The sequence below is a fragment of the Macrotis lagotis genome, chromosome 7, assembly GCF_037893015.1.
Source record: "Macrotis lagotis isolate mMagLag1 chromosome 7, bilby.v1.9.chrom.fasta, whole genome shotgun sequence".
Taxonomy (NCBI): Eukaryota; Metazoa; Chordata; class Mammalia; order Peramelemorphia; family Peramelidae; genus Macrotis; species Macrotis lagotis.
The window spans coordinates 32,819,582-32,963,760 of record NC_133664.1 but is presented as its reverse complement, the minus strand read 5'-3'; the positions used below and the strand labels follow the sequence as shown (position 1 = coordinate 32,963,760).

Sequence of the window (144,179 nt, the reverse complement as noted above, 5' to 3'; positions counted from 1 at the left end):
GAATTCAGGTCCTCCTGACTCCAGGGCTAATGCTCTATCCACTGTGCCACCTGGCAGTCCCCCAAGGATAGCTCTGCCTACTCAAGTGATCTCATTCCATTCTTTCTCTTCCATCCCATTGTTCCCTCTGTCATCCTCACACTATTACATATCTTCAACTCTCCCTGTCTACTGGCTCTTTCTCTGCTGCCTATTAATATGGACATGTGTCCCCTATCCTCAAAAAACCCTCACTTGATCTTTCCATTCCACTATCATCCTACATCTCTTCTGTCCATCTTCCTAAACCACTTGAAAAGACCATCTCCTTTCACTCTCTTTTTAATGTCATATTATCTGACTTCTAGCTTCAAAACTGCTCTTTCCAATTACCAGTGATTTTTTAATTGTCACACCCAATGGCCTTTTCTCAAGCTTCATTTTTCTTGACCTCTCTGAAGTGGTTGGTACTGTTGATCACCTTCTTCTTGAGACTCTCTTTTTCCCTAGGATTTTGGGGCATCATTCTTTCCTGGTTCTCCCACTATTTTACTGCTCCTCATTCTTCTTTGCTGGATCCTCACCTAGGTAATGCCCTCTAGCCATAGGTAGCCCATTGGACTACCTCCTTTCTTGACACTCTTTTCTTCTCCTCTTCTCATTAGGTCCCATAGACCTATCTCTCAATGATCATTCTCAATCTAATCAGCTTGTCCTAATCTCTCTGCTGTTTTCTAGTCTAACATCTCCAACTGTCTTTCAAACAATTCGACCTGAATGTTCAGTAAGTATCTTAAAATCGAACTCACTATCTTTCCCCCTAATACTCCCCCTGCCACATTCCCTATTACTGTTGAGGGCAACATCCTCTGACATCCTCAGGCTTGCAATATACATGTCATCCTCAATTCTTTACTACTCCCCCCATGTCCAGTGTTACCAGGAATCAATTCATTCAACCCTGCAATATCTTCTCAATACAATCCTTTCTCTCCCTTGACTGACACCATCCTGGTGCTGATCCTCATTCATTTCATAATTCGACTGGTTTGATAGTCAATGGGGGAGGGGTTCTATCTACCTCAAGCTGCTCCCTATTCTGATCTATCTTCCATTTTTCCACCAAAGGGGTTTTTCTCAAGTGCATGTCTGACCATATCATATGACTCATAATTGTCTCTAGAATGGAATACAAAATCTTCTGTTTAGCATTCAAATCCTTCCAGAAAATAGCACCACCCCACTCCCATTTTTCCAGGCTTCTTACATTTTACTCCCCATCTTAAACGCTTTAATACTAGGATACTGGCCTCTTTGGTTGTTTCTTTTTTCTTTTTTCTAGTTTTTTCAAGGCAATGGGGTTAAGTGACTTGCCCAAGGCCACACAGCTAGGTCATTATTAAGTATCTGAGGTTGTATTTGAACTCAGGTACTCCTGACTCCAGGGCTGGTGCTCTAGCTGCCCCCTCTTTGGTTATTTCTTGAAGAATACATTCCATTATTCGGCTCTAGGCATCTTCTCTGTCTTTCCCCATTCTTTGAATACTGTTCCTTTTCATTGTTACCTGCTGATGACTTTGGCTCCCCTTAAGCCCCAGTTAAAATCCTAATTACTATAAGAAACCTTTCCCACTCTTAATTTTTGTGCCTTCCCTCTGTTATTTCCTGGCTATCTTATCCACAACGTGTTAGTATCTATTTGTTTGCTTGTTGTTTCTCCCAATTGATTTCCAAGCTTCTTGAGGGCAGGGACTATTTTTTGTCTTTTTTTGTATCCCCCCCAGTTAGCACAGTGCTTTGCATATATTGGTAATTGATATTTATTTATTGATTGATTGATATTGGGTAAGTCACTAAGAATCTCAGCATCTTAAGTCTCTAAGATGAAACAGAGAGTACTTCTCTGCATGGTTTCTATACCTTTGACATGCCAGATTTGATTTCAAAAAGATTTTTATTACTTTTCTTGCTGCTGTGGGAGCCAGGATTTACATTTGGAATTGATTGGCAAGACATGTAAGGGGGAAAATTTTGCTCCATAGAGAATGCAAGAAGGCATCTTGCCCCCAAAGATGGGGATAGTTTGGACCTTCCCATTGCTTGCTGAAAACAACTTCATTGGGAAATTTTTTCTGTCTTGTTGCGAGAGGGGAATATAAAATTCCTACAATTTGTGTGTGTGAGAGAGTGAGTGTTTTGATCACTTGGTTTGTCAATAAGGGGAACATCTGGAAGCAGTGTGTTATGTCTTAATATGTAGCTTGGTAAATATCACCCAGTCTTTTTCTCCTTCAGTGACAGCAGCCCAGCTGTTCCAAGAGATTTGATCTAATTTAGGAGAAGGAAATCATATATGATAGAGATCAAACTAAAAATGCATAACAAGGACAGAGAAGATTATTGCATCAATGAGCTTTTCAACAGCACAGGAGGGGAAAATACTAGCTAACACCTAAAGGAGCTTTGCAGCTTGTAAGACTAAGCATTATTCCATTAACCCTATTTTATATGAGGCAACTGAAGCTTAGAGAATTTGAGTGACTTGACCATGATCGTGCAGTTAGGTAGTTTCTGAGACAGGAATCAAACCCAGATTGGCTCTGAATTCAGTATTCTGGCCACTTCTCTGTGAAGAAAATCATTTTATAATGTTTTACAGTGAATATTTAACAGAACTTTCTCTATGAATGCTAAAAATTGTTCTGCGTGCAAGAGATTGAGAAGGCATTTAGTATTTTTGTAATTCTTTTTGGAGGCAATTGGAGTTAGGTGATTTGCCCAGGGTTATATGGATTGTAAATGTCTGAAGTCAGATATGAACTCAGGTCCTCCTGACTTCAGGGTCAGGGTTCTATCCACTAGCTATCTCAAGGTTTAATATTTTTGGAAAATGATTTTCAGCATTTGTGCTATGTGACTCAGGGAAAAGTTGCCTTGCCACTTCCTTCCCATAGTTGCAAGAGTTAGATAAAAGACCAAGTTAATAAATTCTTTTTTTTTTAACAAGGTGAACTGAAAACAGAATCACAAAAATGAAATTGGCTTGAATAATTGATATATGTTTCTCTGTCTTTCTCTGACTCTCTGTCTCTGTCTGTCTGTCTCTTTCATTGTTTCCTTTCTCAGTCTCTGTGTCTCTCTGCCTCTGTCTCTGTCTCTCCCTGCTGTCTCTCTGTCTCTCACTATCTCTATCTCCCTGTCTCTCTCTTCCCTCTTTCTCTCTGTCTCTGTCTGTTTCTGTCTCTCTGTCTCTTCTCTCTCTGTCTCTGTCTGTCTACCTCTCTCTCCTCTATCTATCTCTTTGTCTTTTCCTCTGTCTCTGTCTCTCTCTTTCTCTGTCTCTGTCTCTGTCTCTCTCTCTCTCTCTCTCTCTCTCAAGATACTGGCCATCTCCACAGCTGAGTCAATAGAATACTGAGAGCGCCCTCCCCTCCCCCCAGCAACATGCCAGGGGCCTGGATCTCTCTTTTTGTCTGTGGTCAGTTAAGGTCAGTAATTGCAGCGAAAGAGAAAGAGAGAGACTGTGGTGCCATGGCTTCATGGCCGGGCTGTTTGGGATTGCTGCCTTTTCAATGAGGCCAGCTTTCTTGAATGCAGTATTGATTCCATCTCAGAAGGCTGCTCCACTCCTTTGTCTCCTAGCTGAGCTAGGTTAAAGGGACAGTGTTATGGTTCGAACCTGGGAATTGAAAGGTTTTTTATTATGCTGGAAGCCAAAGACCAATTCTCTAAAGGACACTGACCAGAAAGTCATGAATCAGTGGCCTTGTCTTTTGGCCTTGGTTGAGCAACAAGAGGAAGATGACAGATTAGATGGAAAAATCAATAAGCTTTTGTTGTCTGTTATGTGCAAGTCCTTGGGGATACCTGGAGAGAAATACGATTTTTGTCCCTGGCCTTAAGGAACTTACATTCTATCGGCAACAGGCAGTGGTGGTGGGGCCACATAGAAAATCTTCCTGGTCCCTTTAGGATCTAACCATAGGCAGCCCACTATTTCTTTCTTTTTTTGTTTTTTAGGTTTTTGCAAGGCAGTGGGGTTAAGTGACTTGCCCAAGGCCACACAGCTAGGTAATTCTTAAGTGTCTGAGGACAAATTTGAACTCAGGGACTCCTGACTCCAGGGCCCATGCTCTATCCACTGCACCACCTAGCTGCCCCCCAGCCCACTATTTCTAAAACCATACCAATGGTTTGATATTATATGGACCATGAGGATTAGGAAGTTCACATACTCAGATTCCTCTGAAGTCCCATTTACTTCTAAATCTGTGATTCTTCCTCTACCCCCCCCCCCCAAGTATTGACTACCTTGAGAATTTGCGTATCATCCTTGGGGGCAGAGTCCAACAGCCAATGCTAATTAATTGCTCAGAGCTCTTGCTAATAATCTTCTCTGTATTGTTCCAGTTTTAGTAAAAGTGCTGCTAAAGTGAGCACCTTTCTCTGCTTTTAATATTCAAAATCCTGTTAATCTTTTCAGCTCCAACTCAAGTAAGAGCTCTTCCTTGATACCTTAGAATTTATAGTTTAGCCTCAGTTTCCTCATCCATTATATGAGGGAGCCAGGCTAAGAGATTCCTAAGGTCTTTTTTTTTATTTCTCTCATTCTCTAGCTAAAAATCTCAACAAAAATTAACTTCATAAGTTTGTTTCAGTTATTTTGTTAAAAATACTTTTTACTGGGGCAGCTAGGTGGCACAGCAGATAGAACACCAGCCCTGGAGTCAGGACGACCTGAGTTCACTTAATAATTAATAACCTCAGTCACTTAATAATTACCTGCCTGTGTGACCTTGGTTAAGTCACTTAACCCCACTGCCTTGTTAAAATTATTTTTTACTACTGTCTTTTGTTTTTACACTATCTACAACTCCCAGTGTAGCCTTCTCTTGTTCTGCCTCTTCACTTCCCCCACCAAGAACCACCACTTACATCAATAAATAATACAGAGAAGAAAACAGTTCTGTAAAATTAACCAACAAGTTGAAAAAGGTTGTTATTATATACAGTGTTCCATACTCATGGCCTTCTCTGTAAAGAAAGAGACTTATCTTCTCATGTCTCTTCTTTGGAACCAAGCTTGGTGATTGCAATTTAAAATATTTAGCTTTGATCATTTGATTTTTTTTTCTTTTCACTTTACAGATGAGAAAATGAGACTCTGAGAAATTAATCAAGCTGCTTGTTGTCAGTTAGTAAGTGTTTGAGGTGGGATTTGAACTGAGGTCTCCTTCCTTGTGAAATATATAGAAAGGGAAGCAATGTTTACAAGAAGTCAGCTTGGCTTCATCATGGACAAGTTATGCCAAACTGGCCTCATTGATTTCTTTGATGGAATTAACTCATGGATAAAGGGAATATTTTTGATAAAATATAGATTTTAGCAAATCTTTTGAAAACCAACCTCATAGAATACTTGTTGAGAAGACAGATATACATATCAGACACTAATTAAATCAGTTCCAAGTTTCATTTTTTTTATTAATTCAGTTTCAAGGATAGGAGGTCTCCCATGAAGTGGCCAATGGATTTAGATGTACTTGGTCCTATGCTGTTTAACAGTTGTATCAATGGCTTGAATCTATGACATAGTTATCAAATGTACAGATGTTGCAAAGTAACCTAGTGATCACAGATTCAGGGCTCCAAAGCATCTTGTTAGTCTAAGGCACTGACTGCAGTCTGATAAGATAAATTTAATAGGGGTAAATGTAAAGTCCCATACTTGTAGACAAAAAATTAACTCCAAAAATATAAAAGATAGAGGAGGTACAAATACACTGCAGTTCTGTAAAAGATTTTGAGTTCTTAGTGGACTACAAAATCAAAATGAGTCAGGCAGGGTGATTTTGTTAGCAAAGAAACCTAATGTAACCTGGGCTTCATTAAGAGGGGTAAGATTACAGGAATATGGGGATTATGTTCAGTTATAGGCTTGAAAAACATTGATACCTGGAAAATGACCAGAGGACAGTAGTCAGAATGCTAAAATTCTTCAAATTCATCATTTATTGGTAAAAGAAATGAGACAAGATTTGTTTGGAGAAGAATAGTGCATTAGCAGGACATAAAAGTTATGTTCAAGCAATTGAAAGAAGTTCATTTGGAAAGGAGGATTTAGGCACATTCTGTTTGGACCCAAAAGAAAGAATCAGGAGCAATGGACAAGAGTTGCACAGTGCCCAATTTGGACTTCACATCATGAAAAACTTTCTAACAATTAGAGCTGTCCCAAAGTGGGGAAAGGGTGTTTTGGAGAAGCGATATTTTCCTCCTTGAAGAATTTCAAGCAGAAGCTGGATAGCACTTGTTGGCTAGATTTCTAGTAGGAATTCCTTTCTGCATGGGTTGGAGTAGATAGCCACTGAGGTCTCTCACAACCCTCAAAATCTATTGTTCTGGGATACTCTGATCATCTCTTAAAAGTAGCTAGCACTGGATAGAACAATGAGCATGGAGTCAGGAAGACCAGAGTTCAAATTCAGCCTCAGATTCATATTGGAAAGTCACTTATCCTTTGACTACCTCACTTTCTTCAACTGCAACATAGGGATAACAATGATACCTTTCTTGTAGAGGTATTGTGAGGATCAAAAGAAATAATATTTGTAAGTTCTGTATTCTTATGTTGTTGTCTTACCTTGAGGAGGAGCTCACATAACTCAAGAAAATATGAGCTATGCCATGCAGACTTACTCAAGATGAAGAGGTTGTTACGACAAATGGTGATCTATTGGAGAAGAATATGGCAACCCTCTCCATTATGTTGCCAAGAAAACCTCATGGACAGTATCAAAGGACCTGTCTTACTATGGTCCATGGGCTCATGAAGGGTCAAACAAGACGGAATAGCCAAAAGCAATTTTGTACAATGCTTGCAACTATTGGACACAATAACTTTTTATTTTCTTCCTTCTTCTCTACTTACAAACTCTGAGAAAAATCACAGGCTTTTCATGAACATTAATGATATTTTATTGCTATATCCTTGATTTTTCCCCTTTTTGGGCTTTGTAACTAAGTGAAAAGAACCATGGAGATCAGGGGAACTGTTAGTAGGAATTTCCTAAATCATCTGAAATACTAGCATTGACTATCACTTTTGTCCCTCTTGTTAGCCCATGGCCTAAGAGACTGTATAATCCCTTGAACTTTTCAGAGCTGGAAAATAGAAGACTTTGGAACTCAAAGAATATTGGGAATCTATATTGGGAATCTCTCTCTATATATATGTATTGAGAAGAAGGGATCATGTTAAGAAAAGCTTTAAAAGTCAAATAGAGGATATTATATTTGATGGCAGAAAAAATATAAAGTTTCTTGAGCTTATTGACTAGATGATTGATAGAGCTACAGATGTACTTTAGGAAAATCATGGAGGCAACACAACTTGAGGATGGACTAGAGACTTGAGACAATAGAGAACAAGTTAAAACCACCAGGAATGAAGTGATAAAAAAAGACCATGTAAGAATAGGGACTGTGGGAGTGAAAAGGAGGGGTTCAGTAGAAATGTCAAGACTTGGCAATAGATGGAGTGAGTGTGAGGGGAAGATCAAGGGTGACGTGGAGGTCTGGAATCTGGGCAGCTGGGAAACTAGTAATTGTAAAGTAATTGTTGTTGTTGTCGTCATTCTTTGTCCTTAGTTCTCAAAGACTACCATGATATCAGGGAGGTGATGCTATGGATTTGAGTGAGGGAGCACTGTGCTAAGTCACCTCCAGAGCCATCAGTGGCCAGGTATGGATCAGGACAACTGGAGACAGCCCTGGATGTGAGGCAATCAGGGTTAAGTGACTTGCCCAAGGTCCCATGGCTAGTAAGTGACAAGTGTCTGAGGCTGAATTCGAACTCCCATCGTCTTGACTCCAAGGTCAGTGCTTAGTCCACGGTGCCACCTAGCTGCCCCTCCCCCCAAAGAAATAGAGAAATTGGAATGAAGGGAGGATTGGGGGAAAAAAGATGAGTTCCATTTTGGACACATGAATTTAAGAAGTTCATAGGACATCCAATTTGAGATATTCAATAAGGAATTGGTGATGTGAGATGAGGTCAAGAGACGTTAGAAGGGGCGGCTAGGTGGCGCAGTGGATAAAGCACCGGCCTTGGAGTCAGGAGTACCTGGGTTCAAATCTGATCTCAGACACTTAATAATTACCTAGCTGTGTGGCCCTGGGCAAGCCGCTTAACCCCATTTGCCTTGCAAAAACCTAAAAAGAAAAAAAAAAGAGAAGTTAGAGAGAGGTTAGGGCTAATAAATAGATCTGAGAATAATGTAAAGAGATGATAATCAAATCCATGGGAGTTGATGGGATCATCAACCAAAATAGTATAGAGGATGAATAAAAGAGGGCTCAGAATAGAACCCTTGGGGGACCCTCATGGTTAATGAGCATAATCTGGATGGCTATCTAGCAAAAGAGAGTGAGAACTCAAGACAGGTAGGATAACTGTTAAGAAGTCTGACATATAGAGAATTAATGTAAGGATATCAAATTTAAATTTATTATTTTCCAAAGGATATAAACAAATTGTTTTGAAATAATAAATTCAAAATATCATGGAAGAATTTGAAAATTATTAACAAAGTAATATAGCCTTGGGGTATCAACTTCTATTCATTATACTTTTTAAAAAAATTTTTTTATAGGTTTTTTTGCAAGGCAAATGGGGTTCAGTGGCTTGCCCAAGGCCATACACAGCTAAGTAATTATTAAGTGTCTGAGACCAGATTTAAACTCAGGTACTCCTGACTTCAGGGCCACTGCTTTATCCACTGAGCCACCTAGCCGCTCCCCATTCATTATACTTTCAAAGATGGGTAGCATTGAGATGCCATTGGATGACATGATGCCGTCATTTCAGATATTGATTTTCAATCCAATTATTAGCAGTTCTACTACTAAGGGCTTTAATTTATTGATTAAAATGAAATATATACCAAAAAGTTCATAAGAAGAATTATTTATGATAAGAAGCATGAAATAAAATGTCATCTGAGATGGTTGAATTCCCAATTTATACTGTGTGAATTTAATGAGATATTATTTTGACCATAAAATGAATATCATATTCATTACAAATTAATGAGAAGCCTTGTACAAAGTGATGGAGAGAGAAGAAATAGAGGCCAAAGGATAATATGCAAAATGACTTCAGATGTCAAGATGGAATAGCAACAAAACAGATCAAATACAATAGCCAAAATTAATACCATACCATACCATCCCGATTCAAAAAACACATTCTTCCTTTCTACAGTGAAGAAAAAGGGTTAAACATATGGACAGGACAGATCTGACTCTGAATCACAATGCATGTTCGCTATGGGATGATGGTTAATACACTTGGTTGGTCAATTTTTTTCTTCTTTTGTAAAACAGAAGTAATATCGATTATTTTATCTCACATAACTTTTGAAATACTCAAATGTGAATGTCTGTAAAGATCACATATGTGAACCTTAAGGCATTATGTCAGTGTTTGCAATTATTGTGTATATTGTCAATGGCAGGAATGGGAGACTTTTCTGATTTTAACTCCTACCTGGACCTTTAATAACGGTAAAGTTTCATCATCTGTAAAATGAAGTAATTGGACTTGATATCTCAAGTCTCTTCTATATTTGCTTCTATGATCTCTTGATCTTACTATAGGAGTAGGGACCCATCCTCCATTAAACTATGATTTTCCTCCTTAGTTTTTGATAACTCACTTATTTGATGATATGTTTTAAAATGAATTTCCTTTTAATAATCTTATGAGGTCAGTGGAACATGAATTATTATCTCCATTTTACAGAGGAGGAAATTAAGCATCAAAAAGGATAAGACAGTGAAGTGGAGAATTAGGAATATAAGTTCAGATCCTGCATCAAACACTTTCTAGTCAAAACCCTGGGCACGTAATTTAACCTTTGTCTGTCTCAATTTCCTCATCTGCAAAAATGAGGGTACCAATAAATATACCTACCTTCCAGGGTTGTTGTGAGGATAAAATGAGGTGATTTATGGAAAGCACTATGCAAACAAAAGTGTTATATAAATATTAGTTATTATGTGACTTGTCCAAGGTCATGCAGTATATAAGTAAAGAACTCTTATTTGAACCTCTGAAATGGAATTCAGAGCTCCTTTTATGGTGCCACATTGCCTTTCCCACTGTCAGTCTATTTCAGTTGTCCATTTGAGCTTAATCAATACGTTTACTGTTAGAGGACAAAAATAGTCTTGGGCAGCCTGCAGCTGCTCATTCCCTAAAGGAAACAACTTTCATTTCCTTCCCAGTGATGGAATTTTGCCTCTAAGAAAAGGGCTTCAGAAAATGGAAGTGGGCACTATAGAATCTCTGTAGATTCAATATCTCCTTTCTCCCTCATATTGTAAAGATTTTTTTTTTCCAAGTAGACACAAAGATCTAATTCTATCCCTTATAAAAATCGACACTCTTTATCTATATCCATTGCCACCAAAGGCTCTCAACTTGAATTTTCATATTGCCAATGGGTGACCGAGAATTTATCTTATATGAATAGTGCTTTTGGTCCTGGAGATAAAACAAAAGATTAATTTAGTCTTATTCTTGCCTAATGCTGTATTTTAAGCATTATAGTAGAGGAAAGAAGGAGTCTCTTAAAGAATGTGGATATCTGTTCTTAGTAGTTACTGAGGAAGGTCAGTGTTCTCAGGTATTGGCAAAATGTTATCCTGGGGGGGTGGTGGTTAGGTGGGGCAGTGGATAGACCACCGGCCCTGGAGTCAGGAGTACCTGAGTTCAAATCCGGTCTCAGACACTTAATAATTACCTAGCCGTGGGCAAGCCACTTAACCCCATTGCCTTGGGAAAAAAAACAAAAACCTAAAAATAAATGTTATCCTGGCAATAGAATAGCAACACCTAGGTAATAGCTGGACATGACTGGAAGCATTTTTTGTCATGAATAACTAACTACCCTAAGGTATCTGAGGAAGGAATTGGGGAAGGGGAGCTGTCCAAAATAGAAATAGCTTCTAGCCCATCTGATTGGGAAAATGGTAGTGTCATAAGGGAAAAAGAGAAAACCGTCTCTGAATAATCATCCTAATGTCTGTAGCTGATTTTATATGTTCTTTGATATTTACAAAGAGTTTTACACATATATTCCTTGGAATTAGTACTGATACAGACTAGTTAACAAATATTTGCATAATAAATCATTTGATTCTCACAAAACCCAGTGAAATATATACTAGAGGTGTTATTGTAAATTAAATTAAGTTAAATTAAACTTAATTTAATTTCATCTTGATCTTTCAAATGAAACACATTCTACTGGTGCAGATCAGCAACTTTACTATAACACAGAGTCTTAGAGAAATGTTATTATTATTCCCATTATAGAGATGAGTAAAATCTTGGAGAGATTTTGAGCTTTTTGTGTCCTCACAGGAAAACTTTCTGCTTAGGAAAACAATTTGTGGACTCTGTACAATTTCATTGGCAATAGAAACTTTATCATCAAGTTAGAGGTAGAAGGACCCTTATAGCTGATTTAGTCAAAACCCATTATGTATAGAACAGAAAATTTAGGCTGAGAGGGCTTAAATTACTGGTCCAAAGTTACCTAGGAATATTAAGGAACAAATAGGATTTGAACCCAGGTCTTCACACAGGTTATAAGTTTTGTGAAACTCTAGTTTGATGTTTATGTGAATTTTAACTCAGAACTAATTTATAACCACGAAAAGGGTGAAGATTTACATTTTTATCAACATAATTTGTAATTCCTTGAAACAACTATGATCTCTCAATGGGCTATTGAATAATGTCTTGTGTGATGAACATCTATCCTTAAGGACTACAAATATCTTCTTTTTTTAAATTTCCCCCAAACTTAAATGTTTATGTATAAGGTCCAGGTTCTATTATAATTAAAAATTATAATTTTGGTGAAAACTCTCCATGGACCTTGCCCATCCCCAAACCCTGGAAAGCATTTTCAGCACTATTAGAGCTATTGATGGAGTAAATTGATAGAAGAAGAGGAAGTGAAAAAGAGACAAAGGCACAAATAATTAGATAGAATCTGGTTTTATATGCAATTTTCTCCCTCATCTCTACCTACCATTTCTATTTGTTATATATTACCATGACACCAAAGTATTAAGTAATTTTTTATACATTTATAGCAAGAATACAACATTTGCTTTGAAAGAAATTTCTTTGAGAACTTCTGAGACTTTAAAAACCATTAATATGGTTTTTAATATGCCCCCCCTTTTTTGGTGAAGGGCATCAACTTTATCTGTGACTCATAGGCTCAAAATTTCTATTGTTTGATTCTTTCTTCTTCCTCACTTCCTTATATACATCTTTGAAAGCAACTTCTCTTACATTTATTCCCCTCCTCATAATTTCCATGACCATTGTTCTAATCTCATGAAATATAGCTTGGATGATGATAATGACCCTTCAATTGAGGGGTACCCACAATCAGTGTCTTCTCACTAAATTTATCTTTCTTACTGGTATTAGGTGGAGTCAACCTGACAACAACTTTTTACCAGAAATTTCCTTTTTCACCACTGAATATAAATCCACATCTTAATCTACATTCAAAGGAAGTATCCTTTAGGATTAGTCCCTTAACTCCCACTAGCACAGGTAGTTTGAAGTATGCTTGACTTCTTATCCTACCAGATTTTGGGTAGGCATACATAAAGTGTTGAGGTTTCTAGTATTACATTGAAGAAGTAAATCAATTTCATAATTTTGATTATGTTGAGAACTTTTGAAGTATATTTAGGCCTGGTATTTTATTGGCATGTCTACCCATGAGCAAAGAATATTTATTCAATTATTTAGGTCTTTATTTCTGTAAAAATTGTGTTTTGCAACTGTATTCATATAATTCTTGCTGGTCTCTTGATAGGTAGATTCCCAAATATTTTATAAATTCTATAATTATATTAAATGGAGTTTTTCTATTTCTTTCTATTGTAATTAATTGCTAATGATATCTGTGAACTTAATTTATATTCTGCATTTTTGCTCACATTTTTATTTCAATTAGTTTTTAATCAGTTAATTAGTTTTCTGAGTAGACCATTATGTGCTTTCCAAATACCACTAGTTTGGGTTAGTCTTTATCTATGTTTATTCCTTTAATTTCTTTTCCTTATTACATTCTTATGACTACCATTTCTATCAATTCAAATAATGATTTTAATAATGAATAACCCTGATTTAACCCTGATCTTATTGTTCTAGTCTTTCTCCATAACACATACTATTGGCCTTTTTAAGGAAAGGGTCATTTATTCTTATGTTTTTGGGCACTTACTAGACATGAATGTTTATTTTGATCATTATAAATATATACTAATATCAAATGGCTTTAATTAATTTTGTTATTAATGATAGCTAATATTTATTTATAAAGATTTTTTCCTTCAAGATTTTCAAAATTCTATACAAACATCTCATTTGATTTCCACAACAACTCTGTAAGGTGATCTTAGTACCATTTAATAGAAGCAGAAACTTATACTAATAGTGGTGATAGCAGTAAATATGAGAAAGAATTGGAACTCATTTCTTATATCAAACTTAACATTCTATTCTCTATGTCATCTAGCTCCATTATCAATGGTTAGTATTTGCATAGTTCTTTAGTGTTTGCAAAGGGCTTTACATAGGACATCTATTAACTAAGAAATTTAGTGATTATGTTGTTAGTTTTGCTTATATCAGAATTTCTTTTCAGATCCTTGGTGTTTACCTCTTAGTCTTATTTTACTTGTGAATTAGGCGTGGACTGACACAGTGATGACCTGGCTATTTCTTACAGTGACTTGGGCTTGGGGTGCCTGCCTCCACACTGCACTGCTTGGGTTGTGGTCTTGGTCATTCTCTTGTGGATCTAATTACTTGCACACTGTATTTTTGTCTACTCTGGCTTGTATTTACTCAGAGCATATGTACTGGAAGTCTTGTGCAGGTTTGGACTGGCTATCAGAGCTCATCAATCAATCAATCAGGGAATCAATATGTGCTGGTTTATAGCTCCTAATCTATGTTTTTCATTACTATTATTCCTCTGTGTATGTGTGTGTGTGTGTGTGTGTGTGTGTGTGTGTATAGATCTTACCTGTAATGTTTTTCAGATGTTTGGGCTCCTCTAGTTCCTACTATGCAGTCATATTAACTGTAAGTCCTTTCCTACTTTGTTCGCTACCTTCTTGGATGTACACTATATTACAATCAAACTGCAATTACTCCTCATTCCCCAAAAGTATCCTGTTCATGCCAACATTTGTGATGTTGTTTATACTATTCTCTATTTTATAATTGCCCCATCCCTCCACCTCTGCCTAAGGAAGACTTACTCATCACTCAACATTCTACTTTATGGCACTGCTTTACTAAAGTTTCCCTTGATTCTACCCCAAGCAGAAGACAATATTTCCTGCTTCAAAACACTGAAGGATTTGACTTCTCATGTCCCCTTCATGAGATTGCAAGTATCTCAAGGTCAGTACTCATATCTTTTTTTTGAAAGGCAAATGGGGTTAAGTGGCTTGCTAGGTGATAATTAAGTGACTGAGGTCGGATTTGAACCCAGGTACTCCTGACTCCAGGGCCGGTGCTCTATCCACTGCACCACCTAGCTTCCCCTCAGTACTCACATCAAATGGATAATTCTCTCTCTCTAGACCCAAAATATTTGTTAAATTTTTTTCTTAGTAATAGGATAATTTTCAACTGGTTGGCTTTGTTTTTTGCTTTCTTAAATATACTGGGGTGAGTGATTCATATTTTGTAAATGGAGAAAGAAATGATGCTTAAGAGGGAGATGGGGAAGAGAGAGAGAGAGAGAGAGAGAGAGAGAGAGAGAGAGAGAGAGAGAGAGAGAGAGAGAGAGAGAGAGAACACGAGAGAGAGAGTAATTGTGGATGAAACATTTTAAATAATAGAAAGTATTCAGTCTCTTGGGTTCAGACTAACTAATCATCACTGAATGTGAGGCAGAGAGAAGGAAAGAGTGGAACAGGAAAGGGAGAGGGAGAAGGGGGGTGGGTATAGAGAGAGGAAAGGAAGGAGAGAGAGAGAACCTGAACTTCTGGGTAAGGCCAAACTAAGTTTTAGCGATTGGAACCAGAACTGGCCATAACTTTTTGAAAGGTAGAGTTAATCTATTCTGATGCAACCCTGGGTGGCTGTTAATTAAATGATACCATATCTTACAATCTTCAGATATTCATAGTCCTAAAGCCAAGTGCTGAACTTTCAGGCTTTGAAAAACACACTGATAAGACTTTTCATTGGTAGTTACCTGTAACTTTGATCAAAAGTTTTAAGCTAAAATCATCTTAGAGCTGCTCGTTTTTATTCACTTGCTAAAGAAGCAGAATTCATTTAATTTTGCTGACTCGGGAAGCTTTGCATGAACACATGCAGAAATGGAAAAGAAAAGACTTTTCCAAGATCTAAAGGGGGAAAAGAAAAATCAAGGTAATGGTTTCATCTATAGTTGTTTGTAGCTACTGGTCTTTGAATATGAGTGCAATTTTTAAAAATCCTTTCCTCTTTGATTAATCTTTTGTTCATTTCCAATATCTATGACCTGCTGTGTCGTGATGGTGCTTCCTGTAGTCTTTCTTCGATCTCCTAGACAAGTCACTAGGGTCTGAGAAAATATACTCCCTCTTAATACGTGTGTGTGTGTGTGTGTGTGTGTGTGTGTGTGTGTGTGTGTGTGTGTTGATAGAACCCCCAGAATCAGAGAATTTCTGAGTTGGGAAGGAGATCAGAGGTCATCTAGTCTACTTCTTATTTGACCAAAACTGCTATCTCCAACATCTTCAACAAGGGTCATCCAACCTTAACTTGACTTTCATAAGGTGAATATGCTACCTACCAAGGACATTCATTCCACCAATGAATAACTCATTAGGAGGAAGTTTTTCTTTCAGAAAAAAAGTCACTTATGATTATTAGATATGTAGGATTCTCCTCCAGAATCCGTCAGCACCATCACTGTCACCACTAGAACTATAATAAGATTTTTATGTTTGTAAAAAGTAAATACAACCATCTTTGGAAGGAGGGTAGGGAATGGAAGGAGAAACTGTGAAACTGCTCTATTTCTGCTTTGCCCTCCATTTTTAAAAAACATTTTAATATTTTGTTTTCCAATTATATTCAATAGTAATATGTACCCATCATTCTTTGCAAGGCTCTGAATTCTATAATTCCCCCCCCTCCTACCTCCCCCTGCAAAGAAGGCTATCTGACAGTCTCTGCATTATTTCCATGCCATACATTGAGCACTTCATACCATTACTATCTTGACCTAATCAGATGTCTTTTCTCATTCTACTCACCACAGGATAGGAGGCATTCTCTTTCTTTGTTACTATTTGTATTTTTTGAAAGGCAGCATGGAATAGTAAGTGGTATTAAACTCAAATGAAAATGGATCCATACAGACCATGTATTGACTTAGATAACCTCAAAAATAACATTACCTGCACTGTATTGCTATTTTATTTATTTTGTTCAGCATTTCCAAATTGCATTTTAGTTGGATTTAAGCTAGAGTCAGAAATTTTGCATTTGCTTGTAGACCAGGGCCATGATTTTGATGTTACTGAATAATGGATAGAGTTAACATTGGGTTTGGGGAAGACTTGGATTTCAGCTTTGCTTCTGACAGATACAAATACTGAAAAATATTTGATATTCGGGGCGGCTAGGTGGTGCAGTGGAAAGGGCACCCGAGTCCCTGATTTCAAGTCCAGTCTCAGAACTTAATAATTACCTAGCTGTGTGGCCTTGGGAAAGTCACTTAACCCCATTGTCTTGCAAAAACCCCCCAAAAAAAAGAAAAGAAAGAAAAATACTTGGCTTTTCAAGCTAGGAGAGGACCAGCTCTAGCAGGTTCCAAGATAGTAATGATTGTATCTATATTTTGTAATAATAGTAATACTATCTTTATTATGTAACACCTATCTTATGTCAGACACTGTGCCAGGAATTTTACATTTATTATTTCATTTGAACCTCACAACCACCCTAGAAGGTAGATATTATTTTATCCTCATTTTATAGATGAATAGAGGAAAACAGAGGTTAAGTGACTTGTTTAGAGTCACATAGCTACTAGCTAGTATTTGAGGTATATATATCTAGTGTTTGAGGTATGTTTTAAAGTAAGATTTTTCTGTCTTTGGGTCCTACACACTGTACTATCCGGATCCATATCTGGCCTCTGGACCCAGATGGCTCTGGAGGAGAAAGTGCAACGATGGGTGACTTAGCCCAGCATCCCCTCACAAAAATCCAGTTCACATGCTTGCCATGACATCACCTCCCTGATGACACAGTCTTCTTTGAGAACAAAGGACAAACAATCCAACACACATTTGTTCAGCTCTTGTACTATGTTCAAGGCACCATAGTGGGTATCAATGAGATATCTGAAGAATTTTGACACCTTACAGCTCCTCTTTAGAGTCCACCGTCTTGGTTAAGAGGGAAGATGGAAGAAGCCAACAATGTTACGGCACATTGCAGCAGACACATGTTAAACGGATTGTGGAAAGCAAATATTGTGGGGGTTATTGAGGGTAGGGCACAAAGGGGATGCTTCCCAGAGAAGGTGAGTCTTGATGGATGGGTAGGATTCATATATAGAAAGAGGGATGATATTCTAGGAGACAGTTTTTTTTAATTTTTAGGGGGAAGGTATGATGAAGGACATAGGGGGATCAAAGGAAATACAGGATATTTCTTACCCTGGCATTTAAGCCTCTTCATGATCCGCCTCTAGCCACCTTTCCAGCTTTATTTCACTTAATTATCTCTCACACAGGCTGTGAAAAAGGCAAACTAGTTTTTCCTGATCTCACACTGTCCTTCCCTTCCCTCACCCTTTCCATTCATTCGCCCCTTTCTGACACTCATTTATTCCTCTCTTAGATCCAATTATTCTTCCCTCTCTTAATCCAGTTATTCTCCCTTCTCCCTCATCCATTATTCTTCCTATAGGTTGTTCCTCATGCCTAGAAGACATTTCCCTTCTTCTCTGTAACTATTCAAATATTCTTTATTCAAGGCTTCACTCAGGGGGCTCCTCTTTCCCTGAAGCCTTTCTCCAACCCTTTTCTTTCTCTCCTCCTCATCCCCCAAATGAAAAAGTTCCTACTTCATATTTCCATACATAATTTATCTAGATTTCTCCTCAGCCCTGTATCAGTTTTATCTGTATCCAAATCAAAGAACCACACATCCTAGCTTTAAAACTGGAAGGAACCATAGAGAACACACATGAGGAAACTGAGGCCAAGAGAGGGTAAGAGACTTGTTCAAGGTCATACTGCTTATAAGTGGGATAACTGGTATTTGATCTTAAGACTCCTCATTCCCAATTGAGTATTTTTTTTTAAAAACTTTAACCACTATCTGACATTTGATTTTCTGCTCCAAGATGAAAGAACATGTTAGTATTCCTAGCATCCAGCACGATGCCATGATCATTGAAGCATTTGTTGCATTGAAGACATGGAAGCATTTGTTGAATTGGATATGCAAAGCATAGTTGGGAAATAGTGAGCAGATCATCCGAGTAGAATTGAATGTGCAAAGCATCTTTGGGAGAAAGTGAATATAGCATCCAAGTAGAACATCAGCTGGCTTGCTGTGCAGTTGGTTCAGAATATTTCTGAATAGAGCCCGGAGGCAGTTTCCAGTTGGGTTCTGAGAGCTGACCTTCATATCCCCTACCTAGATTCATTCTGACTGCACTTTGGCTTTTAGCTGACTCAGCTCAAGAACTCTACTGGAATGTATTCTCCAGCTACATTTGGGTATCACCAGGAAGAATTCTTTTGCTGATAGAACAGGATTAACCCCTCTGAGCTGCTTTTTGAATTGGCAGCTTCTTGCCATCTGATGCCCAGTTCTCTGGAGGGTATGAATCTCAGATGGTTTACCATTGTGGCATCCTCTCTAACTGCGTCACCTTGAGGGCCACTGGAAGGGCAGCCATAGCATCATTTGTTTTTGAGTCATATCCTTTATAGGAAACAAGCCATGATGATTTACCAACAGATATGGATGAGGCACCTGACAACAATTCATGTGGAGTTGCTCAGATAGGCAGAACGAGGAAATTGTTGAACCAAAATGGAGCCAAGGAAAGGAATGGATAGGAGTCAACAGTGATTTTCTTTCTACTTGAGGATAATATCCATTGTTGAAATGCCAAATTCATAATCACTATCATAGGGTGCAAGTGGGTTTCTTTGTTAGATGGCTATAGGCCCATCTAGTTAGATTGTTAAAGGTATGTTTGCTTGATCTATACATTGGGTCCAATGAAGCTGGTAAACTGTGAACAAGTGGAAATTTATTAAAATGTGGTGAGAAAATGACTTGTAACAACAAATTGCAATATAGAGGAAAGAACCTATATATATGCTGGCAGGGTGAGTGTGGTTCTCCAGGGCGATGGATTTTTAATTTTAGGAATCCCACAGGAAAAAAAATGGCATATCATAATTACTATGTGCTGAAATAAGCACATATTGGCAAGGGAAAGGACATTCAGGGAGCATCTGTATAAACCAGGCTCTATAAGGCATTCTCTCTTCTCAGGGTTAAAAAAAGCTGCATTGAGAATTTAGCTCTTTAATTGAGGGGCATATATCTCTATCTCTATCTCTATCATCTCTATCTCTATCTCTATCTCTATCTCTATCTCTATCTCTATCTCTATCTCTATCTATCTCTATCTCTATCTCTATATATATGTGTAAATTTAAAAATATATGAACCAATACCCCAACCACTCAATCAGGCTCTTATTCTGAAAGTGGTGATGGGAGAAGGGAGAGAATGATCATCACTGCCGGGGCAGTTCACTGTCTTTAAAAGGCAACACATTCCAAGTGTTTACTTGTAGCCTTCAGTTCTTTGTCATGAGCCATTGTGTGTAAGACAAGGACCACAAGTTTACAAGGAGTGAGGAGTTGGCTGCTCTATCCCTGAGTTGTAGGTGACTTTAGCTTGAAAGTTTTTCAACTTTCAAACTTACCTAATATTGATATGGTCTTTGTCCAACAAGGCAGAAATGTTGTGTGTATTTAGTCATTTTCAGTCGTGTCTGACTCTTTTTTTACCGAATTTTGGAGTTTTCTTGGCAAAGACACTGGAGTGGCTTGTCATTTCCTTCTCTTGTTCATTTTACAGATGGGGAAACTGAGGCAGACAGGGTGAAGGGATTTGCCCAGCATCACAGAACTAATAACTGAGGCCAGATTTGAACTTAGGTAGATGAGTCTTCATGATGCAGACCTGTCATTCTATCCATTGTACCACTGAATTGCCAATAGATATGTTACCCTTGGTTAATTCAGAAGAATCATCATGATCTACAGACCTCATACAAAACTAAGTAGGGACACACCAAGTGTACTCAAAGAACAGAACACTCTTGGGGGAGGAGAATGGCAATACTCTTTATATAAATCCCTACATTGTCTTCCCAGATTTGCTATGGCAGGAAAGATGTAAGTAACACTTATGGAGAGAGTCTTCAGGAAAGCCTATAAGTCTCCACACACTCCCCCAAATCCCTAGGCCTTTGCATGGTCTCAACCCTCTTCCCAAGACATCCAATAAGACTATCAGATTACTTACTATCAAGGGGAGGGAAGAGGAAAGGGAGATGGGAAAAATGTGGAGCTCAAAATCTTATGAAAATGAATATCAAGGGGGCAGGTAGGTGGCACAGTGGATAGAACACCAGCCCTGGAGTCAGGAGTACCTGAGTTCACATCCGACCTCAGACACTTTAATAATTACCTAACTGTGTGACCTTGGCCAAGTCACTTAAACTCCACCACCCCCCCCGCAAAATGAGTGTTGAAAACTACCTTTATATGTGATTGAAAAAAAATAAAGAAAAAGCATATAAAAAAGACATCTGATGAGGCAAAAATCCCTAGTTCCAGCCAGTTTCAGACTCCCAGAAGGGTTGTTCACCTTCTTTTCCTTATCTGCCATCTGTTGCCTCTGACATTTTTAGCCTTAGTCATTGAAAGAAGAAATGAAGAAAAAAGCTCCTATTATGTGCCAAGCCTATACTAAGCTCTTTACATATATCATCTCAAAATCAACAACTCTGGCAGAAAGAGATATTATTATGCTCATTTCACAGTTGAAGAAATTATGACCAATGGAGGTTAAGTGATTTGTCCAAGGCCACATGGTTAGTAATTGTTGGAGGCCCTGTTTGAACTCAGGTTTTCCTGACACCAGTCCCAGTATTCTATCTACTGAGCCCCTGAGCTCTGTCTGCTGACACTACTGAAAATATGATGGAAATAGAGAAGTTCGACTGTAGTTTGTGATGAATTATGTTTTTTGTTCCATACAACAAAAAGTGATTAAGTCTTTGTGCAGGAACTATACTTGTTACTGCTGATAGATCAAAAAGGAAACAGCCTCTACCTCAGGATTCTTAATTTATGTTGGGGAATAAATACACTATTTAAAGATAAAGCTACAGCATTACACAAAAGAATACAATAATTTCAAGAGAAAAAGAGCCTTAAGAACCGGAGTGTTTGGGAAGGGCCCTATGTGGGACTTTGAAAGATGCCAGGAATTCTTACCTTTGGATAAGTGGGTTCAGATGGAGTGGGGAACTTGTGCAAAAATAGGTAACCCAGGGGATGGAATGCCTTGCATTGACATGGGGATTTGTAACTGATTTCATTATGTACTTATGTATGACTAATGTATGTAGTGAATAGCTAATGCATACATTGACTATTGAATATACAATGTATGTTTTGAATATATGGATAATGTTGATCTCTAACTTTGAGTTTCTCCCTTTTAAATTTGGTTATTTTCTTTATCTCAAGGCTGTGAGTAGGTGGCCCTAGTATAACCAAATTGAAAGAATGGTTCATTGCCTGGAAGATGAAAGATGATAGTTCCCAAGGATCTGGGCTTCTGTAGGAAGTCTGGCAGCCAGTGTTGTAGAACCCTTGACCCTTGATGGCTTTTACTATTTTTTCAATACTTAAAATTCCAGAGATAGCCTGATACGTTGTTGAACAAGTGCCACAAAATGTATGATTTATATAAACAGATTTGCTTTTTGATTTACATAAAGAGATCAACCATTAGAACCAATCAGTGTGAATTTATGACTACTATGTACCTGTCATTGGGCCAAGTCCTGGTGATACCAAGTTGTAAAAAAATAGTCTGTGTCATAAAAGAGATTGCATTCTCATTTTATTCTCTAATAGATTTATGTTTTATTCATATAAAGTATTTTCATTATGTGTGTTTTTTGGAAGCTCTAAAGAATTACTACACTGTCAGTGACTTGTTTCAATTCAAATTAAATCAATATTTTGGATCATTTTTTAAAAATATTGCTGTTGGACTAGATTTGTGAGGTACAATGGGTCAAGGGGGAAAGGCACTGACTTGGGTTCAAATTCTGATCTGGAACTTATTACTTTGTGTGACCTTCAGCAAGTTTGCACAGATATAAAATGAAGGGGTTGACTTTGATAGCCTGTGGGGTTCTTTACGGCCCTTGATCTAGGATCCTTTTTTGTCATTGGCATGGAGAATTCCTGATGGGGGAACTCTCCTCCAATGTCTAACTGCAATTGTTTTATAATTTACAGTCTTCTAGTTGCATGCAACACGGAGAGGTTGTTCTGTGTCAGAGGTAGTATTTATCAGAGGCAAGACTTTAATCCACAGTTTCTAACTTGAAGGCATGCTCTCTACCCACCATATTGCACTGACAAAGAATCATCTTTATTACCATTTTTATTACTTTGTCCAATGCTTTTTATAATTCTTTTTAGAGCTTTGGAAATCCCACTTGTTTTTATTATAAGATTTCCCACTCCATTTGTTCTTGTTGAGTCACCTCCATCACCCTTCGATTTCATAAAGAGCTCACTAGTCAGGGAATGGGGGTCATGCATCCAGCTCCGAAGAGTCAAGGGATGGGGAGAGACTTGGCACAGACTGGACTGAGAACTCCTTCAACCAAAGAGTAACTCTATGCTATTGTCAGTGATTAAATGGAGGGAGGGCATTTTATGGCTTTGGAAACTGGAACAGTTTCCAGCAGCTGAACAGATAGTGGCCTTAAATCATTCAAAGTGGTTTTCATTACATTCTGGCCATGTCTACACAATCAAAGTGAATCACAGGTGGATTTGGGCCATGCAATTCCAGTCAGAAATTCATTGTTGGGTTCCAAGTGGTTTATAACAAAGGCATCCTACTGAAGGAAATCCATTTAAGTGAGTAGGGCTGGCTGTCAACTCAGCTCCTGTTTTCCAAATAAGTGCTTAACTCTCCCTTAACCACACCAGAAGGTTCCAGTTAGAAAACCAACCGATTCTTTAAATACACACCAGGATGTCCTTTTGGAAGCCAATCAAACAGTTGTTATTTTAATTTTTTTTCTTAAAGACTGAGGTAGGTTACATCACTAATATTTATTCCGTGGAAAAAGGTAAGTGTTCTGTATGTGACAACAATGGAGTTTGACTATTTTACAATCAGCACATGGCTTCATTTTAGGAGATAAACTCTCCCAAGTATAATATTTGATTTTCTCCTACCCACTATCTTCTGAGGTTACAATGATTAGGCTCAGCTTTTTCATGCCTAGAAATCTTTTTTTTAATGTTCTTGCCCTTCTGCATGCTATTTTTCCTCATTTAAAAGTCATTTTACTTCCTCTCTTGATACTCAGGTGGTGATTCTGGGAACTGTGTAATGGTATCAAGTATGTTGATTATGTGCCTGCATATGTGGTATTTTTGGATGTGAAGCCAGGCAGAGGAGAGAATTATGTGAGATCAGGCAGGCTTCCAAAAAAACTCCTCTGACTTGTTTGTATTTGGAAATACAGTGTATCGATGCTGGTAGAAATCTCTCCACCATTTATTTGCACATGAGCTAGAAACCTAATGAGTGGTCATTTGTTTATAGTCTCAATTTCTTATTTTCTGTGGATTTTTTTGCTGGACCACATGTGAGTTACTGACAGTGCTTTTTTTTTAAACCATAAAGTCATATGAGTTCAACATATATATATTTAAAAATTTTTGAACATTTTTATCTAAAGTTTTGAGTTCCAAATTCTATCCTTCCTTTTCCTACCCCTTCCCTAGGATGGCAAGCAATTAGTTGTAGATTATACATGTGCAATTATGTAAAACATCTCCATATTAGTTATTTTGTATGAGAAGACTTGAATAAAAGAAAAAAAATAAAGTGATCATAATATGCTTCAGTTTGTATTCAAACAATATCATTTATTTCTCTGGAAGTTGTTAGTATGCTTCACCATAAATCTTTTAGAATTATCTTGGATTATTGCATTGGTGAGAATAGATAAGTCATTCAAAATTCATCATCAAACAATGTTGCCTTAAGTGTGTACACTGTTCTTCTGGTTCTGTTTTCCTCAATATGCATCAGTTCATGTAAATCTTTCCAGGTTTTTCAGAAATCATCCTGCTTGTCATTTCTTATAGCATAATGATATTTTAATACAATTATAGTTCACAATTTGTTTATCTATTCCCAAATTGATGGGCATTCCTTTAATTTCCAATTCTGATCTACCATAAAAAGAGCTGCTATAAATATTTTTGTAAAAATAAGTCCTTCCCCCTTTCTGGATGTCTTTGGGATATAGACCTAGCAGTGGTAGTGTTGCATCAAAGTGTATGCACAATTTTATATCCCTTTAGACATAGTTCCATATTATTCTTCAGAATAGTTGGATTGGTTCACAATACCACTGGTAATGCATTCAGTTTTCCCACATTCCTTCCACATCAAGCATTTTCTTTTTTTGTCATAATAGTTACTCTGTTAGATTTGAGGTGGTTCCTCAGTTGTTCTAATTTATAGTTCTCTAATCAATAGTGATTTAGAGTATATTTTCATATGACTATAGATAATTTTGATTTTTTCTTCCAAAAAGTGCCATTAATATCTTTGGTCATTTATTAATAGGGGGGAATGACTTATATTTTTATAAATTTGACTCAGTTTTCTATATATTTCAAAACTGAGGCCTTTATCAGAGATATTTGTTAGAAAACCTCCCCCCCAGTTTTCTGCTTTCCTTATAATTTTGATTGCATTACTTTTGTTTATACAAAACCTTTTTAATTTTATATAATCAAAATGTTCTATTTTACATTTTTCCATGCTCTCTCTAATTTCTTTGGTTCTAAATTCTTCCCTTATCCCCAAATCTGACTGATAAGCTATTCATTCCATGTTCTCTTAAGTTGTTTATGACATCACTCTTTATGTATAAATTTTGTCCCCATATTGACCTTCTCTTGGTATATGGTATTAGATGTTGGTCTAGTCCCAGGTTCTGTCATACTGTTTTCCAATTTCCCCAGCAGTTTTTGTCAAATCTAATAGTATTATTGGTACCAGAAAGTGTTCTTGTTTCAATAGCTGTGGGGGTGGGAAAAGAAATTAATTAGTTAATTTTCAATCTTACATAATGGTTGTTGGATTATTGATGGCCCTTCACCAAATTGCAACAGGCAGGGAAATGATCTGCATTTGCCAGTGAACAACTGGTGCTGTGGGACATTTGGAAGCATTGTCTTGTTTAGGGATTCCTGGATCATAAATAGAAATCTGCTCCAGGATTCCAGGCAATAAATTGGATACTAAGCAATAGTCTTGGTAGAATTCAGATTAATGCAAACAGTCGAAATTTTCAGAATCATTAGTTTAGGAAAGATGGGAGGTTCTCCAGACTGAGTTTCTGAAAAACAGACAGAAGCAATTCTGTAGGAGTCAGAGAGGGAGAGTTGTTTGAAGAGAATGATTTGAATCCTTGGGGGAAAATCAATCAACCAAGATTTTTAAAAGATACACTCAGAAGATGGAAGAGAGCACAGGTAGCAGAGAATAAATACTAAAGGGTGGTCAGTTCTCAAAGAATACTGTAGGGAGGTTAAAGCACAGATGAGCCAAGGTTGGCAAGGAAAGATAAGGGTAAAAGACTTTTAGAGAAGACAGGAGAGTCAAAGGAAGGATGCTTAGGATAGGTACAGCAATGGAAATGCATAGCCAAGAGAGGGCAGGACTGATCAACTCATATTATTTCTGTTTTATTTCTCAAGCAGAATGATCTTTAGGCTTGATTTTGATTGATGCTTATCCTTCATTTTTGAAGAAAACCATGACATCAGGGAGGTGATGACATGACAAGCTAGTGAATTGGATTTGAGTGAGGAGGGTGTTGTGCAAAGTCACCAGTCTCACTTTCTTCTCTGGAACTATCTGGGTCCTGAGATCAGATGTGAATCTAATAGGAGATAGCCCTAGAAAAGGTGGAACAAAATAGCTAATTAGGTTAGAAAGGGTGGAACAAAATAGCTAATTAATTGATATCCTAGATAAGTAGGAATATAGTAAGAGAGTCATTAGCTGCCCTTGTTGGGTTTAATCAGTCAACCAATAAACATTATTCAAGCAAGGAAATCACTTATCCTCTTAGTGCCCTATTTATGAGAATATTCCCATTTAATATATTAGGAAATTGATATTCAGAGAAGGTAAATGAATGTCACATTTACATGCAGACCTAGTATTCAAAACTGTATCTTCAGCTTCCAAATTCAATGTTCTTTTGAGGTTGAAGAACGACCCCTTTAAAATGTGTCCGTCATTACAGGTTGAATTTGACTTGTTCTACTTAAATGGGAGGCAGAACCATAAGCAATTGAGGAAACAATTTTGTTTCAAGGTATTGTAAAACTCAGTGGATAGAGCACTGGTGATGGAGTCAGGAGCATCTGAGTTCAAATCTAGCTTCAGACACTAGCTATCTGACCCTGGGCAAGTCACATAACCCTAATTGCCTCTAAAAAAGTAATGGAAAACCACTTAAGAATTATCTGATCCCCAATTCAATGGGTTGTCTAGGGTCAATGAGTTCTCATCATCAGCAGGGGTTAGAGGATTTCCTATCAAGGCCGTTGAAGATTGAATTCATGCTTGGAGTAAGGGTTAGACTCAATAACCTTGAGATTTCTAGCATGCAAAGGCTCTGGGGTCTCTCAGTGTTTGATAGATTGTATAGTTTCTGGGTTTCTTTTTGGATATTTCTCCCTACAACTATAGCGTAGCTAGCCTAAATTTAGGGATCATAGATTTATATCCAGAAGGGACCTTAGAAAACATTTAGTTCAACAATTTCATTCCCCTTTTCCTTACAACTACTAGCCCCTCTCATTACTTTATTTTGTATGTATTTGTATATCTATTTGTCTTTCTTCAATAGAATATAAAAAAGGTTTTTGATTTCTTGTTGTTTAGAGAGCTCCAGAACCTAGAATATCTTGTAGTATCTAGTAAGCATGAATGCCTATTTATTTATGGTGTCATAGACTCAGATTTAGAACTAGAGAGGATCTTAGAAGACTTTGAGTTCAATTTCAAAATTTGACAGATAATGAAACTGAGACTGAGAAAGTAAGATTAATTGACTTGGCTAGGGTCACATTGCTAAGAATTGACAGCTTTTGAACTCGGAACTATATGACTCCAAGCCCAAGTACACAAAGGTAAGTAACAGAACTAGAATTTCTAGAGAAGCTTTATTTCTTTCTCTGGGGTTGCATGGAAACTGCTCTGGTCATGTTTAATTAAAATGCCTTCAGAATTAGTAGATAGCACTGATGGAGATTAGCAGAGGCAGCCAGTTTACTTCATCTATCTGGAGAGGGTTTGTTTTTTAAATTGCTGACTGTTATCAAGCTGCTTTTCTCCTTTGATGATTCAGATAAAAGGGCTGGTGTCACATAACACCAGCCTGGAAATGTTCCTCCATCTGCCAAATTGATTGCACAGTCCTGGTTGTGATTACCTTACTGTTATATTAATTTAGATGTATCCAAAAGCTATTGAAGCAGGGACTCACTTAGCAATGACATTATTTAGTCGCAGTGCTTTGCATACAGAGGGTGCTTAATAATAAATTCTTGTTGAATCCAAAGGAATTGAAGGTACAGGGGGATGATGAAAAAAAGAATCACAGGTCAGATATTGATTAGTCCTTAGCAGCTCAGGTTTCTATGGGTTAATTTTGTGGGTAGCCTTTTGGATAGAGCACTGTACCTGGAAGATGTGAATTCACATCTGAGGCTCAAATGACATGATATTTGTAAAGTTCCTGGTGCAGTCTTGGTACATAGTAGGCACTTAATAAATGCTTTTTCTCCTATTTCCCTTTTTCTCTCTCTTCTTGTCTGCAGTAGGTAGCAGGTGAACCTGTGCCAGCAGCAGAATACATAAAAAAAAAATAATTTAAGTGATCACTCTGCCTAGATCTGTGCTTAGGATACAATTAACCAGACAATTCAGCCTTTGCTGAAAAAGACTCAGTCCAACAAGAAATCTAGGAGATACTTCATTTTACTATTGATGAAGCTGGGGGAGAAGGGCCCAGGGTCATGTAGCTAGTATGTATCTAAGATCAGACGTGAGCTCATACCTTCCTGATTCCAGACCCAATTTTGTACCTTACTGGGTCACCTGGCATCTACTGTGCTAGGTTAAGTCATGATCTTGTTTTCATAAAGTTGATGTTTTAACTGAGAAAGTCATAAAAATAAATGCTGAATAGCTAAATATTTAGCTCAGTGGCAGTAACATAGTCAAGAAAGGGCATCTGAGGTGCAATTAAGGTAACTTGGTGGCATAGTGATTTTAAGCAGAAGGTCTCTTAGCAATATTAGAGACATGCAATAGAAATTCAGAAAAATAGATTTCAAAGACTTCAGAGGAAAGATACACAGGAATCCAGGAACTGCTTGAAGGGAAGTTATCTCAAGAGTGATAGAAGATGCTCAAGAAAGGATTTCTGAAGACTGAAAATGTAGCAATTCCAAAGAGGATGAAAAATAGGATTTGTCTCAAGGGATTGATGTAGATGTAAAAGAAAGTAACTAATCTATTTAAATTTGGAAAAGAAAAGTACAGAAGTTGGCAAAGAGGCCAGGTGACAGAAAATGAATATAAGAGGAAAAAAGAATAAAAATTAGTGTCAGAAATGCTCAAACTCAAAATGAGCTGAGACTAAGGGAAACTAAGGAAGAACAAAAGGGTTATTTTTAGCACTAGGCATAGGATATCAACTCATTATTTCCTTGGTATTGGGAACTATTAGATCCAAATGCCCAGTGCAGGTGAACATCTTCTCTGCAACTTAGAATACTGTTTAGGAAATTACAAAGTTAAGAATCATGCCCAAGGTCACAGTCAGTGAGAGATGTGGGACCAAGTGGCCCAAGTCTTCTTGATTCTGATTCTCTCTATCCATTCATCAAACTTTTAATGACTTTGGCAGCAAAAGGAAAGTGGTAGAAGAAAACCAAAAGAGAGCAGAGATACTCATCTGTTTTCATTTCCTTTGCTTTCTCTGCCAAAAAGAATCATTACCTTTGACTTGAAAGTGGTGGAACAAAAATGACAAGGAAACTAGAATTGATATCTGAGATAAGGAAGGAGAAAGTGGAAAGGCCCTTAGACACCCTAGATGAAATAATATCACCTGGCCCAGAGGAAAGAAGAATGACCAGATGGCATTGAGTGCTGAGCTATGGATAATGAAAGTTCAATTCAACTTTTCACTAGCCATGTGATCTTGTGCAAGTCATTTAAACATTATAAACTTTATTTCCTTTTCTGAAAAATGAGGGTCTTTGAAATCTCTAAGGTTAGTGATGTCAAGCTCTTTGAAAAATTGTAGATAATGAAGGAGATGTTTGACTGAAGAAAAGAAAGTAGTCCTAAGGCTTCAAAAAAAAGAAAGTTTATTCTTCATAGCATAGACTGGTTTTCTATGGTAGACTCCTGCCAAAATTTTCAAATAAATTATTAAAATGGTGATTTATGAACACTTAGAAAGGGAAATGATGATTGCTATGAATCAACACAAGTAGCAGTGAGAACAAGTCATGCCAGACTAACCACATTTTCTTTCTTTTGACAGGATTATCAGATTGAATGATAAAAAATGCCATAGACATACCTGAATTTCAGAAAGCATTTAAAAAAATTCTCTTGGGATAACCTTGTGGGAAAATAAATATGAGCTTAATGGTAGTATGGTATATTCAGATTTGATTGAATGACCAGAGTGAGTATAGTGATTAATGAATTGATGTCAACCTAAAAAGAGGTTTCTAGTAAACTACCTTGGGGATCTGTCCTTGGTCCTGTCCTGTTCAATATTTATATCTTTCACTTGGGTGGAGGCATAGATAGCATGCTTATCAAATTTGCTGATAACATGAAGCTTTGAGAGTTAGCAAACACTGGATAATAGAATCAGCATACAGAGATGTCAATTAGACGAAGTATTATAGGAATAAATGTAAGGTAAACCTGAGTTAAAATATAAGCAACTACCATTTATAAAATGCTTTCATATTTGCAAAAACACTTTATACTATCTTAACTAATCAAGTATTGGGTATTAGAAGTATTGCTTTATAATTCCATATTAAAGGGATCTGAAAAACAACAACCAAAATGAGTACTATGAACTTAAGGTGTAGTATCCAGAGAGGTAGTATCCAGAACATGGAATGTGTTAGAAGCACTGTACCTTACTATATTCAGATCACTATTGGGATACTGGATTTGGTTATTGGTACTAAGAATACCATTGATAACCTGGAGTATACAGAAAGAGATCATGGCTGTAGGAAAATTAAAGACTATACTACATTTGAGGATTAATTGAAAGAACTGGAAATATTTCTCCTGGAGAATGGGGTGTGGGCAAGGGAAAAGACATCTCTGTCTAAGGTTTTGAAGGATTATGTTGTAAATGATGGAATGGGCATGTTCTGTTTGACTTCATCTGGTAGAATTAGTAGCACAGGATGGGAGTACCTTAGGAACAGCTTCTTCTTGCTATGAGGGAAAATTTCTTAACAATTTTCTTAATTATGAAAGCTGGCTAAAAACAGAATAGTCTACAATGTTAATAATTATAGTAGCATCAACTAGAAATTGTAAAATACTTTAAGGTTTGCAGAGTGCTTTATTTATGTCTTATTTGTACTGTCAATAATCCAGCGAGGTAGGTGCTATTCATATTTTTTATGAGCAAACTGAGTTTGAGAATGGTTAAATGAAGGGGGGGCAGAGCCAAGATGGCAATGTGAAGGCAGTAATTCCCAACTTTCCTCCCCCAAATTTCCAAAAGCCATAAAATTAAGTTTCCAGCCAAACCTATAGAAAGACTAAATGAAGCAATCATCTAGCCCCAGATGGTTTGGTGGATCCACAGGAGAGGTCTGTTCCACCAGAAATGGGGTTTGATAAAAGCTGAGGCATAGTCTGGGCCACAGCCATGCCACACCATAATGGAGCAAACCATCTTCAGACTACCAGGAATGGCCTGCAGGGTGCCTGGGTCCCTAGGGGCACCTGGGTCCTTGGCAATCTGAGTGGTTTCCAGACATCTTGGCCTGGGGATCTCCTGGATGACTTGAATGGTTGATAGGTGAACTCTGCCACACTAGAGTGAGTGTGAAGCCCAGGCTAGCTCAGGCCTCATTGTAACCATAGGAATCTAGGGAGCCCCTCAGCAGTGCTTCCAGAGTGTTCAGCCCACAAATGGTAAGGGGGTTGGGGGAGACTGCAGAGGTCTGTGATATCCCTGGAGCAGGACCATGATGTTTTGTACATACTCAGACCCCTGGTTGGAGTCTGGGTCCTGATACTACCACAGTGGAGTAGGGACTCTCCTCATAGCTCCAGGGCAGAAGGGAGGGCCTGTGGTCATCCATAGAGCAGAACACAGGCAGGAGAGCAATCAGAGCCTCTCATAAGACCCTGGAGGAACTGAGGTCCCTGGGGGGTGTTCAAACTTCCCCTCCCCAAAAATCTTTTGAAGTACAGTAAATCAGTCACAGGCCAAGGAAATGAGCAAACAACAGAAAAAGAAAAACCTTATCATAGAAAATTATTTTGGTCCCATGGAGGATCAGAATATATTCTCAGAAGACAACAAAGTCAAAGCTTCTAGATCCAAAGTCTCCAAGAAAAATAGGAATTGGTCTTAGGCTGTGGAAGAATTCAGAAAAGACTTTGTAAAGCAAGTAAGGGAAGTAGAGGAAAAATTGGGAAGAGAAATGAGAGCGATGCAGGAAAATCATGAAAACCAGGTCAGCACCTTGGTGAAGGAGATACAAAGAAACACTGAAGAAAATAGCATGTTAAAAACCAGTTTAGGTCAAATGGAAAAAGCAGTCCAAAAGGTCAGTGAGAAGAAGAATTCATTAAAAAGCAGAATTGGCCAGATGGAAAAAAAGAGACTAAAAAAGCTTTCCGAAGAAAACAACTCCTTCAAATATAGAAAAGGAGCTAAAGGATGCTAATGACTATTGTGATCAATCAAGAAACAATAAAACCAAAAGAATGAAAAACTAGAGGAAAATGTGAAATATATTATTGGAAAAACAACTGACCTGGAAAACAGATCCAGGAGAGATAATTTAAAAATTACTGAGCTACCAGAAAGTCACAACGAGGAAAAAGACCCTAGACTTCATTTTTTCAAGAAATAATTCAGCAGACTTGCCCTGAGGTCCTGAAAGCAGTGGGTAAAGTAGAAATTGAGGGAATTCACCTCCTATTACCTCCCGAAAGAGAGCCCAAAATTAAAACTCCCAGGAATATTATAGTCAAATTCAAGAACTCCCAAGTCAAAGAGAAAATACTACAAGCTTCCAGAAAGAAACAGTTCAGACAGTATCATGGTTCTACAGTCAGGATTACACAGAATTTAGAAGTGTCTACATTAAGGTCCCATAGGGCTTGGAATAGGATATTCTGGAAAGCAAAAGAGCTTGGAATGCAACCAAGAATCAACTGCCCAGCAAAACTGAACACCCTTTTCCAGGTGAAAAGATGGACTTTCAATGAAACAGGGGACTTTTCAAACTTTCTTGTGGCCAGAGCTGAACAGAAAGTTTGATTTCCAAGTACAGAATTCAGGTTAAGCATAGAGAGAGAGAGAGTATGAGAAGGGCAAATGATGAGGGATTTAATGATGTTGAATTGCACGTATTCCTGCATAGGAAGAAGATACTGATAACCTCATAGACACATTCATAAGATCAGTTAGAAGGAACATCTATAGACAAGGCTCAGGAGGGAGATGAATATGATGGCATAATATACTATAAAGATGGACTCAATGGGTGATAAAGGAAAGTACTGGGAGAAGGGGAAGGGAGAGGTAGAATGGGTTAAGGTATTTCATGTAAAAGAGTCAGTTTTTGCAGTAGAGTAGAATGGGGGAAGGTAGGGGGAATGAGTGAAACTTCATTCTCATCAGAAATGGCTCAGTGATGAAATAACATACACACTCAGTAAAATTTAAAAATCTATTACCCTAGAGGAATAATGAGAGGAAAGGGATGAGAAAAAGGGGACAGGGGGGAGGGGAGGACAGTGTAGGTGATAGAAGAGAGAGATGATTGTGGGAGAGGGTAATCATATACAACACACTTCTGAGGAGGGACAGGATAAAAGGAGAGAGAGAGAATAAAATAAAATGGAGTGGGGAGGAATAGAATGGACGGAAATACAGTTAACAATAGCAACTATGGGGAAAAATATTGAAGCAACTTCTCTAATGGACTTACGATAAAGAATGTGATCCATCCCAGGGACAGAACTGAAGGTATCTGAACACAGACTGAAGTAGACTTTTTTTTTCCCCTCTCACATCATTTCTCTTGAGGTATCTCTATCTTTTGTGGGGCTGGTGGTGGAGGGCCTTTATGTCTACTTTCACAACAAGATTATTGCAGTAATGTGAAAATAAATAAATGAATATTTTAAAAGACAAAGAAAAGAATGGTTTAATGACTTGCCCAGGGTCCCAAAACTAAGAGACAGCATTTGAACTCAGCTCTTTTTTGATTTCGCATCTAATACTCTATCTATTTTGCCACCTAGCTATCTCAGGAGGTAGGTAGTGATTTCCTTGTTGCTGGAAGCAACAGTTGAATGACCACTTGCCAGGTATATTATTGTCGGATTCCTATTCAGGAAAGGGTTAGACAGTTCATTTTTGAAGATGATTCTAAGTAAATTGCAATAGTATGTAGTATATTTTGGTATAAAATTGAACATTACAACATTTTCTTCATGTGAACACCTCTCTCTCTCTCTCTCTCTCTCTCTCTCTCTCTCTCTCTCTCTCTTCCCCCTGAGAGTTTGACAAAGTGGGGAGACTTCTTCCACTAAAACATGCAATAAAATTTGGAAATTCCCCTATAACATATCCTTTTTTTAAAAAACAAGGCAATTACCTCCATTTGGGAGGTAATTATTAAGTGTCATTGAGGTCAGATTTGAACTTGAACTCAGGTCCTCTAGACTCCAGGACTGGTGCTCTATCTACCAGGTAACTTATATTCTAAGAGAATTTTCTGAAGTACTGTGAGATTAAATGATTTGTTCAGTGTCCCATAGCCAATGTGTCAGAGGAAGGATTTGAACTCAGGTCCTTTTGACTCCATGTCAGGCATACCTCAATACTTAATTCTTATCCAAGCTAATCACTGAACAAGCATTGGATAAAGGCTTATTATGTGCCAGAGACTTTGTTAAGCTTTGGGATGCAAATAAAAAGCAAAACAACTTCTTCCCTCAAGGAGCTACATTTTTTAGAAAAAAACTATTTTTTCCAATTATATGTAAAGATAGTTTTCAACATTCATTTTTGACAAATTTTCTCTCTCCCATCTTTCCTACCCTTGACCTAAGACAGTAAGTAACCTGATAAAGTCATACATACATAATCATGTTAAACTTATTTCCATATTGGTCATGCTATGAAAGAAGGAACAAAAGGGAAAAATATGAGGAAGAAAAAACAAAAAATGTAAAAAAAGTGAAAATAATATGCTTTGGTCTGCGTTCAGATGCCATAGTCCTTTCTCTGGATGTGGATGGCATTTTCTATCACTAGTCTTTTAGAATTGTCTTTGATCACTGTATTTTTGAGAAGAGATAAGTCTATTACAGCTGATCATCACACAATGTAGCTGTTACTAAGCACAATGTTCTCTGAGTTCTGAGGAGCTTGTATTCTAATGGGAGAGATATTAATTCATTAATAGTTTTAGAGAAAATAAGAGTCCATGAAAATCAATCCTAGCTGAGAAAAACATTAGAAGCTGGAAGCGGGAAAGCCCCCTTCAGAAGGTATTATTTGAGTTGAACAGTAAAAGAAACTGGGAATGCTGATGTGAATGTAATGAGACTGAGCATTTTGGGAATGGGGAACAGCCAGTACAAAGGCATAGAAATAGGAGGGTGAGAAAACTCTTCAGAAAGAAGAGAGAGAGTATATTGGAGCAGCTGGGTTGATCAGTGGATAGAGCACTGACCCTGGAGGACCTGAGTTCAAATATGACCTCAGACACTGTGTGACCTTGGGCAAGTCACTTAAAACCCTTAAATAAATTAAAAGAAAAGAAGAGAGAGTATAGAAGATGAAGGTTGCTGTGATGTCAAATGCTTCTGAGAATTCAAGAGGAATGAAAACTAAGATCATTTGAGTTGACAGTGAAAAGATCACAGATTAGTTAGGAAAAGGTTCATTTGAGTTATGAGGTCAGAAGTTAGACTACAAAAAAGGGGAGAGAGAGAGAGAGAGAGAGAGAGAGAGAGAGAGAGAGAGAGAGAGAGAGAGAGAGAGAGAGAGAGAGAGAACTTTTTACAAGGAGTTCTGCTAAAAAAAGTAGAAGGATGTAGGATTGTAGGATGATAGCTAGAAGGGAATATTACAATGTAGTGAAGAAATATTAAAGATTGGAAAAGACTTGGATGTGTTTGATGGTTTGTCCTTTGTGCTCAAAGAGGACCAAATGATATTACAGTACTGTAGTCAATGTACAGTATGTCCAGCTATGACTTATCAAACCTCTGAAGGCTCTACCACAGATTGAAGACAATAAATTCACATGACCATTTAGGGAGGGAGATGCCTCCAAATTTGCACACTCCACATTTCTTTTTAGCCTTAACTCCTCTGCTTTGATAATAGAGCTCAGTGTCTTCTTTGATGCAGGTATGCTATGTGAGACAATTCCATGTTTCACAATTGAAACAAAGGTTCTTCAGAGAAACCTTGAGAGTATCCTTCTATCTGAAGCAAGTATGGAAGGAAGCAATATAAGGGGAGTACAAGGGATAAATTGATAATAATAATGGCTGGCATGTATATAGCTCTATAAGGTTTGCAATATGTTTTAAATATACATCTTTGTATGTCTATATATACACACTGGATATATGTAATATATGTAATACACACTGGATATATGTAATATATGTAAGATGTGCACATATATTTGTTCATATACATTTATATAAATTTTATTCCCATATCATTATGAAGTCAGCATTGTTATTTTCATTTTACAAATGGGAAGGCTGAGTAAGAGAGGTTAACCAAATTGCTCATGGTCACATAGCTAAGAATCTGAGGTCAGATTTGAACCCAGGTATTACTGAATTCCAAATTCCAAATTCTTTCCGTTATACTACCCAGTTTAGTTGCACAATGAGTTGAGTATGATTAGGGGAGAAATTTCTGAAGAAGATCAAAGAGGCTGGGATCTAGGGTATGTGTAAAATGGTTGGCTTTGGCAACACAATTTTTGACCTACAATTATTAGACTGGAGTAAATGAGTAAATAATGGAGAATGATGTGAGAAGAAAAAAAGGAGAAAGAACTTGAGATAAATGGCTTCACAAAACTGTATCAAATAATCCCATAAAGTCTTTGGTTTGGTCTAAGAGAAGGCCAAAGACAAGGATGGGAATGTGGCTTATATCACATTAATGCCCTCAGTTCTTATGTAGTAGATTCATTCTCTTCCTCAACTCATTTTTTTGAAAGATATTGAGCACTTCCAGAAGAAGGTATTCAGAGATTAAACTGCTTGGGGAACTCAAAAGGAAGGAAAGGGGTGGCTAGGTGGTGTAGTGGATAAAGCACTGGCCTTGGAGTCAGGAGTACCTGGGTTCAAATCTGGTCTCAGACACTTAATAATTACCTAGCTGTGTGGCCTTGGGCAAGCCACTTAACCCCATTTGCCTTGCAAAAACCTAAAAAAACAAAAACAAAAAAACAAACAAAAGGAAGGAAAGACAGTTGTTAGCTGGTTATTTTTTTGAGTCTACATCTGGGAGTGTTTGTAATAATTAAAAAAAACCCTGGAAGTGCTTTAAAAGCAGGCAAATTTATTCTGGGCTGATGGAATGCTTTTAATGGGAAAGGAAAGGAAAGAAAGAAAGATACAGAGGAGGGATGTGTTCTCTAGTCCTGTGGGATTCTGGCAGAAGCTTAAGGTTGCTTTGGACCCAGGTGATTTTGTTTAAAGCTTATACTCTAATATTATCCAAAACTCTCTTTATCACCAACATAAAACTAGACACATGCTGGGATGAACATTTTCAATATCATATTCACAATAATGGGAGCCCTTGTCCTGGCCTCTACTAATGGTATGGTGTGACCCTGAATATCAGTTCCATATTCCTGAGTATCAGTAGTGAGATCACCTCCTTCTCCTATTATTGGCTGAACTCGTCACTTTGGAATAACTTGCTTCAGTCACAACTGGCTTATAGTCCCTGTGGAGAATTTCTCTTATGCTTCCAAGGGAGGGTCTAGTTCTTGGTCACAAAGATGAATTTTTGTCTCAAAGCTACAAAAATACCCATGGCTGCAAATGTTAACATGCCATCAGATATTTTTGGAGGTGAAGTAAAACAGTACTATTTGATAAAGATTTGTACAAACACTGTCAGTAGCTAGGTTGGACTTGTTAGCTGGGTGTCCATCATGGAACTTCCTATACTCCTAGCTTTCTTATCTATAAAATGGGGAAAATCATACTGCGTACTTCATAGCATTATTACAAAGAAAACCTACTGTAAACTTAAAATTCTGCATCCATGAGTTGTTAGCGTTATTGTTGCTATTTTTACTCAAAGAGAAATACCCTGTTTTTGAGAATCATTTTATAGTTTTATATATTTTAGTTACATAGATTCATGGTTTGGCATTATAAGGATCTTATCTATTCTCTGAGGAGGCCCCTCAAATCAATCTTTTGTGCATTATGCTTCCACTCAGAGTCTACTCTGAAAAAACCCCCTCAAATTATAACATAGCTAGATATCTCCAAGAGGTGGATGGAAAGGTTCCAAGAAAAGAGACCATTGTACATTAAAAGAAAGTTGGATTGGTGGTCAGAGGACCTAGGTTTGAATCCTACCTATGATAATTATAACCTGTGCAAATTATTTAGCTTTTCTGTACTTCAGTTTCCTTATTGTAAATGAGCATAGTTAACTGGATGACCTCTAATGTCTCCTCCAATTTTTCATCTATAGAAATATATTTGGGGCATCTAGGTGGCACAGTGGATAGAGCACTGGCCCTGGAGTCAGGAGTACCCGAGTTCAAATCAGGCCTCAGAAACTTAATAATGGCCTAGCTGTGCAAGTGACTTTGGCAAGTCACTTAACCCCATTGCCTTCCAAAAAATCAAAAAACAAACAAAAAACAAATATATAATCCAATAGAAGTAGTAAAAGTATGCAAGGGACAGGGAATTGTTTATTCTTCTCTAAAAAGAATGCAGAGAAAGCAACATAGATAATAAATAATTCAGACAGCATTATGGCCATATTCGGAACAGCCTATATACAATTAAAACAATTCTCCATCCATGGTACTGAATCCTTTTCTGAAAATCTAAAATTTCTCCATTCTAATAGTACAGTCTTTTGTACCAGACTTTACCCAGAAGAGGAACAAGCACTAATAAAACAACACTGATATTTCAGTGAGTTTTCTTTTTTCCCCCTGGGGACCTATTTAATTCTTCATCAATCTTTGATCTTTTGTGGATTGGATTCTTTTTAAAGGAGAAATACACTTTGGATTGTGAAATGGGCTTCCTATTGGAGTGACACCATCAGAACAACTCATAATAAAAGCAGAGGGCAAGTTTCCCTTATCTCCATACTGTAGTTTTAGTACCTTGCTTCTCCAGTTTTGGAGGACATGTGTAGTAGAGGCTGACACTGTTCAGGGACTTTCCTATTCTAAAACTTGTGATTGCTAGAGAAGTGATGTCTAAACTTGATGCTGCTCAATAAATGCTCCTTCTCTGGCTCAAAGGCTAGAAAAGTCAGTATGTCCAGTAAATCCTCTATCCTATTTCTAGGTATGAAGAGTTTAAGAACTTTCATTACTTGTACCATGGGTTCCCCTCTCATGTGACTGAGAAATCAGTCATCTTCCCATCTCACCAAGGCTGGGGCTTGAAATTTTCCTCTTAAACCTCATGGGCTAGAGCCCATATAACCCCCAGATTCCATGTGCCTTTATCTAGAGCAGTCATGGATCAGTCCTACCAATGAGTAAATATTTAATAAATGCCTACTATAGACCAGGTGCTGGTGATGCACATATAAGGAATGTCACAATCTCAACTCAGTAGCAGCAAAGTAGATAAAGTGCAGAATTTGGAGTCAGGAAGACCTGAGTTCACTTCCTAATTCAGATATTTCCTACCTGTGCGAGCATGAATAAATCATTTAGTCTGTGATACAAATGGCAAATGAAAGCCATTAACCTAGCTGAGTTTTCTCAACATTCTCCTCCAATCAATTTTTAAATAACTCAACTTAAATTTTGGAGTGACAGCCAAAAAAAGGCCATGATGAGACATTTTTCCTAAGAAAACTTAGGAGATCCCCAGGAAAGATCTTTAACATTGGGATGGAAGCCTATGGAGTGGCCATGTCAGCAGAAGCTTTGAAAGCTCTCCAACAGTAGTAAAAGGTTGGAAGACTGGTCAAAAAGTGTTTATAGGGAACCTCTTCCTATCACAGGAGGCAGCTGGAGATGATCGGAAACTCTATAGTCTAGATGCATTTCTGGCTCACAGATCAGGGCAGAGAAGAGGACTTGTACTTAGTCACAAGGGAGAAGCTATCCTGGTTAGGATCAAGAGTTCTGCTAATGCTTGCAGATGCACTGAGTTGATGCCTTTCCTGACTAGAGATTAGAGCACAAACAAGGAGAATAGTGACCTCACCTCTTCCTGGACACACCACTGTAGAAGCACTGAAACTTGTTCTGAAAATAATAGTACAAAAAACCCTGAAGTTTTGGACAATGCCCCCCCATCCCAAAATGGGAAAAACCCAAATTCAAGAAAGAGATTGGAGGAACAAACAAACAAGGGCAATGAACTTGGCCATAAAAATCTATTATAATGGGAAAGAACACCAAAACAAACACAGAGGAAGATGGTACTACTAAAACAGATACAACCAAAGTCTTAACAAAAAATGCTAATTGGACCCAAGCCAACAAGAATTCCTGAAAGTTAAAGAGATAAGGATTTGAAAAAGAGAAAAAATGACAAAAGAAAGGAGTGGTGTAAGAAAATTATGAAAAGAGAATTGATAATTTGGTAAAAGAGACAAAAATTCAATGAATAAAAGGATTCCTCAAAAAAATGAGGTCATTACATGGAAGAAAAGAACTCCTTAACAAGCAGAACTGGCCAAATAGAGAAGTAGTACAAAACTTGCTGAAGAAAATAATTCCTTAAAAATTAGAATTGGGTAAGTGGAAGCTAATGAGTATAAGAAGCAGTAAAATGAAGTCACAAGAATGAAAAAAAATTGAAGAAAATGTGAAATATCTCATTGGAAAAGCAACTGATTTAGAAAATAGATCAAAAAGATAATTTAAAAATTATTGAACTTGATGAAAGTCAAAATAAAAAAGAGCCCAGATATCAGCTTTTAAGAAAACAGCCCCAATATCTTAAATTCAGAGAGTAACATAAAATCGAAAGACTCCATCAACCATTTCCTGAAAGAGATCCTCAAATGAAAACTCTGAGGAACATTATCACCAAGTCTGAGAGTTCTCAGGTCAAGGAGAAAATATTGTAAGCAGCCAGAAAAAAAAATCATTTGTCTTGGTATCAGTCAGTATGTTTATGTTACATAAAACTTAGTGACTTCCATATTAAAGAAACCTCGAGGGCTTGGAATATGATAGTTCAGAAGGTAAAGGAACTAGGATTACAACTAAGAATAGCCTACACAGAAAAAATAGATTATAACCCTTCAGAAGAAAGATGGATATTTAATGAAATAGAGATTTTCAAGCATTCTTGATGAAAAGACCAGAGCTGAATAGAAAAAAAATGACATTTAAATGAACTTCAAGAGAAGCATTAAAAGGTAAACATGAAAAATAACCACATGGGATTCAATAAGGTTAATTTATATTCCTATATGAGAGAGTGATTGATGACATTCCTAAGAGCTTTATCATCATTAGGTCAGTTAAAGGAATTTAAATGGACAAAGGGAATGAGTGGGAGTCAATTAAGTTTTAAAAAATTTTTTAAAAATGAAGGGATGAGAAGAAGAACTGCACTGGGAAAGGGGAAAAGGAAAAGGTAGAATAGAAAATATTTCTCACATAAAAGATGTGCACAAGAAAGAACTTTTCTAGTTGAAAGAAAAACATGAGTGGAATTGACAAGCAATGCTTGAACCTCACTCCTATCAGAATTGGTACAAATTAAAAATACTTTTTGTACATAGACATGCTCATATGTAGTCAGTTTTATGTAGAAATCTATCTTGCCAAATAAGGAAATAGCAGGGGAAGGGGATTAAAATAATAGGTTGGGGATGATAAAATAGTGCATAGATTAAGGGTGCAGAGGTTAGAAATAAAATAGGCATTTGAGGAGGAACGGGATGAAAAGATAGAGAAAAATAAATAGAAGAAATTGGGATGGAGGAAAATGCACAGTAATTCTAAATGTGAATGTCAATGGAATGAGCTTACTAATAAAATGGAAGAAGATAGCAGAATGGGTTAGAAACCAGAATCCAATAATATATGGATCTGAAACAGAATATCTGAAACAGAAAGATACATACAATTAAAATAAAGAAGTGAGCAGAATCTATTCTGTTTCAAGTTAAAAAAAGGCAGAAGTAGCAATCATGATCTCAGACAAATCAAAAGCAAAAATAGACCTATTTAAAAAGATAATCAGGGAATCTACATTTTTCTAAAAGATATCACAGACAATCTCCATCCCATCCCCATATCATTTCTATGGCAGCAGGGCTTGTATAAAAAAAAAAAAAAAATTAACAGGACAATAGGGTTAAGTGGCTTGTCCAAGGTCACTCAGCTACATAATTATGCTCTATCCACTACACCACCTAGCAGCCCCAGGACTTGTGTAATTCGAAGAAACTATGAGCTATGCTATGAAGGATTACCCAAGATGGACTGGTCATAATGGAGATTTCTTACAAAAATAAAAATATATTGGATGAAGAAATGGCAAGCCACTTCAATATCTTTGCCAAGAAAATCCTAAAACAGTATAGTCCATGGGGGTCCCAAAACGTCTGATGCAACTGAATGACTGAAAAATAACAACAGTAAGAGTCAATAAATTTATATCAAAAAATATTTCAGAAGTTTCTTTGGGAAAAAACCCTACTTCTCAACTATATAGAGAATTGAGCTGAATTTATAACAATTAAGATCCATTCCCCAATTGATAAATGGTCAAAGGATATGAATAAGCAGTTTTCAGAAAAAAATCAAAACTATGCATAGACAGTTGTAAAAAATGCTTTAAATTCCTAATGATTATAGAAATGAAAATTAAAACAATTTTGAGGTATTACCTCAAAGCTATCAGGAATTAAAAATACTGGAAGGAATGAGGGAAGAATAGATACACTAATGTGTGGTGGAGCTGGAACTGGAACAATTTGCACCTATGCCCAAAGGGCTGTAAAACTTTGTATATATTTGACCCAGCAATATCAGAATTAAACCTAAATGCCAAAGAGACTAAAGAAAAAGTAAACTGACTTCTTTGTATGAAAACATTAATTTCATCTCTTTCTTATGTGGTAGCAAAGAACTAGAAATCATCATTTGGGAATTGGCTTAATAAGTTGTGGCATGCAATGGTGATGGAGTACTATTGTGTAATAAGAAATGACCAGGGGAGCAGTTTCAGAAAAATAAATGTCAAGACCTATACAAATTAATGCAAAATGGAATGAGAAGAACTGGGGGATCATTTGGGCACAATCGCAATAAAAGTTGAAATGATGATCAACTATGAAAGACTGGGCAGTTCTGATCAATACATTGACCTATGATAATACCAAAGAAATCATGATGAAAAAATTCTATCTGCTTGCAGATAGAGAATTGATGAGCTCAGTGAAAATTGAAGCATCATTTTCTCGTTTTCTTTGCTTTTTAAAATATATGGTTGATATGGATATATGTGTTACATGTTCTTACCTGTCTAACTGATACTAAATTGCTTGCCTTTTCAATGATGGAGGAAGGAGGAAGAAGGCAGAGAAATTTTGAATTCATAATTTAAAAGGCAATAATTTTAAAAATAAATAGATAAATTTTAAAAATGGAATAAGCTGCACTCGGATGGCCAACTGATCAGCATAACTATTTTCTGAATCTTTATGGTGTTAACGAATGTATATTTATTCAGTTACCCTTCCTCTCATTGTCATTATGGCTCTCAATAGAAGTTGCAGATGGGGATGAAGGAAAGGAACAATGAAAATGTACTAGGTTTAGTTCTTGGTGTCACACATATTTGTGTTGCAACACGACTAATGTGGAAATATATTTAACACATTTGCACATGTATAAGCTATATCAGATTAGTTGCCATCTTGGGGAAGGAAGATAGAGGGGGAGAAAAATTTGGAATACTAAAATTATAGTCATAAAAATGAATGTTGAAAACTATCTTTACCTGTAAGTGGAAAAAAACAATATAGGTGTTAATATCATTGCCTTTTGAACTTCCGCAGATGGAGGTTCTTAAATGGAATTCTACAAATAGAGTTATTGAGTGCCATATTTGATTTTTTGAGATGTTCAACTCAATGCCATAGGAGGCATGGGGAAAAGGAGCATTCTGTAAGGACCTTTAGTTCATTATTTTATAGCTAATGAGCTATGCTCTATATTTCTAAGGGACAATTCCATAGGAAAGAGAAAAGAATCCACTTAAAGATACTGATGGAGAGGGCTTATTCAGGAAAGGATATGTTTGTGATATTAAGTCTAGATGTTTTAATTCATTCCATTAAAAAAGTTATTTACAGATGCCTTGTTAGTAAAAAAAAATCTAAGATCACAGAATGCTTGCTCATAAGGAAGAGAGTGAGGGTGTGCTTCTAGTTTAATAGGCTATGAAAGTCCTGGTGAATTGCAAGTAAAAGAGAAAAAGGGATTAGAATTTGGGAGGAGTGGCATGAATGTTTCAAAGATTTGTTGTGTCTTTTCCCAGTGATTTGCAAAATCCTAGCAGATAGATGAAGGGGAGATGTGAGATTTTACCTGTCCTTAAGATATGATGTTTATCCTTCATTCTTGAAGAAAACTATGATATCAGGGAGGTAGTGCCATAATAAGCACATGGATTGGAGTGTCGGGGGGTCTGTGCCAAGTCCCCAACCTCACTTTCTCCTCCAGAGTCATTTGGAGCCAATGGCCAAATATGGATCAGGACAACAGGAGATGACCTAGGATTCAAGGCAATCGGGGTTAAGTGCTGGCCCAAGGTCATACAGCTAGTGTCAAGTGTCAGGTTAGATTTGAACTCCCCTCTTCCTGACTCCAAGGCCATTACTCTCTCCACTGTGTCACCTAGGTATCTTAAGATATAAAACATCAGTAAAATATGGTTTAGAAAGTTTCAAGAAATTATGAAGAGTTAATCTTGATGTTGAGAGAGGGATGTTCAATAATAGAGACTATACTACTGTTACTATATCTTCCACAGCCAAATGGAATGTTACAGAAAAAAAACAACTTTTGTTGATATTTTGGAGTTCACTTGGAAAATGTCTTTCTATTAGGTGTTTCTCCCTATGGAACCTGGGAAAAATATGTTTTTGACTTTTGATCTATGAAGAATGAGTCTCTTTTCCTTTTATAGCTTGAAGTAAATTAGAGAAAACAGGGGAAAAGGAGATGGAGAGATCTTTTGCTATGAAGTCATTTTAATCTTTATGAAATGAATAGAATTTTTAAGAAGGTAATTAAAATAGCATCAAGGAAAATTAAATAGTATAAAATTGTATTTCCAGAAGTAAAGGCAGTTGCCAGATGAATAAGGGTTTGAAGTGAATTTGACTCTGATATTTAACAACAAACTATTATAATGTTCCATTCCTTTGCTTATCATTTAATTTGTTAATGAATTTGTAGGTAGTCATTTTAATAGATAGTGAATTATAACATATTGAGGAATTTTCTAGATGAAGAAATAAAAGTAGTTACTATTGTAAAAGTAGTTACTATTGTAAAAAAAAACAACCTCTCTGAAACCTTTGTTTCATTATCTCTAAAATGGAGATGATAATAATAAAACCTATGTCTTAGGGTTGTAGTAAGGATCAAATTAAATAGCATATGGGACATTTTTTCTAAAACATAAGCTATCATATAAATACCAGTTTTCAGGATTTCACAGACTTGGTGAAATAGATAAAAAGACGATTCTAGTTTGAGATAAAGAATTCCTGTATAGGACAGTACGGAATTCATCCAACAGCCGACCCAAAAAAGCTAGACCTACCCACAGTAACGTCCACTGCCAGGCATGGGAACCCATCAATTTATCTTGTGGCCTTTGTTGTCCAAAGATTTAATGAATGACTATCATCATTTCTCTTGAGGATGTACCAGAGATTATATTTACATCCTTTGAGGGAGTATTCTTTCTATATCAAGCAGAAACTCATCTTCATCTCCTCAATACCTTCTGCTCTTTCAGTACCTTCTTGGCAGGTAAATGAAGAATCTGCTCTTGGTGCTAACCTAGTAACTTGAGCATGGGTTAGGTCACTGTGAAATTCCTAATTAGGCACTAATAATCCTAGATCAGGGATTGAAATCTATCAAGTCATTAGACTTGAGATGCCATTTTTAAGAGCAATGTATGGCTTATTCCTTCACATAAAAAGCAAATTTCTTTGCAGAGAACCATACTATTGGTGATATTGCTACTACTCTTTGGGGAGATTTTTTTCCTGTTCTTTCCTCAGCCAGTTACATGAATGTAGGTGCATTTGACAGGTTTCTTGATATTCTACCAGGTTATTATTCCCATCTACCAGTTTTAGATAAATCACAAAGAACATAGTCAATGCCATCATTTTTTTTTTAAATTTGGAAAAGCCTTATCAATAAATGATATTTTCACCATGAAAAGTGTGTAATGTAAATGCATTTTCTGCCAGCCATACATTAAAATCTTGCAAGGGCAGGGGAAATAGAAACTGTCTTCCTAATGGATCATAAATCTTAGAAATGATTTGAATTCATGGATTAAATGTCAGATTTGAAAGCATTTGGTGATTTATTTTGCATCTTAAAAGAAAGAACATTTCAATGGCAAATCAAATTATTACATTTTCATATTTTGTATTAGCTCTCTTTGGAATAATAGTCTTCAAAGGAATAGCATGGTGCATTTGTATGTTTTTTGTTTGTCTTCAAGTAAGAAGGGGTGTTTTGTATCAAACTAAATCCCAGACCAGAAACTGCATATAGTTATTTATTCCATGATTCTTTGAGTAGCGGAGGACTAAAGGCCTTAGAGCTGAGGATTACTTTAAGAAATGAGTTCTGACTACAGGACTGCAAGAAGAGTTTGTGTAAATTTTGTTTTAGATAATTAGATGATGTAGATTCTATTTACAGATATTATTTCATATAACCCAATCAGTTACTCATATTTATTTAAATGCTTGGAGGACCAATGATCTTGTCATAAGTATACTGTCACAGATAACAGTGAGTCAACATGAAGCAGTCACTAAACTAGGTGCGAGGAATACAAAGAAAAGCAAAAAAAAAAATAGCCTTGTGTCTCAAGGAACCCATAGCTTAAAGGCTTCAGTATTAGAATGTTTGAGAATTATTGGGGCTGAAATATTAATTATGTTGTGGCCAACCTGCCACTGAATTTAATTAGGTTGGTCCTAGGATAACTCTATTCAATTCAATGGGTACTTATCAATTGCGTATTATGTTCTAGTCTCTGGACTTAGATAGAAGAACCAAATAAAGTAGCTTGGATGGTTGAACTGGGTGGGTGGGGGTTGTAGTAAATGGCAGCATGAAACTGGAAAATCAAATGGTGGGGTAGACAGAGAGCTGCCCTCAGTCAGAAAGACCTAGTCTTTCTCTGGTGCATTGTGCCTATCATTAACTATCCCAGCTCTAAGCTATTCTTTAAGACTTTAAGTGTAGAGGAGGTACCAGCCAGGATTGGGAGAGGAAGCCACTTAAGCCAATGAGTTAATGGCTGTAGTAGCTCTCCCCTATATCAAAGTCCTTTCTGGAAGAAGGCCATAGGTACAGTAGGAAGGGTAATTTATTAATAATTGAAGGCAAGCTATGTGGATGACCCAATGGAAAAGTAAGGGGAGATTCATTTGGGAGGACTTGGGGATGACAGTGTTGGGTATGAGAGATTAAGGACCAGGAGCCAAGGCTGCCTAAACACCCATGCCTCAGAGTCAAAGGTATTCTGAAAGGAACCATAAGGAAGCAATAGGTTGTCAGACCCTTCCAATAAGCAATGGTGGTGTTGATTTGATTCCCATAGATTAAAATAGACTCACACTTCATCACTTGTATGATATTGAGAGTAGTAACAGGATAATCCAAAACTTGTGTTCTATTCATCTGGATTTTAAGGACCCAGGGCCCCCAGGTAAGACAGAAGGAGGCCTTCAGTAAAGGATGTGGACCAGAGCAGAGCAAATGGGACATCAAGGTTTCTGCTATGGGGCAGTCAGATGATCATTGGTGGTGGCAAATTGGACAGACTGCCTCAGTTCTGTGATCTGTATTTCAGTCATATCTTCCCCATATTTCTTCTCTTTTATTATAGGTCAGACCCAAGATAGTCCAATCCAGCAGATTCAAGGTTAAAAATACAATAAGAATCCATAGATTGTGATATCTAGTTAAAAACCACTTTTTTACTAATTGAATATTAAAAGTACAAAGCTTCTACAAATCATATAAAGATGCTACTCTCTGTCAGCTTAAAAGTCCAGACTAATTGACCTGCTGCTAGAATGACTGTCCAGTATATAGAATTAGAGGTGGGGTTGCTCATAGAAAAATGAGAAGGAAAAGGTTTTCAGCCTCTGCATTTAATAGTGTAAAAATCTGGCAGTGGAATCATGCCTCCCTAACAGCAACCTTTAGAAACCAAGCTCATATCTTACTCCTTCTAGATTATTTTAGGTGAACTATTTTTTTTTGCTATTTCTCACATATTTTATTTCATTTCTTATCTTGGTGCTTTTGCTCAGGCTATGCTCCTGGCCTGGGATACCCTCCCATCTAACCTTAGTCTTTTCATTTTTTTGAGATACTGTTTTTTTTCTTTTGAGGCAAGGTCATACAGAAACTTAAGTGTCTGAGGTTGAATATATCCACTGCACCACCTAGCTGCCTTAACCTCAATCTTTTCTAATCCAAAATTTTCTTCAAAGTTCACCTCAAAGTACATGGCCTCCATGTGACCCTTCCTAATTTTTTCTGTTCTGCCTCTTTCTAAAAATTGACTTTTACTTATTTTATATATGCTTATAGTACTCTTCATTACAGAATATTAGTTTCTTAAAGGCAAGAGTTATTTTATTTCTTTGTGTGTATAGTACTTTGTATATTTGACAAAAATAATAATAAAAGTGATAAAATAATAGTATCTCTGCCTCTTTAGTGTCAGTTCATGGGATCATAAGACTCTAGATATAGATTCCAAAAAACCCCTCAGGGGTCCTCTAATCCAAATCTCTCTTTTTTTATATGTGATGAAAATGAGACCCTCAGAGGTTAAGTTGCTCCCCAGTTTCACAGACATAGAATTTGAGCCCAGATCACCTGACTTTAGAGCCAGTCTTTTCATTATGTTACCTTTCCACATTTCAGATCAACTATAGAAGAGAGGAGCTACTGATTACTCAAGCCCTTAACTTTTATTTTTTGTTTTTTTTGTTTGTTTTTTTTTGCAAGGCAATGGGGTTAAGTGACTTGCCCAAGGTCACACAGCTAGGTCATTATTAAGTATCTGAGATCAAATTTGAACTCAAATCCTCCTGACTGCACGGCCAGGGCTCTATCTACTGCTCTACCTAGCTGCCCCTCAAGTCCTTAACTTTTGAAAAACCATTCCATCATGTGCTTTGTGAATTCTGAAGAGAGTTGAACTAGGTTTGGATTGTTTGTGGGGTACCAAATCACCATGTAACATTTTATTTTGGGGAATTTTATGTATGCTGCACCGTCACCACCACCACCCTCAAGAGCAGCAAATAGCCCCAGCAGTTCATCCTTCATTCTCCAGGAAGACCAATGACATTGTGAAGGCGCTATCTGGATTTCCACATACATTGAATTGAAGTGAGTCAATGCAAGGTAAATCAAACCAGTTTCTTGTGTTCTAGCTAAAAGGCTCTTGAGGATTCCCTAGTCTTTGTTCTCTTTGGAGTAATAGGGCTATCTGACATTTATTCCAATTTACCAAGTACATAGTACTTACAAGCATATGATCACAGGATTCTGAGAAAGCATCTTAGGAATCTTTTAATTGAACATTATCACTTTATAAAGATGAGGCTCAGAGAGGTCATTGTTTGTCCTAGAAGAAGAATAGTGGAGCAGGAAAGGACACAATATATCATTATTCCAGCATCTTCATTTTAGAGAAGAATTAAGTTGAATTAAATAAATGTTCAAAGTCACATTGCTAATTAGTGGCAGTTTCAGGACTAGAACAGAGGTCTCTTGATAAATAGAACAATGTATAAAGTTTAATTAACACTCTCATCTAGCTTTATATGAATAGATAAATGATCTGTAATTTTATTAGGATGGAGAACTCTTAGTGAGTTTGGTTTTGGTGCTTTTCAATAATCTCCCATCTCCTTTCCTTTACCCTGTCTCTCCTCTCTCACCCCTTTCTCCACCCCCCAATACTTTCCCTCTTTATTCTCATCAATTTGAGTCTTTAGCTTCCTTTAAGATGTAGCTCAATGTCTGACTCCTAGCTCAGTATTTTCTTTAATATTCCATGCTGTATTTATATATTTTGGGTCCAATGGATTTTTCCCAGGTTACCCTGGGAATCCTACCATCAATTTCCTGTTTTGTTCTGATGGAAAAATTTCCAGTTTCAAGGCATCGATATTAAAAATGAAAACAAAAAAAATTATAATAACTTTTCTTAATTCCAAACCTTCAAAAATTAGGGATATGCATTAAATGATAAAGTCACATTCTTAGTGACAAAGCTGAAGTATCTTTGATATCATATAAGAAAGACAAAGCTTTGTTTAAGCTAATTTTCAATGTATATTTGCTTTATTTTAATGATTTGAAATAATCTCTGTATATCATATATGGACACAAATACATAATATATACATATATAATATATATGCACAAATATATAACATATACAAGTATATGATAACAATTTACATTATATATGAGTGTATCAGTATCTTAGATACAATATTAAAACTTAAAACTTTGCTCATACTCTTGGGATATTATGTGTATAACTTGTCCATTAAGCAGAGTATCTCAGTCCTTGGCCACAGGAGATAGCAATGAGGTTACTATCCTAAGAAATGACCTGGGTAGAGGAGAATACTATGATTTCAGGCAATCTTTGAAAGCTGGGAAAAGTAACAGAGATGAATAGTTTCATCTGTCTGTCCAAAAAGCCTCTCAAAGAAAAATTCTTTTGAAAAATAGTCAAAAATGGTGTCTCATGAGTCATGATTTTGGGTTAGCCAGAGGCCAAAGCACCTGAGAGGGTCTGCTTTTGATGTGTCTCGATTAATACTCAGCCTATCTGGGGCTCTTCCAATTCACCAAGTATATCCCAATTATCTGTTCCTTAATCTTTTCAATATCCCCAAAGGGCAGAGAGAAGGCAAGAATTATTAACCCAAAAATACACAGGAAGGAAAGAAAGCCTGGAGAGGTCAAGCTGCCAGCTTAAGAGACTCTGGGGAAGAAATAGCAGAATCTCTAGACTCCTGACCTCTGCCCCACTTATATCTTCCTCCTGAATTACTATTTCTTTCTTTGCCAATAATAGGGTGCCTCTGCAGCTGAATGTGTCTTTGCCTGTGTCTTTGTAGAGAAAATTCCCCTAAAAACTATTGATTAGAACCAATGAAGGGAAATGAGGTGCTTGATTGGGAGAAGGTAGACTTCTCTTTGATTATTGGGACATAGGGATATTTATCTTTCCATCATACCCCAGCTTGTGGACCAAAAAAAGGGTAGAGTCTAAGGGACTATCTCATATAGTGGGAAGAACACTGGCTAGAATGAGAGGGCTGAGTTCCAATTTCTGCTGTTCTGTCTGTCTGTCTGTCTGTCATGGGCACATGGCTTTCCTTCTCTGGTATTTGATTTCTTCATCTGCAGAGGGAAGAGATTGAACCAGAAGACTTTAATGTTACTTCTAGCTCTAAATCTACTAGCAGTCATGAATCTTTCCTTCAAGATACACAAAAAGTGGCTCTCCATCTCTCGAATGAATGAACAAGTGAATTAAGGAAGGAAATGTGCATTTATTGAGTGCCTGTTATGGGTTAGGAATCACACCGAGCACTTGGAAAATATCTCATTTGAACGAACATCTCCATTGATTCTGAAGTTATTGCAGCTGAATGCATTTTTTCACTTAGGCGGTGACCTCCCCTTTATTGGAAGTCTTCAATCGAAAGTCAAATAAATGTCAATTTGCTAGGTTGATTGTAGGCATTGTTTTTACAAGTATGGGTTAAAGATAGAGGACTAGAGAAATTCCTTCCAGTTCTGAAATTCTATGATTTTGTGAAAGTAATCGATTCCATTTTTGAATAATTTTAATTACTGATATTTTTTTCTCACGCCAGACCCAATTCAAATTTCCTCTAACACTTACTAGTCCTAGCTTTGTCCTGTGGAATCTAGAAAAGCAAGTCTAATCCCTTTTTGCACATGTCTCCGTTAAGCCAATTATTTAATAACATCTCTCCCGCTCTGGTTCTTCTTGTTTTCTGTTACTTTCTGTGGTTACCCCACATATATGGAGGCAGCAGGTGAGAGTGAAGAAAAGTTGGATTTGGAGTTCATAACAACTTGGATTGAATCCCATTTCAGACACTTACTAGCTGTTTGAACCCAGATGAGTCCCCTAACCCCTCAGATTTATAAAAATTATAAAATTAGACAGTTGGATTTAATGACCTCTAAGTTCGCTTTTAACTTTAAATCTGTGATTCATGCAAATTGGAGTCATGTAATTTGATCATCTTCAATAGGTTGTGTAAATGACCGTCAGTAAAATATGTCTTCTGCAAATTTAGCTAAAGAATCCTTCAACATTAATATATTTCTTATTGAATTAGACTCTCCTTTTACATAGGGGGTTACTTGTCACAGCCATTACTGTGATGTTCCGATCAGTCTTTGGGGGCTATTGCAACCTCTTGGAGGCTAAAGGTTTCTTGGAACTCACTGGGCAGTGATGGTATTTAGGAAAAAATCCTCAAGGTCTTCAAATTTAACTTTGACTTTCTGCACAGTTGATTGAGTTTATTCTTGGTTGAGTGTCTGGGAGTTTATTAACTCTCCTCTTGCACAAACCAAGCTCTGCCATGAATCTTCTGGGGGAAGGGGAAAAAGCCTTGGAGAAAGGCACATTAACTTTAAACATTTATGCTGTTTTTTTGGTACTAACAACTACTTCCATTGAGAGCTTTGTAGTCATTTTTTAACTTATTTAATAACTTTTAAAGTAATTTAATAATATACTATATAATAATATACAAATAATAACTTATTTAATAATGTTTTTTAATTTCTTTAATAACTTTTTCTGAACATAAACCAACCAAGGCATGGGGATAACCATCATTTTTTTTTTCGTTTTTGCAAGGCAAACGGGGTTAAGTGGCTTGCCCAAGGCCACACAGCTAGGTACTTATTCAGTGTGTCAGACCGGATTTGAACTCAGGTACTCCTGACTCTAGGGCCAGTGCTCTATCTACTGCACCACCTAGTTGCCCCAGATAACATTCATTTTCAAAGATTATATCAATACTTCACATATTCTGGAAAGTTGTCATTGTCATTGTTGAACAGTTGTTCCAATCATGTTTGACTCTCCATGATTCTATTTAGATTTTTTGGCAAAGAAATGGTTTGCCATTTCCTTCTCCAATTCATTTTATAATTGAGGAAATTAAGGGAAACAGGATCACGTGACTTGCTCAGGGTCACTTAGTTTGCATGGATCTGGAAAATCATACTAGCTAATAAACACAGAGATTTTTAGAGCTAGAAGAAATCACAGAGGTTTAGATTAACATAGAAGCAGAGGGCTAAAAGGAACCTGAGAGGCCATCTACTCTATTGTTTTTACAGATGAGAAAATTGAGCTGAAGTGACATCCTAAACATATGAAACTGGAAGTGAATTTTTAAAATTAACTTTTATATAATGCTTTATGGCTTACAACATACTCTACATTTCTTCTCTCATTTGATCTTCACCACAAACCTGACTGAAAGTGGTTAAGTGACTTATCTAGGGACACACCACTCACTACCTGAGGCAAGATTCACACTTGTCTTTCTGAATTTAACTCCAGTTCTCTTATCCACTGTGCCATTTAGCTGCTTTGATGTATAGTAGCAACAATTTAAAAAAGGTATTTGGAACCTGTATAGTTTTTTTCAAAATGCACTATTTAATAATAATTTAAACCTGTATGTTTGGTGTCAGTAGCTTTCAAATGATGGGTGCTTGGATCTAAATAAAAATTTTGAGTAACTATGAGGCTGGGGACAGGAAGCATATTACCACTCTACAGATGGAAAATCTGAAGCACTGAGTAATTAAGTGACTCAAGAGTGTTATAGTTTTCAGTGGAAGAAAAAGGAAGAGAATTTAAGTTTTTTGACCCCCTATCCAGTCCCTTAGACTTAATAAGAATGGAGTTAAATAAAAGATCAAGGCCTCCTCCAAGTCTAAGAGGCAGAATCATAGGGTCAGGGCCTTCAGATGGCAGTTGAAGATGGTGGGTGGACAAATTCCATATGGTCACAGTGCAAAGAAGACTTTTGGCATCAACTGGTGTTTTCCGTCTCACCCACACATTCCATCTGTGTGTATTATTTTAAAAACGAAGCACAATCTAAACACATCCTTGCAACCACATTGCATTTTAACAGCTTCTGCTTATTACATGGTAGATGCCCAATAAACACAGATGTCTGATAGTGGTTTTTTTCACACCTGCTACCTCCTATAGTTTCATTAGAAGAAACTAGGAGAAAATAATAGTAATAAATTCTTTCATTTATGTATCTTTTGCCGTAGGTTTACATAGTTGTTAAAGTACTTTCTTATCCAATGTTTTACTAGATACTTGGAAGAATACTATGAAAGAATGGCAAAGCAAATATTATACCCTCCTTATCTCCATTGATTAATAAGAAGGTTTAGATTCAGAGTAGTTAAATAACTTGTCAAAGATACCACTGTTGGTCATGGGCAGAGCTGAGACTAGAGCTCAGGTTTTCTATTTAGTAATCCATGTTTACTTGAATGGGAGTAGAGGTGGAGAACCCATACATACTGATCTAATCAAATCAACAATAATTTATTAAGTTCCTACTGTATGCTATACCCTCTTGTTAATCATTAATAAATGATTCTATTTTCTTTAGTGGGGTTCCATGCTAGGAAAGGTGGAGATATTGATGCAAAATACATATTGCAGTTGGATCAAGATGATGATGAAGAAGACCATGATAATGGGCGACTAGGTGGCGCAATGGATAGAGCACCAGCCCTGGAGTCAGGAGGACCTGATTTCAAATGCAGCATCAGAACTTAATAATTACTTAGCTGTGTGGCCTTGAGCAAGCTACTTAATCCCATTGCCTAGCAAAAATCCTAAAAAAAAACAACAAAAAAGAAGACCATGATATCAGGGAGGTGATGCCATGAGAAGCCTGTGAGTTGGATTTGAGTGGGGGGAGCTGTGCCAAGTCACCAGCCTCACTTTCTCCTCCAGAGACATCTGAGTCCAGTGACCAGATATGAATCAGAATGAGTGGAGGTGGTCCTGGATGTGGGGCAATCAGGGTTGTGACTTACCTAGGGTCACACAGCTAGTGAGTATCTGAGTCTGGATTCAAACTGTCATCCTCCTCACTCCAAGGTCTGTGCTCTGTGAGCTAAAGGGACATCTTAGAGATGTAATCATGGTATAAAGATAAAAAAAACTTGGTGGTCTTTGTAGTTGCCAGGAGAGTCTCTAGAATTACTCATTTGTCATTGATCATACATATTTGTCATTGTCATACTTATTTTAGATTACACGTTTGTCTCTGATAGTTTTCAGTGATATTCAATGCAAAAATGTTCATTGGGGAAGGGCTAGTATGTGTGTCAGCCAGGTCTGTGCTAGATGCCAGAAGAGCAATTCATAGTGCAAAGAACCCAGTATGGTTCTTCTCTTGTATCAGAGACCAATAAACCTGGAAAAACCAATTATAAATGCATGGAACAAATAACAGATAAGGACATATATTGTTTTTAGTGAACTAAGGGTCTATATTGATGAGTGGAAAGAACACCAGAAAATTTGGGTTCTAATCCAATTTCTGATCTGAAATCCCTGTGTAACTTTAGATAAAGCCTAGATGATTACTTGGGTGTGTTATAGAGAGGATCCTTCTTTAACAATAGCTAGAACTGGAGAGCCTCTGAGGACCCTTCCATTTTTGAGAACATGTGATTCTGAAATACTTCAGAAGGATCAAAGAGAATAGAAATTGAATGAGATCATTGCTTTGGTAACTCAGAACCACTAGTGACCCAGGAGAGAACAGTTGCTTTGAAATAACAATACACATTTAAATCTAATTTTTCCTCTTCATAACACCTCCAAGTATTCTCAGATAGAGAAGGCTATATTATGGATAGAGGAGCTGAGCTGGGTCCTGAAGTGAGATTTGGATGGACAGAAAGGCATCTGATGTCAAATATCTGGGAAAGAACTAAATCAGAAACACCTATAATATAATGGCAGAGAAGACATTATTGTAGCTTAGGAGATAGATGAGAATTCTTTCTATAGAATTTTGTGAGTATAATTTTAAACCAGAGAGGTATTATGGCATACTTGGGGGAAAGCTGAGATCTCTGGGTTCAAGTCATAATTCTGACCATGTTTTGGTTTTGAGACCTTGGGAGAGTCACTTCTCATATAATTGGGAATTCTTTAAGATTATAAATTGGGGAATTAATACTAATTTGCATTAGCAGTGGGAATTTCCTCTTTTTTTCCTCCTTTCAAAAAAATTATAACCTTAAAACCCAAATGGTGACCAGTCTCAGATCTCTAATGGTGTTGAAGAGAAATTAAGGTTATATAGAGAATGGAGTCTGGAGAAAAAAGCAGGTGGTAAACATGCCCAGCGAGCTGTTTTGGTTTTATCCAGCCACAGAATCTGCCCTCATCATCTCTGTACTCAGAAGTGTACATAATATGATTTCTGACTTCCCTCAGATGCTGAAATATAGTAAATCCAGACTAGATGGTTAAAGTGGAACTCCAAAGTCAAATATATCCTGAATTTCACTGAAATATTTATTACAAGATGATGCCTCATAATTTACTTTTGCCATTTTTTTTCCCAACTACCAAGTGCCACAAGAGATCAAAGTATGGTTGGGGTCAGAAGTAAATGGCCTAATCATTGGAGGGTTGGCATTGGAGTGGGGGAGATCTGGGTGTAGATACTGTTTATCACACATCCTGGTTGTATGACCTGGTTTGACCTCTAAGGGTGTAAATTGCAGAAGTTTCCTATACTGATTAAATTATAGATCAGGACAAAACAGCAACAAGATAATTCAGAAAGGAAGGAAATTAGGGAACAAAGACTCCTTGGAATACATAAAAATGCTTATCAGAATCTGAAAGTTATATTAAAGAAACAACTAACTATTTTAAAGTCTCATATAATATATCTTAGTCCTAATCTTTATTAGCTGAAGATTATTAGCTTTATTTATTAGCCAAAGCTGTTTGGGTACTTGTATAGGCTCTAAAGTTTGCAAAATGCTTTACACATACTCTTTTTTTGGTTTTTGCAAGGCAAATGGAGTTAAGTGGCTTGCCCAAGGCCACACAGCTAGGTAATTATTAAGTGTCTGAGACCGGATTTGAACCCAGGTGCTCCTGACTTCAGGGCCGGTGCTTTATCCACTGCGCCACCTAGCTGCCCCAAAGAGAGGCTACACATACTCTTTCATTTTATTTACACAAGAACTGTGGGAGATAGCTGCTATTATTCTACTCACTTTATAGAGGAGAAAAGTGAACCAGACTGAGGTCAAGTGATTTACGTAAGATCATACATCTAAGAAGAATCTCAGACTGATTTTGAACTCAAGTCTCCCTGAATCCAGGTCTAGTGTTCTATTTTCTATATGACCTAGCTGCTACCTAATTCAAAATAAACTGCAGCCACATTATAAATGAATTTAAATGGCAAATGGAAAAAAATGTAATTTATCCCAGAGACATTTGGAGCCAGAGGTGTTATAGAGTAGGGTAGTGACACAATCAAATCTGTACTTTCAAATGATCACTTTGACAGTCATATGGAGGGGCGGAGTTTGGAAGAGGGTGAGACTTGATTTGATGATCAATGAGAAACATTCTGTAATAATGTAAACAAGAGAAGACATGCGTAGAACTAGAATGGCAATTCCGAGAGTTGAGAGAAGTGGTCAGATACTGGAATGGTTTTGGTAGAGATAGAAATGAGAATTGACAACTGGAGCAGGAGAGTAATCATGAAGTCTAAGCCTGGTTGCTTAGAAGGATGCTGCTGCCCACAGCACAAAAAGTAAAGTGAATTGGCTGGCATTCTGTCACTTATCTTGTCCTTTTGGGAAGCTATGCTTTTCTCTCTTCTACTTAGAATTAAAGGAATAGGCAAGGGGTTGGGAATGAGGCAGCAGTTTGCCCAGGGTCATATGCATGAGAGTCAAGATTTGAATGCCTTCTTGATTCCAAGGTCATCTCTGAAGCCACTATATCATGCTGATACTATATAAATTTCATTTTTAATAATCATTATTATTATTATTGATAATATTTTTCTTCCTTGCTTAGAATACCATCATTTCCCATATGCTACTGGGAAAATTGTGTTTGCTGTGTTAGCCATAGAGAAGCTGAACTGGCATTTATTTATTTATTTAGATTCCTAAGTACAAATGCATATATGATGGTTTTTTTCAATTCTATTATGAATTTTAAATGGGATACAAAGAAAAGAAATGAAACAATACCTCCTTTTAAGGACTTTATATTCTGTGCGTTAGGGGTGGGGAGTAGCCAGTGCTAGGAGACAAGGAAATGAGAGATGGAGGGTCATGCATAAGGAATAACCAGAAGGTCAATTTGGCTGGACCATGGACTGTGTAGAGAATAGAAACAAGACTATAATGAGAGAAAAGGAGTGGGTGATGAAGAGACTTAAATCAGAAAGTTCCTTGCCAAAAGTGAGGTCCTGGAAAGCATCCACTCCAATAGCATTCCAGCTATGTTGGACAGGATGCACATGGATGACGGCTGGCAATGGAAAATGCAAATAGCTTCTATTAAGCAGGATGGAAAAGAACCTTGGGTCATGTACAGATTGGTGGAGGGGAGGGAAGTGAGAGGGAGAGAGGGATTCACTAAAATAGTTTCTCAAAACAGAGGTGATGATTATGGGAAAACAAAAGAAGATCATGGAATACGGGTAAGGGTGAGAAGCAGAGCTGGACTTATCAATGAGGCTTTTAACTATAGGATAGACAGAAAGGACTGTGGAATAAAGCCTTAAAAGTTCATAGATGTACTTATATTCAACACCATATTTGATTATGCTGTTTGAGGAGATGAATCACAGAAACATTTAATAATAATAATAATAATAATAATAATAATAATAATAATAATAATAATAATGATAATAGCATTTTACTCGAACATACTTTGCATCCAATCCTCTAAGTGTTTTAAAACTATTATCTCATTTGATTCTCACAATAACCCTGGAAGGTAGGGGCTATGATTATTCCCATATTACAGTTGGGGAAACTGAGACAAACAGAGCTTAATTAAATTGCCTAGGGTAATACAACTAATAAATACCTAAAGTCAGATTTGAACTCAACTATTACTGACTCTAGATCTATCAATCTATCCACTGTGCCATTTAACTGAGATAGGATCTGAAAGTTGGAACAGAAATGTCTAATGGTGTCAAATTCAAATAGAAATGTATCTTTGATGCTGCGTGTTGACTTAGAAAACCAAAAGAACCATTATCTATGTTGTATTGTATTTTTATTTCATTAACTATTTCTCAGTTACATTTAAATCTTTTTTTTAGCTATGTTTGACACCTTTGTCCTAACCACCCTGATCTTAAGAACAAATCTTTAATTTCCTTTTTTCTAACTTGGAATTAGTTGAGCAACAGTGCTCACACATGTTTAGCTGAATATAAGAATAAGGTCATGAACAAAGACCTCAGGGCCAAATAGGAATGTATTTTCTATGAAATTTGAAACAGCGCTCTTTTCATTATTTATGCTGAATGAAAATACTCAAGGTAATAGAAATAGAGAAAGAAGTAGATTCTGTGAAAGCCAGTCTTTCAAATCAGCCCTTGGCTTCTCTAATCATCTCTGAATCCCCTATAGCATGTACCTGGCTACAAACGAAAAGGCAGCAGAACAGTCTTCTAGGACGGATGCTTTGGTTTGAAACAGGTCAAGTCTCTCCCTCTTCAAATTCATGTGGGTATGACTGGAGAGACCTCTGATTCCATCATAAAAGATACATTATAGAAATATTTTAGCTTAAATGGGACTATTGATATCTGCCTGTGGCAATACTTCAAAACATAAGCCTCCCATTTAATTAATATTCTCATGTTTTTACCGATGCTAATATAAGGCAGCAGTGGGGTAAATTTCCTTGCTAGATTTAACATTTGGTTGTCTGTGAGCTACTCAAAGATAAGTCTTACTTTGAGGATGACTGGGATCATCCCTACCATTTTTTTCATCAATTTACCCACTGGCCCAGACCCAGGACACTTTAGCTGTCTTTGGGATTGGGGGGAAGTTATCTTCAAGGTTGTTTCTAGATATTTCTTTGAAGATATTGATGGAGAGGGCACTCAATGAAACTAGGTCTTTATAGACAGATCCATCATTTAATGATTGGATAGGAAAATGTATTAGTTGCTTACTATGAATCCCGGGGGTCAAATATAAGCAAGCATGTCAGTCCCTGCTCTTTAGGGAACTTACATTCTAATGGAGGAAGCCAACACCTTAGGGGAGATGGGGTATCTGCGGGGTGTGGAGCATTGAATATTGCGACATGACTTGGAAAATCTGGGAAATGATATTCATCCCGGTATGGGAAAAGATAAGGCCAAAGTCAGTTATCAGAGTCTAAGTATTGATATTGAGATGTAATTTAATTTAACCTAATTTTCCCATCTAGGAAAAGACAATTTGGAAGCCCAAAGTTATAATGAAAATAGAGGAGGTCAGCCAGAGATGCTGTTTTGAAATATTTCAAGGAGATGCCTGGTGGGAAGGACTGTAATCCTATCAAAGATTAGGAATCCTAAGGTTGCCAGGGGGAAAAACCTCCAACAATGCTCCATCCTCTTCCCAAGTAAGCCTCCATCTGGTTTGAGGTAACAAGGAAAGATTTGGATTTCGGGGGGGGGGACATTTCTAAATGCTTCTTTGGATAAGAAAATAAAATAAAAAATAAAAAAATTCCAATAGAAAGTCATTACCCTTGTATGAATGCAAGTGCAGTAGGTATTTTAACAATACTGCAAAAAATAATGTTGGGAAGGTGGATCTGGTTTTGTGGTGGTGGTGGTGAAACTATTCACTTTGGAAACAATCAATAGGTGGGCCATGAGAGGCTATCATATGTGGTGAAATAAGCACCAGTTTTTTCATTTCTTATCTATGTGACTCCTGACATGGTGTTTAACCCCAGAGCCTCTGTTTGCTTATCTGTAAAATGGAACCAAGGATTCTTGTATTATTATATGGCTGAAAATAGTTTCCCTTATAGGTGGGCACATCTATAATCCCTGATTGTGAGAAAGCTAAGACTGGTGGATTTCTTGAACTAAGGAATTATGAGCTGTAGTAAGATCAAAGCTACCTCTCTTTAACCGAACTGACCTACTTGAGTATGTTTCCCATACTCAAAATGTCCTCTCCTTCCTTTGTATCTTTGTACACATTGACCCACAAACTGGAATGTACTTTTCCTTGCCTGTTAGAAGACCTAGCTTCCTTCAGAGTGCTACAGAATACTCCATGTTATATGAGACCTACCTTGACCACCCCATGTCTAGATCTTAGATCCATTTCCCCAAGAAATTACTTTGTGTTTGCTGTGGATCTCTTTCACATTTTCTTATTTGGGTATATGTCATTTTACTGAATAGAAAGTAACCCTTTGAAGGAGGAATGTACAATTTTTGTCTTTGTACAACTAATGAGGAGCAGAGTACCAGGCATATAATAGGAACTTAATAAATCTTTGTTGATGGATTTATTTATTTTTGTCTGTATCTTTGTTTTCATATATGTAGGAAATTCCCTTAAGGGGAAATCCTTTTAATGAAGATTGCAACTATTCTTCAGTGGACAGAGAGTTGACTCAGGCTTAAGAGGGTAATGACTTGCTTAAGAGGTTGAGTTTTGATTGATTGATTCTTTGGAGAGGAATTAAAAACAAGTCACAGATGGTTAGCTTATCTTCATGGGTTTAATTACATTATCATGAAAATTAGAACATTTCTAATAAAGCTATTATCTGTCATAATCAATGTCCATTATTGGTAGTGTGGAATTGGGAAAGAATATAACAACAGTGGATTCAGTGAGAGATTTGGAATCAGACAAATCTAGGTTCAAATCCTGCCTCTGGCAATTAACAGTGATGTGCCCACTGGTAAATCATTTATCTCTGTGTCCCTGGCAACTCTATAATTTATTGCTGAATTGGGATCTTTCCTCAGTGAAGGGAGTTCCTATACTGACAGAATCCTAGGTCTTAGCCTTTTGTAATGACATTTTCATAGACTGTTAGAACTAGAAGTGATCTTTGAAAACATATTGTCCAATCACTTTATTTGACAGATGAAAAAACCTTTGATTTTTCATATAAGAGAGAAGTTCTAACTTCACAAAATTTGGATGGATCAAGCAAATGAACATGTAATCACCACTTTAAGAAATTAAAAATGTTATTTAAAATTCATACCAAACATCAGGGTTTTATTTGAGCCAGGCACTGTAGCTTATCCTGGGGACAACACAAAAGTGAAATTTCCCTGTCCTTCAGGAGTTTACATTCTGATTGGAGGGACTTACAGGTGTGAAGAAGACTGAGAAGCATCTAGGAATTGTGAAATGGACATGAAGGACCTCTTGCAGAAGATTCACAAGCTGATTCTTAAAACCCAGGATTGCAAAAGGTGAAGAAAACTAGCGTTCTGAGTAAGGTTGGGGTGGTGAGGGCTTGGTCAGTCCAACCTTCTAGCTCTTCTGGGCCACAAATAGAATTTAATATTTATTTATGACTACTAAATAAATGTTAAATTCTCTATGTGTCCTATGACAAGGTTTTGTTGGAGAGATATGGCCCAGAAGAGATAAAAGATTGGACACCTTGTGTTAGCTGGAGTTCTATGAGGAAAGAACAGTGTAAGTGGCTAGTACTATTATTTATGGAGTTTATAGAGAGAAGTCCTATGAAAATCAACTATAAAGGTAGGAAAGGGCCAGGTTGGAATCTAGTCTATCTATGGGAAAACTCGTGTCTTATATATTCTTTCTTTTGACCTTATCTAGTAGTGAAAGAAATTTTGTAATGAAGCATTAATTGTTTCCGTCCTCATGATGGCTCCAGAAATTTGCAGCTCCTCCACAGCCCTGGACTGGTCAGAAAAAGTAAACAAAAATCAGCTGAGGCTTGGTCTATTAAAAGGTACAAAAACATGTCTAGTTTCTCCTTCTCGCTGCTCATATTGACTTTTGCGATAATCGAATCCTTTATTTTACAAACTTAGCCTTCAAGACAGAATAATGAATGGATCATTGGCTGAGTTGCAGTCAATAGGCTATTATAATTTTCCTTAATACAGCAATATTGAAGTGATCTGGGTTGTTTGAAAGCTTACAGTTTGCTGAATAATAACTATAAAAATGGATATGCATAATGATGAAGGACCATATCTAAAAAGAGACTCATAATTAGAGAAGGAAGACACCAAAGGGCTATAAGGAGGAGAAAATTGGCCTCAAGGTTAAGTTATTTGAGAAGCCAGTAAAGATCATGATTACTCTGAGCTTACACAAAGGGAAGTGAATTATAAAGAAGAGAGCAACAAAAAAGCTAGTTTCTTCCACCTGAAATAATTTTTATTTAGGGACTTTTATATTTAATAATGTGGAAGGGATATTCCTTAAGAGACATACTAAACTTTTCAGGGTTTCCAAACTGAGATGCTGTAAGCCCTGTTACCTTGTATGATGAGAAAATCCATTCATAAATTTAGTCTGTAAAAGGGGGGGGGTATCAAACACACAGTCTGTAGGCCAAAAGGGATATACATCACTCCTGAATGTGACTTGAATCAGATTAAAATGTACCTCCTATATGATTTTAATGTTTTAATTTATCATTAAAAAAGAAAAAATACAAACATGTGGTGGTCTATAGGAATCTTTATATACAGACTATTTTCTATTTTGACTGCACTATTCTAGTCCACTTCCTCCCATTTCACAGGTGAAAAAACTGAGGCTCAGAAGTGAAGTGAAATTGTTCCATGTAATTCAGGTGGTAAGAAAAGGAACCAGGATTCAAATCCAGGTCCTTTATCTCTCAATTAAATGTTCTCTCCACTTCACTCCTGCATTTAGTATTTCCAATCTTCCTTTATTTGTTCTATCCTTTAAATGCCTAGATTTCTTGTAGTTAAAAGATGAGTTGGCACTTTGAGTAAGTCAATAAACATACTTGCACCCAAATACTCAGTTCATATCACTAAATCTAGAAATGGGGGGTGGAGGTTCTTTCAGATGAATGAAAATAATTTAATAGTAGATAAATAATATAGCAATGAAACAGTCCGGTTTCCCTTTGTTCTTGGTTTCTACTGCTTGCTACTATAAAACTTTAAAATACAATCACTCTAGTCTTCATTTGGTGGATTTCATTTTTAGCTACTTTTTATTCCCAGACCAGGCTGGCATCCTTCCAGAGACCAGCACATTCTGGGGAAGACTCCCCAGCTGCCCAGATGGTGTGTTTTCAGGAAATGCAAATGAATTTTGCAATTAGCTTAGCAAAATATAATTAAGAAGGTAAATCTTTTGCAAAAAAAAAAATAATTCTTTATATGGGTATGTGTATTCTCCCTCCACTAAGCACACCCAGACAAGTTTTGTTCTGCATAAAATCCCAGTTCCATTTGCAGCAAACAGGTTTCTCTAGATGGCATCTACTTTGTCCTTGCTAGGGCTGCCAAGAGATTCCAACAAGGGAGTTGTCAACCTCTTACTGGTGCCAAGGGTAAGGTTGTGGATAGTTAGACTGGCATTCATTTGTCTGCCTTTGTCTTTATACTGCTTGGCCTTTTCCTTTATTTCTGTCTACCCAGTCTAGGTTAGGGTCAAGGGTGGGACAACTAAATGGGATAACTCAAAGAGATTTAGGCAGTGAGCTGATACTGAAGCACCTATTCCTTCTTCTCCTGGTCCAAAGGACTTCAAGTTCTGAAGCCAAACTTGAAAGAACAAATCCAGAAAACTATGTTCTCCACTTTACATCTTTTGAAAATCATCTAGTTTTTTTAAAATTTTATTTATTTAAGGAAATGGGGTTAAGTGACTTGCCCAAGGTCACATAGCTAGGCAAATTATTAAATGTCTGAGACTGGATTTGAACTTAGGTCCTCCTGACTCCAGAGCTGGTATTCTATTCATTGCACCACCCAGCTGACCCCCATGATACCAGTTTTTCATCGAAGGGTCATTTGTTGTCATGTGAAGAAAGCAAGGCAGGAATAAAGATGTTCATCGATCTTTTTCTAGACAGTTTTGTATCAAATGCTGTATAATACTTGAATAATCGTGGTCTGTTAGTAAATTAGAGAAAAAATCTTACAGTTAATGGAGGAAATATGTTAGAGAATTAGAATATGTAACTAACATCATTCAATGGAATAACTTTAAGATAATAACTTTAAAACAAAAGATAAATTTACAATTATGAATAAATCATGCATTCACAATATTAAAAGATTTTTAATGTTACACATTTTTTAAAACTATAAATCTCTTTTGGGTAGGCTCTTTTAGACATAATTCATTTAAAATTAATATACATATAATTTTTAGGATCATGTATATTGATTTGTCCTCCTTTTCCTATCTGTTTTCTGTATAACTGGCAAAATTATCTTCGTAAGGCACTGAGCTAACAATGTCACTTCTATGCTCAAAAAAATTATCTGTTTAAAGGCAACACTATAGGTAAATTAATAGACCAAGAAATACTACATCTATCAAATCTATGGAAAGGGGGCAAATTTATGACCAACCATGAATTAGAGTACATTATAAACTGAAAAATGAATGATTTTGACTATATTAAATTAAATTAAAAAGTTTTTGTGCTAATAAAATAAATGCTGCCAAAATGAAATGGAAAGCAGAAAACTGGGAAACAATCTTCACAACTAGGAGTTCTGATGAAAGTCTCATTTCTAAATTATATAGAGAATTGCATCAAATTTATAAGATCACAAGTCATTCCCCAATTGATAAAGATATTATAGACAGTTTTAAATGAAGAAATTAAAACTTTATATAATCATATGAAAAAATGCTCCAAATCATTATTGATTAGAGAAATGCAAATTAAAGCAACTATGAGGTATCACCTCATACCGGATTGGTTAAGATAAGAAAAAGGGAAAATGACCGATGTTGGAGAGATTGTGAAAGGATTGGGAAATTAATCCATTGCCGGTGGAGTTGTGAACAGATCCAAACATTCTGGAAAGAAATATGGAACTATGTCATAAAAATGTTCATTTCCTTTGACCCAGCAATGTTTCTGTCTCTTTGTCTCAGTCTCTGTCTCTATTCTTTTTCTCCTTCTCTCTCTCTCTCCTCCTCCTCCTTCTTCCTTCTTCTTTTTTGTGCCACCTCTTCCTCCTCCACCTCTTCCTCTTCTTCCACCTCCTCCTTTCCTTCTTCTGATTCTTTTCTTCTCCTCCTTTCTTTTTCTTTCTTCTCCTCTTTCTTCCTCTTCTCCTTCTCCCTATCCCTCTGCTTCTCCTCCTCCTCCCTCATCTCTCCACAAAAAAGAGACAAGTCCCACATGTTTCAAAATAGTCATAGCAGCTCTTTTTGTATTGGCAAAGAATTGAGAAATGAGGGAATGCCTATCAATTGAGGAATGGCTAAGCAAGTTATGGTACATGAATACTATGGAATATTTTTGTTCTATAAGAAACCATAAATGGTCAGACTCTAGAGAACATGGAATGATTACGAGATATGATGCTGAATGAAGGGAGTAGAGCCAGAAGAACAATGTACACATTAACAACAACATTGTGAGATGATCAACCTTGATGGAAGCAGCTCCTCTCAGCAGTTCAGAGAGCTAGGACAACCCTATTAGACTGGCTCTGGACAATGTTATCTCTCTCCAGAGGAAGAAAAACAAAACAAAAACAAAAAAAGCAACCTTTCAGAATCTGATGAACACTTTATAAAAATTATCTCTTAAGTATCTCTTTCCCGTAATCCTAATTCATGATACCAAAAATCACTAATCCGTAAACATGTTTATCAAAAATATGTATGTACCTTAAGGATACGATTTCTCTCTCATCACATTAAACTTAGATCAATGCATACCATGAAAACAATGTAAAGACTAACAGACTGCCTTCTGTGGGGGTGGGGTGGGGGGAGGGAAGCTAGATTAAGGGAAAATTGCAAAATTCAAAATAAGTATATAAATTTAAAGTGGAAAAATATGTATGTACAATGTTAACCTGATTGCTTGCTGCTTAGGGGAGGGGGGTGGGAAGGGAGTGTGGAAGGAAATTTTGTAACTTAAAAAATATACATGTGCATAAGGAGGAATGTTAAAAAAAATAAAATAGGTGAACTTTTGGAAAAAAAAAATATCTGTGACTCTCTATTGCCTCCAAAATAAAATATAAATTGCTCAGCCTAGCTTTTAAGTCAAGTTATCAGTTGTTTCAACTTCCTTTTCAAAATGAGATCAAATGAGAGTTTTGCAGTGTTGCGTGCAGTACTTGGTGATTTAATAAATACTTGTCCCCTCCCTTTTCTCATTCCCTTTTTCCAACCTTATTTCATTCTGTTTCCCTTTATATACTTTACATTCCAGCCAAAATGTGCTATTAACTGTGCCTGAAACTCAGTCTACCTTTTTTTTCCTTGTATAAATCCTTTTCTATGACTACAGTGTACTCCTTTCTCATCTCCACCTCTTAGAATTCTTACTTTCCTTTGGGGTTCACCTTTAACAAAAACTCTTTGTCAAACTATCCTTAACAGTCCCTATTCAAGCTCTTTCTGTCCTTCTCTGTTTCTGTCTCTCTTTCTCTGTCTCTTTGTCTCAGTCTCTGTCTCTTGTCTTTTTCTCCTCTCTCTCCTCCTCCTCCTTCTTCCTCCTCCTTTTTTTGTGCCACCTCTTCCTCCTCTATCTCTTCCTCTACCTCCTCCTTTTCTTCTTCTGATTCTTTTCTTCTCTTCCTCCTTCTTTCTTCTTCTTTCTTCTCCTCTTTCCTCTTTTTCTCCCTCTCCCTCTCCCTCCTCTTCTCTCTCTCATCTCTCTATCTCCATATTATTTATTTATCTTTATATCTATCTATCTATCTATCTAGATCTCAGCATAATACCTTATATGTAATCCAACTATAAGAAGTCACTTTATTTCTTTGGACCTATTTCCTCCTCTGTAAAATAAGGAGACTATACTAATCATTTTCTAAGTTGTCTTAAGGATGTAAAAGTACAATTCTATTTAGTGCACGCAAGATCATCATTGTAGGGAAAACTCCCAGGGTGGGTGAGAGTGTTCTTTCCTGAAGCAGATCACAACCTCAGAAGGTAAGACCTGTAATGTTGCCCAGATGCATAATGGTTAAATGACAATGTCACACAGCTCACTGAGAGAGATGAAATTTGAACCTAGACCTTCCTGTCTTTAAGCATTCTTTTTCTTTTTTTTAAGGCTTTTGCAAGGCAAATGAGGTTAAGTGGCTTGCCCAAGGCCACACAGCTAGGTAAGTGTCTGAGGACAGATTTGAACTCAGGTACTCCTGACTCCAGGGCGGGTGCTCTATCCACTGCACCACCTAGCTGTCCCCCTTTAAGCATTCTAATCACTAAATTATGCTCTTTCTAAAATCACTTTGCACAAAGTAGATGTTTAAAGAATAGTTATTAAATCAGTTAGTTATTAAAGGAAATAGTTATCAAAGAAATTTCTTGTGATATATGGAAATTTTCTTTTATCAGTCATAATGATCTCTTTCAGTGGCATGAGGAGTTGAGAACTGAACAGAATTTACATGACCTTCTGGATTGTGTCCTCTCTATCTCCAAGTCTTCTTTCCTCAGCTACCAATTCATATACTCAATTTCATTTATTTTCCATCCAAGTCTCCTTTTATAGATAAACCTACTTTACCATCTTTTGACAGTTCAAGACTGTCAAAGTAAGAGACATTGATTAGAAGTGATCTGGCATTTTTCCCTCTATTACACGGGTATCCCTTCTATCACATATAATGATATAGTCATTTTTTTGTGGGGGGGAGGAGAGATAGATATCACTGGAATACACAAGGAGTGACTCACTGAAGCATTAAATGAAGGCTATCCAGTCTTTGCTTGGACACTTCTGGTGACAAAGGACTTATTGCTTCTCTTGGAAACCTGTTATAACTTTGACAGATCAGATTGTTAGGAAAATCTTCCTTATATTGGGCTCAAATCTGTCTCACTCTAATTCTGTTTCATTAGTACTAGTTATCCAAGGATATAGTCAAGGATCAATAATTTTTTCAAAAACATGTATGTATATTCAATATTTATATAATATACATAAATGATGTATATAAATATATACATATTATCTGTTTTCATTTTCATCAAGATATATATATATATATATATATTTATAAAAATACATACACACCTAAAATAGGATCTCAAATCTAGAATTGGAAGGCAAGCTAGACGACTCTCCCCATTTTATAAATAAATAAACCAAGGCCCAGGGAAGTTAAATGAATTTCTCAAGGTCAGAGATCGAATTTGAATCTAGGTCCTCTGATCTGGAGCTAGGTTTGTCTAACTTTGGTGGTTAATACACACACACACACACACACACACACACACACACAAACACAGAAAAAAGATCAACTACATGGATAAGGGAATTAGAAATATGCTGGATTATTTTATCCCAGGGAATTATGTCTTTTCCAACACAAAAGTTAGACTTCTCAGGTTTTCCACCCTTATGACTCTGAGAGAATGAAATGAGGTCAGTGTCCTTTCTCTCTCTGGCTTTTTGTGTATGTATGTGTATATATATATATATATATATATATATATATATATATATATATATGTATATATATGTATTTGTATGAAAATTAGTGAAATTTCTCCATCTATAGCAAGCTATTATTTACCCTTTTTCCTTGTTTTATATCCCCCTCTTCCAAGTAAATACACTAGAATGCAAAGTGAGTCATAGCCATGACCTTTAAGAATTAACAAGATGATTAAGAAGGGTAAGAAAGAAAACAGGAGCCCATCTAGCTCAGAAATATAGCTCAGCAGACAAATGAGAAGACAAAAAGACTGAAAGAATGAAGGATAATTTTGTAGCTTTCAGAATGACTACCATGGACAGTGACTTGAGCTTGGAGAGGTCAGGGAACATGGTAGAAGCTGCTGAGATCTGAAATAGATTTGCCTGAGAACTGTGAGAATAGATGGCTAATAGAAATGAAGAAGAAACTCCCTCAGGTGATGCTTTGGCTCTCCCATTAGGGCAGGCTGAACTTTTGTGAGTGATTGATGACTTTGTGAGTGACAGCAAGAGGGAACAGGGAGTCCAGGAACAGGTAATAATGGAGACGATATTATAGCTCACTGTAGTAAATTAAATTATGGGGCAATGCAATGGAAAGAAACAACAGGGGGAAAAAAGCTTGGCTTAGCCCTATTACCATTCTCTGAGCCAAGCAAGTATCAGCAAAAGAAATCTAAACTTATCACAGACCAAAGTAGTTATGGTAAAGAAATTTTAGTAACCTTGGGAATGGTAATGAAAGTCAAAACAAGATCCACATTCTGGCAAACCAGATGAGATCTAGTTTGTAGAGATTTTAATGTTGTGTTTCAATTCAATTCTCCTCCCCCCTTCCCCAAGTCTAATTATCAGGAGGATAGACTGATTGATGAGCAAAGCAATACAAGTCTATATGCCAGGGTCATTTTCTCAGACTGGAAATGAATGTTAGTGTCCAGTATAGGAAAGGTCATTGAAAGAGAAATGCTGATGAACTTCATTATAGCATGATTTCAAGGCATGAAAAGACATTATTTTCCAAGCTGGGAGATTTCAAGGCTCTTATCTGCTCTCTCAGCCTGTGTTTTGAATCAAACTGTGGTTTATATGGAAGGGGAGGAGAGACTGTATATATGTGTATGTCACAAGATGTGTATTATCAGAAGCACAATATCACTCTGCAGAGATTATCCTGGGGTAAGTATGATTTCTATATGATTTTTTTCACCACAAACCAATTATGAAAAACATTCAAGTTTCCAGATCAGTAAAATCATTAGAGATCTTTTCTTTGGGAGGGGGAATAAACTACTGGGAAACCCTGCTCTAGATATGACTAAATCATCATTGAGGGGATTGTGTCCAGAAGACATTCATTTACTGGAGAGATTGTCTTTAAGAATAAATGTCAATAGGGGCGGCTAGGTGGTGCAGTGGACAGAGCACCAGCCTTGGAGTCAGGAGTACCTGAGTTCAAATCCAACCTCAGACACTTAATAATTACTTAGCCGTGTGGCCTTGGGCAAGCCACTTAACCCCATTGCCTTGAAAAATCTAAAAAAAAAAAGGAAAAAAAAGAATAAATGTCAATAATCCAGGCTTTCTAAGAACCCCCCTCCAAGCCCAGCACCCCCCAAAAGACAAGGTACTAGAATTTTAGCTATTTCAATCAGGTAAAAGGGTCACAGATCAGATCATGCCAGTCTAGCCATTGTTCTGAACACACATTGCTTTATCTCCCATCTTACCATTTTTTTTGCACATTTCTTATCTCTGCAGTATACTCTATCTTTGCTTCTGATTTTTAGAAGCCTTGTTTGCTTTGTAAAGCCTAAACTCAAGAGCCATCTTTCTACCTTTCCCCACTTGCTTGTGCACTCCTCAAAGTTATCTTAATGTTGAGTATTTTCTGTTTCTGCTTATGTGTACACATGTCTCTTCCCTTTTCTAAGGGGGGAAAACTTCTGGAGGGCAGGAGACTATCACTTTGTATCCCCAGTATCTGGAATACATAATAACTGCTTTTCAGTTGCTTGAGAAAGACAATCTCCTTGGTCAAAGTACCTTGGGCATTGTCCTGCCTAGCTCCAACCTTGAAACTGGATTTTGACAGATGCTCAGACCTTGGTTTTGCTGCTGCCCCCAACTCTGGTTCTTCCTGCTTTTGCCTTGATCTTGGACTTTCTCTTTGCTGTGTGGAATCATGGTTGTGTGTGCTTGATCCTATGCTCTTTGACATGACATTCTTGGCAATGTTGATAGTCACCTTCAACGAGGAGGAACATGGCTTCAAGGTCAGCTTCTGCCTTGATGGCAAATTAATTCCAAAAGACTGCAAGTCAAAACCAATGTGGAGGGAGAGTTGGTCTGTGACTTTTTATTTACAGATAATTGTGTACTCAGTGCAGCCTTTGAAGTTGAGAAGCAACAATTCAGTTCTCTGCTGCCTATGTTCATTATGGCCTGATAAGTCAATACCAAGAAAACAGAGGTCCTCTACCCGTTAGCATCATATGTGGAACCACTAGTTGCAGCAAATGGAGAAAATCTGAATGATGTGGAGAAGTTCACTTACTTTGGCAGTATACTTTTCAATGATGTCTATAGATATGATAGAGTTGACGTGCATTTTGTCAAAGTTAGCTCTGCATTTGGGAGATTCCAAAAGAACGTGTGGGAGAGAAGAGTTATTAGACTGCCTTCAAACTGCACTTTTACACAGCTGCCATGCTTGCTACTTTGTTGTCTGCCTGTGAAATCCATGCCTGAAAATTGAACCATTCCAACTTGGTTTGTCTCAGGAAGATCCTGAAAAAGATCTGGGATGATAAGGAATTGGGACACTGAGGTCTCTCTGGAGCTGAACTACACAAATCATTCAAATTCTATTTCAGAGAGCACAGTTTTGATGGACTAACTGACTACATATTTGGAATGGCAAATGAATACTTACCTGAAAGGCTATTTTCCTGAGAGTTAGTACAAATCAAGGGCTCAATGGTGGTCGGAAGAAGTGGTACAAAGATATTCTCAAGGTGTTTTTGAAGAACTCACTTGACTGTGAGACATGGGAAATTTTGCTACAGGACCATCCAACATGGCATGCCCGCATCAAAGGAAACTCTGTACCCTATGAACAAAGAAGAATCATAGAAGCACAAAAGAAATATGAGCTGTCCAAATGAAGAACCACTTCCACTCTAAATGTCCTAATAGACCACTTGCGCCCGATATGTGGTAGTGCTTCTCAATGTTGCATTGGTCTGATTGACCACAACCGAACCCACCATACCCTGACTCCAACATTGTGATATCATTGATCTTCTTTGAAAACAAAGGATAAACAACAAGGCTAATTGACTTAATCTTTCTCCTTTTAACTACCTGGCTTCTTTCCAGTGCTCAAATCTATAGTAGGTTGACCTTGATGTTCTCTCCAGATTCCATAACTTTTGTCTTCTGACTTAGAAAATATGTAACTCTCTCTGAAGCCCTTCTCTGCTTCTGGGATGCTTTGTTGGAACAGTGGTGGAATTTGTCATTAAAGGCTCCATGCCTCTATCTAACTCTTGATGGCCTTCAAATGGCTGCTTTCCACACTACTCTATGCTAACATTAGAAGCTGTAACAACTGTTACCCAGATGTCAAGGAATTCATGGAATGATACCATCCAAATTATTAAGATGAAGAGAACCTTAAGGTCACCCAGTCCAACCACCTCACTTTCCAGATGGGAAAACTAAAATCCAGAGATGGAAATGACTTGCTCAAGGTCACATAGGTGATGAAGTTGAAGAGTTTTTTTAACATTATCTTACTCCAAAACAGAACTTTTTCCATCATGTGACACCATCTCTTCTAGAAGCAAAGAATCTCAAAGTTGGAAGGGATCTTAGGGCCATATCACAATGTACTTGAAGAATTCTCTCTATTCAATATATTTACACATATAAAACATTTATGTCTGTACATATGTATGTATGTGAGTACACACACATACATATACCCACATATCTAGCAAATTGTCATCTAGCCTTTGAAGATGGTGAGGGAAATCTGCAACTTCTCAAGGTAGCTACTTTAATATATAGAATTCTAATTATCAGTAATAATATCCTTACAGTGTCTAAATTTACTTCTAGGTAATTTATCTATTGGAGGTAACTAGGAGGTTTTATGGGTAGAGTGGCAGGAGTAGAGTCACAAATACATGAATTCAAATATGACCTGTGTGACCCTGGACAAGTCATTTAACCTCTGTTTAATCCATTAATTTAGGAAATGGCAAACCACTCTAGTATCTTGCCAAGAAAACCCCATGGACAGAATGGATATGTGATAGATCATGGAGTCAAGGAGAGTCTGAAAGACTGAACAACCCCCAACTTACCCATTGCCCCTTGTTCTGACCTCTGAGGTCAAGTGGAACCAAGCTAATTTCTCTTCCAAGAATGAGTTTGAATTTTCAACAGTAAACATAAAAATCAAGCTCCCTTCCTCCACTCCATTCAAAATATGATTCTATTTTTTTAAAAAGTTGATTTTCTTTCCAGCTTGAATATTTACTTATCTCCTTTCTTTTACTTTTCTTCTCTTGCATTTGTAAAACACTTGGCTAAATCCATCTTATTTAATGAAGCCAAGTCAGTGGTACTTTTGGATCCTTAGCCAGTCTCACTATCCCTGGGTTACCTGGTAACACTATAGGCAAAATTTTTCCAAAAGGAAGCACATAAAATTTCGACTAAAAACTCTTTACACATTACAAAACCACAGTAGTACTGGGAGTTGCCTCCTACAAAGTAAATAAAACCTCATTGATTTCTCTGAGGCCACATAATCTATTTTGCAGATTTTTTTTTCTATTGAATTCAAATCCATCCATGGAACTTCAGATTGATGGCTTCCTGGCATATTGGGCACAAGAGCTGTCTCTTGGAAAATCTCTGAAACTGGTGGTCAGACAGCATTCAGCATTCACCTTGTTATCCATCCTACGTGTTTAAGTCTTTAAAGAGCCCAGGGTCTGTTCTGCCTTGTCAGACTTGCTACAAAATGAAAATGAAAACTGTCTACTTCCCCAGGGGATCAGAATACAGCTAACAGGGTGGAAGTAGTGGCCTTATCTGTAAACATTGCCAGATATGAACTTCCAGATAAGAACTCAAGGCTATTGACAGCTACATTGAGGCATTCCAAAAATCTGCCTGCATCTGGGATGAGTTGCCTATAAAAATTGAGATATAACAGAATCTCATATTTATGTAGCAATTAAAATTCATAAAATGCTTAAGGTGGTGCTACCCCCCTTTTACACAGGTGGGGCTGAGTTTCAGAGAAGTCATAGAAATCCAGATTTTAAGAGGTGGGATTTTAGCAATCATTGAAGCCAAATCCCTCATTTTAAATGACTTTTCCAAGGTCACACAACTAGTATTTATTTGAGGTAGAATTCAAACTAGTTTTCTTACTCCAAGGCTATGGCTTGATACACTTGACTCATGATGCTTCCTGATATAGTTACCAGGCTTCCAAATGGATTTTGAACCATGATGCTCTGATATCCAGGCTAGAATACTTCTCAACATACTTTGATGTCTTTTAACATCTTTTTTGTTCTAGCACCTATACTACTTATAAGGTAATTATTGTATTTTGAATAGTCAGTATAGGGACTTACAAATGCCTACTGGATAAATACCTCCTTTCAAAAAGCGGTAATGAACACCACTCAAAGCCATGATTGGATGCTGAATTGTAACTAGTGGAGTGTCCCAAGGAAGTTGCAGAGGTGCATTCAGATATGCTATCAGGAACTTTTTCCTCATGGGGGAGCTGTCCAACAGTGCAACAGGACCGCTACAAGAAATGATAGGTTTCCCCTTCGTAGTGGTCTTCAAGAAAAGATAAGCCAACCATTTAGGTATTACTGTAGTGGTGTTTTCTTCCTGGATGAGTGTGACTCTGAGTTCCTTTTCAAAAGCCAAAATTATTTAATTCTGTGACATATGCATGGTCCTGAATTGTTTAACTTTTAAAAAAAAATTAGTGTCTTAGATGAAGGCATAGATAGTATTCTCATCAAATGGACCGTTGGCATAAATCTGAGAGTACAGTGGAAAAAAGTTGAGATGCAAAAATGTTTTTGATGGGTTAAAACATTGGATTGAAGAAATGGGATATCTTACAGTTAGAAGGGAAAACCCCAGTGTAACAAGTACAAGCTAGGAGAGGTTTGATTAGGGAGCAGTTTTTCAGAAAAGGATCTGAAAACTTCATGGGTCTACAAGGTCTATGAGTTAATAACGTAGCATTTCTGCCAAAAAAGCTAATTGGTTAGTAATGGGTTCTTTATTGTTGCTCACCAAGAAGAGTCCCTATGACTATTTGTTGGGTATGTTACAGGGGCAATTTATTTATGGCTTGTATTCAGTAATTACTGAAATTCAGGTTAACTCTGTGATTTTGTAGTAAATGTTTGTTGACTTCTAATGTTTGAGAAGTGGAGATTAGTTTGTACCAGAGTCCCCAAAACAGAGAGACAAGTCATCAGGGAAGTCTTCTTGGAGGAGGTGGCATTTGAATAGGTTCTGAAAATAATGGTTTAGTACAGGGGTCATCTGGCTTCAAATGTCCAATCTACTATTTTCAACTATAAAATCCTGAGCAAGACGTTTTACTTGTCCTGGGCCCACATATCTTATCTATAAAGTCTCTAAGTGATCTCCAAGGTCACTCTTAAGCCTATAAGGATGTATAGAGTTTTGATGAATATAGTTGTAGTGAGAAAATAACTTTTTTTATCACAAGGAAATATAAAGGGAACATGTTTCCTATTTCTTATAAAATCCAGTAAAAAGGCATTGTTATCACAGTTTTGTCCAAAATAGTTAGCAGTGATCTATATTATTGATTGTAAAGCATTGTAAATAGATTGCTTGATCTAGAAACATGGAAAACCTAGGTTCATATTCTGCTTCTCACACTTATTGGTTGGGTTCTCTGGGTAACTCCTGAGTCTCATTGTCCTTATCTATAAAGTGGGAATGATTAATATGAGTAGCACCTACCTCTCAGGATTATTAGGAGAGTCAAATGGGATTATGTAAATAAAACAGTTAGCACACTTTAAAATGCTGTATAAATTCAAGTTGTTGTCATTAGAATGAATGTGTCTTTGTTTACTCTAGTAAAAAGAAATTACTCCAAGTTTTGCCAGTATTTTCAATAGAGTATTCCAAGCAAGTAGGTGAATCAGTTACATTTTTTCAAGAAGAATGTATTAAAAATCTGCCTAATAAATTCAGACTTAGAAGGAAACATAGAACTCATTTAGTCGAATATATTGCTGGATTTGTAGTCAAAAGCAATGGGTTCAATCTTGACTCTGCCATTGATTATCATTGAAACAGTGGGAAATTCCTTTAATCTCCCCAGATCTCAGTTTTCCCCAAACATAAAAATGAAGGGCTTGGGGCGGCTAGGTGGCGCAGTGGATAGAGCATCGGCCTTGGAGTCAGGAGTACCTGAGTTCAAATCCAGTCTCAGACACTTAATAATTACCTAGCTGTGTGGCCTTGGGCAAGCTACTTAACCCTGTTGCCTTGCAAAAATGTAAAAAAAAATTGACAAAAATGAAGGGCTTGAACCAGATCACATCAGAAGTCCATTCCATGATCGAATCTATGATCCTCTCATATTATAGTCAGATGATCTTTAGGGTTCCTTCTTACATGAAATCCGGGCATGTAGATTAACACAATGTGTAGAGGGCTTAACTGAAAGTCAGGAAGACCTGAGTTCAAATGTGACCCCAGACTTCCTAGCTGTGTGAACCTGGGTAAGTCACTTAACCCTGTTGGTCAACTGTAAAATGAACTGGAGAAAGAAATGACAAAAACCACTCAAGTATCTTGCCCAAGAAAACCTCAGTTGGAGTCACAAAGAATCAGACATGATTGAAATAACTGAACAACAACAAAGTATTAACTCTGTGGCCCTGTGCGTGACTATAACACCTCATTTTGTAGATGAGGAAATGGAAGCTCTGAGAATAAAGTGACTTGACCATGGTCACACAGATAGTAAGCAGCAGAGAAATGATTTAAACCCAGGTCTTTGGGCATTCCATATTTTCCCCTATCTCATAGTACCTTCCACTCTACCAGGTATCACTGAGATAGCCATTTTTTAATCAAATGTGCCAAAAAGGCACATTTGGAGTTTGTCTTTATAGGTGATCTACTTCCCCTGCCTAAATTTTTTATTTTAAAATTAAATTGAATACATACATTTTTACTAAAAATTATCTTAAATATTCCCTCTGCTCTCATTCAATTTTCCCTAGGTAGGAATTGAATTTATAAGACTGTTGACTTTAATTACAGAAGGAAGCGTAAAAATCTTCTATCAAAATTTAATTGGCTGTCATAATAGTATGGCTTAGAGGTTTTCTTATCTTGCCTCTCCCATCCAGAAAGAGTAGACCCTTGAGAGTGTAGTTAATGATGCTGATGGTATACTGATTGGAGGGTTATTTGTTGTTTTCTTTCTCTTTACATTTGGGACCATCTTGATGGTTTTAAAGACATCTGCATTTCTTCAACAAGCACCTAATTCCAATCAGAGAAATTGAATATTTATTATGTGCAGCACCCAATATCCCACTGCCTCCCAAGTCTTAATGGTGTCTTTCCTATGATACAGTAGGAGAAGCAACAGTCTGAATTTGGGGATGATGTCCTGCAAGCCTGTAGTCTGCATCTTGTTTGGAAAGACCAAATGAAGGGGCCTTTTTTGGAAGTTTAAAAGTCCAGAAGAACCTCAAAAGTTCATTGTTTCCTTGTTCCTCAAAGAAGTAATTCTTATTTCTCATCTCTGAACATTTCCCCTGGCCATCCCCCATACCCAAAGTATTTTCCCTTCTCTGCTCTACATTTTTGCTTCTTTGACTTTATTTGAATGCCAGCTTAAGAAAAGAGCATCTTTTATAGAAAGTCTTTCTTTCTTTGTTGTTTTTTTGTCATTGTTGAGTCATTTTAGTCATGCCTCATTGTTACCATTTGGAGTTTTCTTGGCAACGATACTGGAATGATTTGCCATTTCCTTCTGCTTATTTTTGGAAGAAGAACTGAAGTAAAGAGGGTCAAATGACTTGCTCAGGGTCACACAGATCAGTGGGATTTGAACTCATGAAGAAGATGTCTTCCTGACACCAGGCCTAACACTTTATCCTACTGTGCCATCTAACTGTCCCAGACAAGATTTGTTGTTATTCAGTCACTTTTCAGTTATATTCAACTCCTTGAGACCCCATTTCAGCTTTTCTTGGCAAAGATGTTACCTTTACCAGCTCATTTTACAGATGAGGAAACTGAGTAGTCATTTAATAAATGTTTATTGATTGAAAGTAGATGTGTGAATCTGGACAAATCATTTATGCTTTTGACACTCTAGGCCTGGTGTTTTGGCTTGCTACACTCCCTAGCTTCCCAAATCAAGTTGATATATTTATTGGGAAATTTTAACAAATAAATAACAGCACAATTGAGCACAGATAATGTTAATAAATTGCTTTCTCTGTCATTTGTGTGGCCCTCGGGGATCCTTAGGTACAATTTAGTGACTCCCCTTTCTATTTGAGTTTGCTAGTATGACTCTATGTCATTTTTTCTGAGGCTACAAGTTGTGGAGAAGGTTCTTTCCTATTTTAATAAAAGGACTTTTTCTTGCCTGGAAATTCCCTCATCCTAACAGTATAGTAGAGTGGATAATGTTTGAGTCAGGAAATCTAGGGTTCAAATCAAGCTTCAGAGAGACATTTATTAGTTCTGTGTTCTTGAGAAGTCACTGAATCTATATAAGTATCAGTTTTCTTACCTATAAATTGGTGATAATAGTGACTATGGTATTTCCTCATCTAGTTGTGTTTTTGACTCTCAGGACTTCTATCACCATCCCCTTTCCCTGACCCTTTTAAACTCCTTTTTGTGTATTGTCTTCTGTCATTAAAACATAAGTTCCTTCAGAGCAGAAAATGTTTTAATTTTGTATTTGTATTCCTAGTGCCCGGTGCCTGGCATATATTAAACACTTAATCATTATGACTTTGCCTTGAGTTATATCAATGGGATGTTGTGAGAAATAGATAACGTATTGTAGACAAAATATTTTGTGAATTACAAAATGCTGCATAATTTGCAGTTACTTTATTAATGTGAGACTCATTCATAGTCTAGTTTTAGGAAGTATCAGAAGCCATTTAGTGAATTCCTTCATTTTTCAGAAGTGGCAGATGAGGCTCCCTATAGTTTGGTGATACAACGGACAGCTCCTTGGACTGGAGTCATTTACTCTCTGCCTGTTTTGGCTTCCTCATTTGCAAAATGGGAATAATAATATCATCCACCTCCTAGAGTTGCTGTGAGAATAAATTGAGAGTAGATTTGTTAAACACCTTGTAAATGTTAAAGTGATATAAAAATGCCAACTGGAATGGTTTATCAAGGTCACAAAAATGATAAGCATCAGAGGTGAGATTTGAAGTCTCTACGTCTAGGGATAATGTTCTTTTTACCATTCCAAACAAAAGCAATTCTTTTTTTCTTTTTTTCTTTTCTTTTTCTTTTTTTCCAATTACATGCAAAAGTAGTTTTCAACATTCATCTATCTGCAAACTTTTGAGTTCCACATTTTTCTGCCATCCTCTCTTCCCTCCTCCACCCCTCCCCATGCAGCAAACAATCTGGTACAAGTTGTATATGTACAATTGTGTTTAGCATATTTTCATATTATTGTTTTTTTTGGGGGGCTTCATTCTCGAAGAAGGCCATGATATCATGGAGGTGACAAGCACATGAATTGAGTGAGAGGGGCTGTGCTAGGTCACAAATCTCACTTTCTTCTCCAGAGCCATCTGGGTCCAGTGACCAGATATGAATCAGGAGGACTGGAGATGACACTCAGAGTTAAGTAAGTTGCCCAAAGTCACACAGCTAGTTAGTGTCAGGTGTCTGAGGCTGAATTCGAACTCCTATCCTCAAGTCCAGTGGTTTATCCTCTGTACCACCCAGCTGCTCTTATTTCCATATTAGTCATGTTGTGAAAGAAGAATTAGAACTAAGGGGAAAAACATAAGAAAGAAAAAACGAAAGAAATTTTAAAAAGTGAACATAGTATGCTTTGCTCAAGTAAATTTTTGTTTGAATTAAAATATATTTTTAATTTGTTATTTCCATAACATAGTAGAATAATGCAAGAATGATTACATGAAACAACAAATTTATTATGTATTTATATTTCATTAAAATATGTAAATTTCTTTTTTCCACATCTTTTGTTTTTATATCATCATGATTTCCCAATCCATTCCACTCCTTTCTCTCCTAGAGAGTTGTCTTACACAAGGAAAAAACAATCCAGCAAATCAACATTTATATCAAAAACACTGTTCTCAGACTGTAGTCCTCTACCTCTTAGGAGAAGAGATGAAGGTCTTTTTTTTCCTATCTCCTTTTTGGGAGGCCATTTTTGATCATGATAACTGTATGGTATTCACTTACGATTATTTTGTTGTTTTGTTCTCTTGTTTATATTATGGTAGTTTTTATGTACTTTCTCTGTATGTACTTATTTCACTCTGCATTATTGTCTATTAAAAGGTCATCTTAAGCATGTGTAGATGCCAATTACTGCCAATTCTGCCTTAGATGCCAACTAGTTTACCCCCCCCCCCCACCAACCTCCCCCAATTTGTAGAAACAGTAGCAAAGAAGCTACTTTCCCTAATTTAGAAAACATATATCTATTTGGGTCCCAGTGGATAGAATCTTGGGTCTGGAGTTAGTAAGACTCATTTTCATGAATTCAAATTTGGCCTCAGATTTTTACCAGTTGTGTGAAGTCACTTACCCTGTGTCCCCCAGTTTTTTATTCTTTTTGGTCAAATTGCTTCAGTTTCATCATCTTTCCAATGATCTAGAGAAGGAAATGGCAAAACACTTCAATATCTTTGCAAAGAAAATCCCAAAAGGAGGTGTGGAGAGTCAGACATGACTGAAACAACTGAACAACAACCAAAAGTGAATAAGGAAAACATGATTCTGAAGCAATAGAGGGAAAATGTAATGAACTGCTAAGACTCAGAGTCTAGGGCCATTTTTTTTTTGAACATCAAAGGATGCTCCTTATCCTTTTTTTTGTCTTTTCTTAGTCTTGGACCCCTGGATGGTCCTATCCCGAGCATGAAGGAGAGAAGATAGTTCTCAGAAAGGTGATCCACTTTACTGACCTTTGTTCATTTTAGAGAAGTGAAAGGTAGCACATCATGTGGATATCTTGTCTATGTCTATGGCATTTCCCATAATAATGCTGCTAGGAAAGACCTGGAGAATTTCTATTAGTAAGTTATCTATTGTTCTTAGGAAGTAATGGAAATCACTCTGGAAATGAATGCAGCTTCACCACCATCTAAATGACTGTGTGAGAATGAGTTAATCAGCTGTCTTTGTTCCCGGTTTTTCCAAGTGTGGGAGCCCTTGGCAGGCAGGCCAACCTTCTCTGATCTGCAGCTGCTGTCATTATTGCTACATGTGATAGATACGTCTGCCTGGAGAGATTTGTGACCTGACACTAATGTTGATGAACTGCTCAGAGATACCGAGTGTCTGATGATTTCAGAAAGGCCTCTTGGATCTGGATCTGGGCGGCTGCTTTCCCGAATCATAGCTCCCAGTCAGAGTGACATTGCTCTGGCAGCTTTTTAGCAGATGGGAGAAGTTGGGAATTGGGGTTAACCTTAGACCTGATAAAAATATAAGTAATTAAGTTATTAATTTCTCCAAGTAAAATTAATCCTAGCACTCACGCCAGCATTAGATAGATATAGTTTATTAGAAAGTCTACCTTGGTTGGGGTTATCACATCTCGGTTCAATCTTATTTTCCTAGGCAGCTGTGTATTGTTTTGTCAAATATACAATTCAGTTCCCAAGAAGAGAAAGGAAAAAACCCACACACTTCTTGCTCCATTAAGAATAAAGGAGATTCTTGAGTGAAACTGTATATAAGGACTATAACCCTATTTCCCAGGTTGAGAAATTAAACATTGTCTTTAGAAATTAAAATATTTTTGTGAAGGAGATATTGGTTGCCCAGGAAAAGTTATGTTTCCCTGGAATAGGTTGTCTTTGTTAACTTGACCTGCATTGAATGTTCTGTGCCTTCTCATTTTTGAATATAATTTATGGCGTGTGACTAGAGTATTGCCAATAATCTATTTCCCTCTTCAAAGATTCACTAACCTGCCAAAATTTGTCTAGGACTTTTGATGTTTACCTATGTCTTAGCAGCAAGGCAGCTGATAGAGATGAGAAGCAGCCCCAGAGGAGAAAAATTGCTATTCTGTTAGTGAATGAGATTAAGCTGGATCTTTTCCCAGCTGAGTTTTTTATGGACCTCAGGCAATGCTAATTTGCATGGTTTATAATATGTTATGTTTTTTTTTTATTGATATCTATATGGATGACCATGAAATCTTAGTTATAAATTGAGAGCTGGAGGAAACTATAAATTTAAGATCTTCTAATTCAACCTCTTTCATTTGACAAGGGAGGAAAGTGAGGCACACATTGTTTTTGTGACTTCATCTACTTGGTTAGGTAGTAAGGCTGAAATTTGAATGTTGGTTCCCTTCATCTTTCAACTGTGTCACTATGGTGTCTTAGCAAACCGATATCCATTTATGGAGGATCTCTTTGTTTTCACTATGCTGGTTACTATGTGAGAAGCAAAACTACAGGCCCTGTCTTACTTTCTCCCCTTCTTTGGGATATAACGTATACAAATTCAAACTGGTAAACATTCAGCTCCTACTATGAGTAAGATAAGCAGTTAGTCCAGACTCATTTTTCTGAGTTCAAATCTGTTCTAAGATACTTCCTAGTTGTGTGTCCCTGGGCAAGTTACTTCATCCCATTAACCTCTATTTTTTCACTGTAAAATGAGCTGGACAAGGAAATGTCAAACCACCCCAGCATCTTGGCCAAGAAAATACCAAATGGAAGAGTCAGACTTGACTGAAATAATGATGTGTGTAAGACATCATTCCAGGGATTTTAGGGGGATCTAAATTTGTGATTTTATTAATTTATGGCCATTTTCCATAAGCTTTGTCTATATACTTGGTGTAACTTGTAAATTGAGGGAGTTTCAAGGGAAAATTGAGAAATTAAAATTACTTAATTAATTGATTTATTAATTAACATCAATATATCCCTTGATCATGGAGCTGTATTTGATCTCAAGTCATTCTGACTTGAGTTCAGGTTCATTTTTCATTATTTCTTGTCATGTTGGAAATACAAAGACAGAAATGAAACAACATCTGTTCTCAAGGACTACCATGATGATGAGGATGAGGATGAAGATGATGATGATGATGATTATATGTAGCATTTATATAGTAACTTAATTTTTGCAAAATTGAACTTGGTGTTAGATGATACAGGTTCAAATCCCCATGATATAATTTATTGCCTGTGTTTTTGAGCAAGTTATTTTTTCCTCTCTTTTCCTCAATCAATCAGTAAGCATCTATTTAGCACCTTTCATATTCCTCATCTGCAAAAGGAGTGTATTGGGTCAGATATCTAGAATTCCTCTGCCTATTTCAAAGCTGTGATAACATGATATCCTAAATAAGAGAATCATATTAGGATGAAATGGGAAGAGCTATGACAGGATCCATGTTAATGTTTTATTGAAACTTAGAGAAGGGAGACATTCTTTCAGTTGAAGATGATGGAAGTTGAGATCTTGAAGAAATTATGAGAAACAGAAGGGGTTAGAGGTTGAGTAGATAGAGGTGGGGTCTGCCTTAATGAAGTAAAGAATCAACTGACCTTCTAACTTAAAGATTTGATTATTGAATTGACATGGGGAATCCTGGATCAGAAACCTTCCTTGATCGATGAAGGTGCACACTTTTCCTGCCACTTATAGTCTTAGAGAGTTACCTGGAACACTGAGACATTAAGTAACTTCATCAGGATAATACAGACAAGATTTGAACTCAAGTCTTCTTGGTTTCTGAATTAATTCTGTCTGTTTTCCAGTTCTAAGAAATTACCACTCCTGTCAAAATATCTGAAATATTTTTTGAATATTTGCTGGAATTCTCTATGTCACTTTGATCTATGTGTCCATATGTCAGAACCACAACTAACTGGGTCATGGTATTATACATTTGAAATAATAATAAAGATTGGATCAATATTATAGGTTCTAAGATAAGTAGAATTTGATTTTTGTTTCTCTTGAAAAAAAGCTAAATGAAGTGGAGAATTAGATACTGTTTGACATCCCTCACTTTTTAATTTCCTCCATATCCCCTCTAAACACAATGGAACATGAACCCTGATCATGCACCTGTAAAAGAAATATCAAAACCCAAAACAGAGATTTTTCTTATTCTAAAGTATATACATATGCCTCTGGTGGTGGGATCAAAATGATATGTCAACTTCTTCTTAAAGGGGTTGTATAAACTCATTAATAGATGTGTATTGATTCTTTAAGTAATCCTGCTTGAGGGTAGTTAGGTGGCACAGTACGTAGAGGGCCTGGAGTCAGGAAGACTCCTCTCCCTGAACTCAAATTCAGACATTTACTAACTGTGTGATGCTCGGAAAATCACTGACCTCTATTTGCCTCAGTGTCCTCACCTATAAAACAAACTAGAAAAAATGGCAAACTATTCCAGTATCTGTCCAAAAAAATCCCAAATTGGGTCTTAAAGAATTAGGCATGACTGAAAAATGACTGAACAGCAACAACAAAACCGTACTTTCTGATGAAGGTTAATCTAGTCCATATTCTACAGACAAATTTGCTACATCATCCCTTAGGATTATACTCTAAAAAATTGTATGGGGTATTTTTTTCTCTATTGTGATTGACTTTAACCCCCGCAACTCTGTTCTCCATCTCCCTCCCTCGGTGACTAGTTTCAGTCCCATTTAACTATTTAACATGAATTAACCTTCAAAATGGGTTTTTAATTTCAAAATTATAGCAAGAACTAAATAGAAACATTTCCTCGTAACACTTCAGGGACTTACTCTCTTTAATACCATCTCAGGATCTGGAGAAGGGTAGGCTCAGAATGTGGACCACTTCCTATATAGCTTTGGTTTCACCAAGTACATTACTATTTCAGCTAATGTTAACCTAGGTCCACAAGGTCATATCAGAATCTCCTTCCCTCCTCCTGGGGATATTATTGCTCATTGGTTTTATAACTGAGGATCTAGAATGTTGAAGCACTCTCTTGACTTTTCAAATTCACAAAGCTCCTTCACCTAAAAGGGAAAAAGGATATATTTTTCTATGTCTTCAAGACTTTTCTGGAAGCAGGCTTCCCAGGTTTTCCACTGGGGAAATTTCATTTGCCTGAGTAAGCTAAGGGGTCTGCATATGAGCCAGATTTTTGTTAGATTGCAAAAATGTTTGAGCATTTTATTCAGCTACTAAAGTGTTCATTTTTTTTATTTTTTAAATTTTATTTTGTTTTTCTTCTCTCTGGTAAATTTACTGTAACTTGGAATTGCTTTGGACATGATTTTCATGCTTTGATGTATTATGCTGACTTCATCCTGGGGGGACCACTTGGAGTTATTGAATAGACCCAACTAATAAAACAAAGATAAACACTTTTAGGGAAGAAGGAAAAATGACATTGTGTGGCTACTCACAAATCTTTATCAAAAGGAAGAACCAGGCAGGAAGTTAGTAATGGGTAATGGCTAACTAATATGAACCAAAAAGAAACCCACTTACTATCATTTGAAGCTCCATGTGCAATTGGGCATGTTGGAATGCAAATGTCTTTGGCTATTTGATTAAATATCTAATTAGGTTCTTTTCCTGTTAATGCAAATAGAGCTTAGCTAAGAACCAAGACAATACCATGGCATGAGACTTGAAATCACTGTTTCTGTAGCCAAAATGAAATAAAAAGTGGTATTTGATCAATAGGAACTGACAAATATAATTCCACTTAATTTTTTAAAAAAAATTACATTTGTAGTATTAATGATCTGAAATTTCCAAATAATTGCTTTTGAGTCATTTTACTTATATAATGAAAGTAAGCTACATGCCTTGACTGTCTGAGATGGTACCTCCCCCACCATGGGAGAGGCCGAGGAGCCTTGTTTCAGATGTCATGATTGGAGGTACTTTGGAATGTTGGCAGTAGTTCTGGTTCACTCTCTCTCAAAGTCAGATAAATTCTTCATTCAAGTTTCACAAACCTAGAAGATTTGTGGAGAGTCTAGTCTTTCCTATCATTGCCTAAATCCTCAGTTTCCTTTTCTGTAATATGAGAATAATAAGAGTAGCACCTATTTCCCAAATAAGATTTGTAATAAGATTTGCTTATAATTTGTAACTTGTTATACATTCTATTTTAGTAAGACTTCCTCTTCAGTTTGATTCCTTTTCAGCTTTCTTTAGGATTTATAAGGGGCTTGTTTAGAATTACAAAGTCTGTTATAAGAGAATGAAAGTAAATATCATCAATGTCTCTATCCTGAGCCAACATAATCCATCACAGACTAGATATCAGCCCCTTAAAAGCAGTTTAACATAGAAAGCATTACATATATATATATATATATATATATATAAAATATACATGTATATAAGCATTATTATTAGCTATTATTTGCTTATTCTTGAGACTTTTTTGGTTATATTGGAATTGAATACCATATTTTGATTCTTGCTCTAATGCATCAAGCACACATCCAGTAGCTCTGGGATCTCAGAATATCCAGGAAAGAGAATAGTTAAAACCTAGTGTGGGGTAAGAAAGGTAAGCCCCTGGTAAAACTCTTCCACAAATGAGGCCATAGAGTTTGTCTTTTTTCAAAAAAATAGCAACAAGGGAAGGAAAATTAGCTCAGTGATTTGCCAACTCAAAGTAGGCCAGGAGACATAGTTTTTGCTCAGAAACACGGTTCAGGTAGGGCTGTATTTTATTCACTTGGCAAGTGTGGCTTAATTAAAAGCTGGCCAGAAGATTTGGAACAAAATATAAAGACTGACTTGCTAGCTATATGAATAAAATCAGATTGGTGTGGAGGTATTTTCCCAGGCTCAGTCATTTCAAATTCACTTGACCGCTGGATGTTAGCTTCAGTGAAATATATACCTTTCTGGATCTATTTTTAGGCTTGTGACTTGGCCGGAGGGAGGAAAATTCCAATGTCGCTTTTATGCCAAAAAATTTTAACTTCCCTCATGTTTTTAACCCCGTGACTTCTCCTGGAGGTGAAAGGAAACGGCTTGGAGCCGCTCACTGTAATTGTCCAATCATCGAATTGGCTAATCTTCTTTCAAGAATAATGCAGATGTTTCTGGCTTTGGTTTGAAATGAGTCAGAAACAGCAATTACTGCAGAAATATTCACTTGTACTTTTTCCACCTGGAGAGCATGCATGGTGGTGGGGTGGAAGGGAAGGGAGAGGTGGTTCATGCTCTTCTTTTCGAGAGACATTTGTAAGTGAGCCAGTCCTAGAGTCAAGAGTAATGAGGCTCAAATCTTGCTGCTCATACAGACCAGACTATGTAACTCTAGTCATTTAACCTCTCAGTTCTTTTTTAAGGCGAGTGCTCTCAAATTCAAATAGAAATGGATCCTTGTGGGCTACATATTGATTTAGAAAATCAAAAAATTAACATTATCTATGTTGCGTTGTGTTTTTAAATATTTTACAAAACATTTCTTTTCTTTTAGGGTTTTTTTTTTTTTTTGCAAGGCAATGGGGTTAAGTGGCTTGCCTAAGGCCACACAGCTAGGTAATTATGAAATGTCTGAGACTGGATTTGAACCCAGGTACTCCTGACTCCAGGGCCGGTGCTTTATCCACTGCACCACCCAGCCGCCCCCTGAGTACATTCTATTTTAGTAAATTTCTTCCTCTTCAGCTTTCTTTAGAATTTTTAATACGGGCCTTGTTTAGAATTACGAAGTCTATTATAAGAGAATAGAAGTAAATATCATCAATGTCTCTATCCTGAGTCCAACATAATCTATCGCAGACTAGATATCAGCGCTTTAAAAGCAGTTAGAGGGCACAGTGAATGGAATACTGGCTTTGGAGTCAGAAGGATGGAAGTTTGAATCCAGTCTCAGACACTTGACAATAGCAGTGTGACCTTGGGCATGTCACTTAATTGCCTCACATCCAGGGCTATTTCCAATCATCCTGATTCACATCTGGCCACTGGACTCAGATGGTGACTTAGCACAATACCCACCCACCCCATTCAAATTCTTTTTACTTTTTTTTAGGTTTTTTTTTTTTTTTTGCGAGTCAAAAGGGGTTAAGTGGCTTGCCCAAGGCCACACAGCTAAGTAATTATTAAGTGTCTGAGACTGGATTTGAACCCAGGTACTCCTGGTTCCAGGGTGGATGCTTTATCCACTGTGCCACCTAGCCACCCCCACCCCATTCAAATTCAATTCATGTGCTTGCCATGATCATCTTTGATAAAGAAGAATGACCATCATCATCTTCATCAGCCGCTTAGAACTCTGCAGGTTCCAACTTCTTCCAAGAGGAAGCTGTGCAGAGTATCTTCCCATCTGAACTTAAAACAAATCTTCCACAATAGTTCATTGTCCCGTTTATTAAGATGTCTAAGAAACTCAGAACACTTTGTGGATCTTTTGTGGAGAACAGCAAGTTTCATTGTTCAGGATTTCTTTCTGTGTAGTTTTATATTCAGTTATCCCAGCTCTGCTTCCTTGATTATATGATAGTGAATAACGCCAGCTCCCACAAACAAGGTGCTTTTTTCTTTTCTCCATTCCCTTCCAAAGTCCCTGTACTGTTTGAAATCATTGCTTTCCTCTCTGCTATTCTTTCAAATTCAACAATCTTGGGGTGCAAGACTGGCATATAAAGTAAGGACAGAAAATCAATGTTCTAAACAATGTACCAGAGGCTGGCATCTTCTTGTTTACTTTTGGTTAAATTCATATCAAAGACTGATAAAAGACATTTTCCTGAAAGAAAATTTTGAGGGCTGAACAGGAGTACAAAGCAGGGAGTCTGAAAATATTAAAAGCAAATTTACTTGGTTTACTTAATTTTGCTTGGGTTAGCCCCAGTTGGACAACTTCATATTCATGATTGCGTATTCATTATATGCAATTGAATATTTCCATTATATAATAATTAAAAGTATATGCCCTTTGGAAACATTCTTAACTTAAAGAAGTTTCTTTAAAAATTCTGCCAAGTTACAGAGAAATAAAAAAGCATTATGAATTCTTTAATAATTCATTCACCACTAAAATTGTCTTTTGATGCTTGATCATGGTCTTCAAGTTTGCTTGTGCATTTTATGGTCATTTGAGAGAACCAAATTCTAGCAGATCTTACTGAGTTGGAAAGGATTTAGACGTTGGATAGGGATGTCTATAATCTGAATCTTAATTTAGTTAAGTTTAGAAGAGCAAGAAACTTTTAGTCTATAAAACTAAAAATTTGAATTTTAAATCATTAGCAATAGAGAACCATAGACAACATTTGAGCCAAAAGGTAAAAGACCAGATCTATGTTTTGAAAGTGGTATAAAGGATGGGTTGGATAAAGAAAAGAGTGGCAAGGGGCTGGATGTCATTCTATTTTGTGACCATTTATTGTACCAGGCATATGGGGTAATACTAATGTGATGGCAACATGGACAGGAGATAGATGCAATTCTAGAAGTGAAATCCACAGAAATTGGCAATAGATTGAATATGAGAGGGAGTGGAAGGAGTCACGGATAATCCCAACTTTACAGATATGGAAGACTAGTAGTGTGGTGCTGCCAATGACAGAAATAGCAAATGCAGAAGGTTGGGTAGATAAAAGGTCAAAAATAAGGAGACTCATTTTAGATATATTGAAATTCAGGTGAATGAAAACCTTCTGTAGGCAAAAGGAAAAGTAGGTATAAAGCCAAGAAGACAAATCTTGACTAGAATAGTTTTGGGAATCAATTTCCCTCAAAATGAAGGTCAAAGCTGTGGGAGTGAAGGGAATTGCTAGGAAAGGCCATAAAGAGAGAAGATTAAAGTGAGATCCCTTAAAAAAAAGTTCAGGAATGGGATGAGGAACCCAAAGACAAAGATGTGGATAGAGTGGCATGAACTTTCTGAAGCCAGAAAGACAAGGAGAAAGACAGTATGAAATGCTGAAGAGAGGAAAAGCCAGAAGAAGACTGGGGATAATAGGCCATCAGGGTTTGACCACTAGAGCAGTAAATGTTGTCTTTTCAGTACAGTAATCTCAGTAGAGAGGTGGTCAGGGGTAGAGGCTAGAGTAGAAACCAAACTGCAAAGAGAGGCAAAGGAAATAGATGATAGCATGCTGGTTTAAAAATAATCAGCCATCTGAATTTATAGTCACTCTGAGGATTCTGAAAGTAAATTAGAACAGTTAGATTCAGTCAATCATTCGGCAATAATTTCTCAAGCACCTACTATGTGTTAAGCACCAGGAATGGAAATACTCAGAATAATCTCATTCATTCCCTGAAAGCTCTTAATTTAGATACAAATTTCTGATTTTCCTCCAAACAAATGAATCTGGGTTTCAGTTTGATTTTTTTTTTAAATTGGATGAATGATTTTCTCAAAGGCTGATATGTGATATACTCTAGCACATAACTTTACCTTGTCCTTGTCCCAATTATTAACAAAGGCATTTCTCAAAGCATTACATCTGTATATCACTTGATGTTCCATGGGCATGTCAAAACCATAACTACATGACATATCTCTATAGCACTCTATTATTTATTTTCAGGGCAAATCAACTCTTCATTTGGTAGTTAGATGAAAAAGGTTATATTAGGAGTTTCAAGAGGACAAAAAGCTAGAAAGACTAAATTCATTGCTTTTGGCTTCAACCTTATCCAACAAGCAAGTTACAAGTTTCTTCATCATGACCTTATGCTGTCTTTAGTACCATTTTAAGCCAGTGACTAAACTAGTAAAATGATGATGAGGAATTGAACTAATAAGTCATATGATAAGCAAAAATCCCCTGATGATAGTAGCTAATATTTATGCAGTACATGAAATGTTGCAAAGCATATATTATCTCATTGATTGCTCTTATTGGTGCTTCATATTGGTACCGTTATCGTGTTTTAAAGATGATAAAAATTGTAGCTCAAAGAGTCAGTGAGCAAGCAATTACTAAGCTTTTACTGTATGACATTTAGCATGAGGCTACATACTGGGTTTACAAGAAAGGCGTATACTCAGTACCTCTCTTCAAGGATCTCATGTTCTGATGTGGGATGCAACATGCAAATACTATTGAACATACAAGATATATAAAAAGCAAATGGAAGGTATCTCAGAGGTGAGAATCAGGAAAGGTTTGAAGAGAGAAGACCTTTCAGAAAGGGGGCTTTGAGTGGAGTTTTCAAGGAAACCAGAGAATTTCAGAAACAGGAGAGGGTAGAAAACATTCCAGGTAAGTAAGACAACTAGTGAAAAAACTGGAGTCAGAATATGAAAGGTCTTATAAGAGGAAAAAGATGGCCATTGTTACTGGATTGTATACTATATATAGAAGAGTAAAATGTTAAAAAGACTGGACGCATAGATAAGGTCAAATAGAAACTTTTATCTCTGATCCTGGAGATAACAGGGATCCACAAGAATTTTTTTAATAGGGAGATGAAATGGTTAGAGTTATACTATAGGAAGGTTACTTTAACAATTGGGTAGAGGATAGACTGGAGCAGAGAGAAATTTGAGTGTGAAAATACATGCAATCACATCAGGGTGGTGGTGATACCATGAGTAGAGAGAATGGGATTTATATGAAATCTATCTATGGAAGAGATAAAGTGACTTGCCAATAACTGAATCAAGGTTAGAACTCAGGTCTTCTCGACTCCAAATTCAATATTGGATTGACTATGGAAAGATGCTTTCATCTTAGATTTTCTGGGATCATAGGAGATTTAGGACTGGAAGGAACTTTATAGGTCACCAAATCTAATATCTAATATTTTTGCCTCATTTATTATTTTGCCCCATTATCATTTAACCCTATTTGCCTCAGTTTACTCATATATAAAATGAACTGAGTAGGAAATGGCAAATCTAATATCTAATATTTTAATCTAATATTTTTAACTGAGGAAGCTAAAGCTCAAGGGGGTTAAATGATTTTTCTTTTTTTTTTCAGGGTTTTTTTTCTTTTTGCAAGGCAATGGGGTTAAGTGACTTGCCCAAGAGCACACAGCTAGGTAATTATTAAGTGTCTGAGACCGGATTTGAACTCAGGTACTCCTGACTCCAGGGCTGGTGCTCTATCCACTACACCACCTAGCTACCCCTTAAATGATTTTTGCAGGTTCACACAGCTAATGTTAGTAAGAGGACATCCACATTTGATTCGAATACTCCTACTGTCTTCCTCCTGAAATGAACATCTTTCTACTCTGAAAGAGTATCTTGTTTGTACATATTGTTTTGTGTTATTTTCCCCATTAAAATGAGAGTTTCTTGAGGCTAGGGACTATATTTCTATCAATACTATCTATTAGCTAAGTGGACATTCAGTTTTTGCTTGAAAACTTCTAATGCGACAGTCCTGTTGAACTTTTGGATAGTTATGCATATAGAAATAAAGGTTAGGAAACTTTTCTTGATAGGCAGATTGGATTGAAGAAAGAGTCGCTAAAGGATAGGGTGGTTATCTATTTGTATCAGGGCCAATTACATAGTAATGAGGCCTAATGTTAATGTAATGGTGGTAAGAACACAGAAGGAGACAAATATAATTCTAGAAATGCAGTTTATAGGATTTGGTACCAGATTGAATATGAGGAGAGGGAGGAATCATGAATAATCTCAACTTTTTAATTAATGGATGATTGAGAGAGTGGTTGTACTCAAAGGTGATGCCAGTGGGAGAAATGTTGGAGTTTTATTATCCAATATATATTTATTATTGTGTTGACCCTTATTAACTCTTTCTTTGTGAAAGCATGTTATACTGAAAAAATACATGTTTTCTGAAGTTTTGTTTTTTATTTAGTTGTTTTAGCTTCATTTATCAGGTAGATAGAAAGAAACTCACATAAACTGCAACTATAATTGATCACTTGTGAAATACATATTTTTGCCCAAATTTGGCACTAGGATGGAAGGAAAAAAATTAAGCATCAAAGGAATTAAATAACAGAAATTAAGTTCCTGCTCACCTGGAGCTTACCATTTAGTTGTAAACATGAGAAAGACTATCTTAACTAAGAGTTTGATTGGTGTGGCTGAGTCAGGATAGCACTTTACCTGTCTCTTTGCTTTTTGCTATATCAGTGTGAGGTAAGGATGGTAAGTCACACTAAAAGAACAAACATGGGAGACAGGTTGCAAAAAACTAGAATCTCAATGCTCTATATCATCCTGCATTGGCCTATTGGACTGGAACGTTGTTTATCCTGTAGCTAGTTTGTCATTTTCACATCTTGTTTTTTAATGCTCATTTTTATAATGCTCACGGGGAATTATAATACTGGATGATGCAATGAGTCAGGAAGACTCATCTTTGTGGGTTAAAATCTGACCTCAGTTACTAGTTGCATGACCCTAGGCAAATCATTTTTACCCCACTTGCTTCAGTTTACTCATATATAAAATAAACTAAGTAGGAAATGGCAAACCAATTCATCATCTTTGCCAAGAAAACCCCAATGGTTCTTTTTAGGTTTTTGCAAGGCAAATAGGGGTTAAGTGGCTTGCCCAAGACCACAAGATAATTATTATTAAGTGTCTGAGGCCAGATTTGAACCCAGGTACTCCTGACTCCAAGGCCTATGCTCTATCCACTGCGCCACCTAGACACCCCACCCCCCATGGGGTTTTCAAGAACTGGACACATCTGAAAATGACTGAGAGAAACAACAATAATAATGTTTATTTCTTCCCTCGGGGATATCCTCTTAATTTCATATTCAGATTCTAATATTGCTCATCCATGTGATCTTGACATTGTATTTAATCTTGGTCCTCACTTTCCTTATCTGTAAATGAAGAAATTAGACCAGAAAATCTCTGAGAGCTTTTAAAGTTCCATTTCTATTAATCTGTGAAATATTTTCCATCCTGGATGGATAAATCAGCACAGGAAGGGGATCAGGTGATGCATACAGCCACAGATTGTATCACTTTAAGGGTCAAAGTCCTTACACTGCCAATACCTTGTCTCCCAAATCAATATTATTTTCTTCTCTTCCATCTCTGCTTTTGTAATGGATTCCCTTGATTTGGTCTCTTCTAGGGCTCCAAAAATCCCTGCTGGATTGACCTCTAACTTGGATTCTGCCTTTTACTGAATTCCAATTTGAATTCCAGAACTCCTCCCCAAAAGCTGATTTCCCCTTCCCAGTTTTTGATCAGGTGGTATATGAAACACATACACACAGAATGTACAAAAATCAAAGAAAAAAAACACAGCAGGATTATATTAGCTAAAAATAGGTTTTAGTTCCCCAGAGAGAATTTATTAATGACTCTGTGTTAACCAGGAAAGAAATATGGAATGAGATAGAGCTCTGTCCTTGGTGGGACCTCTTGATTTCTTTCTTTTTAAGAATTAATTCATTTATTTAGTAAGCATTATAACCTCCTCCCATATAATCCCTCCCCCTTCCTCCTCCCATTAAACAACAACAAAATCAAAATACATCCTTATTATAGTCAAGAATTGTCCAACAAAACAAATTTCTATATTGGCCATACTTGAAAATACATATCTTTTTTTTTTTGATTTTTCAAGGCAAATGGGGTTAAAGTGACTTGCCCAAGGCCACACAGCTAGGTAATTATTAATTGTCTGATGTCAAATTTGAACTCAGGTCTTCCTGACTTCAGGACCGGTGCTCTATCCACTGCACCACCTAGTCGGCCCCATATCTTTCTTTTGACATTTTAATACCTTTATCACTGAATGGTCATTGCCTCAATCAAATTCAGATCTTTTAAAGACCTTAGCTTAAAAAGTTCAAGGTCTTCTACTCTTTCCAGGGCCATCTCTAGTCATGCTGATCCCTGGATGCAGATAGTTCTGAAGGAGAAAGTGAGGCTGATGACTTTGCTCACTCAAATCCAATCCATGTGCTTGTCATGGCATCACCTCCCTGATGTCATGGTCTTCTTCAAGAACAAAAGGACAAACAGCAATAGGAAGTTCATTATCTTTTTGGGGTTTGTGGCTTATCATTGTAAAGCTTTCAAAGTTCTTTTTCTCGGTAATGTTATTATATGAAATGTTCTTATTTTGCTTACTTTGCTAGGTATTCATTGTATTCCTCTTATTTTTCTTCAAAACTACCCATTTAGTTATTTCTTTTGACACAATAATAATCCATTAAATTAACATACCATAATTTGTTGTCTATGTAGCCATTTCCCAATAGAAGGACAATACTTTAATTTCTATTTTTTTGGATAATATGTAAAAACCACCCCTTCTCCTTCCCTCCCTCCCTTATCTCCCTCTTCTTTCTTTATCTATTGCAAAGCACTTTTATAAATGTTTTATAAAGCCTAAAAATACCATGGGAAATAAGTGCTATCATTATTACAGATGAAAAAACCTGAGGCAGCCTGAGGTCAAGCGACTTGCTCACTTTTTCTGAGTCCACATTTGAACACATGCTTTTCTGACTCCAGATTTAGCTTTCTATGCACTGTGCTACCTGGCTGCCTAGTTGAAGAGATTCTTATACGTGGAATGCACCAGCTAAACAACAACAACAAAAAAAAAACTAATGATGGTTTAAGCTATATTAGCAGGGCAAATCAGATCAAGGGCTGATTTGGAGGTATAATATAGTAGCTTCTATGGGTAAGAATCCCAGACTATTCCTACCTCTCTCCTACTATGAGACTACCTTTACACAGTGGATATGGCATCAGGGTGGGCATCTAGGTGATGAAGTGACTAGAACTCTGGCCTTAGAGTCAGAAGGATGGGAGTTTGAATCTGACCTCAGATACTTCACACTAACTGTGTGATCTTGGGCAAGTCACCTCCCATCCAAAGCCATCTCCAGTCATCCTGATTCCTATCTAGCCACTGGACCCAGATGGCTGTGGAGGAGAAAGTGAGACTGGTGGTCTAGCACAGTGCCCTCACTCAAATCCCAACCACCTGCTGGTCATAGTGTCAACTTCCTCATCTCATGGTCTTCTTTGAGAATGAATGACAAACATGAAACATATAGGGAGAAGTGGAACATTTCTCTGATGGGTATTTATTGGGTGAGCTGTTAAATAAAGATCCCAAGGTAGTCAGTGACAAGCCTTAATTTCATGGGAATGAACACAACTAAAGGAGATAAAACTGTCACAGAGATTCTGTTGTTTCATATTACTCCTCTAATTCAGCTAAACTTCAAAATTCCATAATTTCCACCCAAGGAAGATCTAGTTGTTCTTCTGCAAATTATTAGAGCAAAAATGACAGCAGTCAGAACTCTTTGCTGCGTTCATGATTCACATAGTTATGCCACCAACTCCAAATAATCTTTTTATACTAGTAAAAAGTAGGAAATAATCACAATTAATTATAAGTCATGACTTTTCTTTCAGGGAGCAAAAACAAGATTCTTGGATGATTTTTAAGTGCAGTCAACTTGAAGAATAGTGACTGCCTCAGAATTTAGCCACTCTCATAATTTAAAACCCTTTGAATAAATGGCAAATGTTTTCAAAAATCCAATTCTAAGTATGTTTTGATGACTTAAGAAACTGGTAATAAGTTACATGTCCATGTCAAACAGAGGGCTAGCATAGCATTATTATCAAGTATTTTGACAAATGGTTTGCCAATTCTCTTTTTTTAAAAGCATGACATGAGTTATTTTCCATTTCTGGATAGACGTAAGACTTTGGGTCTGGGGAATACACACAATGTCAGGAAGGTAACCCGGACAATTGCTTATAGGTTGCTGGTCAAAGATTACCTTTGCTTCAATTATAGGGATAAGCTAACTGAAAACTGTCTCCATTAGAGCCATCTAGTTAATTGTGTCAGTCTTCTGTTCCTCTGATTTTGTAGCTAGCAATATATCAACAATCTGTGATTTCTCCATTGAAGGATTCCTATCCTAATAAAGGCTGCAACCTTTAGTAAATTTAGTAAATGTCCTGGAAGAATATTCCTGAAGATCAGAGAATTTAAGTGACTTGTCCCAAAAGGAAGGATTTGAAGAAGGAATTGAAGCGAGGATTTTTGGCCATCATAGTGAGTCCTCTATCAGTTGTTTCCTACTGCCTTTCCATATAGATGTCCAACAAATCCAGGGAGCCGGTCTTGAATAATATTTGATTCTAAATAGATTCCTGACTAAAATGATTAAATGACTAAAAAAAAAACTGCTTTGGGATCAGTTAAAAAAAATTAACTTTCTAATGATTAGGTCCATCCATCAATAAAGAGGGGAAAGGAGAACAGTACTCTTATTCCTAAAGGCAAATGAGTTCCCCAATGGATGCATGGCACTGTTCATCTTCTTGTCCATGATGTCCTCCAGCTGTCTATCCATGACTTCTTTCAACTCACCATCTAAAGAAACTAAGAACCAAACAGAGCTTCGAGTCAGTCTTTCCTATTTTGAGACATAGAACGTTCTATAACATGTGAGTAGACAGCTGGGATTATTGTATGAGAATGATAATCATAGGGTATGAAAAAGATTCAGATAAGCTTTTTTTTTTTGTCTATGACATCTGTACTGAGACAGGACTATAGTATTTTGCAGAATGTCCTCACCTCTTTTTTTAACTGGTCATGTGATAGGCATGATTTGCCTCATTGAACCACTAATGGGGAACAGAGTGTTAGAGTCGTGCTCCCCATTTTCCTGGGTAATGTCATAGTAATTATTGATATCTAATAACTGTGGCATTGACATTTTTGGTCATGGTATGGTTGGCAATTTATATTTTCTAGCTGTTTAGAGAGTGGGCAATAGAATAATCTTTGATCCCACCTAGCTCTAGCTATTGCAAGAATAATCCTCCATGGGCCACAATTGAGAAGGTGGCTTTGTGACATCGACGTAGTATTGGAACTTTTTGATTTAAAGTATGGACCCTGTTGAAGGAAGTGATTCTGTGTCTCACCAATCAGGGTTAAGAATCTTCTCCAATCCTTTTTTTTCTGACAGAGCTCACATTATATCACTTCCAGGAAATGGAGCTGGGGACCTAATGCAGTCCTCAACACGTCTTAGTTTGATCAGAATTAGTATGTATAGGCAGGGCTTCTTGAGTCTCATTATTTATGGCATTGGTTGCAAATGCAATTTGCTCTGACGTGGAACTGAGCCTCGGAGCGAATCACTTGCTTTGAAGCCATTCTATTTCTCCGTTTTCTCTTTTTCAGTTTCCTTGCAAGGGATGGAGAAGTCCTGTGCTCTGGTACAATAATGTATATAGGAATAATCACACACTATATATTTCAGGAATTATTATTAAGGATTCTTAAACTCTCCTATGGGTTGATGTCCATTCTCCCAATCCTGGGGATTCAGCTCTGAGGATCTAATTTTCATAATGCTCCACATTCACTCTGGTAGTTTGAGTTGCTTTTGAGAGGTGGTCGACACCTACCTCTCATTGGCGAGACAAATTCATAGTCCTCCAGGGGTTAAGAAATGGGTTCTAGATCAAAACTGGCCTTACAGTCAGAAATGGGAGAGACATTCAAGATCATCTGATTTAGGGGTTCACTTTTTTAATGTAGTAGATCACATTGGGAGTCCGATGAAGCCTCTGGATCTCTTCTTATATTTAATTTTAATTGTATTTTTTAAAGGCAATGAGGTTAAGTGACTTGCCCAAGGTTACACAGCTAGGCAATTATTATGTGTCTGAGGCCACATTGGAACTCATCCTCCTGACTCCAGGGCCAGTGCTCTATCCACTATGCCATCTAGCTGCCCCTGGATCTCTTCTTGTAATTAAAATTAATATCTACAATTGAGGGAAATGCTATTTCCTCATCCTTCTTTATTATAGTGTCTTTTTTCTTTTAATTAATTTCTATTTTCCTGTATGTAGCTTAGTTTGTACAGATTTGTTTGCTTGTTATTTCTTTTCTTTAGATCAGGGACTATCTTTTAATTCTTTTTTGTAACTCCAGTACTCAGCATGCCTGTCGCATATATAGTAGGCTAAAGGTTAGTAAAACTATAGTTTTTTCCCTCTATCCTTGTGATGACCAACAAACCAAGACTTGCTCTTTCTTCCCACACAGCCCACAGTTATCTGAAGTGAGATTCAAACTTAAGTCTTTTGAGACCCAATCCTGTTTTTTTCCCCACTAGAGTTCGAGTATAATTTTATGTAAGTTAGAAATTAATACTTTTATGGCCTCCAGATATCCTAGGCTGGTCTACTGAATGAAATCACTGCCAAGTCTTGTTTTACTTATAGGCAAATAGAACTGAATTAACCCCTTAGAACAACCAGGTTCTCCCAGTCACTCTCACCCCATGGGAGACAAGGTAGGTTGATGCAGGAAGGAAACTAGAGATATGTGGCCCCTTGTCTGACTTAGGGCTCTAGGATTAAAAATGGTAACTCTTGTTTAAAGATTGGGAGGATGAAAGGATCCTTCCCTGGTTTTCAGGCATGCTTCCTTCTCCTGTCTATTATTGTTCTTTGAAACTAAAATAACCAGGTCTGAGAAAAAAAATAGCAACTCTTCATTGTAGTCTTTCTAAAAACCCTATCACTCTAAGGTGAATGGATTATAAATTATGTGTAGGTAGGGACCATATTTTATTTGACTTGTTTTCCAATCTAATCAGCATTAAGTGCCTACTATGTGCAAAGCACTATCCCCAAACTGGGTATTAAAAGACAAAACAAGCCTCAAGAAGTTTACAATGTAGGATATGGAGTGGGATAGTGGGGTAAACAGAAACGTGTGTGTGTGTGTGTGTGTGTGTTTTATATATTGAATTTGAGCATTACAAAGAAGTATTTCATTTACATGGATAAAAGCAGGATTCTATGAAATCTCCATTTCATAGTACTTGCTTTGAAAAGCAAAATTACATAATTTCTATATATTCCTTTTGAAATAGTCTTGCTTGTTTGATTCTGTCTTCTGTGCTTTAAAAATTGTTTATTGGGCCTTTTTTGGCATCACTATTGCTAACCCTTCCTTTTGCTACATTTTCCTCCCAAGGTGGGGAAAGTCAAGTGAAGGAAAGGTAAAACTTTGTAACAAATAAGTAAACTCAAGCAAAATGAATTCACACAGTCACTATATATCCAAAAAATGCATTTCTCTTCACCTTGCATCCATCTCTTCTCTATCAGGGGGTGGGTAACTTGCCTCATAATGGATTCTCTGGAGATACTGTTGTTCTTTGCATTGTTTTCTCTCCAGTGCTCGCTGCCCTTGTAAAAATTGTTCTCCTGGTTCTACTTACTTCACTCTGACAATTCATTCTACCTAGAATTCTCCAGAATAATCTCATGTCATTTCTTGTGTAGCAACAATAATATTCCATCTTATTTGTGTACCATAATTTGTTCAGATATTCCCAATTATACTTGATAATTTGAGGGGGGAGAGAGAGAGAGAGAGAGAGAGATAGAGAGAGAGAGAGAGAGAGAGAGAGAGAGAGAGCGCTAATGAAAGGCTAGGAATTCCAAGTCACAGGGAGATCACTTCTACAAAGACAAGGAGATAGAAGGGTGGAAAGTATGACTTTGGGGAGAAGCACATAGGATAATTTGGCTGGCATTATATTTCACGAAGGGTACTATTGTGTAATAAAACTGGAAAGGGAACTGGGGTTTAAATGCCAAGCTGAGAAAATTGTATTTTGTTTTACAAACAAAGGAGAAATGCTGAGTATACTTGTTTGTTTGTTTGTTTTTTTGTTTAGGTTTTTGCAAGGCAATGGGGTTAAGTGGCTTGCCCAAGGCCACACAGCTAGGTAATTATTAAGTGTCTGAGGTCGGATTTGAACTCAGGTCCTCCTGACTCCAGGGCCGGTGCTCTATCCACTGCGCCACCTAGCCACCCAACACTGAGTATTCTTGAGGGGTGTTTGTGTCCATAATAGTGTCCGATTTTTCCTGTAGGAATATTACTTTTTCAGTAGGATGGAGGATGGATTGGTAGGTATTTAAAAAATGAAAAATTAATTAATCCATTGATTCATTAATCAAGAACCATTTATTTGATACATGTTATGTAATAGGCACTGGGGATACAAAACTAAAACTTATTTCAAATTTCTACAAACTTAGATTCATAGTCAAAGTTCTTTTTTCTTACCTTCTTCAAGAAATTGCTATCCATTTTAAAAAGAACAAAACATTATCAGAAGAAAAAAAAATTACTCATTCCTGTGAAATGACTTCTTTTTTGGAGCTTTGAAAAGAAGCCCGTGCTAATTTCAGTACAAACACCTATATATCCCCTAAATTGAGCAGGAACACACATAGATTTGTCTCAAACAATGGGAACAGTTATGCCTCATTAACCATTACAATAGAAATGGCATATGTCTAATCCTTATCTTTATAGCATATGGGGAAAAGATTATACACATCTTCTCAACTTAAGCCAATTTGTTCTTCTTCAGAAATTAAATTGTGACTTTCATTATCACATATACATCTTTTATTGTTGTTTGTTGATTTTCTGCAGTGTATATTTGTGGTTGTAGGGGGACAAATACTGGCTCAATTTCCATAGTGAAACTTTCACTATCCTCATTATATGAAAAAATTCCATCCTGAGGATTTATTCTTACTTTATCATTTAAGAAAATGTATTATTCCTCTTATTCTAAGATATCATAACTGGAGGACTTTTAGTTCAGGCCATACTATGACTTGAAGAAATAGGAATGGTTTAGCCTGCAGAAAACAATGCTCGGAAGATGTGGGATTTGTCTAAGATTAGGAGTGCTAGGTTATGAGAAAGGGTTTCAACTATATCAATTTTTGTATGCTTTCTACATCTTCTTTCACTTGAATCTTAAAACAACCCTGCACTATTATTAGCCTTATGGGAGCTTTTGTTAGTCATATTGTAAACCCATAAAAATCCAAGACTTTGAGACTTTCCCCTTGATACCCAGAAATTAAATATCAGAGGTAAGACTTGAACTTTAGTCTTTCTGACTCCAGGTCCATAATTCTTTTCATTATATAAGAACAGAAGACAAACATTTTAGGGAGACTGATCTGTTCTAGTTGTCTCTATGTGTTTTTTCTCTGGGTTTCCCTCTTTGCTCTGTATCTCTGACTTTCTGTCACTCTTGTTCTCTCTCTCTCTCTCTCTCTCTCTCTCTCTCTCTCTCTCTCTCTCTCCCCCTATTTCTATTTGGAGATAGTAATTTAGAATAAGTGACTTGTCCAGGTTCACACAACTAGTAGGTATCTGAAACTGGATTTGAACTCAGGTCTTCCTAACTCCAGGGCCAATATTCTTTCCATTGAACCATCAAGCTGCCCTATTCATTCATTCATTCATTCATTCATTTATTTGTTTATTGATTTATTTACTTATTTATTTATCTGCTAATTTATTTATTTATCTATTTATTTATGTATTTATGTATTTATTCATTTATTTATTTTCCCTATGATTTGGAGTTGATGTCAGGAAAAAAAGAACTTCCTAACAGATATCTAGTCCAGAGTGAAATGGGTTATTTCAGAAGGTAGTAGGTTCCCCATCATTGGAGGTTTTCTTAAAAAAAATTAACGGATAACTGGATGACCCCTTGTTGAGTTTGTTATTGATAGGATTCTTTTTCTAGATGGCCACTGTAATTCCTTCTAACTCAGACAATCTGAAGTCTGTGAAAATCTCATTTGCTCACCTCTATAGGCTTCATTTAGGTCATCTAAATGTTGTGCCTAAATATCTAAGAATGGCCCATGAGAGGTTTTCTCTTAATCTTTTCCTTTGAATCATTCTAATAGTTAAAACAACTGCAAGACATATACATTCCCAATGTGACTCTGAATAAATTACTTAATTTCTGTCTTAGTTTTCTCACCTGTTATATGGGCTTATACTAATTACACCTCTTTCACAGGATTATTGTGGCAATCAAATGAGTAACATCTATAATGCATTTAGCATGCATACTTGTTGATATATTAATGCTTGTTCTTTTTTAACCTTTTCCCTCCTTTCATTCATCAAATAAATATTCTGAGGGTCAGCTAGGTGGTGCAGTGGATAAAGCACTGACCCTGGAGTCAAGAGGTCCTCAGTTCAAATCCAGCCCCAGACATTTGACACTAACTAGCTGTGTGATCTTGGGTAAGTCATTTAACCCTGAATGCCTCACATCCAGGGCCATCACCAGTCGTGATCCATATCTGGCCACTGGCCACTGGATCTAGATGGCTCTGGAGGAGAAAGTGAGGTGGATGACTTTGCAAAGCACCCCCCCCACTTCATCTCCAATTCATGGGCATGTCTTGGCATCACTTCCTGATATCATGGTCTTCTTCAAGAATGAAGGGTAAAAAAACAAGTATTCTGGCTCTTTTTCTCCCCCATCAGAGTAAACCATGAAATGGGCAGCAAGGTAGAGTGCTGAGCTTGGAATCAAGAAGACTCTTACTAGCTGTGTGACTCTGAGCAGGTCACTTCACCGTGTTTACCTCAGTCTCTTCATTTATAAAATGAACTAGAGACAGAATTGGCAAATCACTCCAGTATTTTTGCCAAGAAAACTCCAAATGAGGTTGCAAAGAGTCAAACTGAAAACTGAGCTAACAACAGGAAAATTAGAAAGTTGGGATATAATGGTTTAAGAAGGGCAAGAAGTTCATCCTTCAGAAACTCTACTGTAGGTTTATTTTTTGTGCCTGTGTGTTATGTGTGTGTGTGTGTGGGGGGCAGAACATAGAAAGAGCAAACCACATTGGCACAATGTTGGAAGTGGCAGTGCAAAGAGAGATTGTGAGATATGGGGCAAAGAAGGACCATGAAGCAAAGTGTTCACCCCAGGGAGAAAATGACTTGTTCCACATTCCAGAATTTGACTCCTTGGAGAAACTGTAGTGGTTCTGTGTCTGCCCAAGATATGTTTACATTAAACCAAGAATGAAAACAATTTAGAAAACAGGAAATCAGTCCATTTCTCCTTTTTTTTTTCTCTTTTCTTTTTGGTTCATCTCTCTCCTTAGCATATCATTCACATGGACCACAAGTTAGTCACAACTTAATATGCAAATAAGATAAATGGCAAATAGCCTGCTCTGCACATACCTTGACTAAAATAAATGGCAAGGATTTTGCTTCAAGGTGAAACTCAATATCACTCAGCCTTGCTGTCTGGTCTGGCTCCCACTCACCACAGTTAACTGTATTACTAATCCTGAGCGGTCCAGGTGCAGCTGCTGTTTTCTGGATTATAATGACCACCATTAATTCCTCTTGGCAAATGGAGCCCTTGGGCATCAGCATTTGGAGAGGGGAAGACAGGATCCTTGATGAGCCCCTTCCTTTCCATCTCTATTTTACAAAGCTTGCCACCCAAAGTCTGGTTCAGCCTTGAGCTTTCCAGGGCTTTGGAGAGAGACAGTAGAGGTATTTACAGTCACCTTTTATTTTCTGGGGCTTCTTTTAGCAGTAGAGGAAGCTGCCCTCACAAAAGGTGATTATATAATCAATAGTCCATGAGTGGATCTCAGTGCGGCAATTAACATCTTATTGTAGAAATGAAATGAACAGAAAAAGAAGGCAATTTGTTCAACTCTTCTGCAGAACTAAACAATCAACTTGTAGACAACGAAGGAGATTTATTCAGCCTCTGAATGAGGAGAAAGTGAATCAAAACACCAGGATCCTCCTCCATTCCATTACCAGTCAGTGCATCAGTCAGATGGAATTCAAGGAGGTGATTGGGATCGATAATGCATTTAATTAAGAGTTTATTGTTTTTGTGAGTGACTTTCTGGAAGAACTGGAATCCCCCACAGAACTATTTGGATGTTAGTTTTAGAACATATGATCTTGCGCTGTACATTTTTTTTAGTGAACAAGTATTAAGTTCAGTAAATGAAACAGCTTTGCTTTGATGAAAATGTCCTGTCGGCCCTCGTTATTTAGTAAAGCTCCAGGTGAATTACAATTAAGTAGTCATCTGTTTAGCCTCTCTCTAGATCTCAAAGAATGTTGCAAACATCTGTAAAGAAAATGAATGGAAGTTTCCAGAACACCTCGGTAGTCATATGATGCTTTTGCTTCTCTCTATTGTTTAGCTCTGGACCCCCAAAGGTACCCTCTTTTGGTTTAATTCATATTTATGTTTCTGCCTGGGAGTTTCAGAAAGACGATTCTACAAAGTCTATTCTCTTCTTAAACAGACCACTTTAGAATGGATTCATTATCATTCAAAACCTAGCAGTATTTTGCAATGTTTTTCACTTTTCGGACTTTTTCTGATGGCACAAAGTGCCTGGCATGGGCAAGTGAGTAAATTATTCCTTGGCTCTATGCCCTAGTGCTTGCCATAATTGGGGGCACTTCCCAATGGGCTGAGCAAAGACCTAGGAGTAACTTTATTCATCCATCAAGATCAGATCCCTTTGGCAGTAGCTTTACCTGTCTTTTGGAATCCAAGTGATGCAAAAGTAAAATTTGGGGACAAGTGGGAAGAGTCCAGATTGATTGTTGGAGAATTTGTTTTCTACTTGATGTTGGATGGTCATATTAAGAATGTACTTGAAATAGTCTGAATTCGGCTGTTTGTTTAGAAAGTTTTCTGCTATTGACATCAGTCCTTTAGAACTGGGACAGGTTCAGCTAGGTAAATTGGATAGTCAGTGCCATGTCCATCTAAACTGTTTGGATATCCCAACTTCATTATCATTTTCACTTCGGAGAAAGTATGGTTTTTAGTAAAGCATATTGAATTCGAATGAGGATACCGGGGTTAGAGTGATTCTACAGTCAGAGGATTCAAGCCTTACTTTTGCCATTTATTCTTGTTTAAAATGAGGCTGCTAGACTAGATGATGACAGTGATGACCACTAGTATGATTTTGAGTCAATCAAGCTTTCAAAAGTCTGTTTACTTATAGATTCAATGATCTCTTGGACCTATGAATCATCAAATCCATAAGTAAACTGAGGCCTTGAAAATTCCTAAAACTCCTAAAACTCTTATGATCCTGTGGTTGGTGTCTACCACATACACACTCATATGCTGGCATCCTGCTGCTTCTAAATATCCCTGCAGAAATCCCAACACAATCAAATGCTTCCTGCATCAGCTGCTTCCATAGTGGGTCATGAGGGCTGCTGAGACTTTCCCTCCATGTTGTTAATGGAAGCACCTGCATGCCCATCAGTCTCCAAGGCCTGCAGAGTTTCAGTCTCCTGACACCTATTTGTCCTTCCATAGTTCACTACTATTTAAACAGAGCAGGTGCTGGTTTTTTCTGTTTATTTTTACTTTGGATGGGTTTCCAGTTTTAAACTGTAACACTTTCCAACCAGCAATGTTATCTCAAAAGCTTTTCTTGCCTTGCCAACTTAGCTTAAAGGACATTCTGCTTTTCCATTAACATTTTCCCACTCCATTGCATTTATATTTGGTGACCTTAACAAAAATCTCAGGACAAAGAAAAGGAAAGACTGTCACTGGGACCAGGAATTGGTCATGTTTTGTTGGTCCTGTGAGAAATAAATGCAAGCTGTAAAGATGCAAAGGAAAAATATTGTAATAATTTTCCACTGTCCCAAAGTGGAATGGGCTGTTTTTGGGGTAGGGGTTGGATTTTCCTTCTTTAAAGAAAGACTGGGGGTGACTAGGTGGCGCAGTGGATAGAGCACTGGCCCTGGAGTCAGGAGTACCTGAGTTCAAATCTGACCTCAGACAATAATTACCTACCTGTGTGGCTTGGGGAAGCCACTTTAACCCCATTTGCCTTGCAAAAACAAACAGACAAACAAATAAATAAAAGAATGTCTGGATCTCCACTCTCAGGATGTCAGCCTATTAGTATTTCTTATGTATTTACTATATGCTAAATTCTGAGAATACAAGCACAGTAGAACACAAGATAGTCCCAGCCCCTCAGGGAGCTTTTATGTTAAAGATGAAGATAGCATATAAAGGAAGTTAAGAAGGGTTGAGTAGACAAAAGACTTGTGGGAGATGATGTTCAAGATTCTTTTGAAGTTTGATATGACCTAGTCAACCAGGGTTTAGCTATTTTGAGGTATTTGTGGCCCAAGGGGTAGTCTGGTGAAATCACTGAACTTCTCAGAATAATTATTTTGAATACATAAAATACAGTGTAATGTTTACATTGAAATAATTATCTTTTTAAAAAAGGTCAGGGACTTCAGATTAAGAATCCCTCCTTCATGGTCATTAAGGTTGCTCCTATGATTCTATGATTCTTTGATTATATCCCTGAGAAAGTTGAGCGGAATTTTCATTATTGTTTTGTTATGTAGACTCATGAAATCCCAGAGTTGGAGGGGCCAACAGTGGCCATTGAATCCAGCACCCAATTTGGAATACCAATGCTTTAGACATCCAGGAGGTCAGGTCAGTGTGGCTACCCCATTCAGCAGATTGTGTCCCTCAAAATTTAGTAGATGGTCTCTGAATGCTGCTGTAATCCAAAATTTGTTTATTCTGAAACTAACCTAGGGGCAAATTGCTTTGATTTAGCTAAATCAAATGACTCTTTAATCTTGTCTTTATTTTATCAAGCAAGACTGGTTAATTTTTCCAAGTTAAATAAAAAGGAAAAATATTCCCCATCTCTAAACAGAGACTGCTTTCCCACAGATTCCTATGATACAAAATTTTTTGAAATAATACATCCCAGGTAACTATTACTCTTGTGATTGTATGCTAGCTGGAATAACTTTGTTACTGAAGCTTCAACTTGCCTTTCTGCAGAGCTGCTGATATTATTGAAGGAGAAATATTTATCTATTTTTTTAATATTAAGAAAATATCAATTAATTAATTATGTGTATATTTTCTGAGGGCTTCCATAAACCCAAGGAGAGATGTAAATTCCCTTCATTTGTTCAATGTAACTTCTTTGTTAAATGTAAATTCGACAAGATAAGAGCAACATCAGCTCATCCCTCTACCACTCTTCTAGTTTCTTGCCTCTCAGTCTTCCAAAGTGAGTACCTGACTCCAATCACATGGATGGAGTGGAGTGCCCCTTTACTTACTTTTCCTGACTCTTCCCTGCCCAGGCAAAGACTACAAATGTTGGCCCTGTGCTCCCTCAAGCCTGAGTCTGAGCCCAGCCATCTCTTATGACTGTTTTCCTTTTTCTCTTTCTCTCAGGCATTCTTGCCTAAACCTTTGTTTTTCAGCCACTCCTCAAGCAACTTATTGATTCTCCAAGAAAAAAAAAATTAATCTTTGAACTTTGCAGGTTTCTGAAATAAAATCCTGAGCTTTCCCAACTCCCCATGCCAGTCATGAATTTTTCACTTTCAAGAACCCTGATCTTTAAGGTGGCATCACCACTCATTTCCCCATCATCAGTATCTCTTGGACTGTTTTACACTGTCATCTATCTGATACTCTCAAATTTTCTGATTTTTCTGCTGAATTGAGTCTGCTAAGTAAGTTATTGGGCAATGTTCTTTCTCTTTTGTTGTATAGCCTGTTGCTTTAGGGCTGATTCAGTTTTTTTTGTGAGTCATACAAGTTTTCTCTGACTTTATAACTAGAGTCCCCTGGGCTCCAAACTGTCTCTGTCTCATTGACTTTGTTTCCCTATCAATTTCCTTACTACTTCCACTATTCAACTGGGTAAAGTAGCTGTGTGAGTTTTTTCCCCCCCTTTTTTGGTGATCCTATAGGCAAACTCAAATCTGTATTCTCCCAGTAATACTATTATTTAAGAAACAATTGAATGGTTATAAGTACATATGTATTTTATGAAATAATCAAAAATTTCATTTTGTTATTTTGTATTTAGTAATACATTGATGAAAAATTTCAAATTTTATGTATCTTTGGACTAAATTTTAGCTTAGGATTGGACAAGGATAATTGATTTCAGAAATAATTGGGCTTTCTCATTCAACTAGTATTCATCATTTAACTTCCATGTTAATTCAAAATTTTATCTTGAAGTTCCCAGTGACAAATAGTGATTTTGCTATTTGTCATAATCTGTCTATAGCATTCAGTGTAGTCAGGGTAATCTATATGGCAAGAAATGGAGACTTTTTATTGCAATGAACTGTGTTAGCTAATATGTGCGTCTGTTTGTGGATGTGCTTGATGCTGGTTCTTGCAATTATAGATTGTCTTTCCAAAGGATAAACATATATTTTCTCATTAATCTACTGGTATTCCAACTTGTGACTCACCCATACTTCTTTTTGCATTTAGTGCCCTTTTTAGACTACTTCCTCAAAACATATTCATAGTAGCAAGTTGGGACACCAAGGTGACACTTGCCATTAGCTTCTAGAAATTATAGTTTGATAGCCCTGATTGATATACCTATCTTTAATAATCAGCTTAAAAATGAATAGTTACAAATCATTCCTCCTCAAAATCTGGATTTACCTTCCCTCAAATATAGTATCAATGGGAATAGTGCATCCCAAACTAGAGTACAGTGAGGCACCCATATAGGAAAGCTATTTGGCTAAGATAACTCATTTTTCTGTTTATTAAGGCTTTAGAGTATTTCCTCTTTCTATGGAGTTCTCATATAATTATCTTCTTGGAACAGAATTACTAAACTGGGATCCCTGGATCTACTCCTTGCTACAACACAGTTCTCAACTTCTAATTTTAATTCTCACTTGAATCCACATTTGACTTACTTTCTTCCTTTCTACCAGGGGTCATGTAGGTTCATCCATATGATGGATACAGTCTTTCATCTTTGTTTTTATACAGTAATATCTCATTGCCTTTACGTTCTGCTCATAATTTTCTAGGATTACTGCATCTGTCCTAAGGGACTGGAATCAGTTGGTCAAGGATGAACTTGCCTTCCCTTCATACAATAAATTTCCTTGAACTTGGAGAAGAGATGATTTAGGGATGACTTGACAGATGTCTTTGAATAGTAGGAGAACTGTCATATAGGAGAGAGAAGTGACTTATTCAGTTTGATCTATAGAGAATCGGACAATGATAAAAACTGCAAAGAGGTAAATTCAGGCTTGTCTTTCATGATTGAGCCTGAAGACCTCAACTCTTGAGATTCAATGATTCCACGTAAAAATACCTTAAAAATAGTGTTATAATGAACCTCAGTGGCCTTCTAGATTGACATAGGTTCAAAGACAGCTAGCTAAAGAATTTAAGTGGTTGCTATATACAAGTCATTGTGCTGAGTATTGGAGATTACAATACACGCAAGCAAAACTATCCCTAATTTTGAGGAGTTTACAAGCAAAAGGGGAACATGCCCTAAAGGGTGGGGAGATGAAACTCAAGGATGGCTGGGAGATGGGACCCACATAGGAATAATCTCCTTAAGTAGTAAATACTGGGTGTTCAGCCATAAATGAATGAAGCAAGACCAGGACCCTTTTGGAAGCCGTGATTCAGACATACTGGCAGTCACTCATCAGGAAAGTAGGTCTCCTGGACAGACAGTTTTTCAGAAGGGCAAAAGAACAAAAAAAATTGATTTATGATCTGTGAAAATATAGCTGTTTTATATGAAGGATTTATTTAGGGAGATTTGACAAAGTACTGTCAGGTTCTTACATGACTATGTTGATCCTACTGCTTAAATCCTACAGTAGAGAAGTCAAGATACAGTAGTCTGGGAGAAATTCAAAACAGTCTCAATTCTCAGGGGAAAACATTGCAAATGGATGTTAAATAAGGAGATTGAGAGCTTGCAGAGTTTGGAGAAATAAACACATTGACATGGCACCTGTCCGGTTTTTAAATGTCACTTTCTACTTTCAAGTTGAGGTCTTAGCTTAAAAATGATCCAGATTCCTTCACTGTGAGTCAGCTGTTTAAAAAAAGAAGAAGTTACATTGCATCCAGAAATGTGTATGTTTTCTAAAGCTTCCTGACACATGATTGAGGTTAATGATGACTATAGACATTTGAAGGTACTGTTGTCCTTCCTATTTGAGTAAGCAAAATACAGTTTAAATTTGCCCAAGTCTTGACTTTTTCTGGGTCCGCATTTTCATGGTCAGACGCTTAGAAGGGTCATCGGCATTTGTCCTTACTTCCTCACCTACCACTCTATTTTCCAATCAGTACCCTACCCCATCCACTAGACCGAGTTTGCTTTCTCCAAGGTTACTACTGATCTTTTGGCTGATAAATTGAATATTTTCTTAGTTTTCATTCCACTTGACCACTCTGCAGCTTTGAAAATGAGTACCCCACTCCTCTATCAATCAGTAAGCATTTATTAAACACCATTATTGTTGGAGGTATTAGGGATATGAAGATAAAATGAATTGGTTTCAGCTTTCAAGAAGTTTACTTCCTTTTGGAGGAGACAACAGACATATTAAGGAATATAAAAGATGTGCAAAATCTGCCCAAGTTCATTATGGGTTGGGGGAGTGATGAGCAGATTTGTGTAGAAGATAATGCTTGAAGTGATCTTTATAAAAGGAAAGGCAACTAGATTGCACAGTGATTAGAACCTTGGCCCTCAATCAGGAGGACTGAGATCAAATGCAGCCTCAGACTTGACACAGACTAGCTGTGTGACTTGGGCAAGTCACTTAACCCTGATTACCTCACATCCAGGGCCATTGCCATCCATTCTGACTACTGAACCCAAATGAGTCACCTCCTTGATGTCACGGTCATCTTAGAGAAGAAATAACAACACAGGAAGATAGAGGTTCCAAGAGGGAGAGAGAAGGAGAGAGTGAATGCCTCCTAGGCAAGGGCAATGATGGTGTAGAGACATGAGGTGTGAGAAACAGAAAAGTGATGAATTTAGCTGGTCTGTGAGTGAAGGGGAATAATGTATAATATTGATGGAAAAGTGGGTTGGGACCAGGTTTTAAATGGCTATATATATGACCAACAGATGAGATTGTTCTTAGTTCTATAAGAAATGGGAGTCACTGGAGTCTATTGAGCAGGAGAGTGATATGGTTTTGGGTTTCATCAGCCATGTGGACTATCAGTTGGCAGAGAGATATTTGACACTTGTTGCTTTTTTGATTCCTCTTATGGTTCTTCCTTCTCTATCTCTTTTGCTGGATTATCACTCTCTTTTTTATGAAATGTGGATATTTCTCAGGGCTCTGTCCTGCATCCTGTTCTATTTTTTCTTTCTATAATTTTTGGTTATCAATCAGCTTCCATGGGTTTAATTATATCTCTATGTAAATAATGCCCAAATATTATATTCTTACAGTTATCTCCTGAACTGGAATCCTGCACCATTAACTGCCTATATGATCTCTCCACTTGAATGTTTCATAGAAATCTCACACTCAAGGTGTTCAGAATAGAACTCCATCTTTTCTCTGACACTCAACCATCCTTCTTCCTGATTTCCCTGTTTCTCTTTTTTTTGTTTGTTTTGTTTTTTAGGTTTTTTTTTAAGGTAAATGGGGTTATAAGTGGCTTGCCCAAGGCCACACAGCTAGGTAATTATTATGTGTCTGAGACTGGATTTGAATGCAGGTACTCCTGACACCAGGGCCGGTGTTTTATCCACTGCACCACCTAGCTGCCCCTTCCCTGTTTCTCTTAAGGGTACTGCAACCCTTCCATCTCAGGTTTGCCATCTCAGAGTCATTCTTAACTTTCCACTTTCCTCCCTCTCTACTTTCAATCAGCCAATAAGTCTTGTCAAGTTTCCATAATACCTCTTGTATCCATCCATTTTTTTCTACTCATATACCAACTATCTTAATTCAGGATCTTATCACCTCTTTCAAAAACTCTTGAAATAATCTACCAGTTGGATTCCCTGTCTTCATTCTCTTACTTTCCTAGCCAATTCCTCATACAACTATGAAAGTGAAAAGCACAGGTCTGACCATGTCAATTCTACTCAATAACTTTGATTGACTCTGTCTCTCTGTCTCTGTCTCTGTCACCTTTGGGATAAGGTACAAACATTTTATTTAGTATTTAGAACCCCATACACTCTGACTCTTACCTATCTTTCCACCTATTTGAATGTCACTTTTCCTTAACCCCTCTTCCATCCATACTGATTTGCTTTTCAATATACACATAACACCATCTTTCACCTTTGACCAGAGGCCTGAGACACTTGGAGAAATCTATGTATTTGAGCCTACAATTCTGATGTGCGCTGTGGTATTAATTTACAAGATTTAGGACTTGAAAGGACCATAGAGATCATCTTGGCTATATTATTATATTATTACACACTCACTTTTTATTGAACTCCTACTCTACTGACCCCCCTCCCCCTGCCGATGCTTTTCAGGGGAAATCTTGTTTAGTCATATTTTCCATATTCTGTACTTGTGAAACTAATTTTTTATTTCAGGTATAAAGTCACTGTATTATTTATTATTTGATTTATCCTATGGAGGTCTTTATAGATATCCGACTATCAACCAGTATTTCAGCTCCTACCTTCATATTGTCAGCAGATTTGATCATGATATTGTTCATGTCTTTATTCTGGTTATTGATTTAAATATTGGATAGCACAATACCAAGAGCAAATCATTGAGGTACTGTACTGTAAACCTCCTTCCAAGGTGACATCAATTCATCATTGACAAAGTCTTTTCCCTATCTCCCAATAAAACTTACCAAAATTACTGACACATGGCATTGTTTTCAGTGAGACAGCAGTTATGTTTTATATTTTGTAATTGTCTCAATGTCTTCTTATACATAGTAGGGACAAAATAAATGTTTATTGGATTACATAAGATAATGAGTCATCTCTGTACAGACATCTTAACTTGGTCATTTACTAGCTATGTGACTTGCTGTTGTACATCTCTTCGCTTCTGAGAGTCAGTTTTCTCTTCTGTGAAGTAGAATGCTAGCACACATATCTGTGATCTCACAGAATCATTGTGATTTAAGCTTAAAAGCATTACATAAATGAAAGCTATTTTTAGTCCCCATTTTAGATAATGCTTAAAACAAACTCTTACTAATGCTTCTTTGATTCTTTTTTTTTTTTGTGGGGGACAGGATTAGAAAGGAATACATTATAGCAGCAGGCCAAGTTTTGTCAGAAGACATGTTATAGGGGAGGCTAGGTGGCATGGTGGATAGAGCACCGACCCTGGAGTCAAGGAGGACCTGAGTTCAAATCTGACCTCAGACACTTAAATAATAAAAGAAGACATGCTATAAAATCGTGGATATGGGGTCAGTGGTAAAAGATTTTGAAGGGTGATCATATCTAGGATACTTTAAGCCCTGATTGAGCAGGGACATAGAAAAAGTTTGGCTTATTCAGTAGTTGACAGATTTCATTTTCTTCTATTTCATTGCTATTGATTGATTGAGTTGGGGTGACATTTTAGATGGGAACTCTATGATTCCCTGTACCTTGCCAAGAGTTGATTGGCAGCCAGGGAGGAAGGTGCATTGGCCTGAGATCACCTTGGAAGAAAGCAAGAGCAAAAGAACCCTCTAAAAGGTATCTAGGATAGCAAGGAAAAGGCAGAAAGAAGAAAGGGACTCGTAGGAAAAAATAGGGTGTTAGCTAAGAAGTGGAAGAAAGTAGTACAAATATGTTTTAACATATTCACTCACACTTTTGCATATATATATTTTGCATATACATATATATGTGTTCTAAGAGCTGTAGAGGACCTTTAGATATCCTTTAGACTAGGGATTTTTAACCTTTTTGTTGTGGCATAAACCCTTTGGAAATCTGGTAAAGTCGATAGACTCCTTCTTAGAAGAATATTTTTAAATACACAAAATAAAATACCTATATTACAAAGGAAATTATATGGAAACATAGTTGCCAAATATTTAAAAGATTCACAACCCAGATAACAAAGCGTTATCTATTTTGTCCTGCTGAGTAAACAGTTTTAGAGAAGTCATATGATTACAGAAAACTGATTATGAATATATATATATGTATATGATTATTGAGTGTTATAAACAATTAATTTTTATTTATTTTTAGCTTTTATTTTTTGGCAAGGCAATGGGGTTAAGTGACTTGCCCAAGACCACACAGCTAAGTAATTATTGAGTGTCTGAGGGCAGATTTGAATTCAGGTACTCCTGACTCCAGGGCCGGTGCTCTATCCACTGCCCCACCTAACCACTCCAAGTATTACAAACAGTTAATAGAAGAGTAGGAAGGTGCCAACTGCAGGTCTTTCGAGATATGAAGAAGAGAACAGAACCCCTTTCCTCTCAACTTGTTTTCCCTACATTGAAATGTAAGAACGAATTCATACATGTAATTTCTCTCTTCAGGAAAAAAGCATCTTTGACTGTGTTTTGCAATTAGTTGGAGGAAAGAGTAATTCTTCCCTCTCTAACCAATGCATGGCAACCCCAGTGGCTAGTGGGATGGATATTCATTAGGATTCTGCCCAATCATCTTGTAGCAATTGTTATTTTTGGATTTCTTGGAAGAGAATATAGTCCTGCAGCAGTGATATGATCTATAATTTGGTACTTTGATGGTTCGTGAGATTGGTAAGCTCATTAAAGAAATTTCTTCCATCAGTACAGATTCTGACTCACCCATTTTACTTATCCTTACATAAGTCTTGTTTTCCAAATTTCCTCCATGCAGGGACTACCTAATATTCTAGATGCCTTTCTGTAGGTCTTTTGACATTATATAGTCACTATGGGAGCCCTGGGTAATCTGTTTATCTCTTCTCTCAGTACATAACTGGCTCACCCTCTTTGGAATCATGCCTTTCCTTCATGATATCTCTGATATGTTTATTGCCCATGGTTTATCTTTAGGCTCAATTTACTTGTATCCATTGTTTGTATCTCTACTGTTTCCTTGTTCACCTGAGATAAAAGGAAGATTGAGACAGAGAGTAGGTTGCTCAGATTCTTTTAAAAGAATTTATTTTTTATGAACAAATATTCATTTTCTCTCCCTCTTTATGCTACTCCTTTTGAAAAAGTGGAAAAAAAAAGAACTTTGTCACAAATATGCACATTCAAATGAAATAAATTCCTGCATTAGCCACATTGAAAAAATTCATATCTTGATTTGAATGCCAAGATTCTTAATCATGTAGGATCACTGGAAGAATGGTTGTGTCAAAATATGAACTATTATGGCATCAAAAACCTTGTCCCTTCCAATCTCTCCAGGCTTGTAAAAATTCTTGCCTACATATTCTAAAGTCCAGGCATTGACCTGTTGGTTTGTTGTAAGGTCTGAGATGTTTGTTCTTTCTCTGTTTCCCACCAATTGTAATTCATAGCTTATTCCAAGAATTAACTTATATCACCTTCTGTGTGAGGTCTTTTCTAGTTTTCTCTCCTACCCCTTTCTCTCATAGTGCCTCCCCCCTTAGATTGCCCATTTGCCTTTTAATGTGTATTTATATGATTATATGAGTATGTATTGTTCCATATTAGAATGTAAGCTCCTTGAGGGCAGAATTTCCCTTGGATTTGGATCCCCAGTGCTCTAGTTCATGGTCTGATACATAGAAAACAAATACATACTTGATGATGGAATAATCTTGGAGGAGCATAGCTAAAAGTAAAGCATGATTTTACCAGCACAATCTAGGCCTCTCTTTTCTTTTATCTCTTTCATTTTGAGTCCATTTCTTTGATAAACTGCATTATCATAAGTTCAGCTCAGGTATTATTTCATCTATTTGAACTGTCTTGATTGATTGATAAGATAGATTTCTTATGAGTGATCAAGAAGCTCATTGAGGAGGTCCTTGCATTGGAACTTGATGACATCACAATGTCATATAGAAACAGAAGCATCCAGAGAATGTTACTATAGGTGACCCTTTAATTTCAACTTTGAATATGGCATCCTTCATCATGGTGGCAAATATTGAATGTGTTTTTATGTTTCCCTTTTTGTCAATACAGAGTCATTGAAAAGGTTTATATTATATATTATTGTGTTTATCAAAAATTTGGTGTTATCTTAAGATAACATTTGAATAATCTTTATTGAAGGAGTGTCATTAAGACAATATTTTGAAGTACTGAATCAAAGACTTTTTTCAAATCAACAAATCAACATCTTGGTTGACAGAGTACTTTGTTTGAGGACATCAGAAGTCAAGGGGAATGCACAAATAAGTCAGAGAATCAGATTCTTAGAGTTTGAAGTGACCCCAGATGCCATCTAGTCTGATTCTCTACCTGAAGAAGAATTTATTTTCTCCTGGAAGAGATCTAGTGGCAAATTTCATGACAATATATGTGAGTTTACTAATAAGACTACCCAGCATTTACATGGTGCTTTAAGATTTGTAAAACACAAGTATTTCGAGTGGGTTCTCAATCCCTAATAAGGAAAATAAGGTAGATAGAAATGGTTCAATGGACTGAAAGTGGGCCTGGAGTTCAAATCTAGATTTAGATTCATATTGACTATGTAAAATGCAACAGGAGAATGTTTTAACCCAATTTTAGATATGTCAAAAGCAAGGATTACATCTCCTGTGTGTTTCCTCCCTCCATCTCCTTTTCATAGTACCCAGGACAGCATCTGCCCTGGGAATTGATTGCATGTTGACATTAATATGAGACTAAAAGAGAGAAAACCTGAAAGGGACTTGATGTACTCAAACATGAATAAGAGATTTTGAACTGGAAGGAATCCTAAAGACTACTAGTCTGTCTTATTTTTTTTGAAAATGAAAAAAATGAAAAAAAATGAAAAAACTAAGACCCAGAGAAGTTAAATGATTTGCCTAATGGATTGCTGCAAAAAAGTAGCAATCACCAGTCTCAAACTGTACTCTCTACTTTTTTTTGGTGTTACTTTTTAAACTTTGAGAATAGCCTATATACTGTGGGACCCTATTCACTTATGACTTTTCTCTGCAAGACCGTAGGTATTCCTCCCTGATTTAATTTTGTACTTCTTGTCATATATTCATCTCCTCCTCTTTAGTTTTGTAGAAATATGCAACAACAACAACAATAAGAATAAGTAGCATTTATTTATATATCTCTATCTCTATCTTTATCATCTTTCTCTCTCTCTCTCTCTCTCTATCTCTATCATCTCTCTCTCTCTCTCTCTCTCTCTCTCTCTCTATCTATCTCTCTCTCTCTCTCTCTCTCTCTCTCTCTCTCTCTCTCTCTCTATTTCTCTCTCTCTCTCTTTATCTCTATCTCTATCTCTATCTATCTATCTCATCTCTATCTCTATCTCTATATCTCTATCTCTATCTCTATCTCTATCTCTATCTCTATCTCTATCTCTATCTCTATCTCTATCTCATCTCTATCTCATCTCTATATCTATCTCTAATCTCTGTCTCTATCTCTATCTCATCTCTATCTCTATCTCTATCTCTATCTCTATCTCTATATACATATCACTTTCACATTTTCAAAACCTTTCTGTGTATTATCTGCATAGGAGCATGGAGAGAGCTGACTTCTTGAAGTTTGTGATGATGCTTTGCTTCACGGCATACATGGGTTTTTCCTGAATTGATTCGAGTTTGCTTATTGCATAAAAAAGAAAATTACTGTTAAGTCCAAATTGAGTATGCCCTCAAAATGCGGTATACTACATCAAAGGGATCCTTCTTTCCTGCCATGCCACATTTTAATGAAGAGCCAAGGATTGCTATAAGCACTTGGGTCAGACTGAAGCCACCTCAGTCCACATGTAATCATGAACATATCATCACGATGTTGCTTCCTTCCCCATTCTATCTAACCTTTCTGCCTTAGATGACGAGTATTGGAAGTGGAATAGATGATGAGTTATGTGGTTTATCTTTTGGCTGCAGGCATTTTCTCTGACTGTCTCCCCATGTCTGGAACCCTCTTCCTTCTCTGCTCTATTCACTAACCTCACTGGCTTCCTCTAAGACCCAATTAAAATCTTGTCTTTTTATTGAAAGGCTTCTCCAGGGGCAGCTAGGTGGTGCAGTGGATAGTGCACCAGTCCTGGAGTCAGGAGTACCTGAGTTCAAATCTGGCCTCAGACACTTAATAATGACCTAGCTAGGTGGCCTTGGGCAAGCCACTTAACTTCACTGCCTTGCAAAAAAAAACTTAAAAAAAAAGAAAGTCTTCTCCAATCCCTCATAATTTTAGTGATTTACTCCCCTTATCTTCTATTCATGCTGTTGTTGTTCATCTTTTATTTTTGAAAAAGAGCAGTAACACAAGATGCTGGGCCAGGGTATATGTATTTGACCATGGCTGATCAGTAGAACCTAGAAGGCTCTCCCATAAATCAGGCATACATAATTAATGAAAACATTTGGGATGAAGATGGTTCTGAATTTGTGCAGCTCAACTTTCCTTTGCACTACTGTGATTTTACTTTGCTCATGGAGTACAGTACAGTGGGCAGGGCAGACTGGGTATGTTCGTATGCTCTTATCTTCCATGTCTCATACCTGAAACTAAAGTTCTTCAGAGAAACCTGTAGAGTGTCCTCATGCTGCTTCTTGTGATCACCACGTGAGCCTCACCACAAGTAGCTCTCTATAAAAGTCTTTAGGTAAACATGTGTTTGACATTCAGAATATGTCGCTGGCCCATCAAAGATAAAATTTTTGCAGTAGAATTTGAATGCTTGATAGCTCTGCTCGAGAAAAGACTTCTGCGTCTAGTATCTTATTATATGGCAGGTAATCTTTGGGATCTTTCTAAGACAGTCCAAGTGGAAGTGGTTCAGTTTCTGGCATGGTAATGATAGGCTGTTCAGGTTTCACAGGAATACAACAATGAAATCAGCACAATGACTCAAAAGCAATGGCCGCAAGGAAATATGACTCTGGAAAATTAATGTCAACAGATTAAATTGTTTTTCTGTGAACAAACATTTTTAACTTGAAGGCAAAACTGAATCAGCCCATGTTTAGGAACAATGGAACAGAAAAAAGAGAGGGCCTCATTCAGAGCCTTAGTGTACAGCATTATATTTTCTCATATGGGCCACAATACTTGTAAACTGGTTTGACAAAAATGATGGGGGAATTCAGAAACTGCTAAAAGAGAAACAAGAACTCCACGGGGTTTACTGGCAGGGTTGCTCATCCATCTCCAAAAAGGCAATATTTAACTTCATTTAAAGCAAAATGCTTTATTTATCATGGATTCTTGGCTCAGTAAGAAGGCAGACACGATTCAATTTTACTCCAATGATGGCAACCCTAAGGGCATTCTACAATGCTCTGAGTTTTATTTTTGTGGCCAAAGACCACTGGTACATCTCAGTTATTTAGCCTAAAGGAGCCACATTGATCAATAAAAACACGTGATCCCAGAGGGATGGCATGGACTTTCATAGGGTTCTCAACATTTTCATAGGGTTCTCAACACTTTCATAGGGTTCTCAACAGATTCTCATCAATCCATATTGAAACTATTGATCATTTACTTCAGGCTGTAGTCAATCCCTCTTTAGCTGAGCCTTCAATTGAAGAAGTTTTTGAATAGTGTTAGGCTCCTCTTAAGTTGCAAAACATCTGATCCTGATTCCATTGTAGCAGAGAGAGCTACAAGGTAGGGGAGCTACTACTAATACAAAAATTGACTGAAAACTTCCAGATTATATGACCAGGAGGAAGTTATTCCCCAGGAGATCAAGGATCCATTCTTTTCCACAAAGGAAAAACAAAAAAACCCAATATTGTCCTGTTTTAATCACAGGGTGATCTCTCTCTCAGACACTGCTGGCAAAATGCCAAGATCCTTTTTACTCAGTTGTTCTTTCTCCTGGAAGACATATAACTGCTTGAGAGCCAGTGTGGTTTCAGAAAGAGTTGAGAAATGGTTAACAGGGTGTTTACTGCCCTACAATTTCAGAAGAAATGACAAGAGAAGAAAAGATTCTGTATAAATTATTCATTGACTTGACCAAGGCCTTTGATATCATCAGTTATAGGTATGTAGAAGACCATGGTGAAATTTGGTTGTTCAGAAAGGTTCATCTGTATTGTATGCCAGTTTCACGAAGGCATATTTGCATGAATTTTGGACAAAAAACATGTTCTCATACTTTCCCAGTCACTAATGGAATAGAGCAGGGCTGTAAGCTTGCTCCTCTGTTTTTTAGCATGATGTTTTCTGTGATGTTGTTAGACACCTTCAATGAGGATGAAAAAATATCAGTATCATCTAACGCACTGGTGGGAAACTCAAAAAGGCTATAAGACAAGACTAAAGTCGAGGGAGAGTTGGTGTGTGTTTTTTTCCAGATAATTGTAAGCTCAATGAAATCTCCGAGGCTTAAGTGCAAGAGAGTATGGATCAATTCTCTGTGGTTTGTGCTAATTTTGACCTAACAATTAACACCAAGAGAAATAGACATTCTCTACTAGTCAAGCAAGCTGTAAACATGTGGAACCATTGGTTGCAAATGGAGAAATTCTGAATACTGTGAATAAGTTTACTTATCTTGGCAGTATATTTTTTCCGGAATATCCATATTGATGCTGAGACTGATGCATACATTGCTAGTTATAGCTCAGCATTTGGGAGGCTCCAAAAGAAAGTATAGAAAAGAAGAGTTATTAGGCTACTTACCAAATTGAAGGTCTATAGAGTTGTAGTATTGACCTAAATGATTGCTGATAACCAATAGTGTTTGACTCTTTGTGACCCCTTGTATCAACAAACTAATATTGTTCATGGCCATTTCTTGACATGGTTATCCATTTTCTTTTCCAAAGGACTAGTGCAGCCAGAGGTTATGTGACTTGCCCAGGGTCACATAGTTAGGATGTTCCTAAGTCTGAATTTGAACTCAGGTCTTTTGTAACTCCAGGTCCAGTGCTCTGTTCATTGAGACATTTAGCTGTCTCTAGCTAAGTGATACTGAAATGTTAATCACTGAGTTAATAAAAGATATAAGGGGGGCATTAACTACAACTGGCAGTTGAGACTGGAGGAACATATTGGAATGGAAATTTGAGTTGATGATTTTAGAGAAGACACTACCCACCTCTCAGAGTTGGCCTTGTATTCCAGAGAGATGTTGACTTTGTCCTCTGGGGAGGACCTGGCTTGTCATTGCAAGCATTAGCATTGGATCCTCCAGAATTTATAGAGGTTACAGTGGAAAATCATTTTCAGGTGTGGGAATGAGAGTCCAGTTCAATTGGAGCATTAGTAAGGAGATGTTTAAACAAACAGGCAATAGTGAATTCACCAGAAATTTCATTAGCAACAAACTATAAAGGCAAGAGATCCAATTAGCCTTTAAAAATAAACTCAAAATCTCTCTCCTATTTTCTACCTTTAGAGAAGAGACTCAGAAGACAATTTATACCCTCAGACTCCTTTAATGGAGCAACCACCCACTGTGTAATCATCCTGATTGAACTGTATGACCCTGCAGGTCTGCAACGTGGACTCATCCATGTACTGTTGGTTTCAGGCTGAAGACTTTGTCTGCCTTGTGGGGAGAATTTTATTCTATATTAAAACAGAGAAAGCTGAGATAGTCGTGAAAGATTCTACAATGTAATGATTTTCATCTCATTTTGTATTATTTTTATGGCATGCTTGATCATCAGAAGAGTGTTAACACTTTGTGGGAATTAATTTTCATAAAGAAATGTGGTGATTAAAGATTTTTCTTTCTCATAATCAACCTACTATAGGATGAATTGTACAGAGGGGATAGAGAGGCAAAGGAATGAAAATCTATTCTATTCTCTTCTGTCATGGATTAATGACTAAAAGGTCATTTGACTAGAAAATCTGAGGTAATGTGAAAGGTATCATGCTGGGAGATCAGTACTAGGGGATTGTGAAGAAATAACAGAAATAATACAATTCCAGTGCTCAAAAACTGACCCATACAATGATTTGCAAACATGACTAAACTTGACAAAGAATTAATTTTCCAATTGGACACACTCAAGGGTCAGTCATATATTAATTCACGCTCATCTCTCTGTGGTACAACCATGCTGATTTTGTAATAAAAACTCATTAATATATTCCCATTGCTAGATCTTCAAGCCCTTCAGACCAGTTCTCACCTGTTAGTGCCTTCTCCAAAGTGCTCATTTATTCCTTCCTTGATTGCGCACTTTGTTTTGTTAAGGCTTAATTTCCTTCGCTTTAGATTCTTAAAATAGCACATCATTGAAGATACTCTATGGATTGACTCAGTAACTTCTCTATTTCAGATTCACAATGCTGACTTGAAATCCAATCAAGGCTTGGAAGCTTTTATAGGGAATATTTTTAATGCCTTATTGGAAAAAGTCTCAAATTTTATTTTCTATAAGGAAATGAATTTAATCTGTTATTTCCTTAAATATTGAAATGCTCAAACCTCATATGATGCCAAGAAAGAAATTCCTTCCATCCTCTCCTTTCCCCTTTCCTTCTATTCCTCCCCCTTCTCCTCTGCTTCCCTTCATCTTATGCCTCTTACTCTCACATATGTCTGGTTTAGTCTTTGTCTTTCATTCCATCTGTCTGTCTTGGCCTCTGTATCTCTATCTGCCTGTCTGTCTATCTCTCCCTCTATCTGCTAGCCTATTTTATGTCTATACTCTCACCCATCATCTCTCTCTTTTTCTTAATCTCAGTTCCTCTCACCATTTGTCTATCTTGATTTCTGTCTCTCTTTTTAACTATACAAAATCATGTTTTTCATTATAATCAAAGTCTGGTGATAAATTCACTGGAAAATGATGCAATTAATTTTGACAGATATTTTATTAGAACCTGATCACCTTCAAATAAACACATTGCTGATTTTTTAAAATAAATGTGGGACAATTTAGGAACCTTAAAATAGATTTTTGTCTACAGAACTTGGTTATCTCAAAAGAAACAGGTTCTGATGTCTGGTCTAATGATACTTATCTTTACGTTTTTAACAGGTAACCTTCTAAAAAACCCACAAAAAGTCTTCCTGCAGCTTTAATTTGCATTCATTTCTTACCATGATTTTTCTGTCAACCCAATGAACAGACATAGCTCCTGATTGAATTCACTTCATTGGTTCACTGAGTAACAGGATAAGAAATCACATGTCAGAAAAGTCATTCAAAAATAAAATGACCTGCCTAGGTCTACATCACTATTCTAACTCCATAATTTAGAAGTGGCCCGGAAAAGTATTCTATTCTGATTTTCAGTGAAAAGGCTTTTAACCAGGCACATCATGAAGAGGCCCTATCATCTTTCTCCCAAATCATTTAATATGTAATCTGGCCAATGGATTTCGTACATCATACTGAATTATCCACATCAAGTACAGGAATAATTGTCAACTTTCAGTACACTAGAACTAACACTTCTTAGCTTCAAGGAACTGTCTCGTTGATGCATTCTCAAAATGAGACTTATTTCTACCTTTATAGCTTTTCTGCTAACCCCAATATAGTGGAGAGATACTGGTTGCAATAAACTGGAATCCTTTAAGTAGGGAGCTGGCTATCTGATATTAGTTACAGGGGATTAGTTGTCAAGGTACTTCATCCATAGTCTTCACCAGGCTGCTAGAGTGTCCATGATTCCAAAAAAAGGATAAGCATCCTTGATATGGACCTTCTGGTGTTTGGAGCAAGCATAATTCGAGCTGAGTAGACATCTGAGAGGGTCTTGCTGAGGACGAGGCTTCAGTCTTCAGGTTCAGGCTTCAGGCATCAGACATTAGATTCTGTAGATAGATATCAGCATCTAGGGAAAAGGCAGAGATAGCAGGCACCATTAGGGCACTATTGGAGTTACTTGCCTCTCAGGGAGGGAGAAGGGCAAGGCTAGGTCACACAGTTACTCTACTGTGCATATACCCCTAGCATACAGGGAAGATTTCCATTTTACTAATATGGGATCCTTGATTGAGAGGACGTGATGATGACCATGAAGATGCTGTTGTTTGTCCTCCATTCTTGAAGAAGGCCATGACATCAGGGAGGTGATGCTATGCCATGAATTTGAGTGAGGGGGGCTCTGCTAAACCCCCAGCCTCACCAGTGGCCAGATAGGAATCAGGATGAATAGAGATAGCCCTGAATGTGAGAAGGCCAGGGTGAAGTGACTTGGCCAAAGTCACAGGTATTAAATGTCAAGTATCTGAGGCTGGATTTGAACTCAGCTCCTCTTTACTCCAGGACCAGGCTCTACCCACTGCTCCAATTAGTGGAGAGAGCATTAGCTCAGTAGTTAGGTTATGGGTTCAAATTTCTCTTCTAAGTCTTAAATGATTAAACCTCTCTGGGTTCCCATTTCTGATTCTGTAAAATGTTGTTCTGTAAAAGGTGGTTGAACTAGAGTATAAATCAATAATCTTATTTTAATTAAATAGGAAGCTTCCTCTTTTAATTAGTGATTCTCAACAATTAACTGGTAAGCTCAGCTATGTTTATCTGCTGAAGGAAAGGAGAAGGGAACACAAATTTACTAAACACATGTAGACGTTCTGTACTAAATGCTTTACAAATATTTCATCTGATCTCACAACAGATGGGTGGTGTTATCTTCATTTTACAGATGAGGAAATTGAGGCAGACAGAGTTTAAGTGACTTGAACAAGATCGCTCAGTCTGCAAGGGTCTAAGACTGGATTTGACTTCATGTCTTCATGATATCAGATTCAGAGCCCTAGCCACTGCACCATCCAACAACCTTAGAAGTCTATGAAGAATGACAAGTTTTCTCATTGCCTTCTTAATTTCAGTACTCTCAGGCAAAGTTTTGGTTCTGTCCTTGTTATGGGGTATGATTCACCTCAACTGATTCTGGGTTATGGGATCATAGTTTTTTTAAAGTTGGTAAGGGTCTGAAGAAATCATCCTGTCCAACGTTCTGATTTTTACAGTTGGGGAAGCTAAGGCCCTAAAAAGTCTTGTTCAGTGATTCCAGTTGATTTGAGGTTCTTTGGAAATTTAAAACAAAACCACCTTCATGGCAAAATCTGACCCATGAGTAGTAAAGATTTGAATATCTGCCTTGGGCTTTCTCTTGAGGTCTCTAGCATCAGCCTTCCATTTTCAAGCCCCTTTGGAAACTTGCGTGAAAAGTCAGCCTTTTTGAAATCACTGAATTCTGACTCTTAATACAATCTCTTCTTCCTCCCTGTGCTGTGATGCCTCAGAGCAGAGTGCTGTTTGGAGAAATCATTTTGGGAAATAATATGATATTGATTTCTAGGCTTGATGTAAAGGAGAAAGAAAAAAATGATGAAGGGATCTGCTCTTATGGTTGATTAGGATTTCTATTTCTCAGTGGGTTAAATGGTGGTGATGGATACATCCATTAAAGGTGGTAGGAAGAGAACAAACTTTTGTATAGCATCTACTATGGGTCAGTGACTATGCTAAGCATATTTTATAATTATCATTTCATTTGATCGTCACAATGATGCTTCACGGAAGATATTACGCATTACACCCATTTTATAGTTGGGAAAACTTTGATAAGTATAGGTTAAATGACTTCCTCAGGGACACAAAAACAGCGCATGTCTAGGGCTGAATTTGAACTCAGTCTTCCTGACTATAGGCTCTGGAATGTGTCCAGGGTACCATCAGCTGCACCCTCCCCTCCCTGCAGACAGAAGGCCTCCTTAGGAGATTAAGGAACACCTGGGGTTTATTTTGGAAGCTCAGTTGAAAGACAGTTGCAAGTATAAAGAATAGGAAAATTGGAATTGCCTCCAGGGTTCTGTCTTGTCTCATCAACATTGACATTTCAAAGAATCCAAAAATCAGTAGATGACTTCATTGTGAAATCTCTTGCTTGAGGAATATAGATATAAAAATGATGTCCCTTCCCTTCCTCTGTAATAGGAGACTGTATTACTTAATATATTTCATCCTCCCCTGCCTCTTCTCATACACACATACACATGCTATATTAAATTTTCATTACCTGAGTGAAAGAATGAGCCTGTCTTTAGCATAAATGAGAATTTTAGATTATAAATGTCAATGTTTATTGCTGGGCATAATGCATGTGAAGCTTTTGCAAGGTTGTTAAGTGTCTTATGAGATGCATTTTGCAAATCACATTTTGCTTACTTCCTCGTTGAAATCCAAAGCAAAACTACATGGGGAGAAAATAAAAGGAAAACAAACCCACATCTTTTATAGCATCATTTATGTTGGGGTGCCTTATAGGAAAGCAAGCTGCATCTGTTCTATATTAGTGCGTATTGGAGGATAGCCCATGTATGCCACAAAATGCATCTATAGAATGGGATTGTTAGTCTAGCACAATGAGGAAAGAGAGTTCCTTCCTATTAATCCCCTGAGACCCATATTTGATGCTGTTCTTAGTTAGAGAAATGCAACCGACTCATGGAGTCCTTGAAAAGGGATTAGGTCAACGTTAGAATGATGTGCCAGCAGTGCTTTGACCTGTGCTATCACCTTCTTTACATCTCAGCAGCTTGTTGAAATCCTCACATGCTGCTTAGATAGGTCGATGTTTGGAATGATGGTACAGAGATGAAAAAAAGTGATTCATGTCTGCCTTCATGCTGCTTAGAGTTAGCTGGAGCATACAACAGGGGCCCATTTATTAGGATACTCTTGGATTCCCATTGAAGAAACATGGAAGATCAAAATTGTAGTCTCAGCCCTGGCACTGACCACTTAGGTGATTTCTAGTAAACCTCTTAAATTCTTTATATCTCAATTTCCTTATTTGCAAAATTAGGATAATATCTGTCCTATTTTCTTTATAGTGCTATTCTTGGCAAGTCCAAATGAGCTGACTATTATGGAAGCAATCTGAAAAGCATAAAGGGATAAGCATGGGGACAGAAAAAAGGAGGGGAGAGGGAATATCATTTTATTAAGTACTTTCCAGGTGTCAGACCATGTGTTAAGCATCTTACAAACATTTCATTTGAGCTTCTCTACAAACCTGTGAGGTGGGTGCTATTAATATCTTCATTTTGCAGGTGCGAAAAATAGAGCAGTTACTGAGTTTGACTAGGGTCACACGACTAGGAAGTATCTGAGACTGGATTTGAATTCAGGTCTTTCTGACTGCAGAGTCAGGATTCTATCTACTATGCCACCTACCTGCCCCTAGGTGATTTCATAGACAATGATATAATATCAAAAATTTTTATTTCAAGTTTCCCTGATAAAGGCTTCTTTACTCAATGTATAGGGAACGAAGTCAAATTAATAAAAATCAGAGCCATTTTCCTCTTGATAAATACAAATAGGCAGTTTTCAGAAGGCAAAGCTATTCTATAGTTATATGAAAAATGGTTCTAAATCACCTTTGACTAGAGAAATGCCAATTAAAACAACTCTGAGATGAACCTCTTATCTGTCAGGAAGACAAATGCTAAAAAGGGATGAGGGAAATAGAGACCTTAAGATACCATAATGAATGGTTGGTAGAGTTGTGAATTGGTTCAACTATTCTATAGAACAATTTGGATTCTCTATTTAAATGACTATAAATAAGGTGCATTCCTTTTGTCTTAACAATACCATTACCTCAAAGAGATCAAAGGAAAAGGATTTTTATGTACTTATGTATTTATAGCAACATTTTTTTGTGTGTTGACAAAGATTGAGGGGATGCCCATTAATTCAGGAATGGCTGAACAAAATGTGACATTGTGATGGAATACTATTATGCTATAATAAATAATGAACAGAATTATTTCAGAAAATCCTGGAAAGACCTATATCAATTGATGCAGTGAAGTAAGCAGAACCAGAACCCTGTATGTAACAACATATTGTAATGATAATCACCTGTGAAAGACTTAGATACTCTGATTAATACCATGATCCAAGAAAATTCCAAAGTAATCATGATGAAAAATGCTAGCCACCTCTAGAGAAAGAATTAATGAATTGTGTGCATTGCTTTTTTTCTTCCTTTTTTGCATGAAATGACATAATATATGTTTTGAATGATTTCACATATATAATTGACATCGTAATTGCTTGTTTTCTCAGTGGGTGAGGGAGGGTAAGTAGAGAGAGGTTTTGGAACTCAAAATAAAAGAATAAATTTTTTTTAATGGAAAGAGAATTGGACTTTAAGTCTGGACATTAATTCCTTAGCTCTCTCTAACTTGCTGTTTGCTCAGTCAGTCAATAAATATTTTTTTAGGTTTTTGCAAGGCAAATGGGGTTAAGTGGCTTGCCCAAGGCCACACAGCTAGGTAATTATTAAGTGTCTGAGACCAGACTTGAAGCTAGGTACTCCTGACTCCAGGGCCGGTGCTTTATCCACTTCACCACCTAGCTGCTCCAGTCAATAAATATTTATTAAGCATCTGTTATATGCCAAGCACTGTACTAAGTGCTAGTCATACAAAAATAGGCAAAAGACCGTGCCTCCCCTCAAGGAGCTTACAGTCTAATGGGGAAGCTAACAAATGTACAAGCTATATACAGAATAAGTGGGAAATAATTAAGAGAAAGAAGGAATTAAAATTAAGAGAGCTGGAGATATAAAAGAAGGCAGAGAGACATGAGAAAGGACTTATATCACTTTGGATAAATTACTTGATCTCTTTTCCCCATGAGGAAAATAAGGAGGTTGAACTGGATTAGATGGTCTTCTAAGGCAGTTTTATGGATTAGAAAAACTAGCTTTAAAATCAAATGACCTAGATTCAAATCCTTTCTCTGCTATTGCAACCTCTGTGAACTTGAGCAAGTCTCTTAACTTCTCTGAATCTCTAATTCCTCGTCTGTTAGGTGGAGTGGGACTAGCTTCTGTGGTCCCTTCCAAGCGATCTTGGTGAAGTTTTAACCTCTCTGGGCCTTCATTTCTTCATATGTAAAATAGAGATGGACAAGATGCTTTCAAGCTTGAAATCTAGGATCCCCTTTTGGAATGACAATGCTACAACTTCAACTCATTGTTGTTATTCCTATTTCATCTGAATTTTATAGTCATTGACTTATGCAGTAGGTTCTGTGTTAGGCCATCGGAGAAACAATGGAATTTCTTGTTATTGTCTTAGATCGCCATGATGTTAGGACCTTTCTAGTAGGGATTTAGATCTATGTAAACTTTTGATTGCTGTTACATTGGTAGGTATTTTATGCAAGAAATCTTATTTCTTCTTGTATTATCAGAACTAGGCGTGATACTAAGTGCCCTTTTTGGAATTTGCTTTCCTGAAACCTCTAGAACTTCAGGATCTAATGTCTGGGGAGAGTTAGGTATGTAGACCTCCCAAGAGTTATCTGTTTCAGCTGAGTTCCTTGGAATGAAATTTTTCTTCATTGACATGAATGTCAATTTTAGAGTTGGAAGGGTCTGTGGAGATTATTCAGTCTAAAGGCTTCATTTTAAGGATATATTTTCATATTTATGCTTGATGTCAATTAATTTGAACATCCAAATACAAAATATATCTCATGGAACATTATATGTATTGGTAAAGGGTATCTTAATTTCTAATTTTAGAAGTATTTGGTCTACATTACAAACATTTGGATATTTTAGGGATGTAGCAAATGGACCATTTCCATTTAACAATTGCCTTCAAGGTGGAAGTCTTTAAAATTGCTTGCCTTTATTAGCAAATCTTAACATTTGTGTGGCTAACAGCTGCTATTCCTTATTGGCATGGAAGGTTCTTACGGCATGTATGGATTTTTGTATGTATGTGTATGCTTGGACATGTGTGTATATCCCAAATCATTTCTAAGTATTTATAATCACAGCAGATGTTTAGAATTACACTTTGGATTCTGTCTTTGGATAACTCCATATGCTCGTGGCTTATATATCATCATCCCTTTTGGTCTCAAATCAGTGTCTCAGTGTCAGAGTTAAAAAGGTGATTCTTGATGAATAATTGCCTAGGGCTTTTAGAACCTCCAGAAATTCTGAATGATTTCAAAGGAATCTTATTATCGTACAACTTTAAGCTAAAATATGCCTTACAGATCATTTGTCACTCCTCTGTCTCCACCCCTTTTCTTTTGAAATGACAGAACCAAGACCCAGAAAGGTAACTTGCTCAAGGTGATACAGACATATATAGACAAATTCAAGATGAGAATCTAGGTCTCTGGAAGTCATAGCCTACTATATCATGCTAAATTACTCAATATATACTATAAAACTTAATAAAGATATGTAGTGGGGCAGCTGGGAGGTGTAATAAATAGAGTAGTGATCCTGAGTCAGGAGCATCTGCTTTCAAATCATGAATAGCTATGGAACTCTAAGCAAGACCCTTAATACTGATTATCTAAAAAAAAAGATATCTAGAATCTTGTAATGAAAAGAGCCTTTGGAGTCAGACTACCTGGATTCAAATACTAGTTCTGCTGTTCAATGCTGTGCAGCAGAGGACAAATCTCCTTTCACATCCAGTTCTCTTGGAATCACCAATTCATAGAATTTTAGAGGTGGAAGGAACCTCAGTGGTCTTGTTAGTGTGAGCCACTATAGCATAATCAATAAATGGTCTTCTGGCTTCTGCTTGGAGATTTCCAATTAGGTCAAACTCTCTCCCTTCCAGTTCTTAAAATGAGATTATTAGATTAAATGATATCTAATTTCTCCTTCAGTGCTTAAATCTGAAGTAACTAAAGCATGCGACAATCATTTTTAATCTTGAGGAGTCTCTAATCATAACTTGCCTTTTTATACAATAGCTAGGTAGCAGGTAGATAGTGTGCTAGTCTTAGAGTCACTAAGAACTGAATTTAAAATCTGCCTTAGAAACTCACTAGCTGTGGGATCCTGGGTGAATCATTTACATTCATCCAGCCTCAATTTCCTCTCCTCTAAAAATGGAAACGATAATAGCATGTACCTATGGGACTGATGTGAAGATTGAATGAAATAAGAGATACAAATTGATTTACAAATCATGATGATGATGATAAAATTTTAACTCTAACATAGAACATTAATTCTTTTTTTTCCTAAATGATAACTCTAATCCAGACCTGAAATGTAAGGTATTATAAACAAATAGTAAGGAATTACCTTGACTTTGGATGTGTTGTCTTATTATCCTAGAAATATCTTCTAGAGCACACAATAACTTGTATTTGAATGAATCAAAGAATCATTTCATTATAGATTTAGAACCAGATGGCAGAGAAACTGAGTCTCAGAGTTGGTATGGTAGAAAGAGTAACGCATTTAGAACAAAAGAACAGATAACACTGTTGCTGACTAGAGAAACAAATGAAATAAAACCAAGTAAATAATTTCTCCACTCTTCCATCTTTGAGTCTCCCATTCTGTTACCTGCTAGTGAGATTTGACTTTGGACTTGATCTCTCGATGTTTAGTTTTCCCACCTATGAAATGAAAGGGGTGAACTAAATGACTTAAAATGTCACTTTCACTGCAAATTGCTAAGATCTCAGATGGTCTAAATGACCTTGTATAGTCAGAATTCAAAATGGGTTCTTTTATCCAAAATTCAGTACTCTCAGTACTCTGTCCATTGCCCCATGCTTTCATCTGCAATACTTCAGACAACTCCACTATGGTTGTCAGTCAGTATGAGTCCATTCTAATTAAACATGACTCGGTGAATGTTTTTCTTTTTCTTTCCCTTGATCCAGATTCAAGGTCAAACCCAAAGGGAACATTATAAATCTGAGCATGCAAGGTGACAGAGTCCCAGGCAGTTGACTTTTGATACTGGTTTGAATAGCCTGCATTGTTTTTGGTATTCAATAGAAACCGAAATAATTTTTTTTTAATTTCCAAAAATGCTTACAAGAAATTGTTCTTCAATTGACAAATTTAGCCTCTCACCATGGACAGAGTCTATCAAGAGCAGGTTATGACCTCCTTTCTTCAGACAATCTTGCAAAAAGTCTTTTAGTTGATACTTTTCCAGTGATAACTATCATGTTCTGAGGACTTTTTGGGGGCAGGGCTGCATGTTTTTGGTTGAATGTAAGCAGAATTCCTCCTGCCTCATTAATCCTCTGGACATTTGCAGGAAATGGGTATTGGGCCAACACGATTATCTCCATTTTGCAAGTGGAGAAGCTAGTTAGAGGTGATGTCCCTTGCCAAACCTCCCTGAAAGAGGCCATGACAGAAGTTGGGAATGAAAATGGAGATTCTGGATCACAGGCACCTGATCTAAACCACATTCCTTGTGGATGTGCATCATGTTTGTTTAAATGTCAGTCAGTTGAGAGACATTTCAGACCCATCTGGATTTTGTCAGGTTAATGACATGTTTGGGTTGACTTGGGACTATTTTTTGATACTTTCAAAATAAAAGCTGTTTGCATCAAATCAATTCAAAGCAACCTGCTGAATGCTTCAAATAAGGTATGATACTAAATAAGTTTTGGTCATAGAGGAAAGAATAATGACACATTCCTTACCTTTAATTCTAAACTTCAGAAGGCTAAAATCTAGAGTTTGTACATGGTGGGAGGGTTTGCACAACAGTAACTCAGATACAAGATATAAGAATGTGAAAAGACTGGCAGCATGGTATAATTATAGCTAATATTAATATAGCCCTTATTGTGTACTAGACACTACGCTAACATTTAATGGCACAACAACTCTGGGAGGTACGTACTATTGCTATCTCCATTTTACAGATGAAGAAACTGAGGCAAATAAAGAGTATCTTTCTCAGAGTGGCACAGCTAATAAATGTCTGAGACTGAATTTGAATTCAGGTCTTCTTGAGTTCAAGCACTCTATCCAATGCACCACCTAGTTGCCCATACAATGGAAAGAACTTTGGATTGGGAGTTGTAGACCTGAATTCGAATTCCAGTGTTTTGGGGAAAATTGTTTAAATTCAGCTTTAACTATTAAAATGAGAAGCTTTAATCAATGGGCAAAGAAAAATCATTAATTCTATCTTAGTAGAAGAATGATGCAATGAGAAAGGCAAAATCACCTAGGTAACGGTATGAAGAATAGATTGGAGAGATGGCAGCCTTCAACTTTTAGGTCCTATTTCCTGCCTGGGAGACTCAGATGTAGTTTTTGCCTTCACCTATTGGCTTTCAGCTCTTGTCCAAATTGTTGATTGGCCAACTCAACCCAAATATTTATTAGCTGGGATATTACCAAGTACAATCGGTGCCTTTGTTATATGCCTACTTGTGCCATAGTGTAGGAGACACTGAGCTAGTCAACACCAGTCAACACCTAGAAAAGGATCACATAGTTTTCTTAGTTGTCCTTGGCATAACCTATTGCTATGATGAAGTATAATATCAGGTAGAGTCTCACTGCCATATACATTCCATTCATTTCTATTGAAGATACATTTATGATGATAAGACAGTAATTTTGATACCATCAGGCCAAAAAATTCCACATCCAAGATGACTGACGTCATATTACGCTCCATTAGCAATGTCTAGACTTCATTAGATTCTTAACCTTTCCCAAATGGATATATTTGACTGCCCACCAAGGAAACAAAATAGAACCTCTAGGCTATCTGTTAACATATTGTGCCTGGAAATTCTCTTTATTTGTACCATATTACTTTAGAGGCCAATTAAAGAGTGAATTCGATTTCTTTTTCACCAGCAACAGCTCCCTCTGAGTTGTGTTTAGCTGAAGTCAATTGGGAACAGCTTTTTAAGAAAACAATGAACTGCCAAGAGCTGACTTTACCCATCCCAACCCTTGTGAAATTGAATGACCTCCCCAGTTTAAAATTCTCATGGTTAGTTTTCTGGGCCAGGTGTAGTGTTACTGATGATGAAGATGATGTCTTATATTTATATAACTTCAGTTACTCTATGCATTATCTAATTCTCACCAGAGCTTTGAAGGTAGAGATCAGATCTGAAGCATGTTTCCAGAAGTTCATCATTTGACCTTTTGCCCATGCTGACTTTCTATAATGGCTAATTGCTGCTTGCCTAGGATGAGATGTTTCCAGATGTGTTGAGTAAGGCTGTTAGCTGAGCTACATCAGACCTTCAGCACTGTCTGTCTTCCTGTCACAGTCAGCCACTGAATTCAAGCCATTTCCACTAAAGGCAGCAAATAATGAATATTAAATGCTTAATTAAACAGGGAACATTCCAAGTTGGAACAAATTCAATCAAAACATTCTGGAGAGTGACCATTTCCTTTGAATCCCAGGGTGTAGTAAGAAAGGGGGACTAGAAATGGAAACATGATTAACTGGTCCTTCTCTGGTATATGATATGAACCCTGTTGATCAAACAGAATGTCTTCCACCTAAGTTGTCTACAAATTAAGCTATAAAGCACATAACCATAAAAATATATAGATCTAATCTTAGATCTATATTCAACATGTAAGACATGCTATTTATTTTCTTCCTACTTATAGACACTTCAGACAATCAAAAATTTAAATTTTTCTCCAGATTCTATCATGAATTACCCCCCAAAATCTCTCTTTTCCAAAAGGAGATTGAAAGAGAACCCAGACTTTGGGTTGAAATATCAGTTCCATTTACTACTTTCTGTGTGACCTTGGGAGCAAATTTCTCTGTGCCTCAGTTGAACTGTGTAATCTTCAGGGCTTTTCCTAGTTCTGATTATGAGTTTATCAATTATGATGATAATATAGTAAGCATCACTGGCAATCTGGGAAAGGTCAGAAATAGTTGGGTAAATGGTACTAGTGAGATAATTAAGTGGAATCTCTTAGGAAAGTATACAACTCTCATTTAATAAGGTATCAAGAGATCATGGTCTAATTTTGTGGGAAGAACACAGAGGGAACAAAAAAAGTCGATATATGCATTCTTTTCAGGGCTGACTCTAATGAAAAATATTTTTCTTGATACCTTTTGTCTTTCTGTCACACTCCCCACTCTTCTTATACCTAAACAATTATCCCTTGAAACACAGATTAAAAAAGAAAGATAAAGCAAACGAGTCAACAACACTAAGTCTGACAATCCTTTATGTCTTCAAGTAATGGAGTAGGGGTTTATTTTCTCAACTGTTTCCTACCTTCTATCTTGTTCCCTAAATTTGATTATGGAAAATCTAGATATTCTCCTTTCAGAATTTAAGAACTGGAAGGGCTCTTAGAGGTAATCAAGTCCAATTTTGTCATTTTTACAGATGATGAAATTGAGACTCAGAGAAACTAAATGCTTCCCTGTCACATAGCAAACCAGTAGCATAGCCGCCATTGTCTCCTTAGCCTTTACACCTTCAATAAATTTTAAGAATTTTTTTTTTTAATATCAATCCTTGATTATTAGGCAGATAGTTGGCATTCAGCCTTGAGTCAGGGCCCTAAGTTCAAATTCAGCCTCAAAAAACATAGTGGTTGTGTGAACCTGGACAAGTCACTTAATCTTTGTCTCATTTTGCTCATCTGTAAGATGAAGATAACAATAGTAAATACCCACTAGGGTTATTAAATGAAATCATATTTGTAAAGCGCCTGGCACATTTTAAATTCTACATTAATGTTAACAGTTATTATTACAACCAAAGTTGATCTATAGACTTTGTTATATATAGTCTCAGGTATCAATTTTTGCTAACTAACTTTAATGGTTTGTGCCCAATTACACTTTTTCCCCTTGATTATTCCTGTGTCCAAAGCTATTCCTTCCTTTTGTAAATCTGACAAGTTCAAGGAAAAGGGATTTTTTTTTTGTCTTTGATCAACAATTGTGAACCAAGAATTATGACATGTGACCCAGTGCTGGCTCTTGATAACAGTGGGAGAGAACCCTCACCCTGTCACTGATTAGCTAAATCACCTCCACTAATCTCCCTTCACCTTCCCGGCATTTGGTCTCCTCAACGATGAGCTGGAAACTTGAACGGTATAATTGATAATTCTTCTTGAGTTCTAAGACTTTATGATTTCCCTATGACAAAAGGAAAATAAAAAATGACCCCAATAGGAATAAAATATTTTTAAATAAACACTAAAACTGGATAGTTTTAGTGATATCTGAGGGAAGAGGAAGCAAATATTTTTAGATGGGGAGCAACTCAAGGTAGGATGCTATTGCATATGTCTTTGTGTGCATAAAGACAATTTTCTTCATCAAGTGTTGGTCTCTTTATATCAATTCTTTGAAACATGGTTATATCTTCTAAAGGAAATTATGGTGCATAGTGGATAGATTTCCACATCAAGAACTAAAGACCTATCCTTTAATGTGGCCAAAATAAAATTCCTAGTATGAAGGGCCTAAGATTTCATTAATGTGAGGTACTTCCAGTGTGAGAACTCCATCCAACAGCACAAACTGAAATCTTTATATAACTAAGTAGTTAAATTCTAGAGAAATGATGAAGCACATACAGAATCACTGACCTGTCCAGGGTCATACAGTATTAAATAACTTAAGCATGAAAATTTTTTGAGGTAAGTGGACTGAGGATGGTTACTAAATAGTGTTAGAGACAACAACAATAATGCTGAATTTGAAAGTGGGACAAAATTGAGATTGGATACTACTTCAGTTATGCCACTACTTCTCTAGAAGTTTCATTTTCTTTATATTTAATATTTTGTTTTCCCCAATTACTTATAAAAACAACTTTTAGCATTCATTTTTTAAGGTTTTGGCAAGGCAAATGGGGTTAAGTGGCTTGCCCAAGGCCACACAGCTAGGTATTAAGTGTCTGAGGCCGGATTTGAACTCAGGTACTCCGGACTTCAGGGCTGGTGCTCTATGCACTGTACCACCCTAACTGCCTCTATAATTTCTTTTTCTGAAAACTGTTCATATCCTTTCCCCATTTATCAACTTGGTAATGCATGTTTTTAAAAATCTGATTGTTTCCTAGATATGTGAGAAATAACTTTTGTCAAAGAAACTTGCTATAACATCCCTCCCAATCCAATTTCCTGTTTTCTTTCTAATTTTGACAATACTGTTTTTGGTTTTGTAACCTCTTTTTAATTTCATATAATCAAAATTATCTTTTACTTTTCATGATCCTCTTAATCTTTTGTTTGCCCATTAATTCTTCCCTTATACAGGGATGCTGCAGGTAAATTTTTCTATGATGCCCTAATTTGCTTTTGATATCACCCTTTATGTATAGCTCATGTACCTGTTTTGGTCTTATTTTGGTATAGGTATAAGATGTTAGTCTATACCTTGTTCTTGCCAAGCTGTTTTACAGTTTTTCCAGCAATTTTTGTCAAATAGTAAGTTCTTGTTCCAAGAGCTTGCATCTTTGGGTTTATCAAAGAATAGATTACGATGGTCACTTACTATTGTGTAATGTGTACCTAACCTATTCCACTGACCTACCACTCTTTCTTAGCCAGTATCAGATTGTTTTTAATGACATCATTAATCTTAAAGATAGGCTAACTAGGTCCTAAAGAGATTAATTGCCTTAACCATGGATACACATATATTAGAAGTGGGAGTCACACCCAAGTCTTCATGACTTTCAATTCAACATTATCTAATATCACCTTCTGCCTTTTTTAATGTATGTGAGTCAAATGGAATAGCACTTTGTAAAACTTAAGCCTTTTTAGGTAAATATCAGCTATTATTTCTATTTTATAGATGATATAACTGAAATACAATGTGGTTATTTCACTAGGTAAATGAATAAGTAGAGAAAAATTAAGGCATGAAATAGAGATATTTTATCATTCATTTCATGCTTTCCAAACCCATTTCCATTTCCAAAAGTGTTTTTGTGGGGTTAGTTTTCTAACTGGATAAAATCCCCTTACCCTTTACAATATCATCCTAGAAATTACATTCAAAGTTAGTTGTTTTCCATTTACCTCAGATTTCCTACTTTCTTCTTAAGAAAATTATGGCCAAGGCTCTTTTTTTAACCAAATGACATATTTCATATTAGATTTCAAGACACGATGTGATTTTTTTCCAACTCATTCATTATTAAAAAGTGACAAACCACCTCAAATAGCAAATGCCAATATTTCAAATAATAAACATTTCTTATATCCCAAGGGACTTTGAAACTTGAAGGGCAATAGGAAGGGCATGTGGTTAGGACCCTGCTAGGGGCCAGAGAGAATTGGAATTTCTTTAATTTTCATTTTGTAACTGACATAAGCAAATGCTACATCAAGTTGGGAAATACCTTTTTACAATCAAAAAGCAAGGAGTATTTTTTGTTGTTATTCACACCCACATATACATATATACATATATATATGTATATATATATATATACATATATATATGTATTGTCTCTGAAAAAAGTCCAAAAGTGGAATACATAATTGGAATAACAGCCTTCTACTCCAACTGCTTCAAAGAACTGGAAACCTTTTAGAAATAGGAAGCCAATGGGCTGTGATCTGAAGTACACTATGTGAACTTGTAAAAGGCTTGCATTCTAATCCTGGATTAACCACTAACAGACTAGAATGCCTCTAAGCAAGCCTTAAAATTTCTATGAACCTGCAAGTGTACCATAATGAGGACACTGGGCAATTGATCAACATGAAGTTACCAGGTTCCTGAGGAAAAGAGGAAAAAATTTCATATGGACTCTCCAAGGTAAGCTTCTAATAGAAGCAGATGACTAAAAGACTGAAGGAACCCTGAAGTACATTTATTCTCCCTCCATCATTGTATGTGTGATGAAATTGGTTTAGAAAAGGGAGGTGATTTACCTAGTCACATAGAGTAGAAAGTGATACAATTAGACTTCGAATGCAGATTTTTGGACTTCATTATAAGTGCTTTAATTAATCTGCCTGTTTCCATTTCTTTCAGCCAAGTATAGTAAAAAGAGGACTAGACTTGGTGTAGGAGGATCAAGGTATAAATCTTGGTTCTGTGACTTAACTACTTGTGTGACCTTGGCCATGACCTTGGCCAATTTGAGTCTCTTTTACCTCATCTGTGAAAATGAAAGGTTTGGATTAGATGATTTGGAAAGTTCTTTCCAAGTTTAAGACTTTGATCCTATGATTCACTCTTCAATCCATCCTTTCTAGGTAACAAAATCATTCTCCTTAGCTGACGGATCCCTAAATCCTGTCTCGGATACCAGCTCTCAAGGGTCCATGCCCAGGTTTCTTCACTTCTCTTCAATTTTCTTATCTACAAGATGGAGGTCATAATGCCTACCTCACAGGACCATTTCAAAAAACCAGTGAAAATGCTCTTTGAAAAGTTCAAGTATTTTATAAATGCCAACTAAAAGACATTGGATTGACTTTGTTTTTCCCCTACTTAAAAAAAATCTGGAGTTCCTCTGTATCGCTTCTTTCTCCTGATCTTTAATGCCTGGCTCCTCTCCAATCTGATTTCTTACCCCTCTCTTTCAAGGTTCTAACTCCAGCTGCTTCAGAATCCTTCTCATCTTTTAAGGATTAGCACACTTGTAATCTTTTCTAAGAAACCTTCCCTCATCCCTCCAGTTTGGGAATGCTCTCTTTAATTACCTATTTACTTTTTTTTCTGTGTACTAATTTGCTTTCAGACTAGATCATAGTTTTGGTGTCTGGAAATTTGATTTTTGTCTTTGCATGCCACAAAGAAGTATTTAAGAAATGTTCGTTGAATTTCATGGTGTCTCTTTCACACAATAATTTTTTAAAACCATGATTTTGGAATAAGAAAACGTGCTTCATTGTGTGATATGTTATTTTGAATTTTACAATTTTCCCCCTAATTTTGCTTCTCCCCCCCCCAACAGAAGGTAGTCTGTTTGTCTTTACATTGTTTCCATGGTATACTTTGATACAAGTTGAATGTGATGAGAGAGAAATTATATCCTTAAGGAAGAAAAATAAAGTGTAAGAGATAACAAAATTATGTAATAGGTAATGTTCTTTTTTAAATTAAAGGTAATAGTCTTTGATCTTTGTTCAAACTTGTGGAATAGTTCTAATCTGGCCTCAGACACTGTGTGACCATGGAAAAGTCACTTAGCCCTGTTTGTCTCAGTTTCCTCATCTATAAAATGAACTAGAAAAGGAAATGGCAAGTTACTTTAGTATCTTTGCCAGGCAAACCCCCAACTGGGGTCCAGAGTCAGCCATGACTGTAATGACTGAACAATGATACCCCAGAGCATTTTAAAACTGGCAAAGTACGATACCTCTGTTACCTCATTTGATCCCAACAACAATACTATGAGGTAGGAAACACTAGTTTTCCCCACTAAGACTTGTTCAGGGTCACAGAGAACTAGTACCTAAATCAGGATTTGAACTCATCTGGTTGAATCCAAGTCCAAGACTATCAGCTAGGCCACTTCACTGCTTCCACTAAGGACAAAGATACAGATAAAGCTTGCCTTCTTTCTGAATACAATAAATGCCCACCCTTAGAAATCAGACCAGGGCCCTTAGGTCCAAGGCTTTTGGTGATCACCAATGTACTATTGCTCCCTTGCAGTTCTCCCAGTTGCTCTAGACTCCCTGGGTTTAAGACATGGAAATATCTGGGCTTCCCTGCACCCTCCCTAAAACAATCTCTTCATTAGCGAAAAGAAAGAAATCTAATTGCTTGACTTGCCATCTATTTCCCTGAACACAAGTCAATGAAAAACAAAGCTTTCTCCTTCAAAACCTCTTGTTCTCTGTAAGGTGTTTGCAACTATCTGTACACTGGCCATTCTTTTATCTCTGCCACATTCCCAGCTATAATTTTGGTTGTCCTCTAGAAGCCCAGGTATGTGTTGTAGAATAAGGTATTGGCAGCTTCTCCCCGGCTCCCAAGTCAAAAAAAATAATAAAGTCCTGATAGAATTCTCAGTATTAAAACTGGCTTTAAATGACTTCCCAAGACCTTGGCTAATCCTTCCATGTGTTGGGAATATGGATGGGAGGGGGAACGTAGAGGGATGGGAGTTCACAGAGGCAGTCATGCAGTTATCATGAAGAGCTACAGAAATCCTTTCATGATTTTAATTAGCTTTGCATTTCTGGAATGTTTAGGGATTGTTCAAAATCCACAGATGCTTCTGAAAGAGGTACGGGTGACTGCACAGGCTGGAGGACTGTTTCCTGAGCTGAAGCAGCTGAGAGCTGGGCCAGTGATGTAACTAGGGAAGGTCACAGTGTGACTTAGCAGCCCTTAGCATTAGCTGAAAACATTGTCTTTCTCCATTTATCCTTCCCTCTTTTCCTGTCCTTTCCCTCTTATCTTCCTTTCCTTTCTTCTCTTTTCCCTCTCCTCACTCGTCCTTTTCTACTTTCTTTCTCTTTATCCTCTTCTCTCTTCAACTCTGCTCTTTCATCTTTCCCTCCACTCTTTTTTTTCTTTTCTCTCCTCTACCTTTTCCTCCTTTCCTCTCTTTCTCTCTCTCTCTTCTTTTCCCTCTTTTTCTTCTCTGCACCCACTCCTTCACTCTTTTCCCCTTCTCTTTCTGTTCCATTCTTCTCTCTCTCTACTCCTTTTTAATATAAATATTTGGTTTTCTAATTATATGCAATAGTAGTTTCTACCTATCATTTTTTGTAATGTTTTGAATTTTACAATTTTCCCCCCAGCCTCCCTTCCTTCCCCTCATCCCCCCGCAGAAGGCAGTCTGATAATCTTTACATTGTTTCCATGCTATACATTGATCAAAATTGTGTTGAGAGAAAAATCAGATCCTTAAGGAAAGAATAAAATATGAGATAGCAAAAGTACATAGTACAAAAGACAACTTTTTTAAAAAAAATGTGAAGGTAATAGTCTTTTCTCTGTCTACTTCTTTCTCCCTCCCTCCATTTCCTATCTTTTTAACTCCCAGTACATCAATCCAGTTCATGTTCCTGACCACATCCATGAAAATCTGGCCTCTTCATAACTATTCAATAGCATTCTTTAATGAATATTCCACAAATCTTGACAATAAAGTCAAATTATATTCTATCTAACCCCTTCAAGCTTGAGAAATTAGAAGTAACCAGCATAGAAGCTCTCCTGCAATATTGGTTCAGCAGGAATGTCCCATCTTCTGAAGCTATTTATCCTCTACGCAACTCTTTTGCAGCACTGCCCCCCCCAAGGTGGCTGAGCCAGGTTGTATGTTTTCCTCCTTTTATTTCTGCTGTGCAGGCACCATTGTTCCCATCTTCCTCT

General features: G+C 36.9%; 1 pseudogene; it reads right to left on the bottom strand.

Annotated features, from left to right (window-relative positions):
• Positions 1-4,275: 4,275 nt before the first annotated feature.
• Positions 4,276-4,419, bottom strand: LOC141494591 (U6 spliceosomal RNA; annotated as a pseudogene).
• Between the last annotated feature and the right edge of the window lie 139,760 nt (positions 4,420-144,179).